General features: G+C 47.8%; 2 protein-coding genes across 6 annotated transcripts; one reads left to right on the top strand and one right to left on the bottom strand.

The window, feature by feature from the left end:
* Nucleotides 1–1,291: 1,291 nt before the first annotated feature.
* Nucleotides 1,292–101,964, bottom strand: obsl1a (obscurin like cytoskeletal adaptor 1a). 5 transcript variants are annotated; one of them, XM_069935993.1, is made up of 26 exons: nucleotides 101,815–101,964; nucleotides 93,513–94,552; nucleotides 88,667–88,936; nucleotides 87,231–87,491; nucleotides 82,164–82,469; nucleotides 79,940–80,206; nucleotides 74,242–74,517; nucleotides 65,717–65,989; nucleotides 63,340–63,612; nucleotides 61,917–62,186; nucleotides 58,966–59,235; nucleotides 57,563–57,832; nucleotides 53,415–53,690; nucleotides 47,191–47,466; nucleotides 42,583–42,858; nucleotides 36,833–37,099; nucleotides 34,624–34,896; nucleotides 33,265–33,531; nucleotides 32,135–32,401; nucleotides 29,222–29,334; nucleotides 27,276–27,429; nucleotides 18,612–18,773; nucleotides 17,341–17,445; nucleotides 14,596–14,862; nucleotides 13,905–14,174; nucleotides 1,292–3,361 (listed from the first exon to the last, which is right to left on the bottom strand). In XM_069935993.1, the coding sequence occupies exons 1-26, from the start codon at nucleotides 101,835–101,837 to the stop codon at nucleotides 3,354–3,356; spliced, it is 6,780 nt and encodes a 2,259-aa protein (XP_069792094.1). In that variant the 5' UTR covers nucleotides 101,838–101,964; the 3' UTR covers nucleotides 1,292–3,353. The 5 variants fall into 5 exon arrangements, with proteins under 5 accessions (XP_069792094.1, XP_069792095.1, XP_069792096.1 ...); XM_069935994.1 differs by lacking the exon at nucleotides 33,265–33,531; XM_069935995.1 differs by lacking the exon at nucleotides 58,966–59,235.
* A 7,357-nt stretch (nucleotides 101,965–109,321) lies between these two features.
* inha (inhibin subunit alpha) lies at nucleotides 109,322–116,614 on the top strand. Its single transcript, XM_069935992.1, has 2 exons — nucleotides 109,322–110,616; nucleotides 114,656–116,614. Exons 1-2 carry the CDS (start codon nucleotides 110,289–110,291, stop codon nucleotides 115,384–115,386), a joined length of 1,059 nt encoding a protein of 352 aa, XP_069792093.1. The 5' UTR covers nucleotides 109,322–110,288; the 3' UTR covers nucleotides 115,387–116,614.
* Nucleotides 116,615–121,896: the final 5,282 nt, after the last annotated feature.

The raw sequence follows: 121,896 nt of genomic DNA, 5'->3' as shown, positions 1-121,896 counted from the left end.
TTGTCTCCGCTCCATCCTCAACATCCATTGGAGCGCTCACACCCCTAACGTCGAAGTACTCGAGATGGCTAGGTCGACAGCATCGAGTCCACGCTGCTGAAGATCCAGCTGCGCTGGGTGGGTCACGTCTCCAGTATGGAGGACCATCGCCTTCCCAAGATCGTGTTATATGGCGAGCTCTCCACTGGCCACCGTGACAGAGGTGCACCAAAGAAAAGGTACAAGGACTGCCTAAAGAAATCTCTTGGTGCCTGCCATATTGACCACCGCCAGTGGGCTGATATCGCCTCAAACCGTACATCTTGGCGCCTCACAGTTCGGCGGGCAGCAACCTCCTTTGAAGAAGACCGCAGAGCCCACCTCACTGTCAAAAGACAAAGGAGGAAAAACCCAACACCCAACCCCAACCAACCAATTTTCCCTTGCAACCGCTGCAATCGTGTCTGCCTGTCCCGCATCGGACTTGTCAGCCACAAACGAGCCTGCAGCTGACGTGGACTTTTTACCCCCTCCATAAATCTTCGTCCGCGAAGCCAAGCCAAAGAAGAAAGATGAAGGATAAATGAAAGCAGGTTAGGAGAGAGAAAAAATAAAGAACATGTTAAGAGAGAAAGGTGAGATGTTTAAAGGGAACATTAAGGGGAACCTCTTCAAACTGAGGATGTGAGAGTGTGGAACGAGCTCCCAGCGGAGACCATTGATCCTGGTTCGTTACTGACATTCAAAAGAAGATTCAGTCGGTGCATGATGAGAGGGGTATAGTCCAGGGTTGAAGGCTCTGGGGCTGTACTCACTGGAGTTTAGAAGAATTGGGGAGGGGGTCTCGTCGAATGCTGAAAGGCCTGGATAGGTTGGATGTGGAGAGGATGTTTCCTGTGGTGGGGGAGTAAGGGACCTGAGGGCACAGCCTCAGAATATAGAAATGTCCCTTTAGAACAGAGATGAGGAAGGATTTCTGTACCCCGAGGGTGGGGTAGATTTCAGATGGAGGTAGATAGGTTCTTGATCAGGAAGGGGAACAAGGGCGACGCGGACCAGGGAGGAGAATGAGGTTGAAAGGGATTGTAAATCAGCCATGATGGAATGGTGGAACAAATTTGATGGGCTGAATGGCCAAATTCAACTCCTATGTCTTATGTCCTAGGCCAAGCAAATAGTTTGGCTGTTTCTCTGTTCTACGGCTCCCACACTCCGAAGATGTAGGTCTGCTGCTTTAACGTGTCCCCTGGTTGTAGATCAGTGATTGCGCCAGCGCAGAAGAAACAAAATCAGCTCATGGACCGCATCTGGTGACACATTTTATTGCTTGAAGTCATACCGTCCATAAAGAGATGGTCTCTGGTAACACAGGGGCAGAGCAAAGTTCTCAGGTCCCAGGTCAGCAGCCAAACAGGAGAGTTGTAACAGACACCATGAATTTACAGTGACCACAAATCAGTGTGTTACCAAAGTGCAGAGGTCTTCACTGAGGGGCCTGTATGGCTGCAAGGGGATCTTGGCTGGTCCGATGCCTGGAAGGACTCCCAACAGAAGTGGAACAAAGAGAAGAGGGGGAGTAATTGCAAGCTTGGTCAGTGAAGAGGGTGTCATGGAGTGAAAGGTCTAACAGAGCCAAGGTCCTGGCAAAGCCCCTATTTTGGATGGCAAAGGGAGGACAGGGGTTGAACTGGAGAGCCCAGGTCTGGAGCAAGACACTGACTCAGTGAGTTGCCCAGCATGGAAACAGGCCCTTCAGCCCATCATGCCCATGCTGACCCATCTGATGCTTGGTCTGTGGCATTCTATATCTTGCTGATTCTAGTACTCATCAGGACATGTAGCTGTTGTGAGCGTCTCTGCCTTGGCCACCCACTCAGACAGTGTGTCCCAGGTTAGGATCACACTCAGTGTTGCTGCACCTCCTGGGGAGTTAGCAGTGGAAACACATTGGTTTCAAAACCTGATGGGGATGAGTTTAGGGGAATCAATTCTAAACTGTGATGGATGAAGGCAGACATGAGTTGCAGCCCAGGCATTCGGCTCAGGTTGACATCAGACACAAGCCCTGGGCACCTCTGATACTAAACTGGCACGGGCATCAAAGGTGTGGAGGACAGGTCGTTGGGTGTATTTAAGGCAGAGATCGATAGGTATCTGATTAATCAGATTATCAAAGATTCCGGGGAGAAGGCCGGGTATCGAGGCTGAGTGATAGAATGGATCAGATGATGGAATGGCAGAGGACTCGATGGGCTGAATGGCCTATTCCTGCTCCCATGTCTTATGGGTTAAGGGTGAAAGGGGGAACCTCACTCAGAGACCGATGGGAGTGTGCAACGAGCTGCCAGCTGGAGTGGTGAATGGGGGCTCAATTTTAACATTTAAGAAGAATTTGGACAGGTACATGTCTGAGAGGGGTATGGAAGGTGCAGTTCAGTGGGACTAGGCAGAAAAATCATTTGATACAGACTAGAAGGGCTGAAGGGTCTGTTTCTGCGTTGTAATATTCTCTGGTTCTCTGGGTTGAAATGTCAAGGAAAAGATTCTTATAACGGGATTGGATGGATGGGATCCTCACTCTAAGGGGATGGGATAGGAGGTCTCGCTAGAGTAATGAAGCCTCTCATATCCTGGGCACTGCCACTGGGTGCAAACTAACTGGAGGAATGGGGAACTCGTCTGCCTTGCAGACACCAGCTCTGACGTGCAGCATTAGTACTGCCAATTCAGCTCTGTGTCAGGAGCCATCCATCCAATGCACCGCTGTCAGGAAAGGGACTGCTATGTCGGTGTCGGAGCAGCAGCCTGGATTGCTTCCATCCTGCCCCCACCCCCCAGAAAGGCTGCTGTCAGAGGTAACCTTTCGCCACCTGTGGGACTTCCTCGAGGTAAATCAGTCGGGAGCACAGGGTGCAAGGGAGAGGCAGGAGATTCCTTATGTGGCCAGCACAGTGTTATCAACTCAGGATGAACATTTTCATGGAAGTTCCATCGCCTGAGTGCTCTGACCTCCGACGCTCATGCCATTAGCCACTGGGTATGGTAATCCTCAACATTCCACGGCCAGACAAAGCAAACCAGTTCCTGCACAGGCAATGGAAGTTCCTTTACCTCCCCACCTTCGATATTTTTCAAACCAGGATGACCCCCCCCCCCCCCCCCACCAAGAGTCGCCAGTCTTGAACCATCCAACTGTGTGTATGTTCCAGCCCAGTGATTGAGACGGTGACCCGAAGCGTTGTCTGTAGGTTGGATCGACGGTGAGGCGAGGGGTGCCTGACTCGGCACGTCGAGGGGAGAAGGGATCGATCTGCTGACGAGTTGTGGGTGGTGTAGGGTCCCCAGAAGGCAAGCAATCCTCCTGCAAGCTGCTCCTAGTCAGCTGAAAGTAACAACAGAGAGAAGTTCAGCACCGAGACTGGTCCTTCATGGCATCCCATCCACGATGACCGAGCTCCTTATTGGAGCTGCTTCCACTTGTCTCCAACACACCAGAGACTACAGACACTGGAATCTGGAGTAAAACACTGCTGGAGGAATGGTCAATATTTTAAAAAATTTTCGTTATTTTAATAGCAACTCAATAGAAGCCACTTCCGGCCATTTAAACTCGTGTCACCCAATTACACCCAAGTTAATCTACAACCCTCATACATTTTCAAAAGCAGAACTTATTGTTATGAACAAGTCACAAAATTCGTTGTTTTGCAGCAGCGTCTCAGGGCAAATATTCATATAAACCACCTCACAACAATAATTTTAAAATATAGAGCATAAAAAGTGAGGCCGTGTCTTTGGTTCATTGATCATTCAGGAATCTGATGGCGGAGGGGAAGAAGCTGTCCCTGTGCCGCTGAGTGCTCGTCTTTAGATTCCTGTACCTTTTGCCTGATGGTAGCAGAGGACATGGCCTGGGTGGTGGGGTCTTTGAGGACAGAGGCTGCTTTTTTCAGACACCGCCTCATGTCGACGTCCTCGATGGAGTGAAGTCTGGTGCCCGTGATGTCACAGGTTGAATTAACAACCCTCTGGAGCTTATACTTTACCTGAGAGTTGGCATCTCCATACCAGCCAGAACGCTCTCCACGGTAGAAGTTTACGAGAGTCTTTGGTGATGTAACAAATATCCTCAGTCTCCTCACAAACTATAGCCACTGGCGGGCCTTCTTCACAATTCCATCGACATGGAGACTCCAGGACAGATCCTTGGAGATGTTAACACCCAGGGATTTGAAGTTCTACACTACTGAGCCCTTGATGAGGACTGGACCGTATTCCCCTGACTTCCACCTGAAGTCCACAATCAGCTCCTTGGTTTTGCTGATGTTGAGTTCAAGTTTGTTGGCGTGGCACCACTCAGCGAGTTGATCTATCTCCCTTGTTGCTGTCTGTAATTCTACCCACAACTGTGGTGTCATCTGTGAATTTGTAGATAGAATTGAAATTGTGCCTGGCCTCACAGTCATGGGTGTAGAATGAGTAGAGCAGTGGGCTAAGCCCGCGTCGTTGGGGTGCGCCTGTGTTGATGATCAGTGAGGAGGGACTTTGTTTCCAATTCGTTCTGACTGTGGTCGTCCGATGAGAAAGTCAAGGATCCAGTTGCAGAGCCGGGGGTGGGGTCGGGGGGGTGGGTGCAGAGGCCTAGAGTTTGTAGCTTCTTGACCAGCACCGAGAGAAGGGTGAGGGTTGGAGGAAACCGGAGCACCTGGAGGAAACCCACGCAGGCACAGGGAGAAGGTACAAACTCCTTCCATACAGTGCTGGATTTGAACCTGGGTCGCTGGCGCTGTAACAGTGTTGCACTAATGACTATGCTAGCCGTGCTCTTTCTGGTCAGAATCTTTCATCGAGACAGTGTCTTGTCTGCATTGGCCTATACCCCTCAAACCTTTCCCATCCAAGCAAGAAACTCAGCACATCAAATAGTGTCCTTTACCGACAGAGCAATGATTGAGATGCATAACCAAGGTATCTTGATGAAGGACTCAAGCTCAAAATATTAGTGTTAATGTGAGTTTCAAGTTTATAGTCATCTGAATGTACAAGTACAACCCGACGAAACAGCGTTCTCCGGTCCTCGATGTAAAAACACACAGATACACACAACCAGATATAACCATATAAACGTTTATAGCACGGAAACAGGCCATGTCGGCCCTTCGAGTCCACGCAGGTACATTTGAACAATTCCACTAGCTTCCCTTCCCGCTCTCCCCCCATAACCCTCCAACCCCCTCACATCCATGTACACATCCAACCTTCTCTTAAATGCCAGAAGGGACCCTGCCGCAACTACCTCCTCTGGAAGTTCATTCCATTCTGCCATCACTCGCTGAGTGAAGAAGCATTCTCTAATCTTTCTCCTAAACTTTTGCCCCCTTACCCTTAATATTTGCCCCCTTGTTCCAACCTCCCCTGCCCTCAGGGAAAAGAGTCTATTTAGGTCTAGTCTATCCCCTTCATTATGTTAAATACCTCCTATCAAATCCCCTCTCAACCGTCTACATTCCAATGAATGAATGAAGTCCCAGTCTCCGTAATCTAGATGCTGTAAGCCAGGCAACATCCTTGTAAATCTGTATCCTTATAACTCCATGCAGACACACAATGCAAATGCAGTATACACTTGTACATATATAAAAATAAATAAATATTGTTCAATAAATTGTCGAGTCATAGAGGATTTGTATGAGCTGTTCAATCAGTCATTGAGCAGTGTCACTGCCTGTGGGAAAAAGCCTGGTGGCGCTAGCTCTGATCCTCCTGGATCTCTTCCCCGGACGAGAGCAGCTGGAAGGATGCCCTCGAGAGAGAGAGCTGTAGAAGGTTGATAGATTGGTGGCCGGAAGTTTTGCCTGCTTTAGTTTTCTCAGTGCAGTCGCTGTTGTGCCTTCCTGACAAGTGAGGCGATGTTTAATGTCCAGGGCAGAGTGAACTTGGTGCTCTCCACTCTCTCCACCACCAAGCTGTGAAGATGTATTGGCCATTCCTGGTCCTCCTGAAATCCACAATCATCATCTTTGCCTTGTCCACTTTGAGACTCAGGTTGTAGTAAAAGGAAATAAAATACAAAGGTCCGCAGACACCGTAGTTGAAGTACAAACACGATGCTGGAGAAACTCAGCAGGTCAAACAGAGACCTTTATACAACAAAGATGAAGATACAGAACCGATGTTTTGGGCTTGAGACCTTCATCAAGGGATGACAAATGTCAGCGGGCGTCTGAACAATAGGGTGGAGGGAGGTGTGGTCGCAAAGGTAGGAGGTGATAGGTGGAGAAGGGAGGGAGGGAACAGCAGCGATCGAGGGGAGGAGGGAGGTCTGGGTAAAGGGAGGGAGGGAGGGGAAACTGGAAAGGGAAGGGGGGAGTAGGATAGTGCCCCCCCCTCCGCAAGGGCTGCCAAGGGCCTATGCCCTAGCTGTCATACCCTAGATATGTCTGTGCACTGCGGCCACAGGGGAAGGTGCCAGGGTTAGGGGGGAGATTGGTGGGGAGGGATGAGTGCACGAGGGAGTCACAGAGGGGGTGTTTAATTATGTAGTACAGGAGGGGTCTGCTGCAGGCCATGGCCAGCTAGGTCTGAAGCTGTAGCAGTGCGAGGGCGAGCTGCCGTAAGTATCTCTGCCTCGAGGTGAGGGCCGCGTGTAGGAGCCATCAGGAGAAGCGGAGAGAGCACTTTGCATTTATACTTCCTGCTGTTTTAAAAGTATTTTTTATGGGGAATATGAAGGTGATGGTGATGCATTGATTTTTGCTAATTCCTTCCACGATCTTAAAAATGGTTGGTCTTCGTCCTCTCAAGGGAAAAAATCAAATGGAATGACTAAGAAGAATGGTAATGGTCTTCTTACTGGAGGAAGAAAAAGAAGAAAGTGCAAAAGGATTGATTGGAGGAGATGCAGAAGGAATCTAATAATTCTGAAGAGATCTTGTGAAAAAGTGAACAAGTGAAAAGAGACGTGGAAGAAGCTCATCATCCCTGAAGTTATTGTTTATATATTCTTGTTATTTCTGTTTGGGAGAGAATCTTTATGAAATTAAATGGCCAATTTAAAATTTGCTACATTTAATGTGAATGGGTTCAATAACCCAATTAAATGTAAGAGAGTGTTAAATTAAGAAATTAAATATTGCATTTTTGCAAGTAATTAATATAACTGAAATTGAGCATCAAAAGTTAAAAAGAGACATTTATTTTGGAGTCAATAGAGGGAGAGTTTCGTAAGTAAATGATAAAATTTATTCTGAATCTTGGACTTTCGCGAATATTTATGTACCGAATGTGGATGATGAGATTTTCTTTAGGAATTTTTATTTAATTTATCATATTCTCGTGATCAAATTATGTTAGAGAAGCGGAGAGACCTTCACAGTCGATGCTGTGTAGGTACCCGAGATCCTTGCGGGGGGCCAAACAGCGAGGCCTGGAATTGGAGCTGGAAGCTACAGGGCAGAAGATGGCAGCGGAAGCAAGTAACGAGGAAGGCAACGTGGCTGTGGAATCGAGTCTGGGTGAGTACATGGCCACAGAGCTTGAGAGCAGAGGGGAGTGCAGATGGGGAGCAGTGGGAGAGAATCCCACAGAACTCCTTTCGGTGGGTAAAGGAGAACTTCTTCAGTGCGTTCCAATACCGCATCATGAGATTTTTATTGTCATACACAAAAGTCCACCGTACAGATGGACTGAAATTCTTACTTTCCAAACAAATGTATTAGGAGTTACAAGTTAAATAACCGCGAATGCCAGACCAGAGAAACAGAGTATAAATATTCAAATCTTCAGTTAGTGCAAGAAACAAAGCGATGTTTCAGTCAGGCAGCCAGATCTTTTCGTGGCCCCGAGCATTTTAGGGTTCAGGGAGGTTCAAGAGCCTGTTGGATAAAAACTTGTTCTTGAGACTGGAGGTGGACCTCAGGTTGGTCAGGATTCCTCCCCCATTGTCTGAATTCTGAGAGTTCCTGCTTCTGGCTCATTCTGCTTACCCCTCGAAGAAGGGCTCAGGCCCAAAATGTCAGCAACGTATCTTTGTCTCCTGTGGATGCTGAAAGTACTGGCTGAGTTCCTCCGGCATTTCTGTGTGTGTGTTTTTTAAAACTTACTGAAGGAACCATTACACCCCAGACACACGCTCTTCTCCCTCCTTCCACCATCGGGAAGAAGGCTCAAGAGAGTGAATGCGGGCACCAACATATATTCCTTAAAAAAAGTACTAAACCCTTCCTACCCTGTAACCTTCTATTTTTCCTTCATCCATGTCTAAGGGTCGCTTAAATGCCTCTCATGTTTCTGCCTCCCCCACCATGAATGTTAGAGATAGCGTGGAAGTCTGCTCGCAGAAGAAGGGGTGGCACTGTTAGCGTAGGGGTCAGCGCCAAGCTATTCCAGCGCCAGTGTCTCGGGTTCGAATCCCGCGCTGTCTGTAAGGAGTGGGTACATTCTCCCCATGTCTGCGTAGGTTTTCCCCAGGGGCTCTGGTTTCCTCCCACCGTTTGAAACGTACGGGGGTTGTAGGTTAATTGGTCACATGGGGGTATTTGGGCGGCACGGGCTCATGAGCCGGAAGGGCCTGTATCTCTCAAATTTAAAACAAATGTAGACTTTAAGATATTGTTGAAGTTGTAGAGAAATAATCTTAGGAAAGGTTTGGCGGTGGAGGGGGGCTCACAGTCAGAGGAACGCTGTAACCTCACCCCTGAGCTGGGTGCAGTCTGCTGTAAACAGTCTAACATCAACAGGCGCAGCCTCGGGCTGGGCTCCTGGCACACCAAGTGGATGAAATGTTTGGCTGCACCCTGGAAGCTCACTGCTGACACCTGCTGGCATTGCTGGGAGATGTACCCCACTAAACTGATTTAATGTTGGGAACTGTTACAATTACAAGAGCAAAGTTTATCTTTGTGAGTTGATTCTTAATTATAAATCATGTCAACAAAACTGACCGGCATTTAACTCTCCTGCTGAGGTCATGCCTTCACTGCTGGCTGTCTCTGCCTCTATCTCTCTCTCCCCTTCTGTCCCACCCTCTCTCTTTCTCTCTCTCTCTCCCTCGCTTTCCTATCTATTCCTCTCTTTCTCCCTCCCCTTGCATCTCCCTCTCTCCCTTTCCCCCTCCATCCTAAACCATGAACTACCCTGGACCACCAAAACATCTGTCTGCATGACTTACTTGCACTGACTGCAGCTGTGAATATTTAGTTATTTGTCCTTCTCATGGCATATTGTGGTCATTAATTTCTCCCATTGACGTTGGGGTATGCTGCATTCGTGTTTGTTCACACCTTAATGTGTTCCATGCACGCCACCACTCTGAACTCTTCTTCTGTCCGCTCCATCTCCATGCCTACATCCACAATCACGATTCTCCACCATCAGAAATGTCCTTCCTTCTTCAAACAACGTGGCTTCCCCTCTACTACCATCAACTCAGGTTTCACCCGCTATCCTCCATTACCCGCACATGTTCCCTGGCCCCCTTCGCCCCCACACGTAACAAGGACAGGATTTCTCTTGTCCCCACCAACCTCTACATCCAACACACCCTCCTCTGCCATTTTCACCACCATCGCACCACTAGACACATATTCCCCTCTTCTCTCTTCTCCTTCTGCAGGGACTGCTCTCTCTGTGACTCCCTTGTTCACTCCTCCTTCCCTACCAGTCACCTCCCCCTGTGAGCACAGGAGATGCTCCACTTGCGCCCACACCTTCTCCCTCACCACCATTTGGGGCCCCAACAGTCCTTCCAAGTGAAACAACATTTCACTTGTGAATCTGCAGGGGTCGTCGACTGCATCTGGTGCTCTCGTTGGGGTCTCCTCTAAATCGGAGTGACTGGACGCAGGCTGGGAGATTGCTTTGTTGGGCACCTCGGTTTTGTCCATCACAATAGCGTGGATCTCCCAGTGGCCACCCATTTCAATTCTCCATCCCATTCCCTTGGAGACAAGTCTGTCCATGGTCTCAAGTACTGCCAAACTGAGACCACCTCTAAATTGGAGGAACAACACCTCATCATCCAACCAGACACTCTCCAAACTGACTTGTCTGGTTTTCATTAAATTCCATCCCCACATCTTTCTGCTTCCCCTGTCATCTCTCCATTCCCTGTCTCCTTTGGCATGATCAATTCTACCTCATCCCCTTATCACAATTAACCCCTTTTGTTGGTCTGGATTTCTCCCCCATTGTCTGAATTCAGAGATTTTCTGCTTCTGGCTTTATTCATTGAGGAAGGGCTCAGGCCCGAAATGTCGGTGATAGATCTTTGTCTCCTATGGACGCTGAAAAGACCGGCTGAGTTCCTCCAGCATTTCGATGGGTTTACTACCATCACGGTGTCTGCAGCCTCTTGTGTTTCACTCATCCTGCACTCCTGTGCAACTAGAGCAAGTAACACTTGCACATTGTACATGTACATGACAATAAAGTCTCCTGCTTCTACTAATGAAAGCCCATCACTCCTCTGTCCCTCTGTGAGATGTCTGCACCGTAACTGGTGCTGTAGAACAGTGGTTCTCAACCTTTTTTTCCTTCTTGCATACCACCTGAAGTAATCCCTTACTAACCACAGAGAACCCACACCATCCTGTGCCATAGGTGCTCTGTGGTTATATATTTTGGGCAGCTGGTCACAAGACTGCCTTAAAATGTTCCACCCTTTTAGATATAGCCTATTTTTGTGAATTCCTGTCATATTTTGAGTCGACTTCAAGTATACAAAGCTATGACCTGCAACATTTAATTGAAAATTCATTTTCTGCGTTCGCACTTGGATTTCGTCCCTGCTGATCCTGGTGCGGTCAGCGACGAACAGCTGGCCGGACTATTGTTGGACATTAACACAAGAGGTATCAGATGCTGAGTACAAACGAAAATCAGCGCCAAAACATTTTTAGATCAGTTGAACTAATGCAATGAGTCGGCATCATTATGCAGTTAAACATGTGAATCAGCAAATCGGAAATAATCTTTGTGTTCAAGTTGAAGTTGTCCATCACAATCCCCAATTTTTTTTCAGGAAGCAAACCTTTTGAAAAAAATTGTTGTCTAGTGTTATTATTCTGCCTTGTCCCACTGACCTGCACCCAGTCCATGTCCCTCCGTACCTGCTCTGTCCACGTACCTGTCCAAATTCTTCTCAAACATTAAAAATGAGCCCACATTCACCACTTCAGCTGGCACCTCGTCCACGCCCCACCACTCTCTGTGTGAAAAGGTTTCCTAATATTCCCCTTAAATTTTTTCCCCTTTCACCCTTAACCCATGGCCTCTGGTTTGTACCTCACCTCCCCTCAGTGGAAAAATCCTACCTACACTTACTCTGTCCCCCTCATAATATTAAATGCCTCGATCAAATCTCCCCTCATTCTTCTTCGCTCCAGGGAATAAATTCTGAACCTCTTTAACTTTCCCTGTAACTTAGTTCCTGAAGTCCGGGCAACATCCTATTAAATCTTCTCTGCCCTCTTTCTATCTTATTGTTATCTTTTCTGTAGTTAGGTGACCAAAACTTCACACAATCCTCCAAATCTGACTTCATCGATGTCTTATACAACTTAATATCCCAACTCCTGTACTCAATACTTTGATTTATGACGTCGAAGATGCCAAAAGCTCTCTTTACAACCCTATCTACCTGTGACACCGCTTTCAGGGAATTATGTACCTGTATTGCCAGATCCCTGTTCCACCGCACTCCTCAGTGCCCGACCATTTACCGTGTATACCCTTTCTTGGTTTGTCCTTCCAAACTGCAGCACCTCACACTTGTCTATATTAAACTCCATCTGCCATTTTGCAGTCCATTTTTTCCAGCTGGTCCAGATCCCTCTGCAAGCTTTGAAAACCTTCCTCGCTGCCCACAACTTCTCCAATCTTAGTATCGTCTGTCATGAGCTTCCTGACCTAACCCCAATCCTAATGCTATGGATGTCCTAACTCTTCGGTGCAAGACTCATACAGACAAATGATTACATCTGCACGGTACGTACATACAGTCATTCTTTAAACTATTTTTGAGCCTTTCTTAAACTCTCGTTATCCCATTCACCAAGCTTCTGAGGTAGTAACATGCTGAATATTGCTGATCATTGCTCAGTCATGGAGCCAAAAGTGAAACATGAAAGTCTGCAGACCCCATGGTTGAAGTGAAAACACAATGCTGGAGAAACTCAGCAGGTCAAGCAGGGGGAAGGGAAAATAACCGGTGCTCCCTTTATGGCCTTCTCTATGTTGGAGAGACTGGGCGCAGACTGGGAGATCATTTCACTGAGCTCCTTCACTCTGTCCGCATCGGTGACAGTGACCGACCACTTCAGTTCCTCGCCCCACTCCCGTACTCACATGTCTGTCCACGGCCTCATATACTGTCCCACCAAGACCGCCTGTAAATTGGAGGAACCACACCTGACTTTCCATCTGGGGGCTCTCTGCCGGTCGGCACTAACATCAATTTCTCCAGTTTCTGCTAAGTCACCCCCCCCTTCCCCTCTCTACTCACCCAGCCATCCCTCCTCCCCCTGCTCGCTGCTGTGTCCTCCCTCCCTTCTCCACCTATTATCTCCTGCCTTTGCATCCATGCTCCTCCTGCCCAAGCCTCTCCCTTACCCTTTTGCTTGGACACCTGTCAACTTTTTTCCATACCTCGATGAAGGGCTCAGGCCCGAAACCTCAGTTATGTATCTTTGCCCTGTTTGACCGGTTGAGTTTCTCCAACATCGTGCTGTTACCTCAGTCATCAGTCATAGAGCCATATATCATTGAAAAGGCTGTTCAGCCCAACTAGTCCATGTTAGCTCAGTTGACATTCTGGGCTAATCCCATTTGCCAGCATTTGGTCCTTCCAAATGTCTTTACTACTGCTACTTTTCCCGCTTCTAAAGTTTCCTCTGGCAACTCATTCCCGATGTGGACCACCCTCTGAGTGAAACAGTGGAAGTCTTGCTTCAATTGAAAGGACCGTTTGGGGGCCTCGGATGAGGTTCAGGGAGGAGGTACAGCCGCATTCAGCATTTCTTGTGACCACAGCGGTGGGGTGGGGGGGGGGGGTGGAGGGAATATTGAGGGGACGATGAATGAGAAGGGATGGGTGAAGGAGGGAGCGGTGGAAAGATCCATCCCTCCAGAGAAAGGAGGAGAGGGGAACGCGTGTGATCATGTTGTAGGTGGTGGAGCGAAGCAAGGTGACCGGCCACCATCCTGCCAACTTACAGCAGCTCTATCGAGAGCATCCTGGCCGGAGGCATCATGGTGCGGTTCGGGTGCAGTAGATCGGAAGTCAATCCACAGGACCATAAGAGTGGCGGGGGGGGGAGGGGTGAGTTAGCAGAAACCGGAGAAGTTGATGGGTGACTCCCTCCCCACCACGCCCGCCCCACTTCGGGATCATTGTCTGAAGAGGGCTTGCAAAATCAGTGAGGACCCCTTCCACCCCGCACACAGCATCTTTCAGCTGCTCCCATCGGGGAAGAGATCCAGGAGGATCAGAGCCAGCGCCACCAGGCTGAGGAACAGCTTCTTCCCATGGGCAGCGAGAATGCGGAACGACCAAAGGAACTGCTCGCACTGACCCTCCGAGACTCTACTATTTATTTAACAATCTTTATTTATTTTGAGATTTGTAAATACGGACCGAGCAGATGCAATCATTTGTCTGTATGTGTGTCTGTATGTGTTGCACCGAGGAGTGGAGAACGCAGTTTCGTCAGGTTGTAATTATACGATCGGATGACAATAAACTTGAACTTGGGTAATGAGGAGAATGATACATTGCATGCAGAGGCTGGTAGGGCCTGTTCCTGTGCTGTATTGATCTATAAATTATGATCTGACTGGTAAGGTTACTGCAGAGAAGGCAATACCTCTGAGGACTGGGCCATCATATTAAAGATTCGCTGTATATCCTGCATTCATTTAAAGTTTACCTTTGACAGTCAGGTGTGCGCTGGAGCGAGCCTTCCCCGCAGTGAACTTCACCAGCCCAGTCATCTTGGGGGACGTCTCGCTCAGGATGAGACGCTGGATGGTGCCGTTATTCTCCACACGCACCCCCTTCCCGTTCTGAAGGACCTGCCCATTGAGGCTCCATTGAGGGGCTCTGATCACCGGCACCGACACCTCACACTCCAGCAGCGCAGTTTCCGGAGCTGTCACCTCGACATCTTCCAGGCTCTTCACCATCAGGATGGCTTGTTCTGGAAGTGAAGTTGATCAGCAGAATGTCATTCCCGAGGGACTGATTAATTTAAGTGTAGACGTAAAGCACAGTAACAGGCCATTTCAACCCTCGAGTCTGTGCCACCCAATTACATCCAATTATCCTACAACCCCCGTTAGGTTTGGAACGATGGGAGGAAACCGGAGCCCCCGGGGAAAACCCCATGCAGACACAGGGAGAACGTACAAACAGACAGCACGGGATTTGAACCCTGGTCTCACTCGCTGGGCGAATGGAGATTTGATATCCATCATGCACATAATGAGTCGAATGGCCTGTCTCCATCCTTTATCTCCACCACGACTCCCCCCACTCAGCTGCCAATTCCCCAATTCCCCAATTCCCTTTGTTTCCATCGCCCTCATCGGCTTCCAGGTAGAGAGGCTGTTCTGACCCACCTTCCACCAGGACCTTGGCAGACGAGGTGTCGTCGAAAGCATCACAGGTGTAGGTGTCCTCGTCCTCGAAGCTGACATCGTGGATGACCAGCTTGCGGTAACAGTCCTCACTGCAGATCTCGTACTTGTCGGTGGGCCAGAGCTCCTCGCCGGCCCGGTACCACCGCACCCTGGCTCGAGGCTTGGAGACCTTGCATTCCAGGATGACCTTGTGCTTTTCCAGTGCTGTCTTGTCCCGCAGAGGCTTAATGATTTTGATCGGCAGCTCTGTGGGGGAAGAGTCACGGATGAGAAAAATTTAGACATAGAGCACGGTAACAGCCCATGCTGGCCCAAATACACCTAATTCACCTACAACCTCGTACCATAAGACATAGGAGCATAAATAGGCTATTCAGGCCGTCGAGTCTGTCCTGCCATTCAAGTCAAGTTTATTGACATCTGATTGTACAAGTCCAACCCGCGAAACAGCCCTCTCCAGCCCTCAGTGCAAAAACACGCAGACACACAACCAGTCATAACACATACAGACAAACAATACATACGCAGGACAAGTATTTTATCTCTACAAATAGATAAATAAATATTGTTTAATACATATGAGAGTCTCAGAGAGTTAGTGAGAGCAGATCCTTTGGTCATGGGAAGAAGCTGTTCCTCAGCCTGGCTCAGATCCTCCTGTATCTCTGCCCCGACGGGAACAGCTGAAAGATGCTGTGTGCAGGGTGAAAGGCCACCTCAATGATTTTTGCGGGCTCTCTTTGGACAACGATCCCAGTAGGTCACGCCAATGCAGGGGAGGGAGTCTCCATTGATTCTCTCTGCCATCTTATGGTCCTGTGGATTGACCTCCAATCCATTTCGCGGCAGGAACCATATCACTGGATCGTGAGCTGATCCACTTTCCCCACTCTGCCCCACTGCCCGGCCTTCCTACCATAATCTTTGATGCCCTGGCTAATGAAGAACCTGTCAATCTCTGTCTTAAATACACGCAGTGACCCGGCCCGTGGCAACAAATTTCACAGATTTGCCACCCACTGGCTGAAGAAATTCCACCCCATCTCTGCTCTAAAGGATGCCCTTCGATCGTAAAGTTGTGCTCTCTCATCCTAAGACTCTCCCGTTTAGAAGAGTGGGAGGAAACCGAAGTCTCCACAGGAAACCCACTCAGACATGGGGAGGATGTCTCTAGAATGTTTTTCCTAGAGGCAGCACCAGATTCGAGCCCGAGTAGCTGTTGTGCTAATTGCTACACTAACCGTGATCATGAGTTTATTCCCATATATTGTCACATGGGGCAATATGTCACAGAGCCAGCCACCTGGGTTTGATTCTGACGCCGTCCGCAAGGAATTTGTAGGTTTTCTCCATGACCTGAAAATTCAAGATTCCTTTATTGTCATGTAATAGTTCAGAACATGTAATATTACTTAAAATTGCCTCCTGCCTGCCGTAAGGCAGTCACAGAGTCGTCATTAGTGTCGCCCGGTGCCCCTTACAGTACGAGAGGAAGGGAAGCAAAAGAGAGCCCCTTCAGAGTCGCTGCCCAGTACAGGCACCACCATCTTGGGCACAGAATTGTACCTGCAGGATTTTAGTTTAAAAGTACTGTTGGCTCCTCTTAACGGGCCACTTAACGCTCGTACAGAGGTGTTGGCATCAGAGCCAGGTGGTAGGACCCTGCAGTGCAGTGCTGTGCCTCTGCTCCCCACTCTCCCCGGGTCCACACCAGTAGCAGCGGTGGCGTAACAGCAGCTCCGGCAGCGCTGCCATTTTCTGACCTGAGCGGGTTTCCTCCAGCGCTCCAAAGACGTAAGGGGGTTAGGAGGTTAATTGGTCACATGGGTGTATTTGGGCGGCACGGCCTCATGGGCCAGGAAGGGCCTGTTACCGTGTTTGAATATCTGAAAAAAAATATACAGTCCGCACCAAAATTCTTCCTTGCTGCAGTTGAACAGGTACATTGTAAAAATGAAACAATGTAGGTATCCTTCCCTCTTGCCGCACAACAGCTTGTGTTGTACCGAGATTTCCCACCTCCAACAGATTAAATGTAATGAAGAATTTAAGGAAGAGGGACACAGTTAAATGGAGGAGAAGATGGTTGGGACACTTGTCTTCATTGGTCAGGGGACTGAGTACAGGGGCAGGGATGTCACGTTACGGCTTGTGGGCTGGAGGGGCCTGATACTCTGCTGTGGTGTGGTTCTAAAATAAAATTTAAAAATTATAGAGGCTGATTGCCTTTTTTTCCCCCAGTGAAAGACGTGTTTGTACAGCACAACTCACCACTTGGGGGATATCTCGAATGACAATGAAATGCAGGCAAGAGGGGCTGGGACATTTTGGTTAACATGGGCAAGTTGGGCTGAATGGCCTGTTTCCATGGTCTATGGCAAGTCTATGAAAGACGTGTGTAAAATCTGCAGTAGAGCAGTTAAGAGTACGCTACAAAACTGGTGATCGGACAATTTGACCATCTCTGCTGTAAGTTGAGGAATAGGTTTCTCCTTGAGCTACTGGGGGGAGAAACCCCCCTCATCTCTTCTTTGCAAGGATCTTAGAACCATCTCTGAATGAATGAGATGATGGGAACGGCCAAGGGTGGGGTGAGATGGGGAAGCCTTGGATGAACACCTCATTCAAAATTGGCACAAGACCCTGGGTTCAAGTCTCTGAAGTGGGGCCTGAGCCCTCGAACTTGGGTTCCCGTCACTGAAAGCCAAGAAGCAGCAGGCTTACCATTGACATCCAGGTTAGCTACAGACTCAGCGGTCTTAGCCATGAATCGGATCTCCCCTGCATCCTCAGCTCTCACCTTGTAGATCAGCAGGAAGTGTTTGGTCCCTAGATATTTAGAAAGGGAAAGAAATTAGTTCTCCGCTCATCAAAGGAGAGCATGTCCTCAAAAAGTGCCAGAACAGCTGGACCCATAAGATATAGGGGCAGAAGTAGTCCATTCAGCCCATCAAGTCCACTCTGCCATTCCATCATGAGCTGATCCATTCTCCTACTCCCCATAACCTTTGATACCTTGACTGTTCAGATAGCTATCAATCTCTGTCTTCAATACACCCAGCGACCTGGCCTCCACAGCCGCCTGTAGTGGAAAATTCCAGAGGTTCATCACTGTCTGGCTAAAGAAATTTCTCCACATCTCTGTTTTAAACAGGTGCCCTTCAATCCTGAAGTTGTGCCCTCTTGTCCTTGACTCCCCCACCGTGGGAACAACTTTGCCAAATCTACTCTGTCCAGGCCTTTCAACATTCAAAATGCTTCCATAAGGTTCCCCTCATTCTTCTGAACTCCAAGGAGACCAGTCCAAGAGCCATCAAATGTTCCTCATATGCTAATCCCTTCGTTCTTGTGAATCTTCTCTGAACCCTCTCCAATGCCACCACATCCTTTCTTAAATAAGGAGCCCAAAACTGTATCCTGTACTCCAAGTGAGGTCTCGTCAGTGCCTTATAAAGCCTCAACATCACATCCCTACTCTTGTATTCTATCCCTCTGGATATGACGCCAACATTGCATTCGCCTTCTTCACCACCGACTCAACCTGGAGGTTCACCTTCAGGGGATCCTGCACGAGGGCTCGATTACCCAAGTAATTGCTTTACATACATAATTCCCTGAAAGTGGTGTCACATATGGATAGGGTTGTAAAGAGAGTTTTGGCACGTTGGCCTTCATAAATCAAAATATTGAGTACAGGAGTTGGGATGTTAAGATAAAGTTGTATAAGACATTGGTGAAGCCAAATTTGGAGGATTGTGTGCAGTTTTGGTTACCTAACTACAGGAAAGATATCAATAAGATAGAAAGAGTGCAGAGAAGATTTACTAGGATGTTGCCTGGACTTGAGGAACTGAGTTACAGGGGAAGGGTAAACAGGTTAGGACTTTATTCCCTGGAGTGTAGAAGAATGAGGGAGATTTGATTGAGGTATTTACAATTATGAGGGGGATAGACATGGTAAATTTAGATCGGCTTTGCTTGTAAACTCTCCTCACCCTCCTGTCTCATTTTGATGCTGTTGTTGGCCTTAATTTTTTCTCCGTTTTTCAACCATTCGCCCTTCACTCCCTCGTGGGAAACCTCGCAGGCAAAAATGGCGTTGTCATTCTCACAGATGTCCAGGTCTTCCAGTTCCTTCACAATTCGGATTTCCCGCTCTACAAGGCACACAAAAAGGATGGGTTAACGCAAGCAGAAAGAACCAAATCCTACCTGTCCATGGGACAATCAAAGCTGCAGATGAAGGAAGCCTGAGATAAAAACAGAAAGTGCTGGAAACACTCAGCAAGTCAGGCTGCATCCTTGGGAAGAGACGGAGGGTCAAGGTTTCAGGTGGAAGCTAAAGGGAGGGTGGGGGTAGGGGATAGCTGGACCACAGTGATCATGGAACCGTTCACAAAGTTATCTGGTCACTGAGTGAAAGGGAACAGGTGGAGTGAGAATGTGGGCAAAAGAATGAGAAAGTGTGGTAAGTTGGATCAGCAAGTTTGCAGACGACATTGGTTTGCAGGTGCAGCAGGACCTCAAGAAGGCAAATGGGACATTGGCCGTCGTTGCTGAAGGGATAGGATTTAGGAGCAGGGGGGTTCTGCTGTATCTGTACAAGGTCCTGGTGAGGCCGCATCTGGAGAACTGCATGCAGTTCTGGTCTTATTTGAGGAAGGACATACTGGGTTTGGAGGCAGTACAACGGAGGTTCACCAGGTTTTTTTTCTTTTTTTAAATTTTTTTATTTTTCACACTATGAACCATATCAATCAAAATACATACAAACATTTCCCTCTTAAATATACACAGTGGCATTTTCTCCCCTTTTTTACCCTCCTACCTTCCCTCCCCCCTTCCCACCCCCCTCCAAATCCATTAAACGTTCAACATATACAATATATTAAACCCATTAAACAATGTCATCACACAATGAAAATAAACCAGAAAAATGTGTCATCTACTTTTACCCACTGGGTCAGTTCATTTCGTCTTCTTCTCATTCTGTCATTTTAGGGGGTGGAGGTCCGTGTTAGGCCCTCTCTGTTGTGTTCCATGTACGGTTCCCAAATTTGTTCGAATACTGTGATGTTATTTTTTAAATTATATGTTATTTTTTTTCCAATGGAATACATTTATTCATTTCTATATACCATTGCTATATTCTCAGCCTATCTTCTGATTTCCAGGTTGACATAATACATTTTTTTGCTACAGCTAAGGCGATCATAATAAATCTTTTTTGTGCTCCATCCAAATCGAGGCCAAGTTCTTTACTTCTTATATTACTCAGAAGAAAGATCTCTGGATTTTTTGGGATGTTGCTTTTTGTGATTTTATTTAATACCTGATTTAGATCTTCCCAAAATTTTTCCACTTTCTCACATGCCCAAATTGCATGTCCTGTTGTCCCCGTTTCCTTCTTACAGCGAAAACATCTGTCTGATACTGTTGGGTCCCACTTATTTAACTTTTGGGGCGTGATATATATAGCCTGTGTAACCAATTATATTGTATCATGCGTAACCTCGTGTTTATTGTATTTCTCCTAGTTCCGGAGCATAGCTTTTCCCATATTTCATTTTTTATCTTTATGTTTAAATCTTGTTCCCATTTTTGTTTGGGTTTACAGCTTGTTTCTTCATTCTCTTTCTCTTGCAGTTTGATGTACATGTTCGTTATAAATCTTTTAATTATCACTGTGTCTGTAATCACATATTCAAAGCTGCTTCCTTCAGGTAATCTCAGTCTGCTTCCCAATTTGTCCTTTAAATAAGCTTTCAGTTGATGGTATACAAACATTGTACCATGAGTTATTCCATATTTGTACTTCATTTGTTCAAATGTCAATAAATTATTTCCCAAAAAACAATTTTCTATTCTTTTAATTTCTTTTCTCTCCCATTCTCTAAAGGAAAAGTTATCTATTGTAAAAGGGATTAGTTGATTTTGCATCAATAATAATTTCGATAGTTGGTAATTTGTTTTTTTCCTTTCTAAGTAGATCTTCCATATATTGAGTAAATGATCAGTACTAGTGAGCTTTTATATTGCACCAGTTTTTCATCCCACTTATAAAGTATATGTTCCGGTACCTTCTCCCTTATTTTATCTAGCTCTATCTTAGTCCAATCTGGTTTTTCCCTTGTCTGATAAAAATCTGATAAATACCTTAATTGTGCTGCTCTATAATAATTTTTAAAGTTTGGTAACTGCAAACCACCTTGGTTATACCTCTCTGTTAATTTATTTAATGCTATCCTCGGTTTCCCCCCTTTCCATAAAAATTTCCTCATTATTCTCTTTAGTTCATTGAAGAATTTCTCTGTTAAGGGAATTGGTAACGATTGGAATAATTATTGTATCCTTGGGAAGACGTTCATTTTAATGCAATTTACCCTCCCTATCAATGCTAGTGGTAATTCTTTCCAATGTTCTAAGTCTTCCTGTAATTTCTTTATTAAAGGCTGATAATTTAATTTGTATAGGTGGCCTAAACTATTATCTAATTCCTAGGTATCGGTTTGCTTGTGTTTGCCATTTAAATGGTGATTCTATTTTAAATTCTGTATAATCTGCGTTACTCATTGGCATCACTTCACTTTTATTTGCGTTGATCTTGTACCCCGATATTTCTCCAAACTCCTTCAATTTCTTATGTAGTTCTTTTATTGATATTTCTGGTTCTGTTAAATATACTATGATATCTTCTGCAAATAAACTGATTTTATACTCCTTCTTTATTTTTATCCCTTTTGTTTTATTTTCTGTTCTTATCAGTTCTGCCAGTGATTCTATAGCTAAAGCGAACAGTGAGGGAGATAGTGGACATCCCTGCCTAGTTGACCTACTTAATTTAAATTGGTTCGATACATATCCATTTACTGTCACCTTCGCCAATGGTCCATTATATAATACTTTAATCCAATTAATATATTTTTCTGGTAGCTTGAACCTCTGTGATACTTTGAATAAATAATTCCATTCTACCCTGTCAAAGGCTTTTTCTGCTTCTAAAGCAACAGCCACTGTTGGTATCTTATTTCCTTGAACTGCATGAATTAAATTAATAAATTTACAGACATTGTCCGCTGTTCGTCTTTTCTTAATAAATCCAATTTGATCTTGTTTTACTATTTTTGGTACACAGTCGGCCAATCTGTTTGCTAATAATTTTGCGATTAACTTATAATCTGAATTAAGTAGAGATATTGGTCTATACGATGCTGGTGTTAATGGATCCTTCTCCATCTTTGGTATTACTGTAATTATTGCTGTTTTACATGAATCTGGGAAGTTTTATGTTTCTTCTATCTGGTTCATTACTTCCAGGAGAGGAGGAATTAATAACTCTTTAAAATGTTTTATAGAGTTCTATTGGGAATCCATCCTCTCCAGGCGTTTTATTGTTTGGCAGCTTTTTTAATATATCCTGTACTTCCTCTATTTCAAATGGTTTTATCAGTTTGTTTTGTTCCTCTTGCAATTTCGGCAGTTCAATTTTAGCTAAAAACTCTTCTATTTTATTATCTTTCCCCTCGTTCTCAGTTTGGTGTAATTGTTCATAAAATCCCTTAAAGTTCTCATTAATCTCCATTGGATTATATGTAATTTGTTTGTCCTTTTTCCTTGATGCCAATACAATTCTTTTAGCTTGTTCTGTTTTAAGTTGTCAGGCTAATATTTTGTGTATTTTTTCTCCTAGGTCATAATACTTTTGTTTTATTTTCATCATGTTCTTCTCCACCTTATACGTTTGTAATGTTTCGTATTTTATTTTTTTGTCCGCCAATTCTCTCCTTTTTGTTATATCATCCCTTTTTACTAATTCCTTTTCTTGTGTGTACTTACTATCTTCCTTTCCAGCTGTTCTATTTCCCGATTGTAGTCCTTTTTCATCTTAGTTACTTAACTTATTATCTGCCCTCTGATGAACGCTTTCATTGCGTACCATAATATAAATTTGTTTTTCACTGATTCTGTATTTATTTCAAAGTACATTTTAATTTGGCGTTTAATAAATTCTCTAAATTCCTGCCTTTTAAGTAACATGGAGTTTAACCTCCATCTATATGTTCTTGGTGGGATATCCTCCAGTTCTATTGTTAATAACAGGGGTGAATGATCAGATAGTAATCTAGCTTTATATTCAGTTTTCCTAACTCTCCCTTGAATATGGGCTGACAACAAAACATTTCAATCCTTCAGTATGTTTTATGCCTACTCGAATAATATGAGTATTCCTTCTCTCTTGGGTGCTGCCTCCTCCATATATCCATAAGTTTCATTTCCTGCATTGTTTTAACCATAAATTTGGCCACTTTATTCTTTTTGCTAGTCTTTTGTCCAGTTTTATCCAATATTGGATCCAAATTAAGGTTAAAATCCCCTCCTATCAATATATTCCCCTGCGTATCTACAATCTTCAAAAAAATATCTTGCGTAAACTTTTGATCCTCTTCATTAGGTGGATATATATTGATCAAATTCCAGAATTCTGAATATATCTGACACTTTATCATTACATACCTCCCTGCTGGATCTATTATTTCCTCCTCTATTTTGACTGGTACATTTTTATTTATTAATGTAGCCTCACCTCTAGCTTTTGAATTATATGATGCTGCCGTTACGTGCCCTACCCAATCTCTCCTTCATTTATTATGTTCCACTTCAGTTAGATGCATTTCCTGCACAAATGCTGGATCTATTTTTTCTTTTTTCAGGAAATTTAATAACCTTTTTCATTTAATTTGGTTTTTTATTCCATTAATATTTATAGTCATATAGTTCAACATGGTCATCTCATATTCTGTTTACACCTCATTTCCGCTTCCTCACCACCACCTTCCCCCTTTTCCCCATTTTCATCTCTCAGTTTTCCCTTTTTGAACTCAATGTATGACAACACTTTTAAAACATAAAATACTTCAACAACTCCCACATCTAAAATTCCCTTAACCCCAAATGTTCCCCCCCCCCCACCCCACTCTGAGTTGCCTCTTGTCCCTTGCCGGGCAACCACAACTCCCCTCTCCATTTGGATTGCGAACCCGCTCGCAAGCGTCAACTGATTTCGTAGTGACTATTATTCTCTCCCACCCAACCCCCTCCAGAAAAGACTTTTATCTTCACATATAACAAATCTCACCCTCTTCCCCCCCCCCCCATATTTCCTTTCTTCTCTTTTCTTTTCCTTCTTTAGTTCTTACTTATTCATTATTTTTACATCTTTATATGTAGTTTGTCGTCATTCTTCATTCTTGTTACATCTCTTCATCTCTCCTTCTGTCCTACAGGCATTCTGCAAATTCTCGTGCTTCCTCCAGATCCAAGAACAGTCTGTTTATCTCCCCGGGGATAAATATTTTAAGCACAGCTGGATGTCTTAACATAAATTTATAACCTTTTTTCCATAGGATTGATTTTGCTGTATTAAACTCCTTCCTCTTCTTTAAAATTTCAAAACTTATGTCTGGGTAAAAAAATATTTTTTGACCCTTGTATTCCAATGGTTTTTTGTCTTCTCTAATTTTATTCCTTGCCCTCTCCAGTATATTTTCTCTTGTCGTGTATCTCAAGAATTTTACTAAAACGGATCTTGGTTTTTGTTGTGACTGTGGTTTCAGGACTAATGTTCTGTGTGCCATTTCTATTTCCATTCCTTCCTGCATTTCCGGCATTCCCAGGAGCTTTGGGATCCATTCTTTTATAAATTCCTTCATGTCTGTGCCTTCTTCATCTTCCTTTAGGCCCACGATCTTTATGTTGTTTCGCCTACTATAGTTTTCCATTCTATCCATCTTCTGAGCTAACAATTCCTATGTTTCTTTTTTTTTGTCACTTTCTTCCAATTTTCTTTTTAAGTCGTTCACTTCCATTTCTACGGCCGTTTCTCGTTCTTCCACCTTTTCTAATCTTTTCCCTATTTCTGTCATGATCAGCTCTATTCTATTCACTTTTTCTTCTGTACTTTTCATTTTTCTTTTCATTTCACTAAATTCTAATCTCAACCATTCTTTTAATGCTCTCATTTGTCCTTGAAAAAAAAACATTATCTATATTCTGTCCATCTATTTTACCTTCTATTTCTCTGTGCAGAGCTTGGTCTTCCTGTTCTTCTGTGTCTGCTCCTGTGTTTGTGTCTTCTTCTTCTCTTCCTTGTATCTGTGTCTCTTCTGACTTTCCTGTTGAGTTGCTTGTCTTACTTTGCTGGGCTTCTTCTTGCTTGGCTTCTTGCTGTTGGTCCTCTACTTCTGGGCTATTCATCTTTTGGGCCTCCTGCCGTTGCTCTTCTTTCCTTACACTCCCTTTCTTGTCGCTTTCCTCTTCTTCCAGCTGAGAGCCCTGGTGTCGGGCATCCCTCAGCTGGTTGCGCTGTGTTTGCTCGCTCCTCAGCTGATCCCTCCTCCCGTCGGTGTTCTCTTTTTCCTTAGTGTGCGCAGTTGCGCACTTTTGTTTGGCTTAGAGAGCCATTTTTGCAGTTCAGCGGTCGGGGGGGGGGGGTCAGGGCCTATCCTTGGGGAGCGGGCTCTTTTCTCCACGACGGCTCCCTGTAATGGAGGTAAGGCCTTCTCCTTTCTCTTCTGGCATCTTTTCTTCTTTTTTTCCCATTGTTTTTACTTTTTCCTTCTTGGGTGCCATTTTCTTTCTTTTCTCCACAGCTTTATCTTTTATTTGTTATGTTTTGTGTTTCTTGAACTTTGTATTTTCTTCACTTTATTTCTTCTTTTCTGGAGAGGGCTGGTATTCCCCTGCCAGCCACTACTCCATCACGTGACTCCTATCAAGGTTCACCAGGTTGAGTCCAAGAATGAAAAGGTTAGGCTATGAAGAGAGATTGAGTCATCTGGGGCTGTACTCACTGGAATTTAGAAGAATGAGAGGGAATCTTATAGAGACATATAAAATTGATAAAAGCATGGATAAGAGAGAGGTAGGTAAGTTGTTTCCATTAGTGGAAGAGACCAGAACTAGGGGACATAGCCTTGAGATTCAGAGTGGTAGATTTAAGATGGAGATGAGGAGGAACCAGAGGGTGGGGAATCTGTGGAATTCCCTGCCCATTGAAGCAGTGGAGGTGACCTCAGTAAATATATTTAAGACAAGGTTGGATAGATTTCTATAGAGTAGCAGGTCCACAGAGGATGCCATCTCACTGGCTCTACACAAAGCCCTGGAATAACTGGACAGTAAAGATGTATTCATCAGGATGCTTTTTATCGACTACAGTTCAATATTTAACCATCATCCCCTCAAAACTGATCAGAAAACTCCAAGACCTGGGACTCAACATCCCACTCTGTAATTGGATCATGGATTTCCTCACCTCCAGACCACAATCAGTGAAAATTGGTAAGAACTTCTTCTCCACAATCTCCATCAGTACCGGAACACCACAGACCAGCGTTCTTAGCCCCCTGCTCTACTCGTTTTACACCTACGACTGTGTGGGTCGGTATGACAGTAACATCTACAAATTTGCTGACGATACCATGGTAGTGGGCTGTATAAAGGAAGGGGATGAGTCAGCTTACAGGAGGGAGATTGAAAACATGGCTGAATGGTGCAACAACAACAACCTCGCACTCAATGTTAACAAAACTCAGGAGCTGAATGTTGACTTCAGGAAGGGAAAGCCAGAGGTTTACAATCCAGTGATCAGTGGGGGATCAGTGTCGGAGAAGGAAGTCACTATCTCAGAGGATCTTTCCTGAACCAAACACACCAATGGCATCATGAGGAAAGCCCGTCAGAGCCTCTACTTCCCCAGGAGTTTGCGGAGGTTTGGTATGGCACCAGAAACCCTGGCAAATTTCTCCAGATGTGTGGTGGAAAGTGTGCTGACCGGCTGCATCACCATCTGGTTTGGGGACACCAAAAGCCCTGAGCATAAAGCCCTACGAAAGGTAGTGGACACAGCCCTGGACATCACAGGCAAAACCCTCCCCACCATTGAGAACATCTACAGGGAACGCTGCCATCTGAGAGCAGCAGCGATCATCACCCAGCGCACGCTCTGTTCTCGCTGCTGCCATCAGGAAAGAGGCATCGGTGTCTCAAGACTCATACCCACCAGGTTCAGGAACAGCTACTCCCCCTCCACCATCAGACTCCTCAACCACAACCTCAATCAGGGACCCATTTAAGGACTCTGACTTGTCCACTTGATTGATTTTTAAAATTCTCTCTGTATTGCACATTGTTTACATTCATTATCTGTTTACAGTTCTTTATTTATTTACATGTGTACAGCTTTTTGCCCTACCAATTAGTGGTAATTCTGCCTCATCTGCAGGAGAAAGAATCTCAGGGTTGTATGTGATGTCACGCACGTAATCTGACAATCAATCTGAAATCACGATTAAGTAATTTGGGGAAAGGGCAAGTCAGTGGAGATGAGCCGATCATCTGATCAGCCATGATCTCATGGAATGGCGGAGAAGACTCGACGGGCCGAATGGCCAATACCTGCTCCTTTTTGACATACATGGAGGTCTTGATGCCCCATCCCCCTGACAGTAAGACCAACATGACATTGCTCTGTCTCTGCTCCAGCTACTGAAACCCCTTGAAATAAGGTTCAACTTTCAATTTATCCATTTAGTGCACTCTGTGGATTTCCCGTCAAGCATTAATATTTGACACAGCCAATGAAGCAAAACTCAACTCACCGTGAACCTCCAACTTGGCTGAGGTTTTGTCAGCGCCAGCGTCGCAGGTATAAATTCCGGAATCTTCCATTCCGCATCTGCCCAGCTGCGCAATCCGCTTCCTCCCCATGGAGTAAATCCGGATGCCGTTGTTGGGTTTCATCTCCAGGTTGTTCTGCCATAGGAACAATGGAGTGAAATTCTGATCGTCCTGGATCACTGACCGTCCACCGACTGGCTCACTCGACGGTCCAGAGCGTGAACCGGGAATCTGAGTGCAAGCCCGCAATGCCGCGAGCAGCTCTGGTTGCCCTGTTTCAGAACCAGGAAGGGTGCGGAGGCTTTGGAAAGGGGATTCACCAGGCCGCTGCCTGGATTAGGGGTGAGAGCTATGGGACAGAGGTTAGACAAATATGGGTTGTTCCCTCTGGAGTATTGGAGGCAGAGGGGAGAGCTGGAAAAAGCTTATAAGATGATGAGAGGCATTGACGAGGGCGACAGAATCTCTCTCGAACATAGAATATTACAGCACATTGCAGGCCAGTCAGCCCGATATTGTGCTGACCTACGTAAACCCACTCCACATCAATCTAAGTTAAACCAGAAGGTTTGCAGACACTGGCTTGGTAATGAAATACCACAATCTAACCTAGTGGTTCTCAACCTTCCCTTCCCACTCACATCCTCCTTTAAGTATTCCCTAGGCCATCAGTGCTCTGTGATTAGTAAGGGATTGCTTAAGGTGGGATGTGGGTGGGAAGGGAAGGTTGAGAATCACTGCTCCAGACCCAATTGTTACTGAAATCTTTTGCTTGAGAAAAATTGTCATTGGCCCATTTTCTTTGGAGCTCTGAAACCGTGCACATGACGAGTCAATGAGGGACGATTAAAACAGTGGTTCTCAAACTTTTTCTTTCCACCCACATCTCACCTTAAGCAATCCCTTACTAATCACAGAGCACTGATGGCCTAGGGATTGCTTAAGGTGGGATGTGAGTGCAAAGAAAAGGTTCAGAACCTATCCCTAATTTATATCCATAACCCTCTATTTTTCTTGCATCCATGTGTCTGTCTGAGAGTCTTTTAAATGCCCCAGTGTTTCAGCCTCCACCACCACCCCTGGAAAGGCATTCCAAGCACCTTCAACTCTCTGTGAAAAAAACTTATCCTTGACGTCTCCCTTAAAATTCCCTCCCTTCACTTTGTACAGATGTCCTCTGGTGTTAGCTATTCGTGCCCTGGGAAACAGGTTCTGGCTGTCCACCCTATCTATGCCTCTCTGAATCTTGTTGACCTCTATCAAGTCTCCTCTCATCCTTCTACGCTCCAAAGAGAAAAGTCCCAGCTCCGCTAATCTTGCCTCATGAAACTTGTTTCCCAATCCAGACAACATTCTGGTAAATCTCCTCTGCACCCTCTCCCCATGTTGTAGGGAAAAAATTAATTCCGTCCTGCAGAGCAGTGAATCTCTGGAATTGTCTGGTGCAGAGAGGACAGTGGGATTTTGAGCATTAAATGGATTTTAAGTTTTAAAAATTCTTTACATTTTTTAAAATTTTAGACGTACAGCACAGTAACAGGCCATTTCAGCTCTGGAGTCTGTGCCACCCAATTTACACCCAGTGTGTTTTGAATGGTGGGAGGAAACCGGAGCCCCTGTGGAAAACCCACACAGACACGGGGAGAAGATACAAACTCCTTAAAGACAATGTGGGATTCGAACCCTGGTGCCGAATGTTGGCGTTGTGAAGGCGTTGCACTAACTGCTATGCCAACTGGGCTGTATTTAACTGTGGAGTTTTTGAAAGGTAAGGGAATGGAGGGTTGCAGAGAGAAGATCAGTTGAGATCGTGTTGAATGGTGAGACAGGCTGGAAGGGCCAGGATCAGCTCCTGTTCCTATTTCCCGGTCTTGTCCGCCCAAAACCACAGGACAGTTGGTGAACCACTCACCGTGGCTTCACGTACCTTATACCATCTGACCTCCACGTTGGATCGAGACAGCTCGACCTCCAAGGAGACAAAGGTGGTTTCCGGAACCTGCAAGTCCTTCAGTTGCTTCAGAAAGGTCACGGGGGGCTCTGCAACAGATCAGCCAACAGGGCAGGATGAGCTGACATCTGAGAGGAACACAAGAACCGCAGGCGTTGGTACCTCCAAGCAAACAATGAGGAGCTGGAAGGATTCAACAGGTCAGGCAGCATCTGTGAGATCAGTCAACATTCTGGGTCTGAGACCGTTCTCAGACTCGATGAAGGGTCTGCCTGCCTAACACTGATGGAATTTCTACCCAAGGATTGTGTCTATAGTAAAAGAGTACAGTGTTCTTTCTCCTTCCAGTCACCTGACACATGCCCAAGCAAGAGTAAAACACCAAAGTCTGCAGACACCATGGTAGAAGTAAAGGAAAATGCTGGAGAATCTCACAGTTGGCATGGTGGTGAGCGCAACGCCGTTACAGCACCAGTGATGGGGACCTGGGTTTGTATCCTGTGCTGTCTGTAAGGAGTTTGCACATTCTCCCCGTGCCTGCGTGTGTTTTCCCCGTGTGCTGCAGTTTACTCCCACCCTACAAAATGAACCAGGGTTTGTAGGTCATTCGGGCGTAAATTAGGCAACATGGCTCGTGGGCCAAAAGGACTTGTTACCATGCTGTATGTTGAAATTTATAATGGAGACTGTGCTCCTCCACCTGCCCCCCCCCCCATCATTTTGTTCGGGCACCTGCCTACATTTTGCCCATACCTTGATGAAGGGTTCAAGCCCGAAATGTTGGTTATGTCTGGTATAAAAGTACATTTTTTGACCTGTGTATCTCCAGCATTGTGGTTTTATATGACCAAGGAAGCCCACTGCAATTCCTCAGGGATTCAGCAGATTTAAGGACAGTTTCTTTCCTGCTGTTATCAGACTCCTGAATGAATCCCATGCTGGTGAAATTATATTCCCTTTGGCTCTGTCCCAACTCTGTACCACTGCACTGTCTGAAATATCATTCCATGTAAGAGATGCATACGTGGTCTTCTCACAAAACAGCCTATTAGCCTGATGGCGGAGGTTTGGAAGTTGTTGGAGTCAATTATCAAAGATAAGGTTACAGAAAACTTGGAGGTGCATGAAAAGATAGGCTCAAGTCAGAATGGTTTCCTTAAAGGAAATTCGTGCCTGACAAACCTCCTGCAATTTTTTTTAAAGAAATCTCAAGTAGGATAGATTGGGGAGAAGCAGTGGATGTTGTGTATTTGGACTTTCAAAAGGCCTTTGACAAGGTGCCACACATGAGGCTGTTGAACAAGTGAGAGCTCATGGAATTACAGGAAGGGGAGAGCATTAGCTGGTCTGCAGGAGAGTAGGATGTAATGGACAAGCAGCATCCACCACCTGGTGGCGCTGCTGCGCTCCTGCTCGGAGGACACACTACCTGCCAGTCAAGGTCAAAGACTCACCCCAAACCATCAGGGTGACCCTTGCGATTGGCCCACCTAAATCACCAGTCCAGGCAGCCCGCCCAGACTCAGCCCTGACCTTCACCCAATTGGCCCAGGGACCTGTGGGACCCACACGAACCCGAACAACATGGGAATAAAGGGATCCTATTCTGGTTGGTTACCGGTGACCAGTGGTGTTCCACAGGGTCGATGTTGGGGGCGCTGCTTTTCACATTGTATATATATATATATATATAGATATATATATCTATATATATATATAGATATATATAGATGTATATATCTATATATATAGCCATTTATGGAGCGGTAACAGGCCATGTCGGCCTTTCGAGTCCGCACCGGTTCACTAGAACAACTCCACTAGCTCAAACCTCCTGCTCTCCACCAATAACCCTCCAACCCCCTCACCTCCATGTACACATCCAACCTTCTCTTAGATTTGCAGATGATACCAATTTAGACGACAGGGTGGGTGGTGCTGAGGATACGGAAAGGCTGCAGAGTGGCATATAGATTAGGAAAAGAGGCGGCAAATGAAATACAATCTCGGAAAGTACACGGTCATGCCCTTTGGTAGAATTAGTCAGACCGATGATTAGTTGGATGGGGAGGAAATTCAACATTCAGAGGTGCAAAGCGACTTGGGATCCTTGTGCACGATACCCTGAAGATGAACCTCCAGGTTGAGTCGGTGGTGAAGAAGGCGAATGCAGTGTCGGAATTCATTTTGAGCTCTATAGCAGTGGGTTCTCAACCTTTTTCTTTCCACTCACATCCCCCCTTAAGAAATCCCTTACTAATCCCAGAGCACTGATGGCAAAGGGATTACTTAATGAGGGATGTGAGTGGAAAAAAAAAGGTTCACTGCTATATAGGACATTGGAAAGACCTCACTTGGAGTATGGGGTACAGTTTTGGGGACCTTATTTGAGGAAGGACATGATGGTGTTGGAGAGGGTTCAGAAAAGATTTACTAGAATGAAACCAGGAATGAAAGGTTTAGCATATGTGGAATGATTGTCAGTTCTTGGACTGTACTCGTTGGAGTCCAGAAGGATGAGGGAGGAAACTCATAGAGACATTTCGAATGCTGAAAAGCCTGGACAGAGTAGATGTGGCAAAGTGATTACCCATGGTAGAGGAGTCTAGGGCAAGAGGGCACAACTTAAGGATAAAAAGGCTTCAATTTAAAATGCGGGCGAGTTGAGGGGGAAGGGGTTCTGTACTTGCCGGGAATGGGTTCAGTCTCTGAGGATGGGATGTGAGGGGGGAAGGGTTCAGCCCTGGTAGGTGTGAGGGTTTGGGGTTCAGACCCGGTGCGGAGAACGAGGGGGTTCAGACCCAAGGGTTTGGGGTTCCGTCCCCTGACAGTGTGAGGGGTTCGGCATTTGGTCCCTGGGGCAGTGCGGGGACAATAATGGGAGCTCACCTCGAACAGTGAGCCGAGCTGAGCATCGTATGCTGTCACTCTGGAACGTGATTGTCCCTGTATCCTCGAGCGTGAGTGCAGACAGCGTGAGGCTGTGGAAACTCCCACCAACACTGATCCGTTTGCTGGGGCCCGGCTTGATCCGGATTCCGTCTTTGATCCACACTCCTTCCACATCCGGGTGGGATAGCTCCACTTGGAATGTGGCAGCCTCCCCTTCGACGGTTTCCATATCGACCAGGGACTTCCTCAGTCTAATTCTCCGAGCTGGGTCCAAGAAAGGGGAGAGAGTGTTAATTCCATCAGTGAATCACTCCAACAGGCAAGTCTGCATCTCTCCCTGGTTCTATTGCCCACACATCAGATCTATCCTCATCTCCTCTCTCAGTCAACCTCTGCTCTTCTGCAAGGCCAATCCTGCCCTCAGCCCACCCACGTCCTTCTTCAGGTTCAGCCTTGTGTTTACGATGAGTAAACTGCACTCCCCAATTACACACTCCCAGGGTCAGACCCAAAGTGAAGTTCCCTCCACGCCATTCCATCACACACTCCTGGGGTGAGACACAGATGAAGCTCACTCCACACCGTCCCATCACACACTCACAGGTTCAGACACAAGAGTGAAGCTCCCTCCACACTGTCCCATCACACACTTCTGGGGTCAGACCCAAAATGAAGCTCCCTCTACACTGTCCCATCACCCACTCCTGGGGTCAGACACAGAGTGAAGCTCCCTCCTCACCGCCCCATCACACACTCCTGGGGTCAGACTCAGAGTGAAGATCCCTCCACACCATCCCTTCACACTCTCCCAGGGTCAGTCATAGAGTGAAGCTCCCTCCACACTGTACCATCATACACTTCTGGAGTCAGGCCCAGAATGAAGCTCCCTCCACACCGTCCCATCATTCACTCCCAGTGTCGGACACAGAGTGAAACTCCCTCCACACCATCCCATCACACACTCCTGGGGTCAGACACAGAATGAAGCTTCCTCCACACTGTCCCATCACTCAGGGTCCCCCAGGGTCGGGCACAGAGTGAAGCTCCCTTTGCACCATCCCATCACACACTCCTAGGGCTAGGGTTAGGCCCCTCTTTCCTCTCCTTGCTATGATGGCAGCCCTTACCCTCCACGCTGAGCTTGGCCTGTGTCCTGTCATGCAACGTCTCACAGCGGTAGTTTCCCTGGTTGGCGAATGTAGCTCCCAGCACTGTCAACCTCCTGAGCCTGCCTTCCTGCTGGACCAGGTACCTGCTCCCGGCCTGGATGACCACTCCCTGTTTCATCCACTGGACTTCGGCCCCCTCACTGCTCACCTCCACCTCGAAGGTGGCATCCTGCAGCTCCTCCACTACCACGCTCGCCATCCTCTTGGTGAACAGGACCTGGGACTCTGCGGAGGGGATGGCACAGATGTTCTCACTCTCGACCCCTATTATTGGTGCCTCACTGCAGTCCCCACGCCCCCAGCCTGCTCCCTCTTGCCCTCATTCTCCACACCCTGGAAGAACATGGCCTCATCCAGTGACCCCACACAGTTGATGGACCAATGGGTTATCCAATCTGCTGATTAGGAGATGTCAATGAGGCATCAGATCCTGCCTCATCACCCCACCAATGCAATGGTTAGCATAGACATGGGGGCTGAAGGGCCTCAATCTGTGCCATTTGCCACAGTTTGTCAGACACCTGGACCCTGGAGAATTATATGCTCCCGTGGTGGCCTCTACATTGGAGAGACTGGACGCAGACTAGGAGATCGCTTCACTAAGCATCTTTGCACTGTCTGCGTCGGTAACAGGGACCTCCCAGTGGTCAACTTCTTCAATTCCTTGCCCCACTTCATTTGTGTCCATGGCCTCATGAACTGTTAAACCAAGGCCATGGAGGAACAACTCCTGATATTCCATCCAGGCCCTCTTCAACCGGATGGCATTAATATCGACTTCTCTGGTTTCTGCTAGGATCACTCCCCTTTCTCCCTCTCTTCCCCATCCCTCTTTTTCCAGAGCCCCCAGGGAAACCCATGCAGGTCATGGGGAGAACGTACAAACTCCTTACAGAGAGCACTGGATTTGAACCCAGGTCACTGGCGGTGTAACAGCTACTATTAACTAGGCCTGCGACATCACGGGCATCAGACTCCACTCTAATGAGGATATCTACAAGAGGCGGTGTCTTAAGGTAGCAGCCTCTGTCCTCAAAGAACCCCCACCATCCAGGTCATGCCCTCTTCTGCTACCATCGGGGAGAAAGGTACAGGAGCCTGAAGACTAGCATTCAGCGGCACAAGGACGGCTTCTTCCCACTGCCATCAGATTCCTGAATAATCAGTCGCTTTTTGTGCACTATTTTTATTTATTTTTTATAAGGTGGATTTACAAATGTCTGCATTTTGACGCTGCTGCAAAACAATGAATTTTGTGACTTGTTCATGACAATAAATTCTGATTCATTAACCGTCCCCTCTGCCAGTGCAGCCTACCTTGCACTTGTAGGTTGGCATTGGACATGATGCCCTCCGCCTCAGCTGTGACTCTGGTCAATTCCCCTGCTTGACAGCCACGTATCAGCAGCGTGTGGCACAGACCGTTCTGTGAGGCCACATACTGGCCACTGCCCGGTGGGACCTCGGAGTCATTCACCTTCCACACCACTCGCGCGTCTTCCGGTGACACCATGCACTTGAACGTGGCCTCGTCCCCCTCCAGCACCGTCATGTTGTGGAGGTCGGAGATGAACTCCACCACCCGTGGAGCTGAAATCAGTGGAAAACCCACGGGATCAGGGAGCCGCGGTCACCACATCGGCCTACGCCGACCAGAAGGGAGCTCAACAAAACCTGATCACCTGCCGGGGAATGGGCAAAACTTGGCCAATCAACAGGTTAGGGGGTGGAGCAATGTGGCAGGTTTGAGAGGGGATTCATGAAGTGAAGGCACGAGCAAAGGTTTTTTTAAAATTTAATTTAGTCGTACAGCACAGTGACAGGCCATTCGGCCCACGAGCCCAAACCGCCCAATTACACCCAATTAACCTACAACTCCCTGTACGGTTTGAACGGTGGGAGGAAACTGAACCCCGTGGGGAAAACCCACGAAGACACAGGGAGAACACAAAAACTCCTTTTAGACAGTGTTGGATTAGAACCACTACTCTAACCGTGCCACCTGACTTGTGTTTACTCTATCTGGGGTGGAGTACCGGTCATCGGTTACGTGGCCTGGAGGGGGTTCCTGTCAGGACGAGGTGAGAAGATGCCTGGTGGTCAGGAGTGGTTCTGAAAATACCATGTGGAATCACATAAAAGTTAGATATCAGAAGTGGAGCCCAGAAGTGCTTGGGATGCTGTATTGGTGGGATCTGGTCAGACTTGGGAGTTTTCTCAATGGGACTTGGTGGGAACTGGCAGTTGGGTCAATGGGACCTGGGTATTGGGTCAGTGAAACCTGGGTTTTAGGTCAATGAAAACTGGATGTTGGATCAATGGGACCTGGTAGGGTCTGGGTGTTGGGTCAATGAGACCTGGGTGTTAGGTCAATAGGACCTGAATGTTTGGTCAATGAGACCTGGGTGTTAGGTCAATAGGACCTGAATGTTTGATCAATGAGACCTGGGTGTTAGGTCAATAGGCCCTGAATGTTAGGTCAATGGGACCTAGCTGGACCTTGGAGATGGTCAATAGGACCTGGTGGGGCCTGGGTGTTTGGTCAATAAAACCTGGGTGTTGGGTTAATGGGACCTAGCTGGAGCTTGGAGTTGGGTTAATGGGACCTGGTGGGAACTGGGAGATGGTCAATTGAACCTGGTGGGGCCTGGGTGTTTGGTCAATGAGGCCTGGTGGAACCTGGTCAATGGGACCTAGTGGGGCCTGGGTGTTGGGTCAATGAGACATGTGTGTTGGGTCAATGGGACCAGGTGGGACCTGAGAGTTGGGTCAATGGGATATGGTGGATCCTGGGGGTTGGGTCAATGGGACCTAGTGGAACATGGTCAATGGGACCTAGTTGGACCTTGGTGTTGGGTTAATGGGATCTGGTTGGATCTGAAAGATGGTTAATTGGACCTGGTTGGATCTGGGAGATGGTCAATGAGACCTGGTTGGACCTGAGTGTTGAGTCAATGAGACCTGCATGTTCAGTCAGTGGGACCTGGGCGGAGTTAGGTCAATGGGATCTAGCTGTTTGGTTAATTGGACTGGTGAGTCCTGGGGGATGGGTCAATGGGACCTGGTTGGACCTGGGAGTTGTGTCAATAGGTTCTGGTGGATCCTGGTAGTTGGGTCAATGGAACCTGGTGGAACCTGGGTGTTGGGTCAATGGGACCTGGAAGTTTTATCATTGGGATCTGGTGGGAGATGGGAGTTGGGACAATGGGACCTGGGAGTTGCATCAACAGGACCTTGTGGATGCTGGGAGATGGGTCAATGGGATCTTTGTGGGAGATGGGAGTTGGGTCAATGAGACAGGCATATTTGGGTGGGTGGGGGAAAGGGGTTAAGGGGGGTGTGTGATATTAGGGGGAAGGTTGAGGGTCCTGTGATGCATGGGGATGGAAAGCAGAGAGTGAGTAGGTTCTGAGTGAAGGTAATGGAGCCACAAGGTAGGGTCTTCAGGGAGGGAGGGAGGGTGTGAGTTGCGGAGCTGGGGGTTAGGCCCACATCATGGAGATGAGACAAGGCAGCATCCACTCACCGACTACAGACACCCATGCTGCTGTTCTGTCATCCTTGGACTCACAGGCATATTCCCCCTGGTCCTTAAGGGTCACCTTGGTCAACGTCAAGGAGCGCAGGCGACCCTCGGCCCGGATGGCCTGCCTGCTGCTAGGTTCCACCTCCCTGCCGTCCTTCAGCCACACCACGTCACCCTTGACCTTATTCAGCTCACACCACAGGGTGACTGTGCCATCTCGCTGCACACACAGGTCCTCCAGCCTCAGCACGAACAGCAGTGGGAGATCTAGGGCAAGCAGTGAAGAGATAAGCACCATGGGTTCACCACAGAGGGTTCCAACCTAAAACACTAGTGCCATGGACACTGCGTAACCCGTTGAGACCCTCTGCAACCTCTCGCTCAACATCAATAAAACAAAGGAGTTAGAAGGTAGACAAATTACAACATAAACAGGCCCTTCAGCCCATCTAGTCTGTGCTGAGCTATCATTTTGCCCAGTCTATTGACATGCACCCAGTCTATATCTCTCCATATCTTGGTGTATCCATGTACCTGTCCAAACTCTTCTTAAATATAAATTGAGCCCGCATTCATCACTTCGGCTGGCAGCTCGTTCCACTCTCCCACCACTCTCTGTGTGAAGAAGATCCCCCAATATTCCCTTTAAGCATTGTTCCTTTTACCCTTAACCCATGTCCTCTTGTTCTTGTCTTAATCTAACCTCAGTTTAAAAAGCCGACTTGCATTTACTCTATCTATACCCCTCATAATTGTGTATACCACCATCAAATCTCCCTTCATTCTCTGACGCTTCAGGGAATAAAATCCTAACCTGTTTAACCCTTCCTTCTCCATTCACAGTGCCATTCCCCCCCCCCCACCCCGTTTCCTGGTTATGTCCTCCCTCCCTTATTCACCTGCCTGTGTGGACCATGCTCCTTCCCCTGCCCCTCTCCACCCACCCACCCCCCCACCATTTTGTTCAGGCACTTTGAAGGGCTCATGCCCAAAACGTTGGTTCCGCATCTTTACCTTTGCTACATAAAATCCACTCTTTGACCTGCTGAATTTCTCCAGCATCATGCTTTTATTAATAGACCCATCCATCCCTTTCACCTTGGATACAATGACATTTTCCAAAGTGAGAAGAGATCTTAAATGTGTAAAATTATGAAAGGCATGGATAAATAGAGGTAGGTAAGTTGTTCCCGTTGATGGGGGAGACCAGAACTAGGGGACAAAGCCTCAAGATTCAGGGCAGTAGATTTAGGACGTAGATGAGGAGGAACTGCTTTTCCCAGAGGGTGGGGAATCTGTGGAATTCGCTGCCCGTTGAAGCAGTGGATGTGACATCAGTAAATATATTTAAGGCAAGGCTGGATAGATTTCTACGTAGTCGGGGAATTATGGGATATGGGGAACAGGTAGGTAGGGGGAGATGAGCCGATCATCAGATCAGCCATGATCTCATTGAATGGCGGAGCAGGCTCGATGGGCCGAATGGCCAACTCCTGCTCCTGTTTCTCATGTTCACCCCCCTTCTATCACGAAGAGAATTCACGCACCTACAGAATGAATCCTCCAGAGAAGCTGGTGGGTGTGATGGGAGATGATCAAAGGGAGGAGTTGGACGACCAAAGCCTTGGACAAAGATGTACATTTCAGGGAGTGTCTTGCAGGTGGAAGAGGAGAGGACGGGTTACACTTAAATCCCAGGGGGACCAGAATCCTGGCAGAGGTATTTGCTAGGGCTACTCAGGATCCTTTAAACTAGAATGGTTGGGGGGAGGGAACAAAATAGTACAGAGCAGTAAGGAGAAGGTTAGAATGCAAACAAAGAAAGTTTGTAGTAAATATTTGAATATGGATGGGCAGGTGATAGAGAAGGGAAATGCTCTGGAAGAAGATGAAGGACAATTGGCAGGAAAAGTAAATAATGTTGTTATTAAAGATGAGGGAAAACAGGGATTAAAAATTGGGAAATCTCTGAAATTCATATATTTTAATGCCAGGAGTATTGTAAAAAAGGTGGATGAGCTGAAGGTGTGGATTGATACTTGGAAGTATGATGTGGTAGCGATTAGTGAGACATGGTTGCAGGAGGGATGTGATTGGCAACTGAATATCCCTGGGTTTCGTTGTTTTAGGTGTGATAGAGTCAGAGGGGCAAGAGGAGTGGGGTTGCATTGCTTGTCAGGGAAAATATTACAGCGGTGCCTAGGAAGGATAGATTAGAGGGCACATCCACGGAGGCTATTTGGGTGGAACTGAGGAGTAGGAAAGGAGAGGTTACACTTGTAGGGGTGTATTATAGACCACCCGGAGAGGACCGAGACCTAGAGGAGCAAATCTGTAGGGAGATAGTAGATATTTGTGATAAGCACAGGGTTGTAATTATGGGAGATTTTAATTTTCCACATATAGATTGGGAAACACAATCTGTGAAAGGACTGGATGGGTTAGAGTTTGTGAAATGTGTGCAAGATAGTTTTTTACAACAATATGTAGAGGTGCCGACCAGAGAAGGAGCAGTGTTAGATCTACTGTTGGCAAATGGGATGGGTCAAGTGACGGAGGTTAGTGTTGGCGAGCACTTCGGGTCCAGTGATCATAATGCCATCAGCTTCAATGTCATTATGGAAAGAGAGAAATCAGGGCCAAGGATTGAGGTTTTTGATTGGGGAAAAGCTAGATTTGAGGAGATGTGAAAGGACTTGCAGGGTGTGCATTGGGACAATTTGTTTTATGGGCAGGATGTAGTAGAGAGATGGAAGTCTTTTAAAGGTCAGATTTTGAGAGTGCAAAAGCTTTATGTTCCTGTTAGGTTAAAAGGAGGGGCAAAAGGTTTGAGAGAGCCGTGGTTTTCAAGGAATAGTGGAAACTTGGTTCGAAGAAAAAGAGAGGCGTACATTAGATATAAGAAGCATGGAGTTAAGGAGATGTTTGAAAGATACATTGAATGTAAGAGGAATCTTAAGAGAGGAATTAGGAAAGCTAAAAGAAGGTACGAGAAAACTATGCCAAGCAGGGTGAAAACTAATCCAAAAGAGTTCTACAAATATGTTAATGGTAAGAGGAAAGCTAGAGACAAAATTGGTCCCTTAGAAAATCAGAGCGGAAAACTGTGTGTGGAGCCTAGAGAAATGGGGGAGATATTGAACAGTTTCTTTTCTTCGGTATTCACTAAGGAGAAGGATATTGGGAGATGTGAGATAAAAAAAGCAAATTGGGTAAATATGGGGAATATAGAGATTACAAAAGGTGTAGTTTTAAGGCTTTTGAAGAATATAAAGGTGGATAAGTCTCCGGGACCAGACGGGATCTTCCCCAGGACATTGAGAGAAGTGAAGGAGGAAATAGCAGAGGCTCTGGCGGTAATTTTCCAAATGTCATTAGATATGGGGATAGTGCCGGAGGATTGGCGCATTGCGCATGTGGTTCCGTTATTTAAAAAGGGTTCAAGGAGGAAGCCTGGCAACTATCGGCCTGTAAGTTTGACGTCTGTGGTAGGTAAATTAATGGAGAAAATTCTTAGAGATAGTACTTATAAACATCTGGATAGACAGGGTCTGATCAGGAGCACTCAACATGGATTTGTGGGAGGAAGGTCATGTTTGACCAATCTGATTGAATTTTTTGAAGAGGTGACTAGGAATGTGGATGAGGGTAGCACAGTGGATGTTGTCTATATGGACTTCAGTAAGGCCTTCGATAAGGTACCACATGGAAGGTTAGTTAGGAAGGTGCAGTCTTTAGGTATAAATTTTAAGATAGTCAAATGGATTGAACATTGGCTGAAAGGGAGAGGCCAGAGAGTGGTAGTGGATAATTGTCTGTCAGGTTGGAGGCCGGTGACCAGTGGTGTGCCTCAAGGATCTGTATTGGGCCCATTGTTGTTCGTTATATACATTAATAATCTAGATGATGGGGTGGTGAATTGGATTAGTAAATATGCAGACGATACTAAGATAGGTGGAATAGTGGATAATGAAGAAGGTTTTCAAGGATTGCAGAGGGATTTGGGCTGCTTAGAAAAGTGAGCTGAAAAATGGCAGATGGAATTTAATGCTGATAAGTGTGAGGTGCTTCATTTTGGTAGAAGAATCAGAATAGGACATACGTGGTAAATGGGAGAGCATTGAGGAATACAGAAGACCAGAAAGATTTAGGAGTGACGGTACATCGTTCCCTGAAGGTAGAAACTCACGTGAATAGGGTGGTGAAGAAGGCTTTTAGTATGCTGGCCTTTATCAATCATTGCATGGAATATAGGAGTTGGGAGGTGATGTTGAGATTGTATAAGACGTTGGTGCGGCCTAATTTGGAGTTCTGTGTGCAGTTCTGGTCGCCTAATTATAGGAAGGATATAAACAGAGTGGAGAGAGTGCAGAGAAGGTTTACCAGAATGTTACCTGGGTTTAAGCATCTAGAGTATAGGGAGAGATTGGACAGATTAGGTCTTTATTCTTTGGAGCGTAGAAGGTTGAGAGGGGATTTGATAGAAGTATTTAAGATTATGAAAGGGATAGACAGAGTGGATGTGGATAGACTATTTCTGTTAAGAGGAGGAAAGTTTAAAACAAGAGGACATGAGTTAAGAATTAAGGGGCAGAGGTTTAGAGGTAACATGAGGGGGAACTTCTTTACTCAGAGAGTGGTAGCCGTGTGGAATGATCTTCCGGGAGAAATAGTGGCGGCGGAGTCAATTGTATTATTTAAGAAAAGGTTGGACAGGTATATGGATGAGAAGAAGATGGAGGGTTATGGGCATTGTGCAGGGAGGTGGGACTAGAAAGGGCTGTTTGGTTCGGAGCGGACTAGAAGGGCCTAATGGCCTGTTTCCGTGCTGTAATTGTTATGTTATGTTATGTTATGAGAGAGGTTGGGGAAGAACCGCCAGCGTTTGGGTGCAGGTAGCTAGAGGGTCATCTCCTGGTGGTGGGGAGGAGAAGGCAGGGGTGGCCAAGAGTGAGAATTGGAGGAGAGGTTCTGGAGGGTTGTTGGGCTGGAAGATGTTCCAGGAAATGCGGAGCAGGCGAGAACCATGGAGAGATGAGGTCCCTAAGGCTGATACAAACATTGAGAAGCTGGAGAGGCTCAATAATTCAGGTGGCATCCATGGAGAAATAAGGGAGAGTCAACATTTAAGCAGCAAGGTTCGTGTAGTAATTAGCGCAATGTTATTACAGCACCTGTGATCCTGGTTCAAATCCGACGCTGGAAGGAGTTTGTACATTCTCCCTGTGAAGTGCATGGGTTTTCCCCAGGCACTCCGGTTTCCTCCCACTCTTCAAAATGTACAGTGCTTAAGTAAATTGGGTAGCACGGGCTGGAAGGGCCTGTTACTGTGCTGTATATTTAAATTTAAATTTATGCGTATTACTACACCAGCAATCCAGGTTCAATCCACCACTGTCTGTCTGTACGTTCTCTCTGTAACCTGCGTGAGTTTTCCTTGGGTGATCCGATTTCTTCCCACTCTCCAGAAAAGGCGATGGCAGGTTAATCGGGTGTAACTGGGCGGCACAGGTTTCATGGGCTGGAAGGGCCTTCTATTCTCCACGGATGCAGCCTGACCAGATTCTCATTGCGACGGCAGTTCCTATGTCTCTCTCAGACCAGCGCTGATGGAATTGAGCTTGGACTCGCCGTCATTGCGTCAGGGGGCGCTGAGGTTGTCTCCTTGCTCATCAGCTGTAGCCGCCTACCCCAGCACCTCCTCCCCCCGCACCCCTCTCCCCGGTCTGCCGCCTCTCGCCTGCTCTCACCCGCCACGTTAACGTTGAAAATCATCTCGTCGTCTGCGGAACGGCAGGTGTAGAACCCGGAATCTTCTTTCTGCACGTTCTTGACGATCAAGCTGTGCACCCGAGATTCATGCCTCGCCTCGTACTTCTCCCCTTCACACACGGGCTCCCTGTGCCTGAGCCAGGTCACGCAGGCCTTCTCCTTGGAGACGATGGCGGAAAGCACTGCCTTCCCATTCTCGTTGACTGTGACGTCTTCCAGAAGCTTCCCTTTGTTCTTGAAGAGCACTGGAGCCTCTGGGGGAGAAGGCACAGAACGAGGATTATGGTCATGTTAACATGTTTATTTGTCACACTCAGTGCTAAACGTACTTATGCACCAAGATTCTTATGGGCTGCAGCCAAACAGGTACTGGACGTTGTAAAAATAATCAAAAATTTAATTAAATTGAAAAAGACAATAAGGGCATTAGACAGAGGGATAATAAATATGTAATTTTTACATTTTAATTTAATTATATGGTACAGTAGAAGACCCTTCTAGGCCAATCAACACAGGAGCACCTCAAGGATGTGGGCTTAGCCCACTGCTCTCCTCACTCTACCTCCATGACTGTGTGACCAATCACAATTCCAATGTCATCTGCAAATCTGCCGACGTCACCAGGGTTGTCGGCAGAATCACAAATGGCAACGAGGAAACGTGCAGGAGGGAGATAGATCGGCTGGTTGAGTGGTGCCACGCCCACAAACCTAACATTAGCAAAGCTAAGGAGCTGATGGTGGACTTCAGGAGGGGGAAATCAGGAGAACCCGACCCAGTCCTCATCCAGGGGTCAGCAGTGGAGAGGGTTAAGAACTTCAAATTCCTGGGTGTCAACATCTCTGGTGTCCCGAAGCCTCCATGTCGAAGGCTCGCCAGTGGCTAGACTTGGTGAGGAGTTTGATTTGGTATGTCGCCAAAGACTTGCAGATTTATACATCACAGTATTGCATCACTGTCTGGTACGGAGGTGTTAATGGACTGGACAGGTGAAGGCTACGAGTGTAGGAAACTCGGCCAACACCATCACGGGCATTATTGCCATCACTCAGGGCCGCGTTAAGAGGCAGTACCTCAAGAAAGCAACCTCTATCCTCAAGGACCCCCCCCCCCCCATACCACCCAGGCCATGCCCACTTCTCACTGCTACCATCAGGAAGGAGGGTCAGGAGCCTGAAGATGAGCACCCAGTGCCACAAAGACAGCTTTGTCACCAGATTTCTGAATGGACAATGGATTGATGGACGCCTCCTCACTTTTTCTCATTTTTTGCACATTATTTTTTTAAATCTTGTATTGACAGAATTGTAATTTATAGTAATTTTCCACCTGTAATACCCAACATCGCTGCCACAAAACAAATTTCATGGCACAGGTTCATGACAATAAATCTGATTCAGCTTCTGAAATCCATGCCATCCAATTACACCCAATGAACCTACAATCCCTGTACATTTTGAATGACGGGAGGAAACCAGGGCCCCCGCAGGAAACCCACGCTGACACGGGGAAAATGTACAAACTCCTTGCAGACAGCGCCAGATTCGAACCAAGTCCCCTTGGTGGGAGAAGGTGATCGGCATGGACTAGAAGGGCCGATCTGGCCTGTTACTAGGCTGTAATTGTGATATGGTTACCTGCACTGTAATGCCGTTGCGGCGGCCTCGGCCCCGGTCCGGGCAGTATGGACCGACCTAGGAGGGGAGGCAGGCCCCTCCAGCCCGGGTAAGAAACCTGCATAGGAGAAGGCCACTCCGATATAAAACCTACGACCCAAGGACCTCGCTGCCACGTCCCAGCTTGCTTGGCCACGGCACACGAACCATGGGTGTAAAGGGTGGGGCCAGTACTGCGCGCACTGCACTCCACCTAAAAGCTCCTTTGCGCAGGCCCGAGGACAGGTCCACGTCCTCCCCCTCCACGTCCTCCCCCTCCACGTCCTCCCCCTCAAAAGATGCTCACAAACTCAAGCTAGCATGCTGGAACATCAGAACCATGCTAGACAAGGCTGACAGCCACCGACCTGAACGTCGGTCTGCCCTCATTGCACATGAACTCCTCAGACTTGACATCGACATAGCCGCTCTCAGTGAAGTCCGCCTGGCAGATGTAGGCAGCCTCCAAGAACGCGGCGCGGGCTACACACTCTACTGGTCTGGCAAGCCTTCGGATGAACGACGCCTATCTGGTGTAGGCTTCGTGGTCAAGAACTTCATTGCCTCCAAACTCGAAAACCTTCCGACAGGCCACTCGGACCGAATCATGTCCATGCGACTCCCCCTTCAAAACAAGCGTTGCATCACCCTCATCAGTGTCTATGCTCCAACCCTCCAGGCGGAACCAGCAGAAAAGGACAAGTTCTACACCGACCTGCGCAACCTCATCCAACGTACCCCTACAGCCGACAAGGTTGCCATCCTTGGCGACTTCAACGCTCGTGTCGGCAAAGACTCAGAAACCTGGCCAGGAATCCTGGGCAAGCATGGCGTCGGCAAGTGCAACGACAATGGGCGCCTCCTGTTGGAGCTCTGCGCAGAACAGCGGCTCGTCATTACAAACACCCTTTTTCAGCAGAGGGACAGCCTTAAGACCACCTGGATGCATCCCCGATCCAAATACTGGCACCTCCTGGACTACATCCTGGTGCGAGAAAGTGACAAACGAGATGTGCTCCACACCAGGGTCATGCCTAGCGCGGAATGCCACACTGACCACCGGCTGGTTCGCTGCAAGCTCAACCTTCACTTCAAGCCAAAGCCCAGGAACAGTAAAGCCCCCAGAAAGAGGTTCAATGTTGGAAACCTGCAGTCAGACGAAGCGAGAGGAAACTTCCAGGCAAACCTCAAAGCAAAGCTCGACGATGCAATCCGCCTCACGGACCCGTCCCCTGAAACCCTCTGGGATCAGTTGAAGACTACCATACTGCAATCCACTGAAGAGGTACTGGGCTTCTCCTCCAGGAAAAACAAGGACTGGTTTGACGAAAACAGCCAGGAAATCCAGGAGCTGCTGGCAAAGAAGCGAGCTGCCCACCAGGCTCACCTTACAAAGCCGTCCTGTCCAGAGAAGGTGGGAGAGGAGTCCAGACCAGCAGATAAAAGGTGTTAATTGGATATGATAAATGAAAAGGTGAGAATCAATTTTGATTCTGTGAAAGGAGACAGAGGGGAAAGATTGGAGGGGGAAGGGGGGTTTCTGACCGAAGTAGGAGTCGATGTTCATGCCGTTTGGTTGGTTGGAGGTGCACAGACAGAATATGAGGTGTTGTTCCTCCAATTTGAGGGTGGTCTGATGGAAAGAAAGTCATTTTGAATTGAGAGGTGCTGGTATTCAGGCTTCTGAACCTTCTGCCCCTTTGTGTGAAGGAGACGCCCCAAAGATCTCGCTCACCTTAAACCTATGCCCTCTAGTTTTAAACTCCCCAATCCTGTGTCTATGCCCCTTGGATTAGGAACTTTTTTTTCTCTCCTTGCCACACAGCTTCATTTTTGGTAGTAGGTTTAGATCTTTTTCTTATAAAATAATAAAATATTCCTGTAATATAATTTGTTTGATTGAGAATGCAGGGTACCGTGGAAGAACTGGTATGATCTAGGTGTATTGCAGTATTTTGGACTTTTAATATATTTTTCATGTAATTGGTATTTTTAAATGTGGAACTTCAATTTCAACAAAAATATTGAAAAAGAATTGACGTTTGGACAGGTTTATGCAGTAAGTGTGAGGTGTTATATTTTGGGAGGACTGACCGAGGTAGGATGTACACTGTGAATGGTCGGGCCCTGAGGGATGTGGTAGAACAGAGGGTTCTGGGAATACAGGTACATAATCCCCTGAAAGTGGCATCACACACAGAGAGAGCTTTCGGCATCTTGGCCTTCATAAATCAAAGTATTGAGTACAGGATGTTATGATAAAGTTGAACAAGACATTGTTGAGGTCAAATTGTGTGCAGTTTTGGTCACCTAACGACGGGAAAGTTATCAAAGAGTGCAGAGTAGATTTACTAGGATGTTGCCGGGACTTTTGAAATTTTAAAATTTAAATTTAAATATATTTACAGCATTGCAGAAGTGATTCCGTCCAAGTAAACTCATACCACACAATCTCACTTCAATTAACCTGCAACTCTGGTATGTTTTGAAACACACAGACACAGGGAGAATGTACAAACTCCTCACAGACAGAACTGGATTGGAATCCGGGTGACTGGTGTTGCAATAGCGTCATGCTAACCGTTGCACTAACCGCGTCGCCTTGAGGAACTGAGTTACAGGGAAAGGTTAAACCAATTAGGACTTTATTCCTTTGACTGTCGGAGAATGAGGGGAGATTTGCTCGAGGTCTAGGTGCACATCAATGGCATTCAGTAGAATAATAATTCAGCATGGACTATATGGGCCGAAGGGCCAATTTCTATGCTGTAGAGCTCTGTTCTATAGATAGGTAGGACTTAGAAGGGATATGAGCCAATTCCCAGCAAATGAACGAAAGGAGTGGGCATGGGTGACTTGGGCTGAAGGGCCTGTTCCATGCTATCTGACTTGGCTGCAGCTTGTTACCGGCAGTTGGTTTAAACAGGTTACCTGCAACGGTCACGTTAAAGGTCAGCCTGTCAGTGCCTGCGTCGCACACATATTGCCCGGAGTCTTGGGGCTCTGAGTCGAAGATCATCAGCTCCCGGGTCAGACCCCGTGCATCGATCCTGATCCTGCCACTGTCCCGCAGCTCGGTACCATCCCTGTACCAGCGGACCGCGACGTCTGGCCGCGACAGCTCACACGTCATGGCGATGGCCTCCGACTCTGTGAAACACCGCTCCTCAGACACCTTGTCGCTCCCGACGATCCTCACTGCAGGCTCTGCAAGGAAACACAGAACAGTGGCACTCAGGATTCCTGGGATCGTGTCATGCTTGTAAAGCCCAGAATGTTAGTTACACAGGGTGCTGGGACCCTATTATATCGGAAATGTCTTGCTTTATATGCCCACAGTATTAAAAAACATGGCAACGCTACTGGAGTTTGAGTTGCTAAGGTTCCCGTATATACAGGATATGAATTTGTCCTGTGTCCTGACTTTATCAGGACACCTTAAATGTCCTGTATTAAGATTTTTTCTAAATAAATTCAGTAATTTAGAGCTGTATGATTTGAAATTTTCAGTAAACTTTATTTGTACTAATTGAGTTTTACTTCATTTTAAAACTAAAACTTTAAATAACTCCACTATTACGATGAAGGAAGTCATCGAAGACAGCAAGTATTTGCGGCAATTAACAAACTTGTTTGAATGCGCAGCCAATGAATGGACATATGATGCGTTTCATTGAAACGTTGGCTGTAGCCACTGGCCGCCAGCCAACCCACCCATTAGTTATGCGTTGGCAATTGTTAGGGGGACAGATCAGTGAAATAACCATGTGGGGCAAAGTATTCTATACTGAGCGAGAATAGACATTGGTGTACACGTTGTGGAATCGCTGAACATGTTGTCCAGTAGATGTATATGCGGGGAAGTCAATGTACACACCGTGGAGCCTAGTGCAGGCCTGACACCTTCAGGCTTGCCTGCTAGGCTTATATACATCGCTGCTTCCGTCACGTGGACAGGAAGTGATGTCATCAGCCCAGATTAAAAACCTCTGTTGGATGCAGGTCAATTTTCTGAGTTTATCACAGCACGTCCGCCATTTTGGGAGTGGGTTCACTTGCTGGTCAGTGGGTCGCTGCACGATCCCCCCCCCCACCCCCACCCCCAGAACCGGCAATCCCACTGCGGATCCCCAAAGTCTGTATATGTTTTTGTTTGGGCGGCCTTCCTCTCTGCTGAGGTGCCTGAACCACGACTGGTTTTCCACAGCACATCTGCCATTTTGGGATCTGGTTCGCTTGCTGCTATAAAGCAGCACGAGAGATGAAAGCTTCCCTCGACTACAAAAGAAACGGATGAAATAACAAATTCTTGATTAAGAGAAACACAGAAGATAAAATAATAACTGGAAAAGTTGTAATGGCCTTCCACACTATTCATCCTCATCAGTCGTTCAGCTCAAATGACTGTGTGAACATACTTCTACCGGAAGTATTTTCTGATTAATAATATTATTTTATCTCAATGTATATATGTATATGCAAATTAGAAATCATTTGAATTTAAATTTGATCAGGGTCTTCTGTGTTTCTATTTGGCAAATCTGGTAACCCTAACTGGAGCTGCTGGTGTGGATGCCGGGAGAGCGGGAAGGGGAAACACAGCCCTGGTCCGAGAGGTCCCACCGCCAGTCCTGCTGCCAACGGCTCTGTACAGCCTTTAAATGGCTCGTTGAAGGAACGGACGGTGTTTGATTTAAAGTCTAGGCCCAAGATGACTGCAGCTGGGTTTAGCAGCACCCTCAAGGGGTGCCGACTCCGGGGGAGCAGCGAGCAGCACAGGCCACCAAAAATGGGGAGGCCACCCTTCAGGTGAGAAGGAGAAGCAGAGGAGATGGCCCTAAGGACAGCAGCGGACCAGCGAGGGGCTCTGCGGCTGAAGGACGCACACACACGCACGCACGCACGCACGCACGCACGCACGCACGCACGCACGCACGCACGCACGCACGCACGCACGCACGCACGCACGCACAGGCTGCTGGAGACTGGCTCGTGGGAACCAGGTATCGGAACTGGGACTCGAGAGGGGGCTGAGGGCAAGAAGGGTTCCCGAAGGGGCCTTGGGCGCTGAAGGCCTCCTCATCCAGTCGGAGGTTAGGATCTGGAGGTTAGGAACTGGAGCTTGGGTTGGCCAATGGATCGAACTGGAGTCTGTGCGGCTGCAGAGGCTGCTGGGAGTGGATGGCGGCGAATCCACAAACACTCAGTATCTCTGGGGGGGGTGGAGGAGCTCTCTTTTGCTTCTCTTTCTCTGACTGCAAGCGACCCCAGGCAATGCTCATGGTGAATCTTATCTGCCTCATGGCAGATTAAGGGCAATTCTGTATAATATTTCATCGGTTTCATTACACGGCAACAAATAGAAGTAAATCTCCAGCATTTTTACTTCAACCGCAGTGCTACAGAATTTTGTGATTTGCTTCTGACGACTGTAACAACTCTATGAAAGCTCTTTGAGGGATGCCTACCCCGAAGAAGTTTGCCTTTGCTCTCTGAAGGGAGTTCTGTCGGATTCTCCCTCACGGCTCCCATCTGTAATCCCCCTACTGCTTTCAAGTCCTCTTGGCTTTGCTACCCCCAAACCCCAACCCCTTTTGATCGGATGCCTGCCAGCAATCTCTCACACCTTGGTGAAGGGCTCAAGCCCGAAATGTCTGTTCTGTATCTTTACCATTGCTACATAAAGGATACTGTTTGACCTGCTGAGTTTCTCCAGCATTTGGTGTGTTTACTTCAACCGCAGTGTCTACAGATTTTCCTCTTACAGTAGTATCAGGGAGTCCCCTGAAAGTGGTTGAGCTCATTGGCTGGCCCACAGCAAGCGATGGTGGCAGGGTTACTCTGTCTGGAAGCCCATGAACCGTGCTGTTGCGCAGGGAATCAGTTTTGGGACACCTGATGATTGTGATAGCTGTAACTTGGCTGCAGTCTCTGGGGTCGAGTACGAAACACAAAGTGTTGGAGAAACTAAGCGGCATCCAGAGGAAGTAAAGGATGGCCAACATTTCAGGCCTGGGCCTTTTGTCAAATCAAGCATGTGCCTGGATAAAAGGTCGGGGATGGCGGAGGTGGGGGGAGAGGAGAGGAGGGAGAAAGGGGCAGAGGAAGGAGAACACTAACAGGTGAGAGGGTAGAAGAGATAGAAGCTAGAAGTGATAAGGAGGGGGTCGCTCTGTGAATGGAGAGGGAGGGTGTGGGGAGGTGGAGGAAAGAGAGAGACTCGGGGAGAGTCTGGAGGTCAATGCTGATAATGTCCAGTTGGAGAGGGCCCAGATGGAATATTGTTCCTCCAATTTGAGGGTGTGACAGTGCATGAGGCCATGGATGAACATGTTGGTGGAGCAATGATGCATGGAATTAGAATGGGGGACCACTGGGAGGTCCCTGCAATTGCAGCGGACAGAGCCGAGGTGTTCAACAAAGAGATCTCCCAATCTGCGTCCAGCCTTTCTGACGTAGAGGAAACCACAGTGGGAGCCCCGAGTGCAGTAGACAAGTGAAGTGTTGTTTCCCTTGGAAGGACTGTATGGGGCCCCGAACTGTGGGGAGGGAGGAGGTGTGGGAGCAAGTGTATAAATTCTTGCAGTCACAGGGTTAGGTACCGAGGGAGCAATTCATGTGAGTGGACGAGAGAGAGTTAGTAAATTTGTAGATAATGCAAAGATTGTCAGACGGTCTAGAGCAGTCATTCTCAACATGGGCCATACACTCCACCCCCCCCCCCCCCACCCCACTCCCCTTGGGGCCACAGCACATTTAAGTTAAAGGAATCATTCTCAACTGTTTATTTTGGTTGTAGCCCCCTCAGGGCTCTGCTCGAAGTTTCTGGGCCCCCCTTCCCTGTGAAGCGGATAAGTTTTGGCTTCTTCTGTACTCCTCTCCTACCGACCTCATTAAAAAACACAACAAATATTTTATGATTTCAGTCCATTGCTCCCCCTCAAGTGTGCTCTGCCCCATTCCCCCCCCCCCAGGTGGGGCAGTATGGCACCCGTTGAGAATGGCTGGTAAATAGATACCTGAACATTCAAGGGATGGAGGAACATGCACAGATTGGTGGAGAGGGTCGAGGGCCACCAAAAAAATACAACAGTATGTACTATAGATCAGTTACTGATATGGGCAGAGAAGTGGCAGATGGAGTTTAATCTGGACAAGCATGCGGTGTTGCACTTTGGAATATCAAATACAAGGGGGCTGTATACAGTTAGTGGCAGGACTCTTACAAACTCTTAAAGGGATTGGCACAGTGGTTTAGTGCAACATTGTTACAGCGCCATGGATGGAAGAAAAATAGAGGGTTATGAGGTAGGGAGGGTTTCGTACTTTTTTAAAAGGAATATATGAGTTGGAACAACATTGAGAGCCTGTACTGTGCTCTAGTGTTCTAAGTACTGGGGGTTGTAGATCAATTGGTGTAATTGGTCAGCATGGGATCACGGGCTGAAGGGCCTGCTACCGTGCTGTATATCTAAATACTTTTTAAAAGTTGATGTACTGAGGCCTCAGGGGCCCCAGGTCTGTACATCTTTGAAAATAGATAGGGTATAAAGGAGGCGCTGTATTCTTGACTTCATTGGGAGGGGAATTGAGTACAAAACTAAAGAAATCATGGCAGCAATGTAAACCGTTGGTTCGGCTACACTTTACTGTGTGCAGTTCTGGTCTCCCCATTTCAGGAAGGATGTGGAGGCTTTGGAAAGGGGGTGGAAGAGGTTTACCAGGATGTTGCCTGGATAACAGGGAATGAGTTTTGGGGAGAGGTCGGACAAACCTGAGTTGTTTTCTCTGGGGCGTCGGAAGCTGAGGAGAGTCAATAGACTTTTATAAAATTATGAGAAGCAATGATGGGGTGGGCAGTCAGAATCTTTTCCTGAGGGCAAAATCTTTTCTTGTCCGCCTGCGTCACGGTGTGGTACGGTTGCTGAAGAGAAATGGAGTGCAGGTCAATCCATAGAAGTGGCAGAGAGGATCCCCAGGGTCTCCCCCCCCATCAATCCGGATCGTTGCCTGAAGAGGGCGCGCAAAATCCTTGAGGACCCTTTCCACCCCGCATGCAGCATCTTCCAGCTGCTCCCGTCCGGGGAGGAGATCCAGGAGGATCAGAGCCAGCCCCACCAGGCTGAGGAACAGCTTCTTCCCCACGGGCAGCGAGAATGGTGAACGACCAAAGGAACTGCTCACACTGACCCTCCGAAACTCTCATACTCACGAAAGAACATTTATTTATTTGTATAGATTAAATACTTGTCCTGCATGTGCATTGTGTGTCTCTATGTGTGTTATGTCTGCTTGTGTGTCTGCGTGTTTTGCGCTGAGGACCAGAGAATGCTGTACAATCAGATGACAATAAACTTGATTGATAAGTGACACACTCTAGAGGTCATGCATTTAAGGTGAAGGGGAGGAAGTTTATGGGATAAATATTTAACACAGCCTGGAACAGGATGCCAGTGGAAGCAGATACAATAATGGTGTTCAAGACATTTCTGGACAGACACATGTACAGTACGTATATATGGGGGATGGAGGGATAGGGAGCAGAGGTTTGCCTTAATATTTGTGTGTTGGTCTGGTCAGCACTGACACGGTTGGCTAAAGGACCAGTTCCTCTGCTGTGGTCACAGACCTGGCTGTCAGATTCAAGTCAAGTTGATTGTCATCTGATTGTACAAGTACAACCCGATGAAACAGTGTTCTCCGGTTCTCGGTGTAGAACGTGCAGACACACAACCAGACATAACACGTACAGACAAACAACACATATTTTAATTTTAATTTTCAATTTAAACATACAGCACGGTAACAGGCCAGTTTGGCCCTCGAGCCCGTACTGCCCAATGAAACCCAATTAACCTACAACCCCGTTACATTTTGAAGGGTGAACGTACAAACTCCTTACAGACAGTGCAGGATTTAAACCACTATTGCGCTGTAACAGTGTCGTGCTAACCTCACTGCTGCAAGACAAGTATTTCATCCATACAAATAAATATTGTTTTGTGAATATGAGGGTCTCGGTTCGTTAGTACGAGCAGTTCCTTTGTTCGTTCAGCGTTCTCACGGCCCGTGGGAAGAAGCTGTTCCTCAGCCTGATGGGGCTAGCTCTGATCCTCCAGCATCTCTTCCTCGATGGGTAGCCGGCTGTGCCTTACCTTCCACCGTGACTCGGAACACGATGCTGTCGCTCTGAATGTCACACAGGTACTCTCCTGCATCCTCCGCCTGTGCGCCCAGGATCCGCAGGGAACGGACCACCCCCTCACTCCCGGTGCTGACTCGGGCGCCCTCAGCCATCCTCTCTCCGTCCTTGTACCACTTGGCCTGTCCGTCCACTCTGGATACCTCACACTCTAGCAGGATGTCCTCGGCTGCCCAGCACTTGTGGTCCAAAAGCTTGTGCTTAGGCCAGGTTATACGAACTGGTGGTTCTGTGGATGGCAAGCAAAGAGTGTGAATCCCACCCGCGAGCCCACACTGCCGTGCTATCCTGTGTGCATTTCCCACCACCCAGCTACAGCCAGGACATCAGTACGTTGGGAGGGGTGCAGAGGAAATTCCAGCACTGGAAGGCTTGAGTTATAGGCAGAGGGTGCATTGGCTGGGTTCAAACAAATCTGCAGATGCTGGGGCCAAATGCAACACACAGACTTGCTGGAGAAACTCCGCAGGACCTGCAGCGTCCATAGGAAGGGAAGGGTAACCAACGTTTCTGGTCCGGGCATATCATCAGGTATAAACAGAAACAGGCAGGTGCCTGGAGAAAAAGGTGGTGGGAGGAGAGGGGTGAGGAAGGGGCAGAGGTAGGAGAAGAGGGTCATACAGACAGGGTGATCATCTTGGAGAGCACCTCAGCTCTGTCTGCTGAAATAGTGTGAAACTCCCATTTCAATTCTCCATCCCATTCCCTTGCTGACATGTTTGTCCATGGTCTCATGCACTGCCAGACTGAGACCACCTGCAAATTGGAGGAACAACACCCCATTTTCCATTTGGGCACCTCTCCAACTAGATGAAATTAATAACGATTTCTCCGGTTTCCATTAACCCCCCCCCCATAGAACCATAGAAATCTACACCACAGAAACAGGACCCTTTCGCCCTTCTAGTCTGTGCCAAACCATTTTTTTTTGCCTCGCCCCACTGACCATATCCCACCATAATCCTCCCATCCATGTACCTGTCCAAATTCTTCCTAAATGTTAAAAATGAGCCCACATGAGTCCACATCCATCACTTCAGCTGGCAGCTCGTTCCACAATCCCACCACTCTCTGTGTGAAGAAGTTCCCCCTCATGTTCTCCCTAAACTTTTCTCCTTTCACCCTTAATCCATGTCTTCTAGTTTGTATCTCACCCACCCTCAGTGGAAAAGTCAACCTACATTTACTGTCTATACCCCTCATAATTTTAAATACCTCAATCAAATCTTCCCTCATTCTTCTCCACTCCAGGGAATAAAGTCCTAACCTGTTTAACCTTTCCCTGTAACTCAGTTCCTGAAGTCCGGGCAACATCCTAGTAAATCTTCTCTGCCCTCTTTCTATCTTATTGATATCTTGGCTTGTCAGGAGCTGTAGCTGGATGCTCTTCTCACAGATCTAGTCGCCAGGGATACTGACGTCCCACATACTGCAAGAGGAGCATTCCCCTGCCTTGGCTGCCATTCCCACCGTTTATGACTAGAGGAACAAAATACATGATATCCAAAGTCTGCCCTTACCTGTGCCTACCTGCTGAATCCTTTCTGTTCCCTTTCTCACTTCAGCTCACCTCGTACCTGATCTCACCGAAACTTATTGAGCCAAAGCCTCACCACACCGACACAGCCCACCCCAACGACGACCGTTCCTTCCACTACACAGCCCCTCACTTCTATAGCGAGGCTCAGCTTCTTCCTCCAATCAGCTTCCAGCTTCTGCCTCGCCCCCTTTTAAGTCCTAACTGCTTCTGCTTCTCAGGTCACCTGACCTCGCTTCCTCTAATCAGCTTCTACCTGATAAATTCTCACTTTCCCCCTTATCACATCGAATGAACGCCTTTTGTTGGTCTGGAATCCTCCCCCTTTGTCTGAATTCAGAGATTTTCTGCTTCTGGATTATTCCTTGAGGAAGGGCTCAGGCCCGAAACATCAGCAATGTATCTTTGTCTCCTATGGATGCTGAAAATAACGGCTGGGTTCCTCCAGCATTTCGGTGTGTTTTTACTACCATCACAGCATCTGCAGACTTTCGTGTTTCATTTAGGTCATAGATGGATAGAGGTGGGAAGGTAGAAGAGAAGAAAGCTGAGAAGATATGGTATCGACGGAGATAATTATGTTTTGTAACGTATGTGAATAGCTTTTTTTTAATTTTTTTTTCACACCATCATTTTCTCCCCCCCCTCCCTCCTCCCAACCCACCCCCCCCAACCCCCCCCCCCCCGGTCCCATCCATTTAAGGTATACAATCTAGGATACATTAAACCAGTCAGACAATGTTGTCACTCAACAAAAATACACCAGAAATTCTACTGAGTCCATTCTTTTCTTTCCTTCTCCTTCCATCAACTTAGGTAATGATTGTCCCCGGTAGGTTTTCGCTATTGTATTTAATGTAAGGCTCCCATATTTGTTCGAATATTTCAATATTATTTCTTAAACTATATGTTATTTTTTCTAATGGAATACATTTATTCATTTCTATATACCATTGTTGCATTTTCAAATTATCTTCCAATTTCCAGGTTGACATAATACATTTTTTTGCTACAGCTAGAGCTATCTTAACAAGTCTTTTTTGTGCATCCTCCAAATCAATTCCAAATTCTTTGTTTTTTATGTTACTTAGGAGAAAGATCTCTGGATTCTTTGGTATATTGTTTTCTGTTATTTTATTTAATATCTGATTGAGATCTTCCCAAAATTTTTCTACTTTCTCACATGTCCAGATTGCATGAATTGTTGTTCCCATTTCTTTTTTACATCGAAAACATCTGTCAGATACTGTTGGGTCCCATTTATTTAACTTTTGAGGTGTAATGTATAGCCTGTGTATCCAGTTATATTGTATCATACGTAGCCTCGTATTTATTGTATTTCTCATCGTTCCAGAACATAATTTCTCCCATGTTTCCTTTTTTATCTTTATATTTAAATCTTGTTCCCATTTTTGTTTAGTTTTACCATTTGTTTCCTTATTCTCCTTTTCTTGCAGTTTAATATACATATTTGTTATAAATCTTTTGATTATCATTGTATCTGTAATCACATATTCAAGGTTACATGCCTCTGGCAAACTCAAACTGCTTCCTAATTTATCCTTCAAGTAGGATCTCAATTGGTAATATGCCAGCGCTGTATCTTGAGTTATATTGTACTTATCTTTCATTTGTTCAAAGGATAAGAATCTATTTCCTGAAAAACAATTTTCTATTCTTTTAATCCCTTTTTTTTCCTATTCTCTAAAGGAAAGGTTATCTATTGTAAAGGGGAGTAACTTGTTTTGCATCAATATTAGTTTTGGCAATTGATAATTTGTTTTATTTCTTTCTACCTGAATCTTCTTCCAAATATTGAGGAGATGATGTAATACTGGAGAACTTCTATGTTGTACCAATTTTTCATCCCATTCATATAATATGTGTTCAGGTATCTTTTCCCCTATTTTATCTAATTCTAATCTCGTCCAGTCTGGTTTTTCCCTTGTTTGATAAAAATCTGATAGGTATCTTAATTGTGCGGCTCTATAATAATTTTTAAAGTTTGGCAGTTGTAAGCCTCCTTGTTTATACCATTCTGTTAATTTATCTAGTGCTATCCTCGGTTTCCCCCCTCTCCATAAAAATTTCATTATTATTTTCTTCAACTCCTTGAAGAATTTTTCTGTCAGTTGTATTGGCAATGCCTGAAATAAGTATAATATCCTTGGAAAAATGTTCATTTTAATACAGTTTATCCTTCCTATTAGTGTTAGTGGTAAATCTTTCCAATGCTCTAAATCGTCCTGTAATTTTTTCATTAGTGGATAATAATTGAGTTTAAATAGTTGGCCGAGATTTTTGTTTATTTGTACACCTAGGTATCTTATTGCCTGCATTTGCCATCTAAATGGAGATTCCTTCTTAAATTTTGAGAAATCCGCATTATTCATAGGCATTGCTTCACTTTTATTTACGTTTATCTTATGTGAATAGCTTTAAATGTAGACTGATGTAGCCCTTGTAATTTTTGTATAATAAATAATGAAGGTGTGATATTAATTTACGAGGGACATTGCCGGCCAAGGGGATAAGCAGTGGAGCACTGCTTGTTCCACACTCACCAGAGACGGTGACCTTGAAGTCAGCTGCGTCGTCAGCTGCGTCGCACACGTACATCCCTCCGTCTTCCACCGTGGCCGAGTGGACTCTCAGGCTCCTGCGCTTCCCCTCCACCTCCATCCTGCACCTGTCGCTTGGCTCCAGCCCCACTCCATCCCGCCGCCATCTCACCTCCGCCCCGGGCCGCAACACCTCACACCACAGGACAAATTCGGCACCCGTCACCGCCGTCAGCTCCGAGGGAGAGCAGCTCACGATGCTCACCGGAGGCTCTGAGATCCCCGAGGTGGGGGGAGGGAGAAGGGATGGGGAAGGGGGGAGGGAGGAAGGGAAGAAGCCCCAGGGAGGGAGGGAGAAGGGGAGAAAGGGAGGGAGAGAGATAAAAAGAGAGGGAGAGAGTGGGGAGAGAGGGAGGAAGAGGGAAGGGAAGAAAAGGGGGAGTGAAGGAGGCAAGGGGAGGAAGATGGAATAAGAGGAAGAAGAAGGGGCAGAGAGAGAGAGAGGGGTAGAGGATGGGAGGGAATGAGAGGGAGGAAGATAAAGAGAATGGGATGAAGGAGAGAGAGGGGAGGGAGGGAGAGAGGGATGGGGAGAGGGAGAGAGAGTGGAAAGACAACAAGAGGGGAGGGAGAGGAAGGGAAGGAGGGAGGTAGTGAGAGTGGAAGAAACCAGGGGTGGGAGGAAGGCAGGGAGAGAAGGAGAGGGAAGGGAAACAAAGGGTGAGGGAGGAAGCGAGAGACAGGAGGAAGTTAGCAACACACATACGTGATTTGGGGGATGGGACCGTGTTTACTGCTGACACTAAATTGAACAGGGGATATGGAGAGGCTGCAGAATGATATAGATAGGATAAGTGAGTGGGCAAGGGACTGGCAGACGAAGCACAATGTTGGTAAATTTGAGATCATATTCTTTGGAAGAAAAGATATAAATCAGACTATTATTATAATGGTAAACAATTGCAGCACTCTGCTATGCAGACAGACCTGGGAGGGCTGGTGCAGGAATCACACAAGGTTGGTTTGCGGGTGTAACAGATGATTGAGAAGGCAAGTGGGTCGTTGGCCTTTATTGTGAGAGGGATAGAATTTCGGAGCAGGGTGATTCTGCTGCAACTGTACAAGGTCCAGGTGAGGCTGCATCTGGAGAACTGCATGCGGTTCTGGTCTCCCTACTGAGGAAAGGCTAGGCTGGCTTTGGAGGTGGTGAACGGCTGACTCCTGCTCCTGTTTCTGATTTTCTCCTCTTCAATGTGACGGTGGGGACATGGTCTACGTTCAGCATTGACCAATGGGTTCACCAATCTCATCCAGCGGGTGGGTATGATCTCCACATTCTGGAGGACGAGGGGATATCAGATTCTCAGGGGGACCAGCAGCAAATGGCTGCATGGGATTGAGCTCACCGGAGACAGTGACCTTGAACTCGGCTGCGTCATCGGCTGCGTCACACACGTATGTCCCTCCGTCCTCCACCATGGCCGAGTGGACTCTCAACCTCCTGCGATCCCCCTCTATCTCCATCCTGCACCTGTCGCTCGGCTCCAGCCCCACTTCGTCACGTCGCCATCTCACCTCCGCCCCAGGCCATGACACCTCACACCACAGGACAAACTCAGCGCCCGTCACCACCGTCAGCTCCGAGGGAGAGCAGTTCACAATGCTCACCGGAGGCTCTGCAACCCCGAGTCGGAGGGAGGGGGAAAGGATGGAGGAAGCCAGGGAGGGAGAGAGAAAAAAGGGGAGGAAGGGAGGGGAGAAGGGAGAGAAAAGGATAAACAGAGAGGGAGATGAGAAAGAGTGGAGAGAGGGAGGAAGAGAGAGGAAAGGAGAGAGAGGGATGGAAGGGAAGGAGAGGGAGGGTGGGAGAGGGAGGGTGGGGAGGGAACAAGAGGGAGGGAGGGATAGGGGAGTGAGAGAGGGAGAGGGGAAAGCAGATGAGAAGGGAGGGTGAGAGGTAGTGAGGGAGGGAGACCAGGAGAGGGAGGAAGGTAGGGAGAGAAGGAGAGAGAAGAGAAACAAGGGGTGAGGAGGAAGCAAGAGACAGGAGGAAGTTAGCAGCGCACATACGTGATTTGGAGGATGGAACCTCAGTGGTTCTCAACCTTTTTCTTTTGACTCACATTCCACCTTAAGTAATCCCTATGCCATTGGTGCTCTGTGATTAATAAGAGATCGTTTAAGGTAGGATGTGGGTGGGAAGGGAAGGTTGAGAATCACTGCTCTAGACCCAATTGTTACTGAAATCTTTTGCTTGAGAAAAATTGTCATTGGCCCATTTCCTTTGGAGCTCTGAAACCCTGCACATAACGAGTCAATGAGGGACGATTAAAACAGTGGTTTTCAAATTTTTCTTCCCACTCACATAATGTTGGTAAATGTGAGGTTATCCAGTTTGGAATCAAAATAGTAAAGTGGACTATTATTATAATGGTGGAAGATAGCAGCACATTGCTGTGCAGACAGACCTCGGAGGGCTAGTGAATGAATCACAAAAGGTGGGTTTGCGGGTGCTGCAGGGCATCAAGAAGGCAAATGGGACATTGGCCTTCGTTGCTGGAGGGGTCGAATTTAGGACCAGGGAGGTTATGCTGCAACTGTTCAGGGTACTGGTGAGGCCACATCTGGTGAACTGCGTGCAGTTCTGGTCTCCTGACTTAACAAAGGCTTTGGAGGCAGAGCAGAGGGGGTTCACTAGGTTGATTTTGGAAATGAGGGAGATTGGCCTATGAGGAGAATTGAATTACTTCAAACAATACCTGATCTAGTTTAGGAGAGGGGATCCAATAGAAATGAACAAAATTATGAAGGGGCTGGATGGGATGGAATCAGGGAGTTTGTTTCCCTGGGCAAGTAAACAAGAATGAGGGGACACAGCCTGAGGATTCGAGGAGGAGGATTTAGGATGATGATATATCGCTGGCTCTCCACTCAGCTCTGAATCACCTTGAATACAGCAACCCAGACATACGACTGCTCTTCATCGACTACAGCTTGGCCTTCAACACCATGACTCCCTCCGTGCTGGTCAAGAAGCTACAAACTCCAGGCCTCTGTACCCACCTCTGTAACTGGATCCTTGACTTTCTCATTGGACGACCACAGTCAGTACGAATTGGAAACAATGTCTTCTCCTCACTGATGATCAATACAGGTGCACCCCAAGGATGTGGGCATAGCCCACTGCTGTACTCATTATACACCCATGACTGTGTGACCAGGCTCAATTCCGATCCCTCTACAAGTTTTCTAATGATACCACATTTTTCAGTAGAATCGCAAACGGCAATGAGGAAGTGTACAGGAGGGAGGTAGATCAGCTTGTTGAATGGTGTAATGACCACAACTTTGGGCTCAATGTCAGCAAAACCAAGGAGATGATTGTGAACTTCAGGAGGAAGGCAGGGGAACACGGCCCAGTCCTCGTCAAGGGCTCAGTAGTGGAGAGAGACAAGAACTTCAAATTCATGGGTGTCAACATCTCCATGTCGATGCAATCATGAAGAAGGCTCGCCAGTGGCTACACTTTATGAGGTGTTTGGGGAGATTCGGTAGGTCACTGAAAACTCTCGTAAACTTCTACAGGTATTAGAGGCGCCAACTCTCAGGACAAGAATAAACTCTAGAGGGTTTTTAACTCGGCCTGCGACATCACAGCCACCAGACTCCACTCCATCGAGGACATCTACAAGAGGTGGTGTCTTAAGAAAGCAGCCTCTATCCTCAGGGACCCCCACCACCCAGGCCATCATTCTGCTACCATTGGGGGAAAAGGTACAGGAGCTTGAAGACGAGCACTCAGCGGCACAAGGACAGATTCCTGAATGGACGATGAACTACAGACACTGCCTCACTTTGACTTTTCCTGCACTATTTTTATTTATCGTTATAAGGTGCTTTATATCAATGTTTACACCTGTGATGCTGTCCCAAAACAACAGATTTTGTGGCTTCTTTATACCAATAAATTCTGATTCTAAAATGCTTCTCCCATGACGAGTGAATCTTTGGAAGTTTTTGCCCAAGGAAGCAGTAAAAGCTGCTTCGTTAAATGTATTTAAGATGCAGATGGAGAGATTTGTGTAGAATGGTGGAATGAAGGGTTATAGGCAGTAGGTGGGTAGGTTGAGCTGAGTCCACCTTATCGAACAGCGGAGCAGGCTCGATGGGACGGACGGCCGACTCCTGCTTCTGATGTTCTCGTGTTCAATGTGACGGTGGGGACATGGTCCACATTTAGTGTTGACCAATGGATTCACCAATCTCATCCAGGTGTAATCTCCACATTCTGAAGGACGAGGGGATATCAGATTCTCAGGGGGACCAGCAGCAAATGGCCGCATGAGATTGAGCTCACCGGAGACGGTGACCTTGAATTCGGCCGCGTCGTCAGCTGTGTCGCACACATACGTCCCTCTGTCCTCCACCGTGGCCGAGCAGACTCTCAGTCTCCTGCGCTCCCCCTCCACCTCCATCCTGCACCTGTCGTTTGGCTCCAGCCCCACTCCGTCCCGCCGCCATTTCACCTCCGTCCCGGGCCGCGATACTTCGCACCATAGGACAAACTCGGCACCCGTCATCACCGTCAGCTCCGAGGGAGAGTGGCTCACGATGCTCACTGGAGGCTCTGGGACCCCGAGGTGGAGGGAGGGAGGAAGGGGAGAGGAAAGAGGAGATGGGAAGTAAATTTGGGGTGGAGAAGGTGGTTGAAGGGGAGAATGAAAAAGATGGAAGACAAATATTTTATATCCAATTATTGGGAACATCAAGATCAAATAAAAAATTCTTAATTCCCACCCCTACTGGATTAACTTGTTTCTTTCTTCACCTTTCTGTCTTCTCATATTGTGGAATCCACGAGTGAAGCGCTCTCCACACCGTCCCATCGCACACTGCCAGGGTCAGACACAGAGCGAAGCTCCCTCCTCACCGACCCATCACACACTCCCAGGGCCAGACACAGAGTGAAACTCCCTCCACACCGTCCCATCACACACTCCCGGGGTCAGACCCAGAGTGAAGCTCCCTCCTCACCGACCCATCACACACTCCCAGGGCCAGACACAGAGTGAAACTCCCTCCACACCGTCCCATCACACACTCCCGGGGTCAGACCCAGAGTGAAGCTCCCTCCACACCGTCCCATCACACACTCCCGGGGTCAGACCGAGAGTGAAACTCCCTCCACACCGTCCCATCACACACTCCCGGGGTCAGACCCAGAGTGAAGCTCCCTCCACACCATCCCATCACACATTCCTGGGGTCAGACCCAGAGTGAAGCTCCCTCCACACCGTCCCATCACACACTCCCAGGGCCAGACACAGAGTGAAACTCCCTCCACACCATCCCATCACACACTCCCGGGGTCAGACCCAGAGTGAAGCTCCCTCCACACCATCCCATCACACATTCCCGGGGTCAGACCCAGAGTGAAGCTCCCTCCACACCGTCCCATCACACACTCCCAGGGCCAGACACAGAGTGAAACTCCCTCCACACCGTCCCATCACACACTCCCGGGGTCAGACCCAGAGTGAAGCTCCCTCCACACCGTCCCATCACACACTCCCAGGGTCAGACACAGAGTGAAGCTCCCTCCACACCATCCCATCACACATTCCCGGGGTCAGACCCAGAGTGATGCTCCCTCCACACCGTCCCATCACACACTCCCGGGGTCAGACCGAGAGTGAAACTCCCTCCACACCGTCCCATCACATGCTCCCAGGGTCAGTCACAGAGTGAAGTGGAACTCTGTACCTCTGCAGCCCTCTTACCTGTCACAGTGATCGTGAAGGTGAGTGAGTCACCTGTGGTCTCACAGACGTACACCCCACTGTCGCTCTTGGAGCAGTGGGGAATGACCAGCCGTCTGTGAACTCCCTCAGCCTCCATCTTCATGCCTGGCATCTCCTGCAGTTCCCCTCCATCCTTGTACCATGTCACCTCTGCATCAGACAGGGACACCTCACAGCTGAGCACAACAGTCTCAGCACACAGGTACTTCGTCCGAACCCCACCCTCTGTGGGTTCCAGAGTTGCTTGGGGTTCTGGAATGAAAGGGTCAGAAACTCTTTAGTCCCTCGAACCTGCTATCCAGTCATGAAGCCATTCAGCCCATCGAACCTTACACAACAGGATTTGTCCCCGAAATATTCAACTGGGCAAATTAACCATTGCAGTTCCATCATTTGTTTTCTTGAGACTTGTTCATTTTAATCGTACAAGCATTTACAGCTGGCAATGGAAAGGTGTTGTTGGCCACGCCTTTACAGAGCCAACGATCAGGACCGGGGTTCGAATCCCTCGCTGTCTGTGAGGAGTTTGTATGTTCTCCCTGTGTCTGCGTGGGTTTTCTCTGGGGGCTCTGGTTTCCTCCCACCCTTAAAAATGTACCGGGGTGGGGTTGTACGTTCATTGGGTGTGCGATCCACTGCAGTGCGGACAAACAATCATTAACAATGAGAGGCTGTACTACGGCCTTAATTAGATTAAAACCTACACACCAGGTTCTGTATTCTTCCTGACTCCATGTGCTCTACTCCTGCCCAAGGAGGCCGGTGATTGACAGGGAGTAGGTGGAGCCAGCCTCCAAGTTTACCACCCTGCAGGTACAGTGGGTCTTCCCCTGCAGTCGGCAGATAGAAATGCAGACAGGAGCAGGCAATCGCAGACAATCCGGTGGTTGTATCATCACAGGGTGTAATTGGGCAGCATGGGGCTTGTGGGCTGAAGTCGCCCTGTTACCGTGCTGTACGTCTAAATCTAACACTGACAAATCTAACATCTTCCATTGGCGTTGCTCGCTCCCCTTTGTCCCCTCAGTCTGTTCCAGGGAAGTTGACAGCAATTCAGCCCTGTTTTGAAGCAGGATAATGGTGGGCGGGGGCTAAAATGTCTGCACAGCACGATCACACAAAACAGCAAATAGATCACGAGAACGTACAGCACAGGAACAGGGTCTCCTGGCCCACATGCCCATGGTGCAAAATTGACCTCCAACCCTGTACATTTTGAAGGGGGGGGGGAAGAAAACTGGCGCACCCAGAGAAAACCTAGGCAGGCATGGGGAGGACGCGCAAACTCCTTACAGACATCGTAAGATTCGAATCAGGTTCGCTTGCGCCGTAACAGCATTACCCTGAGCGTGCTAGCCAAAGCAGAGATTGGCAGGTTCTTGATTAGCCAGGGTATCAAAGGTTATGGGGAGAAGGCCGGGCAGTGGGGCTAAGTGGGGAAATGGATCATGTCATGATGGAATGGCGGGGCAGACTCGATGGGCTGAATGGCCTGTTTCTGTTCCTATGTCTTATGGTCTTATTTCTCCACCTTGCCTGTCACTGTGGATGCAGTTGCCAGTTCTTTAGGATCTTCTAGCAGATAATGAGCGTTCAGGCCATTTCGGCGCACGGGCCCGTGCTGCCCAATTTACACACAATTAACCTATTTATTGAAGAAAGTTTTGAGAAGACTGGCACACCCGGGGAAAACCCATGCAGACATGGGGAGAACGTGCAAACTCTTCGCTGACAGCATGGGATTCAAATCCCGGTCCTGATGGCTGGCGCTGGAAAGGTGTTGTGCTAACCGCTATACCAACCGTGCTGCCCACCTGCATGAGGTGAAAAGAAAACCAGACTTTACTTAAATGTGCTGTAGGGTCCCCGTTGAGAAAGGCTTGTCTGCAGCATGGAGAGAGACCATTCAGCCCATCGATTCCATGCTGCCCATCGCCACCTATTTGCATTAATCCAATTATATTCTACCCATATTCTCATCAGTTTCCCCCAGTGTGTAGGGCACCTATCGAGTGCATATTTTAGTTTGGTTTGACTATCGTGTATAGCACAGACAGGTGGGCCAAAGGGCCTGTTCTTGTGCTTTTCTATGTTCTATTCCACACCCTCATCCCCACACTAGGGGGTGCAATTTACAGCAGACAACTGACCCACCGACCTGCACATTAAGGGAAACTCCCCACGGTCCATGGGGAAAACATGCAAACTCCACCCAGAAAGCACCGAGGTCGGTATTGAACTCAGTCTTTGGAGCTGTGAGACAGCATTACCCACTGCGCTACCGCGTCACCTCTCCATTCCAAGAGATTCCATGGGTTTCAGGAGAGCGGTAACCAATCTTAAGTTGGCCGCTAACCTCTCACAGAGATGTCGTAGAAGATGGAGTCATCTCCAGCGTCACACACATACTCTCCGGAATCTTCCGTCCCAGCGCTCTGCACAATCAGGCTCCTGTGGACTCCATGTGAAACCATCGCGATGTTGGCGCTCCCCTCCACCTCCAGCCCATCTTTGTACCACTTCACCTCTGCGTTGGGGCGGGACAACTCGCAGGAGAGGACGATTCGGTCGGACTTCAGGTAAGCCGCCTTGCTGTCGTCAGCCGTGTTCACGATTCTCACCGGCGGGTCTGATGAGGAGGAGACAGATTCAGTCTGAGAACTGCACAAACCAGGCCCTTCAGCCCAATGCATCCGTGCTGACTATGTTGTCTCCAAGTTAATCCTTTTTGCCTTTGTTTACCCCAAATGTCTTATAGAACAATGAACATTCTAGGTCCTTCAGCCCACAATATTGTAAACCTACTCCACAACAATCTAACCCTTCCCTTCCTCTCACACCCGTAACTCTATTTTTCTTACATCCATGTGTCTAAGAGTCTTTTAAATGTCCCTACTGTACCAGCCTCCACCACCACCCGTGGCAACGCTGTCTATACATTCTCCCTGTGACCTGCGTGGACATCTCCAGGTGCTCTGGCACCCCGACACATTCCAAATTCGGATGGGGTTGGTAGTTTAATTGGGTGGCATGGGTTTCTCAATTTATAAATTTAAATTTAGACATACACTGGCCTTTTTGGTCTACGAGCCCATCCTGCCCAATTACACCCAATTGACCTGCACCCCCAGTATGTTTGGAATGGTGGGAGGAAACCGGAGCCCCCGGGGAAAACCCATGCAGTCACGGGGAGAACGTACAAATTCCTTACAGTCAGCGTGGGATTCAAGCCCCTGACCCGGTCGCTGGCGCTGTAAAAGTGTTGAGCTAACCACTATCCCAACCATGCTACCGTTTCGTGGGCCGGAAGCGCCTTCTGCCATGCTGTATTACATTTTAAGAAATCACGGTTTAATGGGAGAGCAGGTTTGATTCCTGCCTCCTGCTGCCATAAAGGGCCCCCGTCACCTTAGTCATAACCATAGAAGAAGCATCTCAGAAATTAGTCATGGACAATATTGGTGAGGTGAGCTTTTTTTTCACCGTTCCTCTGGAGGCCACACAAATGTATATCATGGTGAGCATGTCTCCAGAAACTCGGAGAACATCAAACATATAGAACATCGAGCACTCCTGCAAAGTACAGGCCCTTCAGCCCACAATGTTGTGCCAACCCATATAAACCGACCCCATCACAATCTGACCCTCCCTCCCTCACACCCATAACCCACTATTTTTCTTACATTCATGTGGCTGTCCAAGGGCCTTTTAAATTTCCCTATTGCACCGGCCTCCACCACCATGCATTCCTGGCGCCCGCCAGTCTCTACATCAAAAACGTAGCCCTAAACTTTCCTCCCTTCACTTTGTACAGATGTCATAGAACCTCTTCTCACTGCTCCCTTCAGGCAGAAGGTGCAGAATCCTCAGGACCAGCACCTCTCAGTTCAAGAACGGTTTCTTTCCAACAGCCATCAGGCTCTTGAACCTTCCCTTTGTTACCCTAAGTGGGGACCGTTCCAGCACCACAAAAGGACTGTCTGCACTAATGCAAGTCACTTTTTTTGCTCTAGGATAACTGTGAATATTTCTTAATGATCTTATGTATTTATTTATTTTTTATTTTAATTCAAGGGAACCATAGAACACTGTAGCACAGATGCAGGCCCCTTCGGCCCTTCTAGTCTGTGCTGAACCATTTTTCTTGCCTAGTCCCACTGATTTGCACCCAGACCACACCCCTCCCATCCATGTATCTGCCCAAATTCCTCTTAAATGTTAAAATTGACCCACATTCACCATTTCAGTTTGCAGCTCGTTCCACACCCCCACCACTCTGTGTGAAGAAGTTCCCCCACATGTTTCCCCTAAACTTTTCCCCTTAACCCATGTCCTCTGGTTTGCCTCAGTGGAAAAAGCCAACCTACATTTACACTGTCCTTCCCCCTCATCATTTTAAATACCTCGATCAAATCTCCCCTCATTCTTCTACGCTCCAGGGAATAAAGTCCTAACCTGTTTAATCTTTCCCTGTAACTCAGTTCCTGAAGTTGGGCCACATCCTAGTAAATCTTCTCTGACCTCTTTCAATCTTGCTGATATCCTTCCTGTAGTTCGGTGATCAAAACTGGACACAATCCTACAACTTTGGCCTCACCAATGTCTGATACAACTTTACCATAACATCCTAACTCCTGAACTCAATACTTTGATTTATGAAGGCCAAGATGCCAAAAGCTCTCCTTACAACCCTGTCCACCTGTGACACCACTTTCAGGGAATTAAGTATCTGTATTCCCAGATTCCTCTGTTCTACTGCACTCCTCAGGGCCCAACCATTTACCATGTATGTTCTATCTTGGTTTGTCCTTCCAAAATGCAGCACCTCACACTTGTCTGCCTTTATCAATTCACTCAGCCTGTCCACTTACTTCCTCTCAGACTTTAGCACCTGCAGGGTGTTTACATTTTAAATTTAGACATACAGCAGGGTAACAGGCCATTTCGGCCCATGAATCATTGCTTCCCAATTAACACCCAATTGGCCTACAATCCCCATTACATTTCAGGGGAAAACCCACGCGGACACAGATTACTGGTGTTATGAAGGCATTGCACTAACTGCTACCGTGCTGAGCATATCAGTTCCCTGTGGGATGCTCCCATTGAACCTGCTCTGACTGCCCTATCAGGCAGCACAACTGTGTGTTAGAGAAGCTCTAAAGTTCTTTCCCCTTCTGGATCTTCACTCGGACTGGAAGGCTTGAGTTATAGGGAGAGATTGTTCAAGTTTGAGTTTATTTGTCATCGTTTGCACAAGTACTACCTGACAAAAATGCATTCTCCAGTCCTCGGTCCAAAACACATATGGACATAACACATATACAGACGAACAATACATATCTATAAAAAATATACATCTATAAAATATTGTTAAATAAATAGTAGAGTCTCAGAGGGTTAATTGTGAGCAGTTCATCAGTCGTTCAGCGTTCTCGCTGCCCGTGGGAACAGGCCATTTCTCTGGCTCTAATCTCTTCCTCGATGGGAGTATCTGTAGGCTGAGGACTGATCTTACAGAGGTTTATAAAGGGTAGTCAAACTAATAGGCAGAGGTGAGAGAGGAGAGATTTAAGAGGGTCCTGAGAGGGCAACTTTCCCACGCAGAGGGTGGAACAAAGGACTTTAGGAGTCATGGTACATAAATTCCCTGAAAGTTGAATCACGTGGATAGGGAGGTGAAGAAGGTATATAGTATGTTGGCTTCATAAATCAGCGAATTGAATACAGGAGTCGGGATGTTATGTTGAAATTGTATAAGGCATTGGTGAGGCCAAATTTGGAATATTGTGGGCAGTTTCTGTCGCCAAATTACAGGAAGGATATAAACTGTATAAAGAGAGAGGGCAGAGGAGGTTTACGAGAATGTTACTAGGGTTTGAGTTACAGGGAATGGTTGAGCAGGCTGGGACTTTATTCCCTGGAGCATAGAAGATTGAAGGATGATTTGATAGAGGTATTTAAAATTAGAAGGGGGACGGATAGAGTCAATATGGACAGCCTTTTTTCCACTGAGAGTGGGGGAGATTCAAACAGAAGGGCATGGATTGAGAATAAAAGGGGAAACATGAGGGGGTATGGAATGAACTTCCGGCAGCAGTGGTAGAAGTGAGATCGATGTTCAAAGAAAGGTTGGATAGGTATATGGATGGGAGAGGTGTGGAGGGTTATGGGTCAAATGCGGGTCAGTGAGACAAGGTGGGAGAAGATGGCTGTAAATGGTTATATGGGTGTGAATAAAGGGTAGTCAAACTAATAGGCAGAGGTGAGAGGGGAGAGATTTAAGAGGGTTCTGAGGGGGCAATTTTCCCACGCAGAGGGTGGTCCGCATATGGAACGTGCTGCCAGAGGGAACTGTGGAAGATGGTAAATTCCAACGTTCCAACATTTAAATAGATTAATGGATAAGAAGGGTTTGGAAGGTTATGGATGAAATGCAGGCAAATAGGACCAGTGCAGAATACCAAAGTGGCCAGCACAGATGAGTTGGGCCGAAGGGCCTGTTCTGTGCTGTGTGACTTTATCACTGGTTCATTTGACGATCATGTTCATTAAGAGGGAAAATGCAATAAATGCTGGTGGAACTCAGCCAATCTCACAGTGTCCACATTAGGGTTAGGTTAAGGTATATTCCCGACGTCTCAGGTCTGAGCCCTTCCTCAAGATGTGAATAAATAGCAGGCAGGTGCCTGAATTAAACGGCTGGGGGAGGAGGGAAGAACTGGCCGGGGAGGGGCGCAGACCCACAGACAAAAGGTGATCTTTGGACATGGAGAGGAGGACGGGAGGTGAGAAGTGATCAGGGAGGGGGTGGCCCTGTGAATGCAGAGCTGGGGGAGAGGAGACAGACAGAAAAGGGAAGTCAGTGAGAGAGAGAGAGAGAGAGAGAGAGAGAGAGAGAGAGCTAAAGGAAACATCAGAATAGAAGGGCTGATGGAAACTGAAGGAAGTCAATGTCATTTCCTTCCTGTTGGAGGATGTCCAGACGCAGCATGAGCCAACTGAGTCGGCCCACAGAAACGGCCCTGCCCACACCATTAGGGTGGTCACCTATTTCAATTCCCTGCTGCATTCCCTTGCCTGCGTGGTCTGTCTGTGGTCCGTCTGTGGTCCGTCTGTGGTTCGTCTGTGGTCCGTACCTGGTCTCATGCACTGCGCGTCTTCTCAACTCTCTGGCAACTCGACTCTCCTCTTCCAAGTGGGAGGCACAGCTGGCATGGCGGTTAGCTCATCATCTCTACAGCACCAGTGATCAGGAATGGGGGCTCGAATCCTGCGCTGTCTGATAGTACATTCTCCCCGTGTCTGCGTGGCTTTCCCCTGGGGTGGGGGAGCTCTGGGATTCCTCCCACCATTCAAAATGTACCGGAGTTTGTAGGTTAATTGGGTGGAAATTGGGCCACACGGGTTCGTGGACCAAAATGACCTGTTACCAGGTCATTTAAAAATTCCTAACCTTGGACAGCACAATAAACCTCGACAGTCTCTTCACGCCAAGGTTCCTCCCTCCTTCTGGGTGTTGATTGTACCTCTCATCGCTCACTATCCTTGTCCCATTGAAAGAGATTAAATCCAGGGCTAAATTCCTCCAAGCACGTGATTCACTTGCAAGGAAGGGTATGCATGGAATGTAAATGTAAATGGTAAGTGTCTGATGTAACATTACAAGAGCAGACACAACTGAGATAGACATTATGCGCTTTCGAGCTACTGCACGAGAGGGGCACTAACCGGGCAATTTCCCCCATTAACCCCATTTTACACGGCAGCTATGGACCAGATCCAACTGGGTCCCTGCCCTACCTCAGAGGTAGTCAGGGAACCCAGTTAAATTTAACCAGGTCGTGTCCACCAGCGGCCTGAACATGAAAATGGCTGACCTGATTGTTCCAGTGACGTCGGCGCATGCGTGCGTGCATCACCGGGCCTCAACTACTGAAGCGCGCGGTGCTTACACCCTTCAGCATTTGCCTGATTGCCACAGTTGCCTGCTGTACTGTTGGATAGACAAGGCTTGTGTTCTCTGAAATTTAGAAGAATGAGGGGGGATCTTATAGAAACATATAACATTCTTAAGGGTTTAAACAAACTAGAAGCAGGAAGGTGGTTTCCAAGGCTGGGAAAAACAAGAACCAGGGGTCACAGTTTAAGGATAAGGGGGAAGTTTTTTAGGACTAAGATGAGGAAAAATTTCTTCTCTCAGAGAGTGGTGGATCTGTGGAATTCTTTGCCACAGGAAGTAGTTGAGGCCAGTTCCTTGTCAATATTTAAGAGTAGGTTAGATTTGGCCTTGTGGCTAAGGGGGTGTAGAGCGCGTCACAAGAATCAAAGGCTCGTTGATCCAAACCAAGGTTTTTATTAACTAGGTTGACCAGTCCAGAATGACCTGGTCTGGCTAGGAGCAATCCTTTAAGACCTGCCAGTAGGTGGCGCTACACTCTCAGCCAATCACAGTCATCCTACACGACCATCTGTACATATGTACATATCACGTTGGTGATAGAATCTGTAGTATCACAAGGGGTCAAGGGGTAATTAGCCCACACTTAGAGTATTGTCACGGCACTGCAAGAAGGATGACAGAATCCATAAGATGTAGCAACAGAAGTAGGCCATTCGGCCTATCGTGCCCACTCTGCCTTTCCATCATGAGCTGATCCATTCTCCCACTCAGCCCCACTCCCCTGCCTTCACCCCATAACCTTTGATACCCTGACTATTCAGATATCTATCAATCTCTGCCTTAATACACCCAATGGCCTGGCCTCCACAGCTGCCCGTGGCAGCAAATTCCAGAGGTTCACTGCTCTCTGGCTGAAGAAATTCCTCTTCATCTCTGTTTTAAATGGCGCCCTTCAGTCCTGAAGTTGTGGCCTCTTGTCTTTGACTCCCCTACCATGGGGAACAGCTTTGCTGCATCTACTTTGACCAGTCTTTCAACATTCAAAATGCTTCTGTGAGGGCCCCCCTCATTCTTCTGAACTCCAAGGAGTCCAGTCCAAGAGCCGTCAAACGTTCCTCATGTGCTAATCCCTTCATTCCAGGAATCATTCTTATGAATCTTCTCTAAACCCTCTCCAATGCCACCACATTCTTTCTTAAATAAGGAGCCAAAAACTGTACCCTGTACTCCAAGTAAGGCCCCATTAGTGCCTTTAAAGCCTCAACATCCCATCCCTGCTCTTTTATGCTATCCCTCTAGATATGAACGCCAACATCGCATTCGCCTTCTTCACCACCGACTCAACCTGGAGGTTCACCTTTAGGATATCCTACATGAGGGCTCCCAAGTCACTTGGCACCTCCAGATTTTTAATTTTTATAAAAAAATAATTTGGACATACAGCATGGTAACGAGCCATTTCGGCCCACAAGTTCGTGACGCCACTTTCAGGGAATTATGTATCTGTATTCCCAGATCCCACTATTCTATTGCACTCCTCAGTGCCCGACCATTTACCGTGTACATCCTTTCTTGGTTTGTCCTTCCAAAATGCAACACTTCACACTTGTCTGCATTAAACTCCATCGGCCATTTTTCAGCCTATTTTTCCAGCTGGTCCAGATCCCTCTGCAAGCTTTGAAAACCTTCCTCATTATCCACAGCGTCTCCAATCTTAGTGTCATCTGCAAACTTGCTGATCCCATTTACCACATTATCATCCAGATCATTGATAGAGACAACAAACAACAATGAGGGAACATGATGGGATGCAGATGCTGTGACCGAAATGCTGGAGGAACTCAGCCGGTCTTTTCAGCGTCCATAGGAAACAATGATACGTTGCCGATGTTTCGGGCCTGACCACCTTCTTCAAGGGAAAATCAGGAAAGGCAGAAGCAGGAAATCTCAGAAAGTCTCGTAATTCAAACAAGGGGGAAGAATCCAGACCAATAATGAGTGTTAATTGTGATAAGCGACGAGGTAGAATATATCATGTCTGTGCAAAACGAGACAGGGAACGGAGAGACTATGGGGGAAGAAAGTGGTGGGAAGTGGGGGAGAGGGTTTAACAAAACCCAGAGAAGTCATTATTAATCCCATCCGGTTGGAGGGTGCCCAGTCAGAAGATGAGATGGTCTGGTCTCAGTCTGGCAGTACATGAGACCATGGACAGGTATGTTGGCAAGGGAATGAGATGGAGGATTGAAATGGGTGGCCAGTGGGAGATCCACGCTATTGCGGCGGACAGAGCTGAAGCGTTCAACAAAGTGATCTCCCAGTCTGTGTCCAGTCTCTCCAATGTAGAGCGGGAGCACAGGAAGCAGTAGATGACTCCTGCAGGTTCACAAGTGAAATGTTGCTTCAGTTACACAACAATGGTCCCAGCAGTGATCCCTGAAGCACACCATGAGTCACAGGCCTCCAATAGATGCTGTGGGGACCTGCTGAGTTTGTTCATTGAAAGCCGATCCCTGACTGGAGCAATGACCACTTAACCATCACACCCAGCCCACGTGATCTGTTACGTTCACAACCCAAGCCTATTCTTTTCATTTTATTGCGGACGTTGAGCTCAGATCCCATTCTCCCTGGATCCCCAAGGTTCTACCACCACTCACCCACACACTCAGGGAAATATGCAGTAGGCCAATTAACCCACTGACCCGCATGTCTTTGGGATATGGGAGAAAACCGGAGCATCCGGGGAAAACCTATGAAGCCACTGGGAGTCAATTCCACGTAGGCAGCGGCGGAGGTCAAGGCCGAACCAGGTCTCCGATGCCACTGACTCAACTGACTCACTGTGGTTCCCCAGTTATTGACCCTCCTGCCTCAACCAGAGGCCATGATTGCCTCTGAGCACAATATCCCTGCTCTGGTGGGGAAGGGGGTGGGGGATGTAACCCCGCTTGATCTCAGACGGAAGGAAGTCATACCCGTTACAGTGACGCAGAATGTCATGGCATCATCGATGGCATCGCAGGTGTACTGTCCGGAATCCGAGGGCAGGCTGGAGTGGATGACGAGCTGCCGGAGCTGGCCGCAGGACTGGAGAGTCATCCGGTCACTTGATTCGATCTCTTGGCCGTCCTTGCACCAGGAGATGGGGGCATCGGCGCTGGACACCTCACAGCTCAGCACGATCGACTCCGATGCTGCGACGCACAGCTCCCTCTCGGTTCCTGGGCTCAGTGAGATCCTCAACGGAGCAGCTGAAACACAAAGACACAAGATAACAGCGGATGTTCCTAGTTGAATAAGATGGCTCTTCTAGCCAACAATGTAGAGAGGGCCACAACCCGTTGCACAGGTTCAGAAAAACTCCCTATGTCTGAGTCGATAACCCTAAAAAGAGCAGTTATTGGATTGGGTCGTGGTTCCACCTGACAAACAGTTGGAAAAAGTTCAGAAAAAAAACACGATATCATGTATTTGATTCATCGGAGAAATTTGAGGATACACAGCGACCTTTTATGTCTTATTTTCATTCGATGTCAGTGTTTTTGATGCGATGAGATGTTCTCATCTTCCAGATGAGAGATAGACTTACCTTTGTTTCCTGATTCACGGCATGAATCAAAAGCTACAAAATACATGTAGCCCTCAGGATAAGAAAGCTCAGACATTTTTTTTGGTTAGATTTCTTTAATATAGTAGGTTCGATGGAGTTTCTTTAATATATATGTTTATTTTTCTGATGCCTTTTCTGTCTTCACCCCCAGTGCAGTGGAGGGGGGACAAGCTTATACTGTTTGAAGTTTTATCTTGGCATAGATACATGTGCGATATTGTATTTTCAGTTTTGTTCCCTTTTCTTCATTTACTGTATTACTGGAAAAAAGATAATTAGCTGGTGAATAACATCCCTCCACACCGTCTCATCACACACTCCCAGGGGCAGACACAGAAGGATGCTCCATCTACATTGGTCCAGAGTAATATCAGCCAAGAGAGGCAGTTTCTTGGTCCTTGGGAGGGGATGGTCAAGGTCTATGGGAACAGGTAGGAGAGTGAAGCTGAGTTTAAAGTAAGTCCAGCAACAATGATACTCAGTGAGCAGCACCTCAGTGGGCTGAGTGGCCTTCCCCTGCTCCCACTTCTCACAGTTTCCACATTGGGTCTCAGGGAGAGCTGGAGCCTTGGTTGAAACAATTTAAGTTGTTGGAGATCAGAAGCAAACAAATACAGTTTCCTTGTGAAAGAGAGCGCAGAGTGGCTGGAACCTATCAAAGTGACCTTGGAGTTCTCTCACCATCGGCGACTTATCTGTCAGCGTTTTGCTGGGAATAGTATCAGTGTGCGTTCTGCGAATACTATCAGTGTTTGCTAAATATACTAGTAAAATAGAAAGAGTGCAAAGAAGATTTACTGGGATGTTGCCCTGAACTTGAGGAACTGAGTTACAGGGAAAGATTAAACAGGTTAGGACTTTATTCCTTGGAGCGTAGAAGAATGAGGGGAGATATGATGTTTAAAATTATGAGGGGGACAGACAGAGTGCGTGCAGGTAGACTTATTCCACTGAGGTTAGGTGAGATAAGAGCCAGACAGGGGTTGAGGGTCAAAGGTGAGATGTTTAGGGGAACATGAGGGGGAAAATCATCCCAAATATGTAGATACAGTCATGCGCAGTTTAACGTCCATGGTACGTTCTGTGAAATTGGGCGTTATGCGATGTGGACGTGGTGCGAACACCATGTTATATACAGTAAAGCTATATTGGATACTGCCGTGCACCTATATTGACTAAATAGCCAAGATACTGTTCACAGACAGTACTGTATTCCAAGGGACATGGAATACACGTGTTGAGTGCGGGAAGCTGTTCCATTTGTTACGTCCAGTTACGCCTGCTACATCCCATTCTCCAATCGGGATTTCTGAACTCTCTTATAACCTTATGGGACCACGGATGTGATGCGGCTCATGACCATAGAGTTATTTTGATTATTGATGTGAGCATTATTTCCTGTGTTTTGTTCATGTACTAAGGTCGGTTTTGACAGGTTTTATATATACGTACACAGTCAGACGATAATAAATTTGAACTTGAACTTCTTCACACAGAGTCGGCTGGTTAACATAGCGGTCAGCGCAACGCCGTTACAGTGCCAGTGATTGGGACCGGGGTTCGAATCCCGCGTTGTCTGTAAGGAGTTTGTACATTGTCTGGATGGGTTTTCCCTGGGGGCTCCACCGTTCAAAACGTACCGGGGGTTGTAAATCAATTGGGTGGCACGGGCTCATGCGCCAGAAGGGCCTGTCACCGTGCTGGATGTGTACACTTTTTTTAAATTTAAAGAGTTGCTGGAATGTGGAACGAGCTACCAGCTGAAGTGGTGAATGCGGGCTCAATTTTAGCATTAAAGAAAAATTTGGAGAGGTACATGAATGGGAGGGGTATGGACTAGGTCAGTGGGACCAATTGAAACCTCCTTCTTCTTCCCCTGTCTCCTTTCATCTCTCTCTTTCTCCCCCCCTTCTCCCTCCGTCTCCTTTCTCAGGGGTCAAAATCAATTCTCACCTTTCCTCTCATCATATCTAACACCTTTCCTCTGTTGGTCTGGACCCCTCCCCCTCTCATTCTTCTCCCTTTCTCTCCCCGGCCTTTCATTCAGACACCTGACTTTTTTCATTGATTCTCTGAAGAAGAGCTCAGGCCTGAAATGTCGGTAATATATCTTTACCTCTTATGGATGCTGCAAGACCTGCTGAGTTTCTCTTTACTGTGTGTTTATTAGAATGATAGTTCAGCATCGTTTTGAGTTTTGTGTGCCCGATGGAGATGTGGGGGGGCTGGTAGTCATGGTGGGGAGCTGGCTGATGGAGGACCTCAGTTTTCTTCAGGCTGACTTCCAGGCCAAACATTTTGGCAGTTTCCGCAAAGCAGGACGTCAAGCGCTGAAGAGCTGGCTCTGAATGGGCAACTAAAGCGGCATCGTCTGCAAAGAGTAGTTCACGGACAAGTTTCTCTTGTGTCTTGGTGTGAGCTTGCAGGCGCCTCAGATTGAAGAGACTGCCATCCGTGCAGTACCGGATGTAAACAGCGTCTTCATTGTTGAGGTCTTTCATGGCCATCGGGCACACAAAACTCAAAACGGTCAACCAGTTTACCTATCTCGGCTGCACCATTTTATCAGATGCAAGGATCGACAACGAGATAGACAACAGACTCGCCAAGGCAAATAGCGCCTTTGGAAGACTACACAAAAGAGTCTGGAAAAACAACCAACTGAAAAACCCCACAAAGATAAGCGTATACAGAGCCGCTGTCATACCCACACTCCTGTTCGGCTCCGAATCATGGGTCCTCTACCGGCATCACCTACGGCTCCTAGAACGCTTCCACCAGCGTTGTCTCCGCTCCATCCTCAACATTCATTGGTGCGCTTTCATCCCTAACGTCGAAGTACTCGAGATGGCAGAGGTTGACAGCATCGAGTCCACGCTGCTGAAGGTCCAGCTGCGCTGGGTGGGTCACGTCTCCAGAATGGAGGACCATCGCCTTCCCAAGATCGTGTTATATGGCGAGCTCTCCACTGGCCACTGTGACAGAGGTGCACCAAAGAAAAGGTACAAGGACTGCCTAAAGAAATCTCTTGGTGCCTGCCACATTGACCACCGCCAGTGGGCTGATCTCGCCTCCAACCGTGCATCTTGGCGCCTCACAGTTTGGCGGGCAGCAACCTCCTTTGAAGAAGACCGCAGAGCCCACCTCACTGACAAAAGACAAAGGAGGAAAAGCCCAACACCCAACCCCAACCAACAAATTTTCCCTTGCAACCGCTGCAACCGTGTCTGCCTGTCCTGCATCGGACTTGTCAGCCACAAACGAGCCTGCAGCTGACGTGGACATTTACCCCTCCATAAATCTTCATCCGTGAAGCCAAGCCAAAGAAAAGAAAAGAAAGAGTTCAGCATAGATTAGATGGGTCAAATTCCTGTTTGAGTACTGTGGAGTTCTCTGGCTCTACCGGGATCGTTGTCTGAACAGGGTGCTCAAAATCACTGAGGACTCCTTCCACCCCGCACACAGCATCTTCCAGCTGCTCCCGTCGGGGAAGAGATCCAGGAGGATCAGAGCCGGCGCCACCAGGCTGAGGAACAGCTTCTTCCCACAGGCAGTGAGAACTGTGAATGACTAAAGGAACAGCTCACACTCACCCTCCGAGACTCTCATTCTCACGACACAATATTCATTTTTTTGTTTTTATAGATCAATGGTTTTTAAATTTTTTCCTCTCACATCCCACTTTAAGTAATCCCTATGCCATCGGTGCTCTGGGATTAATAAGGGGTTGCTTAAGGTGAAAAGAAAAAGGTTTTAAAACCACTGTTTTAATCGTCCCTCATTGACTCGCTATGTGCAGGGCCTCACAACTCCAAAGGAAATGGGCCAATGTTCCCTTCCCACTCACATCCCACCTTAAGCAATCCCTTACTAATCACAGAGCACTGATGACATAGGGATTACTTAAAGTGGGATGTGAGTGAGAAGAAAAAGGTTGAGAACCACTGCTCTAGATGAATACTTGTCCTGCGTATGTGATGTATGTCTGTATGTGTTATGTCTGGTTGTGTGTCTGTGTGTTTTGAACAGAGGACCGGAGAACGCTGTTTCATCGGGTTGGACTTGTGCAATCAGATGACAATAAACTAGACTTCTCTGCTTGCTGAGGGTATGAGATGAGGCAGGTCATGGTTCCGGCTGCACGTTGTGCTTTGGTTAGTTCCCAATCAGCCTCAGTGACACGATGGCAAGGTGGTAGTGCGGATGGAGCTAAAGATACAGGATCCATCCTCACCTTCAGTTCTGTCTGCATTGGATAGAGAATGGACAGCACAGGAACAGGCCCTTCCGCTTGCGATATGGGCTTCCTTATCAAAGGAAGGATGTGTTGGCATTGGAGAGGGTCCAGAGGAGCTTCCTAAGAATGATCCTCAGAACGAATGGTTATCATGTGAGGAGTGTTTGATGACTCAAGGATTGTTCTCGTGGGGTTTAGAAGAATGAGGGTGGGATCTCATTGAAACCTATCGAATGCCGAATGGCCTGGATAGAGTGGACGTGGAGAGGATGTTTTCTGTGGTGGGGGGAGTCGGGACCAGAGAGCACAGCCTCAGAATACAAAAACATCCCTTTAGAACAGAGATGGAGTGAGGAGGTGAATCTGTGGAATTCATTGCTGTGGATGGCTGTGGGGTAAATTTAAGATGGAGGTAGATATGTTCTTGATCAGGAAGAGAATTAAGGGTTACGCAGAGAATGGAGGAGAATGAGGTTGAAAAGGATAGTAAATCATCCATGATGGAGGGTCAAGGCTGACTTGATGGGCCAAATGGCCTAATTCCACTCCTATGTCTTGTGGGCTGAACAGCCTCTTCATTTCTGTAAAAGGGATAAGAGGGGCTGAATGGCCTCATTTTGTAGCATTGACTAGCGGGGTTGAACATCATCTTGCTACCCCTGTAGAATTGACTAGATAGGCTGAATGGCCTCATGGTTACTGTTGAATCTGCTAGATGGGCTGAACAGCCTCTTGCTGCATCTGTTGAGTAGACTGGAGGGGCTGAATGGCCTTTTCTCACGACTGTGTGGGAGAGACGATGCAGAGGCTTGACCTCTGGCCTTACCTTTCACAAACAGAATGGCGGAATCCCTCACGCCGTGGGCCACAAAAGTTATCTCCGCCTCATTCTCCTGCAGTCGAACCTGTCGGATGCGAAGGAAATGCTGGGTCCTCGACTGCTGGACCCGGAACCGCTCGTCTTCCTGGATCTGCTTTCCCATCATGTGCCAGGTCCCGATGACCACGGCAGACAGCTCGATGGTGAACTCCGCATCCCCGTCCTGACAAACTGTGGCATCATTCAGGTGAGTGAGTATCTTTGCCGCTGGCACTGGAAGGAGAGTGGGAGGGAGTGTTACAGTTAACCAAGAAGGTCCACAGGCACTGGGGCATAAATGTGATGGAGAAACTCAACAGGTCACGTGGCGTCCGCGGGAAGTAAAGGGTGACCATCGTGACGGGCCTGGGCCCTTTGTCAGGTATAACCGGAAATAGGCAGATGCCAGAGTAAAAAGGTGGGAGAAAAAAGAAGGGGGGGAGGGGGCAGGGGGAGGAGTACAGGCCATTCAGCAAGAGATCATAGATGGGTATGGGTGGGAGGGCAAGGAGAAATGATCAGGGGAGGGAATAATTCTGTGAATGAAGTAGGACGGGGGCAGAGAGCTGGAGGAAAGGAGACGGAGAAATAGGGAAGAGAGGGAGAACGGGGAATGGGCTAGCAGAACCCAGAAAGGGCCACCCTATTCGAGGAACTAAAAGGATTCTGCAGGTAGGTACAGGTAAGGGTAGGTTTTTTTAGATATTATATATTTTGTTCATCTACTCATAGACAGTGGGAATGGCAGCCAAGGCAGGGGAACGCTCCTCTTGCAAGAAGTGAATCCAGCTGTATACAGTATCGCTTTCAATCTATTCCTTATAAAGTTTCCAAAGGACTTTTTAATGAAATGAATAAATCAATACGCTTATTTTTTATGGAATGGTAAATTATCCAGAGTATCGTTGCAAAAATTAACATGGAAATATGCTTTAGGGGGGCTTCAATTGCCACATTTTCAGAATTATTATGAGGCGTCCCAGTTGAAATTTATTGATAAGATGTTTGATATGGCTTCCTCTCCCATTTGGGCTAAGATTGAATTGGCCCAGATTCATGAACAAAATATAGATGAGCACCAAGTTGATGGTGGTAGAGGGGAAGCCACGTTGTTTGAAGAAGAAGGACATCTCTGATGATCTGTCATGGACGTCCTCATCGTGGGCGCAGATGCGACAGAGACAGAGGAATGGAGAGAATGGAACGGATGGTGGGAAGAAGTGTAGTTGAGATAGTTGGTAGCTTTATATAAGATGTCTATGGAGAGGTGGTCTCCCGAGATGGAGAAAGAGAGATTAAGGAAAGGGAGAGTTGCTGGAGATGGTTCAGTGAGTTTAGGTCAGGGTGGAAGGTGGCAGCAAAATGGATGAAGTCATGGTCCATGAGGCAGCATCAAAATAAGGATGTAGCAAAGGAAGAGTTGAGGGGCCTTGGCCTGTGTCGGTTTGGAGCATGGATTGTTCCACATTGCCAACTTAAAGGCAGGCATACCTGGGGCCCATGTGGGAACCCAGGGCTACCCCTTTTACCTGGAGAAAGTGCGATGAGTCCACGGAGAAGTTATTGTGGGTGAGGACAGGTTCTGCAAGCCCAAGGGAGGTGAGAAAGAGGACCTGTTATAGCCCTCTGTTTCTTCCTCAAATACATCTCCCAAATTATGCCCACCCCTGGGATTGAGCTGTGTCCCCTCCCTGAGCCAACCCAATTTCCCCAATCCTCACTCACACCCCCATCCCCACACCATTCCCTTCACCCACCTCTCACCCTCACCCAATACACCCCACCTCCCACCCCTCCCCTTCACCACTACACCCCACTTGCAACCCCTCCCCCACATCCCATACATCCCACCTCCAACCCCTCACCCTCACCCCTTACTCCCCACCCACCCTTCCCATCCACCACCCCACCTCCAACCCCTCCCACTCACTCCTACATCCCAACCCCTCACTCCACCTCCCATCACTCCCCCTCACCCCCTACACCCCATCTCCCATCTCTCCCCATCCCATCACCCTCCCTACACCCCACCTCCCACTCCTCCCTTCACCCCACTATCCACCCCTCCCCATCCCCTCACCCCTCCCTACATGCCACCTCCCACCCCTCCCTACATGCCACCTCCCACCTCTCCCCATCCCCTCACTCCTACCTACACACCTCCTCCCACCCCTCCCCACACCTCACTCACCGAGATGCACAGCCCCGGGAAACTCGGCCTGCCCACCCCTGCCGTACTCGTTGATAGAACAGATGCGGAACCGGTAACGTCCCTCAGCAGGGACACTGTCCCCCAGGATCTCCACTGCCGAGCCGGTGCGGGTGGTCAGGCACTGGACCCATTCCTCGGCGCCTACCTCCTGCCGCTCCACCACGTAACCGGCGGCCCCAGTGCTGCCGCAGTCTGGAGGAGGATCCCACGCCAGGGAGGCGGCGTTGGGTCTCTCGCAGCTCATCCGTGCATTCTCCGGGGCACCGGGAGCTGCCCGTCTCCTGGCTACAAGTCACAGGAAACAATGTCAGGTCAGGGGGAACCATTCAGCCCATCGAACCTGCTCCATCATTCAGTACCACCAGGAATTGGCCTCAGTACCATTTCCTGACCCCCATTGATCACAGTGAGGATGGTTCTTCAGCGCACAGTCTACCAAGTTATTTCTAATACTCTTACAGCCATGATAACCATCGGCCTAGAAAACACTACAACACAGAAACAGGCTCTTTGGCCCATCTATTTTCCCCATTGATCTGCACCCAGTCCATAGGCCTCCATACCCCTCCCATCCATGTACCAGTCCAAATGTTTCTAAAATCTTAAAATTGAGCCCACGTTCACCACCTCAGCTGGCAGCTCGTTACACACCCCCACCCATCACTCTCTGTGTGAAGAAGTTCCCCTTGGTGTTCTCTTAAACATCTCACTTTTCCTCCTCAATCCATAAGACCATAAGACATAGGAGCAGAAATAGGCCATTCAGCCCATCAAGTCTGCACCACCATGACCAGATCCATTTCCCCACTCAGCCCCACTGCCCGTCCTTCTCCCCATAACTGGCTAATCCTGGCTAATCAAGAACCTATCAATCTCTCCCCTACTGACACTGGAGAAGGTTCAGAGGAGGTTCACATATGATTTTTTTTGTTCTGAAGTGTCTCCCTACCTTCTGGGAGAGGCTTTCACACAGGGACAACCAAAACTCCAAATATCCGTATCACACTGCGAATTTAGACAGAGTACCTGAAGTGCAGTATTTACATCCTATTCAGTTTCGATTGCAGGCAATCCATGAAAATATCCTTGAGTCATGCAGGTAAAATTTCGGAATGGGAGTTCCCATTATGATCTTTTTACAAAGAAAATTGGATATAATTTCCCGGAACCCAGTGGCTGCGTAAAAAACATAAAAGATCATTCCGGAAATGAAAGGGTTATCATATGAGGAGTGTTTGACAGCTCTTGGCCTGGACTCATTGGGATTTAGAAGAATGAGTGGGGGGGGGGGGGGGGGGGATCTCACTGAAATATTTTGAATATTGAAAGACGTGGACAGAGTAGATGTAGAAAGGTTGTTGCTCACGGTGGGAGAGTCCGGGACAAGAGGGCATAACTTCAGGATTGAAGGGCATCCACTTAGAACAGAGATGCGGAGGAATTTCTTCAGCCAGAGGGAGGAGAATCTGTGGAATTTGTTGCCACGGGTGGTTGTGGAGGCCGGTCATTGGGTGTGTTTAAGGCACAGATTGACAGGTTCTTGATTAACCAGGGCATCAAAGGTTATGAGGAGAAGGCTGGGTGGTGGGGCTGAGTGGGGAAATGGGTCAGCTCATGATTAAATGGTGGAATAGACTCAATGGGCTGAATGACCTATTTCTGCTCCTATGTCTTATGGTTTTAAATGCATCCACGTCCTCTAGTTCCAGTCTCACCCGACCTCAGTGGGAAAAGCCTGCTCTATCTATACCCCTCATTACTTTGTAAAGTCTACAAATTATAAAGTATTGGGTTACAAAAAATTTAAAGATTAGCAACATAGCAAGGGCAACATGAGAGCACTGGTGTGGGGTTCATTCAGGAGCCCGATAGCTGCCTTTAAGTATGAATTTATAATCACCAGACTTAACATATACCAGACAAAACAGCATTTCCCCAGACCACGATGCATGCGCGAAGCACACACACACACACACACACACACATACACACACGCACACACACACACACACACATATACACACACATACATACACACACACACACACATATTGCACATTGCATTCATATGTAAAAATTTAAACAAAATAAATATGTTGGTTTTCTGGTACGCACTTTCACACACTTGAGCCTTCTCCCTGGTGGGAGGAGGGAGAAGAGAGTGTGTCCAGGGTGTGATGGGACCCACATTAGGTCAGCTGCCTTTCCCAGGCTCTGGGAGGTGTAGGTGGAGTCCGTGGAAGGGGAGGGGAGTTTGCGCCCACCACCTTCTGCAGCCTCTCCTGACCTCGAGTAGATGAGTTCCTGTCCCATGTCGTGGTGCCCCCAGCAAGTATGCTCTCGATGGCCCCCCCTCCCCCATAGGAGCTGTTGAGGGACGGAGCGGGCATGCCGAACTTCCTGAGTCTTCTGTGAAAGTCAAGGTGCTGGTGTTTTCCTGGCCACAGCATCAACCTGGTTGTCCCAGATCAGGAAACTGGAGATATTTATTCCTAAGAACTTGAACCTATCCATTCTCTCCACTTCAGAATATAGACAGAGGTATGGACTCTTCCCCCTGTCCTGGCGAATGGTCATCCCTCACCCATTATGCTGGTACCACTGCCTCACAGTTCCAGAGACCCAATTTCAAACCTGAACTGTAGCGCTGATTGTGTGGAGTTTGCATGCTCGGCTTGGGAACATGTGGGCTCTAGATTCCTCCCTTATGTCATAAGGGATTCCTCCCTTATGTCAAACCCATTCTGGAAGGTTTGTTAACTGTAGGAAATTAGCTTTTATCCCCAACAATGCGTCCTGGTCACCACATCAAGGTTTTGGCCAGGAAAGTGCACCAGAGTCTTTATTTCTTAAATAAATTCAGCATGGCCCAGATGTGTCGCTGCGTGGGACGAGAACTTCCTCGCAAGAAACCACAGAAGCTTATGAATTTGGCTCAGAAGATTACACTCCTCCCCTCCAAGTCTTCCCCCGCCTCAGGAATGTTGGCTATATAATTTTTTGCATCAGTTGTATTTAATGCCAGAAAAGTTAAAAGATATGGATTTAGTCATTCGTCGGATTTATGTTTTCGTTGTGGGACTCAAACTGGTACTTTTTTTCACTCTGCCTGGTTATGTGATAAAGTCAAGTCTTTTTGGATAAGAATTAAAGAGTTTTGGAGGATTTATTTGAGGCTACTTTAATGTTAGATCCACTGATTTTTTTTTAATCGGTTATACTACAACTTTTAACAGTGGGTTTTTAAGAATGGATAAATCTCAAATTGAGTTTATTCGGTTAGCATTACCAGTGGCCAAGAAGAGTATTGCGATGACGTGGAAAATTATGTGGATTTAAATATGAATCGTTGGCAAAATGTATTGAAATCTTGCATTGGTTTGGAAAAGATAACATAATTTACAAAATAATTACCCCTTTTATGTGAAGATGTGGTCTCCCTATCTGAAATATATGGGTTTGGAAGTATTATAATATTTATAACCTTTTGTGTTTCTTTTTAAAATGTAAAGGTTTGGCACATTCCACGGCAACGAATAAATAATTGATAAATGTTTTTATTTCTCTCCTTCAGTAGAGGGAGTTTTTTGGGGGGAGGGGACTTAGAAGTGAGGTGGGGAGGGGGGGTGGGGATATGTAGTTTTGCTTTTATTTTTGCAGGGGGGATTGTTTGTTTTGTTCGTTATGTATCTTATATATATATTCATTAATAAAGTTTTTTAAAAAAAGGAATGTTGGCTATACGTTAAAAGACCCATCCAGTCTCACTCCCTTCTCCCCTCTTCCATGAAGCAGAAGATAAATTGAGTTTGTCAACCCCGACTTCCAGGTTCTTGCCCGCTGTTACCAAACTCTCGCTTGGTAAAATTCTGTCCTTGCGCTATTTTAACTGAACATTTTCCTCTTTCACACTTTACCCTGCACTTGCTTGTGTATAAGAATGGGTTGATTTAACTGGATAGCACACACTGCTGTATCTTAGCATACCCCTCAATTCAGTTCAACGCCCCTTTGTTGAGTGAACGACAAAGGAAAATTCATGGGCACGTGAGCAAGAACTACCCAGTGGAAGGGAGGAGGGACTGGTGAGGTAGTTCACCCTGAGCCAGCATGGATTCCATGGCTGAATGCCCTCCTTCCACGAGGTAATAAGTGTGACATGTCCCGTTGAGCGGCGCAGTTAGTGTAGCGGCCAGTGCGATGCTGTAACAGAGCCAGTGACCTGAGCTCAAATCCCCCGCTCTCTGTTAAAGGGCTTATATGTTCTCCCCGTGACCTGTGTGGGTTTCCTCCGGGCCTTCTGGTTTACGACCCACCCTCCAAAACGTGCGGGTCGGAGGGAACAGGGGAGAAGGGAGTGCGACTGGAGTGGGATGGCTCTTTTCATGCAGAGCCAACACTCCTGAGGCAGGGGGAAGGGATGGAGTAGAGGGGTGTCTGAGCCACAGCCCAGTAGATTAATTGTTACTGGGCTGACTCCCTAAATTAAAATGTGATTTAAGTAAATTATTTCAAAATATTTAAGTACATTTATTTTACATTAGATATTTATGTTGATATGTGATTAATATGTGCTATGTATGACATAGGTGTACCTTGGTCTGGAGAAAAGTTTCATGTGGTTGCATGTGTTCAGTCAGAAGATTATAACATTCCAGAACAGTACAGGCCCTTCAGTCCATGATGTTGTGCCGACCGATATAAGCCTAGTCAACAATCTAACCCCTCCCTCCCTCACACCCGTAACCCTCTCCACGTGCCTGTCTAAGAGATTTTAAATACTCCTATGTACCAGCCTCCACCACTATCCCTGGCAAGGCATTCCAATTTGAAAAGCCAGGAAGGACCAGATGGGCCAAATGGCCTCTTGTCTGTGACGGTCACTGGGGCTGCAGGGGTGGAAGGGTGCAACAGTCTGTTGCATTGGGTGCTGACAGCTGAGCCCATGCAGAGACGTCAGGCCCTGGGGAACAGCGGGCCGGTTGGGGGGGAGGGGAACCCCTCCCCTTTCCCAGCGAGCGCAGGTCAAGCTTGTGGGCGACTCACGTTTCACTCGGAGCTGGGAGGACGACTTGGAGTCGCTGATTGCAAAGGTGATGACACCCGCGTCCTCCGCACTGACGTTGACGAAGACCAGGATGTGAGTCTTCCCGAAGGACTTGATGATGGTCTTGTGGGACTCGCTCAGCGGCTCCCCGTCCTTGTACCAGCGGACCTCCACATTGTCCTCATCCAGATCCACGCAGAAGGCCGTGTTCTCCCCCTCCAACACATCCAGTTTCCGTGGCAACCGCTTCACAATCTTACCTTGGGGAACAAAATGGGAAGTGTCAGCAAGAGGCTATTTCAACACCATGAGGTATTAATTCCCCCAGCACGGTAACAGGCCCCTTCGGCCCATGAATCCGTGTTGCCCAATTACACCCAATTGACCTACAACCCCTGGTACAATTCAAATGGTGGGAGGAAAATTGAGCCACTGGAGTCCCACCCAGATACAGGTAGAACATACAAACACTCCTTACGGACAGCATGGGATTCGAACCCCAATCGCTGGTGCTGCAACAGCGTTGCACTCACCGCTACGTCAACCGTGCTGCCCCTTTGGAGACACATCTACCCCTTTCCATTCTTTTTGGGACTTCCTCACAGGGACTGCTTCCTCTGTGATTCCCTCGACCACTCCTCCCTCCCCACCAATCGCACCCCCCTCCCCCTCCCGGCACATACCCCTGCGACCGCAGGAGATGCTCCACTTGCACCCATACCTCCTCCCTCACCACCGTTTGGGGCCCCAAACAGTCCTTCCAAGTGAAGCGACATTTCACTTGTGAATCTGCAGGGGGTCACCTACCGCTTCCGGGATTCCTTTACATCAGAGAGACTGGGCGCAGACGGGAAGATCGCTTCGTTGAGCACCTCGGCTCTGTCCGCCGCGACAGTGTGGATCTCCCAGCGGCCACCATTTTCAATTCTCCGCCCCTTTCCCTTGCTAACGCATCCGTCACAGTCTCGTGCATGGCCGGACTGAGACCACCCTCAGATTGGAGGGTGGAATTAACATCAACTTTTCCGGTTTCTGTTAGCCCATCCCGCCCACCGCTTCCCCTATTTCTCCTTTCCCTCTGTCTCCTTTCCTCCAGGTCTACATTCACAGAGCCACCCCCTCTCTCGACCAATTCTCACCTTCCTTCTCCTGTTCTCCTCGCCATGTCCAATTAACACCTTTTGTCTGTCAGTCTGTTCTCCTCCCCGTCCTTTCTTCCCTTCCCCCCCCAAGCCTGCCTTTTATTCACACCTTGAAGAAGACCTCAGGCCCGAAACTTCAGTTCGATATCGTTCCCTCCTGTGGACGCTGTGAGACCTGTTGAGTTCTTCCAGCCATTTCCATGTTTTTACCTGAGACTAAGGTTGGTCTCCATGAACGTTGGGCCGAAGGGCCTATTTCCGTGCTGTAAAACTTTCTGACCATGACCTCTCACCTTTCACTGCCACCTCAGCGATGCTCCTTCCACCATCCTTCATCTGGCAGAGGTAGACGCCGTCGTCGTCCATGGTGATGTCCTTGATGGTGAGGCGCCGCAGGCTCCCTTGCTGCTCAATGACGTACTTGGCACTGGGCTGTAGCCTCCGGTCTTCGAGGTACCAGGCCGCAGGCATGGACTCGGCTGGGACCTCGCACTCCAGGATGGCCTGCTCGCGCTCCCTCACTTCAATATCTTGCAGCTGGCTCCGGAACTTGGTTGGGGGTTCTAGACGGGGTGCAGAGAGCAACTTCCATTGAGGACACTTCAAAGGTTGATGTCTATGGAAAGAAATTATCTGACCTTCCCCAGACTCTGCTCGAAGAGAAAGTACTTGAATCTTGGGAATCATGTTAGATAAATTAACAGAATGGTATAAACAAGGAGGCTTACAACTGCCAAACTTCAAAAATTATTATAGAGCCGCACAATTAAGATACCTATCAGATTTGTATCAAACAAGGGAAAAACCAGACTGGACGAGATTAGAATTAGATAAAATAGGGGAAAAGATACCTGAACACATATTATATAAATGGGACGAAAAATTGGTACAACATAGAACTTCTCCAGTATTACATCATCTCCTCAATATTTGGAAGAAGATTCATGTAGAAAGAAATAAAACAAATTATCAATTGCCAAAACTAATATTGACGCAAAATAAGCTACTCCCTTTTACAATAGACAACCTTTCCTTTAGAAAATGGGAAAAAAAAGGGATTAAAAGAATAGAAAATTGTTTTTCAGGAAGTAGATTCTTATCCTTTGAACAAATGAAAGATAAGTACAATATAACTGGAGATACAGCGCTGGCATATTACCAACTGAGATCCTACTTGAAAGATAAATTAGGAAGCAATTTGAGTTTACCAGAGGGAAGTAACCTTGAATATGTGATTACAGATACAATGTTAATCAAAAGATTTATAACAAATATGTATATTAAACTGCAAGAAAAGGAGAATGAGGAAACAAATGGTAAAACTAAACAAAAATGGGAACAAGATTTAAATATAAAGATAAAAAAGGAAACATGGGAGAAATTATGTTCTGGAACGATGAGAAATACAATAAATACGAGGCTGCGTATGATACAATATAATTGGTTACACAGACTATACATTACACCACAAAAGTTAAATAAATGGGACCCAACAGTATCTGATAGATGTTTTCGATGTAAAAAAGAAATGGGAACAACAATTCATGCAATCTGGACATGTGAGAGAGTAGAAAAATTTTGGGATGATCTCAATCAGATATTAAATAAAATAACAGAAAACAATATACCAAAGAATCCAGAGATCTTTCTCCTAAGTAACATAAAAAATAAAGAATTTGGAATTGACTTGGAGGATGCACAAAAAAGATTTGTTAAGATAGCCCTAGCCGTAGCAAAAAAATGTATTATGTCAACCTGGAAATTGGAAGATAATTTGAAAATACAACAATGGTATATAGAAATGAATAAATGTATTCCATTAGAAAAAATAACATATAGTTTAAGAAATAATATTGAAATATTCGAACAAGTATGGGAGCCTTACATTAAATACAATAGCGAAAACCTACCGGGAACAAACATTACCTAAGTTGATGGAAGGAGAAGAGAAGAAAAGAATGGACTCAGTAGAATTTCTGGTGTATTTTTGTTGAATGACAACATTGTCTGACTGGCTTAATGCAACCTAGATTGTATACCTAAAATGGATGAGAGGGGGGGGTGGGGGGGTGGCTTGGGAGGAGGGAGGGGGGGGGAGAAAAAGTCACTGTATATGTGTGAAAAAGAAAAAGTGTATATCATGGCTAACGTGATTTATGGTGTGAAAAATAAAAAATTTAAAAAATAAAAAAAAAAATCTTGGGAATCATGTTCAGGGCCTTTTAAATTTAGAAATACTGCATGGTAATGGGCCATTTCAGCCCACGGGCCCGGGCGTCCTGTTACATTCAATTAGCCCTCAAACCCCCCCTCACCCCCACCACCCTGATATGTTTTGTATGGTGAAAGGTAACCAGAGTCCCCAGGGAAAACCCAAGCAGGCACGGGGAGAATGTACAAACTCCTTGCAGCCAGCACTGTATTCAAACCCAAGACACTGGTGCAGTAATAGCGTTGAACTAACTGCTACCAGCCTCCATTCACATACCACCTTAAGTAATCCTGATGCCATCAATGCTCTGTGATTAGTAAGGGATTGTTTAAGGGGGGGATGTGGGTGGAAAGAAAAAGTTTGAAAACCACTGTTTTAATCGTCCCTCATTGACTCGTTATGTGGACGGTTTCAGAACTCCAAAGGAACTGGGCCAATAACAATTTTTCTCAAGCAAAAGATTTCAGTAATGATTGGGTCTAGAGCAGTGATCCTCAACTTTCCCTTCCCACCCACATCCCACCTTAAGTATTCCCTTAATAGAGCACAATTGGCCTAGGGATTACTTAAAGTGGGATGTGAATGGAAAGGAACAAGGGTGAGAACCACTGCTCTACACTAACTGTGGCTGACCTATTCATGTGCAGTGTGTTCTATGCTGAGATGGCAACAATGGAGGTCAGGATTGAATTCAGCTCCCTAAAGAAATAGGAGCAGAAGTAGGCCAATCGGCCCATCGAGTCTGCTCCACCATTCTAATCTTGAACTGATCCATCCACCAGCAGCCCCAGTCCCCAGCCTTCTCCCCGTAACCCTTGATGCCCTGACTAATCAAACACCTGTTGATCTCTGCCTTAAATACACCCAATGACCTCGCTTCCAAGGCTGTCAGTGGCAACAGGTTCCCCAGGCTCATGACTCTCTGACTAAAGAAATCTCTGCTTTAAATCGACCCCCTTTTATCCTGAAGTTGTGCCCTCTTGTCCTGGACTCCCCTACCACAGGGAACATCTTTGCCGCATCTACTCTGACAAGGCCTTTCAGCACTCAGAATGCCTCTATGAGGTCCCCCCTCCCCATCCTTCTGCACTCCCACAAGTCCAGTCCTGGAGCCGACAATTGTCCCTCATATGCTAACCCTTTCATTCCTGGTTTCATTCTAGTGAATCTCCTCTGAACCCTCTCCAACACCATCATGTCCTTCCTCAAATAAGGCCCCCAAAAATGTACCCCAGACTCCAAGTGAGGCCTCACCAGTGCCTTATAGAGTCTGAACATCACATCCCTGCTCTTGTCTGCTATCCCTCCAGATGTGAATACCAACACTGCGTTCGCATTCTTCACCACCAACTCCATCTGGAGGTCAACGGCGCTAAATCTCGTAGAAGTCCCTAAGAAACAGGAGCAGGTGTCGGCCATCTGTCCCTTTGAGCCTGATGTGGCTCCACCGAACCTGCGTTTTCCTTAGATGCACCTGGGATCGTGGTTGAGAGGGAAAGAAAAAAGCAAGTACTGGAGTGAGCTAGTAAATTGGAAACGGGTGAAGGAGAGAAGGAAACAGTGGAGCCGGATCGGGAGACAAAGCAGACATAGAAAAGTTGCTCCCCCTGATGGGAAAGTCTAGGATGGTGTTTTCTCTCCACTCACATCCCACTTCAAGTAATCCCAATGCCACAGATGCTCTGTGATTAGTAAGGGATTGATAAGGTGGAAAGAAAAGGTTTGAAAACTACTGTTGTAACTCTATAAAATTCTGGTTAGACCTCGCAACGGCACTGATTTACCACAGCTTACAAACATATGAAGAATACTCTCGGTCGTTCCTTCCAGCCACCGTGAGGTCGACTTTCCTTAATTATTCACTAGACACAGCATTGCATTCTTCATCTCCCCAAACACCACCCCACCAAACCCCACTGATCCAAACGCTCTCACCCTCCTCCTGACGAAGGTAAGTTTGCGACTCTGGGTGGACAGCCAACATCTTTTTTCCGAGAGCAACAGTGGCCAATACCAGAGGGCATCGGTTTAAGGTTGGGGGGGTAGTTTTGGGATACGTTTCTTATCACAGAGAGGGTGGGTGCCTGGAATGCGTGACCAGGGCTGGTGGTGGAGGCTGGTACTCTTAGACAGGCACATGGATGGAATTAAAATAGAGGGTTAGAACATAGAACACTACAGCACAGAACAGGCCCTTTGGCCTTCAATGTTGTGCCAACCTATGTAACGCTAACCGCAACAATCCCCTGCGTCACACCCAGGTGCCCCTATTTTTCTTCATATTCCATCTATACCTTGGGAAAAAGACTGAGCATTCACTTTATCCACACCACTCATCATCTTATAACCCTCTACAAGGTCACCCCTCTGCCTGCTTCGCTCCAGGGAATAAAGACCCAGCCTCTTAACCCTCTCCCCATAACTCGAGCCTGCAGCACCCTGTCCTGTGACTGGGTGAACAGATCTGGACACAATGCTCCACGTGGCCGATGCAGAGTTTTACAGAGGTGCAATGTTACCTCGTATTGCCAGGCATTCTCCCTGTGGTGGATGGTTTCCCCACCCCTCCTGCAGCCCATGACCACATGGTTTCCTGACCCTCTCCCCTCTCTCCATAATCACATGGTTTTCCCTACCCCCCCCATGACCACCTGGTTTCCCCACCCCCCTGTAACCACATGGTTTCACCACCCCCCATGACCACATGGTTTCCCCACCCCTCCTGTGAACATGTTTCCCCACACCTTCGGTGACCTCATGGTTTCCCCACCCCCCCCCCACCGTAACAACATGTCATCCCTGCCTTCTCACACACCCCTTCCCTGCCCAGGGGTAATGGAGGGTCCTCCCACTTCCAGGCCGACAGCACCTGTGGCCAGGATCGAACCATGGTCCCTGGGCTGTGCCTGGTAGAAGGGAGATGATACCTTTGATGTGCAGCAGGACGGAGCTAAGAGTATGGCCAGCGGTGTTGGAGGCAGCGCAGGTGTAGAGACCACCATCCCCTTGTTTGCAGTAGAGCAGCTTGAGGTTGAAGTATCCCTCCCGGTCCTGGTAGAGAAGGTGGCGCCTGTCGGGGACCACCACACACCCCCCCTTCTGCCACACAATCTCAGGCGTCGGCTTGCCCGTCACCAGGCAGCGGAACTTGGCATGCTTGCCCTGCCACACCGAGAAGACTTTGACCTTGGCGAGTCCTGGCAGTCCCCCCTTGCCACCAGAGACTGGCTCCTGCGGGCCACGGCGACATTTCTGGCGCCTCCTTTCACCATGTTGCCACTCCGGCCCGGGTTCACCGTTCTCCTGGGTGGCTGGGCCGGGCTCCACCAGGAGCATGGCGGCCGCCGTGGCTTCCCCGAGGGCACTCCGAGCCCTGCAGATGTAGACACCCCCATCGGGCGGCCGGGCACCGAAGATCTTCAGGTGGTGCCATCCTTCACCCTCGGTGCCCGCACTAAAATGAGTGCTCTCGAAGATCTCGCCCAGGTTCTTGCCATCCTTCTCCCACGTGACCAGGGGCTGTGGGCATCCACTCAACCTCCCCGTGAAGACCACATCATCACCCCGGGACACCCTGGCCGAGCTGGGCCTGACCAGGAAGGCCGGCTGGTCACCCGGCCCGCCGTCCGCCACCGTGAGGGTCGCAGCAGCGTAGGTCTCTCCCACCCTGTTCTTGGCCTTGCAGATGTATTGGCCGCTGTCCTCCGCCCCGGCCTTCATCACCACCAGCCTGTATGCGACACCTTCCTCCAGGAAGCGGTGGTGGGCGGAGGGCAAGATGGGTGTTGCATCCCGCTCCCACACCACCGCAGGCCGGGGGTCTCCAGCAATCCGGCACTCGAGGATGGCGTTGGCCCCACAGGCCACCGTCAAGGCCCTGGGGTAGGCCAGGAACCTGGGCGCTCCACCGAACACGTCCATCGGACCAAGCCCCCTCCGGGAATGAGGGCACTCTCCTGGGTTCTGCCTGCAAGCAAAGGACATTGTGGAGTCAGACAGGGTCATGGAGGATGGGAAACAGGCCCTTTGGCCCAATGAGTCCTGCTTACCTTCAAACACCTGTATTCATGGACTTGAGGAGAGGAGTTACAAACCAGGCCCCTGTCCACAGCCATCGTGGGGCAGTGGAGAGAGGAGATGCCTTCAAGTTCTTTGGAGTAAACATCTCCAGTGACCTGACCTGGGTCAAGCACTTTGACACAAGAAAAGCACACCAACAGCCTTGACTTCTTCAGAAGGATGAAGAAGTTCTGCATGTTCCCCCTTCCCTTCCCCCACCCACCAGCTCTCCACCCCCTTTCCTTCCCTTCCCCCCCACCAGCTCTCCACCCCCTCTATTTCACCTCACCATCCCTCCTTCCCCTGCTCGCTGTTGAGCTCTCCCTCCATTCTCCACCTATTACCTCCTGCCTTTGCGATCATGCTCCTCCCCCACCCCAACACTTCCTGCCTTTCCCCTTTTGTTCAGACACCTGCTGACATTTTTCCATGCCTAGATGATGTCAGTTCTATATCTTTACCTTCACTACATAAAGAACACAGTTTGACCTGCTTTGTGTTTTCACCAGTTCACCTCTTCCCCATGTCTACGTGGGTTTCCTTCGGGTGCTCCAGTTTCCTCCCATGTTTCAAATGCATACAAAAGGTGTAGGTGAATTTGGGTGTAGTTGGATGGCACTGGTTTAAATGGCCGGAATCAGCTTCTAGCATGGCTGTAAACAAAATTAAATTAACTTCTTCAGGAGCCCCATCGAGAGCAGACCTGCTGGGGCATCACAGTGGGGGACGGGAGCTGCTCTCCTCAAGGTCGGAAGGAGCTGCAGAAGATGGTGGACGCAGCTCAGAACATCATGCCAGTGGTGGTGTATATTGGCCAGGGGCAGGACATATCTCATGAATACCCCAAGTCATCTGTACGAGTTAAGGGGAGGAAAGTTTTGTGAAAACGCCAGGGGTAAGTTTTTTACACAGAGAGCAGCGGGTGCCTGGATTGCATCGCCAGGGGTGGTGGTAGAGGCTGGAACAATAGGGGCATTTAAAAGACTCTTAGACAGGCACATGGATGAAAAAAAGTAGAGGGTTACGGTTATGAGGGAGGGAAGGGTTAAATCAGTGGTTCTCAACCTTCCCTTCCCACTCACAACCCACTTTAAGCATTCCCTATGCTCTGTGATGAGTAAGGGATTGTTTAAGGTGGGATGTGGGTGGGAAGAAAAAGTTTTAATCGTCCCTCATTGACTCGTCATGTGCAGGTCTTCACAACTCCAAAGGAAATGGACCAATGACAATTTTTCTCAAGCAAAAGATTTCAGTAACAATTGGGTCTAGAGCAGTGATTCTCAACCTTCCCTTCCCACCCACATCCCACCTTAAGCAATCCCTTACTAATCACAGAGTATCGATGGCCTAGGGATTACTTAAAATGGGATGTGAGTGGGAAGGGAAGGTTGAGAATCACTGGGTTCAATTGTGGTATTTCATTACCAAGCCAGTGTCTACAGACTTTCCTAGCTTAACTTAGATCAATGTGGTGTGGGTTTACATAGGTTGCCACAACACCAGGATTTGACCAGATGTGATGCCAAGGACAATCTCAGCTTTGTCTAATGGCAGCCTTGGGAAGGCTCAAGATACCCATGTGGTGACTTCACTCAGCCTGGTACCCCCCCCCCACCCCAATACTCACCAATATACATTTCCTGCTACTACCCCTCATCACCCACTAATACATCTGTACTCATCAATAACCAATAATCCCTCCTCACTCACTAACAGTCCGCATTACTCACTGATAGCTCCATTACACTGAATCTTTGTCCGCCCTATGACAGACTAAAGGCAACTTTGTGTAATATTACATACAAACCAGAAGGCTGAGTAGTGTTAATGGTCGGTTAATTAAGAGTGTGGATGAACAGAGGGACCTTGGGGTCCAAATCCATACATCCCTCAAGGACATCGCACAGGTTGATAGGATAGTTAAGAAGGTCTATGGGCTGCTGGGCTTCATTAATAGGGGGATTGAGTTCAGGAGTTGAAGGGCCATGTTGCAGCTCTACAAATCTCTGGTGAGACCACCCTTGAAGTATTGTGTTCAGTTCTAGTCACCTCATTACAGGAAGGATGTGGAAGCTCTGGCGAGGGTACAGAGGAGATTCACCAGGATGTTGCCTGGATTGGAAAATAAGTCTTATGAGGCAAGGTTATTAGAGCTGGGACTTTTCTCTTTGAAGCGTAGAAGGATGAGAGGAGACTTAATAGAGGCCCAGAAGATTCTGAGAGGCATAGATAGGGTGGACAGCCAGCATCTGTTTCCCAGGGCAGGATCAGCAAATACTAGAGGACGTGTATACAAAGTGAAGGGAGAGATGTTTAGGGGAGTCGTCAGGGGTAAAAAAAATTTTTACACAGAGAGTTGTGGGGGCCTGGAATGCCTTTCTGAGGATGGTGGTGGAGGCTGGAATATTAGGGGTATTTAAGAATCTCCAAGACAGGGACATGGATAGAAGAAAAATAGAGGGTTACAGGGTAGGGAGGGTTTAGTACTTTTTAGGAAGGGATATATGGGTCAGCACAAGATCGAGGACTGAAGAGCCTGTACTGTGCTGTAGTGTTCTGTGTTTTATCAGATGACAATAAATAGTATCTGATCACAAATACGCCTCATTAAGACCATGAGACATTCCTTTCATTCCTGGAATCATCCTTGTGAATCTTCTCTGAACCCTCTCCAATGCCACCACATCCTTTCTTAAAAAAGGAGCCCAAAACTGTACCCCGTACCCAAAGTGAGGCCTCACCAGTGCCTTATAAAGCCTCAACACCACATCGCTGCTCTTCTATCCTATCCCTCTACATATGACCCTTCGCCTTCTTCACTACCGACTCACTTACATTTAGACATAGAGCATGGTAACAGGCCTTTCTAGCCCATGAGCCCGGACTGCCCAATTACACCCCATTAACTTACACCCTGTATGTTTTGAAGGGTGGGATGAAACCAGAGCCTCTATTGGAAACCCACGCAGACACGGGGAGGACATACAAACTCCTTAGTGAGGGCACGGGATTCGAACCCGGGTCACTGGCGCTGTAACAGCTTTGCACTAACTGCTAGACCCACTGTGCCACCCCACCCTGGAAGTTAACCTTTAGGGTGTCCTGCATGAGGTCGCCCAAGTCTCTTTGTACCATTGAATTTCTGAGGTTTCTCCCCAACCAAATAATAGTTGGCCCTTTTATTCCTTCGACCAAAAAGCACGACCGGACACTTTCCAACATTGTTTCATTTGCCCCTTCTTTACCCGTCCTCCTAATCAAAGTCTCTCTGCAGCCTCTTCACTTCCTCCTCACTACCTGTGTATATTTGTATGATAAGACATAGAAGCATAAATAGGCCATTCAGCCCATCGAGTTTGCCCCACCATTCAATCATGAGCTGATCCATTTTACCCCTCAGCTCCACTGCCTGGCCTTCTCCCCATATCCTTTGATGCCCTAGTTAATCAAGAACCCTATCAATCTCTGCCTTAAATACACCCAATGACCCGGCCTCCACAACCACCCATGGCAACAAATTCACTACCCTCTGAAAAAATTCCCTCACATCTCGGTTCCAAGTGGACGCCCTTCAATCCAGAAGTTGTGCCCTCTTGTCCTGGGCTCTCCCACCAAGGGAAACAACCTTTCTACATCTACTCTGTCCTGTCAACATTCGAAATGTTTCAATAAGATCCCATCATTCTCCTACATTCCAGTGAGAACACGCTCTTCATATGGCGACCCTTTCATCTGGAAGGGGCCTGAAGACGAGCACCCAGCGGCCCAAGGACAGCTTCGTCCCCTCCGCCACCAGATTTCTGAACGACATGAGCCCAGACACGACCTCGCTTTCTCTCATTTTTAAAAATGTAACTCATAGGATTATTTGTCCCCAGAATGGTGCTTTAAAACTGAGAATTTATGACAATAAATTCTGATTTTGATATCCCCTCAATATTTACCAACTTGGACACTGATTGACCCACTTTTTTTTAAACACACCCGTTAGATCTGACACCCACGTCGGATGCCAAAGCTCATCCCCTCTCTCTACCCCTCTCAACCACACATTCTGATATCTACAATTCCCCTATCGCGGGCCGATGCTACACTCTCCGATGGCCCTTCAATCACTCCCCAGGGCTCATTCGATCAGCAATAAGGCCTCATATCTGGATCATCTTACTCACCGGCTAATTAGCTGAGCAATCAGTGATAACTGGTGGTGGAGGGGGGGGTGGGGGGGGGAATTGGTGATCCTGGGTGGAAATCTCCCTCAGCGTTCCCAACTGTTCCCTGTGGAAGTTATTCGACACGCTCCGCTCTCCATGAATAAGGGTGGGCTCGAGCTTGTGGTGCTCCCAGCGCCTCCTTCTGATGCGGTGCCCTCCGATCTCCCTCTGACCCTCCAAGGAGCTGTCCGTGATCCCGGCTAGCTCCTCAGCTCATTGTTTGTGGAGGCTGGGGTTTCTACAGTTGCTTGTCAGGCCAAAAATACCCCCGACCATCGTGATGCGACACCAGCGAAGAGCAGGAGCTGGGCGTGGGGGTGGGGGTGGAGGTGCAGGAGGGAGGGCCTGTGTTCATTGACTGCTCAGGACAAAAATAGAATGAGCTTGGGTAGCAGCCTACAGGAATCCATAAACTTATCTATGCAGTCCCAGAGAATCTGTGTAGGCCACTAACCCCCACCCGAGGACAGGGGAATGTTATGTGTCTGTGTCTGAATGCCTTTAACAGAAGATCCTACACTAACTCAACCCCCCCCCTCCCCCCTACAGTCTGACCAAGACACCAGTGGAACGAGGCAGATGGGATTGAAACTTCAGTGGGCTTGTCATCTGATACAAAACAGCTGAAGGCTAGTGATTGTATAGAACCATAGAATATTACAGCTCGGAAACAGGCCCCTTCCGCCCTTCTAGACTGTGCTGAACCATTTCTCTGCCTAGTCTCATTAACCTTTACCCGGTCCGTAGCCCACCGTACCCCTCCCGTCCACGTACCTGTCCAAATTCTCCTTTAATGTTAACATTGAGCTCACATTCACCACTTCAGCTCGTTCCACACTCCCACCGCTTGCTGAGTGAAGCGGTTCCCCCTAACCCTTTCCCCTTTCATTCTTAACCCGTGTCCTCTGGTTTATATCTCACCCACCCTCCGCGGAAAAAAACAACCTACATTTACCCAGAGCCTTTGCAGAAGCTTTGGAGAGTGCCCAAGAGACTTCACTAATGGATTGTTGTTTACAAAAAGGCAACAGATGAAAGAGCTTGTCGGAGCCACAGACTGTCTGGAGGGGAACTTGCTGTTCTAGGAGAGTCATGTGGTTTTGCAAGCAGAGAGAGTCAAACAGGCTTTTCTCTCACAGAGAGAGAGTGAGAGAGAGACAGAGAGAGAGAGAGAGAGAGAGAGAGAGAGAGAGACAGAGAGAGAGACAGAGAGAGACAGAGAGAGACAGAGAGAGAGAGACAGAGAGAGACAGAGAGACAGAGAGACAGAGACAGAGAGAGAGACAGAGAGAGAGACAGAGAGAGAGACAGAGAGAGAGAGACAGAGAGAGAGAGAGACACAGAGAGAGAGAGACAGAGAGAGAGACAGAGAGAGAGAGAGAGACAGAGAGAGAGAGAGACAGAGAGAGAGAGAGAGAGAGAGAGAGAGAGAGAGAGAGAGAGAGAGACACACACACAGATCAGTTCTACTGTGATACAGTCAGCAGCAGCAACTGGGACTGGAACAGGACAAGCTGGCAAGCTTGTGGAAAAACCCATATGGAAGACGGGTTGTGAGTGCTTAGCCTAGCCTGGTCAAAGCCCTTGTGGTTCATGCAAAAGTAGAGGACTGGCTATCTAATGTTTCACTTGGAATAAGAGAAACAAAAAGGAACTCTGTGGTGACCTGAAAGAAAGAGATTATCATCTGGAGAACCCTGAAGGGGCAAGTTTTGTCAGCAAGACACTGAAGTGGCTGATTAAAAAGGAATCAATTGTGGATGTCCTGAAACAACAAATCTCTCTCTGAAAACTGACAAGAACCTTCCTAAGCGGTAACCATTTACCTTTCAAGCGGCAAAGCCTGGTGAACTTTATAATTGTTAAATTCTGTGCACAGTATAAGAATTGCCTGCAACCAGTGAACTTGGAGGAATGAGAAGTGAGGTTGGATTGTGAAGCAAAGAACTTTTCTGAACTTACACACATTACATACGCGTGCGCTTAGAAATAGAAGGGGGTTAAGTTAGGTTAGTTAAGTTAATAGAGATAAGTTAAAGTTTGATTCTGTTTTCATCTTTAAAGATAATTAAAAGCAACTTTTGTTTAAGTAACCATTTGTCGGTGAATATCTATTGCTGCTGGGTTTTGGGGTCCTCTGGGCCCGTAACAAAAGTGCGGGGTCAGACTCTCCCAGAGACACTGGGAGAGAACAGTGGTGCTATATCTACTGCTGCTGGGTTTTGGGGTCCTCTGGGCCCGTAACAGTAGAAAGAATTAAAGTAAATACACAATGCTGGAGAAACTCAACAGTTCGCACAGCGAATGATAAAGATACATAACCAACGTTTCAGAACTGAGCCCTTCATCAGGGTATAAACAAAATGTAGACAGGCACCTGAAAAAAATGGTGAGGAGGAGGGGGTGGGGAGGTGGAGGGGCAGTGGGAAGGGCTGAAGGGGCAGGGGAGAAGTACAGGCCCACAGGCAAGAGGCCATGGTTGGAGAAGGGAGAGTGTGCACAAGAGAAAACAGGGGGGAGCAGGGTATAGAAAGAATGGTGGGAGAGCAAAAAAAGAAGGGGGATGGGGAGGGAAAGGAAGGATGTGAATGTTGAAGATGGAGAGAGGGGAAAGAAGGAGCGATCCGGCAATGAAGTGGGAGGGGACGGAAAAGAGAAAAGACAAAGTGAGGGAGAGAAAGAAATGGGCGGGAGAGAACGTGTGAGAGAGGTAACAGAAATGCTCCAAAATTCTTATCTGCTGCAGCCGAACAGGTACCTTGTGACAAAAAGCTACATGAGGTAAATAAGAAACGAGCGGAAGATGGAAAACGAGCAACACACATAGTACGGGAGAAACTCAGCTGGTCAGGCAGCATCTGTGGAAGGCAACTGACAGTCAAAAACACCCTACACAAAATTTGAATTAAAATGAGACAAAATAAAAAGAAAAGATGGATAGATAATAAATATTCACATTATTCCAGTAAAAAGTGGCATAATCGTGCAGACAGCCCTTCTGTGGCCTTGGACCAGTCCCTGATCAGGGTAACAAAGGGAGGTTCAGGACCCTGATGGCTGTTGGATTCAAAACTGCCCTTGAACCGAGAGGTGCCAGTCTTCAGGCTTCTGTACCTTCTGCCTGAAGGGAGCAGTGAGAACAGCTTGTGACCAGGGTGATGGGGACCCTTTATGACATCGGCTGCCTTCTTGAGACAGCGCCTCACATAGACGTCTGCAGTGGATGGGAGGTCAGAGCCTGTGATGGACCTGACTGCGTGTTATACCTCCTGTGGCCTTCTGCATTCCCGCACAGTCTAATTCTCAAACTAGGATGTGATGCAGCCAGTCAGTGTATTTTCCACAGTGCACCTGTAGAAATTTGCTAGCATATTCTTCAACAAGAAAGAGAGAGGCAGAGGGGAGGAAAGGGAAAGGATGAGGGAGAGGGAGAGAGAGGCAGAGGGGAGCAGAGGGAAAGGGAGAGGGAGGGGGAGAGAGAGAGAGAGAGAAGGGAGGGGGTGAATGTGGTGGATCACTGTATTGTAGGCATTGTACTGGTTGGGCCACCCTCCAAATTCTATGACTCCTCCCCCTCCAGGATCCCTAATAAAGGTGGTACCGCCCAATCCCCTCCCTCAGTCCTGTTTTGGAATCAGGCTAATGGCATTTAAGAGATGCCTGTAAGTTTATAGTGACTAAAGCCTATTAATCTCAACTTCTGGTCAGTCAAGTCTAATTGATAGAACTGCAGAGAGAGAGAAAGAGGGAGAGGGGAGAGAGAAGAGAGAGAGAGAGAGAGAGAGAGAGAGAGAGAGAGAGAGAGAGAGAGAGAGAGTGATCAGACACATTTCTGTCTTTTTAAGCTCCTTCCATCCAATGAGGTATTTGGATGATCCAGTCACAGAATGAATGAGGCCAAGTATATATGAAGAGCAAGATCCCATGAGCAGCAATTCGGGAATGACTGGGTCATCTGATGTTTCTTGACCAGACCTTCCCTCTGTCCATCAAAGTGACAGACCACGGGATCTTCCAAACCATTCAAAGGGTGAGGTAGCTCTTCCTCACCCACTGAATGGGTTGGGGGGGTGGAATAGGCTTGGATTACCACGGTGATGCTCCTGGGATCTTGCTGTGCCCTTTCAACTCCACTTTTCGTTGCCAGGAGTAGCTGCGTCGGCATTGGCCATGGTCCAGGCTGTTGCTGAGGTGGAAAAGGGTGCTATCGAAATGCAAGCTCTTTTATGTTTTGAATTGTTGGTGCCCTCTGTCACACCTCAATCTCCCTGTGTCTTGAATGTGATGGAAAGGGTTTATATTTTGGGAAGTTCACCAAGGGCAGGACTTGCTCAGTGAATGATAGGGTCCTGGAGAGAGTGGTAGAGCAGAGGGATCTCAGTGTACAGGGTAAACTACATAAGTGGCGTCACATGTAGATAAGGTGGTCAAAAAGGCTTTCAGCACATTGGGCTTCATCAGACAGAGTACTGAATGTTGTGGGGGGGGGGGGGGGTCATGTTGCAGTTCTATAAGACATTAGTGAGGCCCCATTTGGAGCATTGCATTCAGTGTTGGTCGCCGAGCTGCAGGGAAGATGTCGTCGAGGAGCTGGAGAGGGTGCAGTGAAGATTGACGAGGATGTTGCCAGGACTCAGGGGGGCCTGAGCTACAGGGAGAGGTTGACCAGGATGGGCCTTTATTGCTTGGAGCGCAGGAGGATGAGGGGAGATCTCACAGAGGGGTCAAGATCACGAGAGAATTAGATCGGATGAATGTAGACAGTCTTTTGCCCAGAGTAGGAGAATAAGTAACCAGAGGGTAGAGGTTTAAGGTGGGGGGGAGGAGGGAGAGATTTAACAGGAACCTGAGGGGTAACGTTTTTGGAACGGGCAGCCGGAGGAGGAGATGGAGGAAGGGACTATTGCAATATTGAAGGTGTAGTGGGTTGAGCAGCCACGGGCCTGGTCACCTCTCACTCAGCTGGCCGGGGGGGTGGGGCCACGTGACGCTGCAGACTGGGTCGCGGCACACAAGATGACATGAGGCTCCCGTCGTCTTTAAGACGCGCGCTCTTCAGGTGAGTTGCAGGCACAGGGTGATGTCACGTCCGGTCCCTGGGAGTCCGGGCCAGAAGGGATTTAAAAGAGGAGGGAAATTTGAATGAAGAGTCTTTGTTGACTAACACTAGGTCTGGCGCATTCACTTAGTAGCTGTACTGGAGTAGTCACTACAAAGGACCATTTGGACAGATTCAGTCATAGGATGGGTTTGGAGGGATATGGCCCAACACAGGCAGGTGGGACGAGTGTGGGTGGGATAAGTTGGTCAGCATTGGCCAGTTGGGCTGAAGGGCCTGTTTTTGCACTGTGTAACTCTGTGACACTATTAAGTGGTATGGCCTTGGCAAGTTTTGGGGAATAGAGAGAGACCTTGAAGGGGAAACAGTTATCAGAGCCAGAATGCAAGATGGTGCCGAGGGCAGGAGGGGCTCCTTCAGGTCCTCAGGTGCTGAAGGGCTCCTGATCGAGCCAGAGGTTCAGATCTGGACCTTGAGTGGCCGATGGATCGAACAGGAGTCTGTGCAGCTGCGGGAGAGGCTGGAGGCGAATCCACAGACTCTCAATGACTCTGAGGGACTCTCTTTTGCTTCTCTTGCTCTAACTATAATGGGCGCCAGGCAATTTCTGCTGATGGCGAATATTTATCTAAATGCATTTGATTTGTGAGATGAGAATAAAAGAATCTTGAATCTTGTGGTCCAGCTGCATAGTTCCCAGAAAGTGTTGACATGGATGGGCAACGTGGTGAAGAACATGCTTGTCTTCATTGGTTGGGGCACTGAGTACAGGAGCAGGGACATCAAGCTACAACTGTGCAGGGTGTCCAGAGACTGCTCTGGGAGTGAGTATACAAAGTTCTGGACATCCAGCTATAAAAAGGACATCCTTAAACCGGAGAGGGTGCAGAAAGAAGCCTCGCAGGGGCCTGAAGATAAACGCTTAGCAGGTCGGGCTACATCATTGGGAGCAAAAGAACAGTTGAAGCTTTAAACCCAAACTCTTCCTGAGCACTGTAGAAAATGTTACTGAAACTGGAAGGGTTAAGTTACAAGGAGAGACTGGGACTTCTCTCAGGAGGAGGCTGGGCACTAACCTTCTACACAAGACCATGAGAGACACAGATAAGATGGATGGACACATTTTTTTCCCCAGGGTAGGAGAGTCAGTGGTTTAAAGCGTGAGGGGAAAGATTTGAAAGGGACCTGAGAGGCACCATTTTCACATAGAGAGGGATGGGTATTTAGACTGGTACAGGTCAAGTATCCCTTATCCGAAATTTGAAATCCTCCAAGAAATAAGCGAAAAGGATTGGATGGATTTGTGTAAATAATATTTCTAAGATATAGGTTGGTTCAATGTAATTTTTTATATCAGTTCTATTTGACTCCACAAAAATCAAATAGATTAAATCCTGCCGTATCGGATTAATGTTTTTGATCTACCGGGACCATTGCCTGAAGAGGGCGCACAAAATCAGTGAACCGGTGCGGACTCGAAAGGCCAACATGGCCTGTTTCCGTTCCGTAAATGGTTATATGGTTATATGGTTAATTGTCCGTGGTCCCATTTGGTTCAGAAATCCTGATCAGAAACGGGACATTGCGGATGTAAGTCTCTTCTTCTGGCCATCCATCCTGCAGGAAGATGACAGTTCATTTCTGTCCATTTGTGGGGTTTGATATGTGCGTCCTGGAGTGGGTGTGCAGGCCGATCCTTGACTGGCTCTGCTTGCTACATACTTGGCAGGTGCCCCTTTGAGCTTTTTCTTAGCAGCGTCCACACCTTTTCTGCTGGCGTCCCTCCACTGCAAGCGATCTTGAGCCAGATCCTCCCGTGTTGATGGGGCAATGTTAGCTTTCTTGAGGTTCCTGGGAAGAACATCCATAGTCGCTGGCCTCCTTGTTTTCAGGTACCACTAGTCATTTGGCCAAACAAAATGTCCTTGGGCAGTCTTCATCAGGCATTCAGACAACATGTCCTGCCCAGTGCGGTTGGGCTGACATTACCAAGGTTAAAACTGCTGGTATTCCAGCTCGAGAAAGGACCTCAGTATTGGAGGCCTTGTCTCACCAGGTGATCTGCAGTTGGTCAAGCTAAAGTAAGTGACTTTGATATGGGCACCACAACTCACACCCATATAGCAAAGCTAAAATGACGACGGCCATGTACACCTTGTACTTGGTGGCCAACCTGATATTTGCGACCAATCCCGATCTTTCAGCTGACCAAAGGCAAAGCAAGTCTTTCTGGTTCTTGACTCAATCTCTACATCTAGAGAACCTGAGGAGGTTATTGCGCTGTCCAGGTAGCAAAGCTTGTTGGCAGCATTGAGACAAGTGTCATCAATGAGGACAGTTGGTCTTTCGTAACTTGACCCAGGGGCCGGTGGGTACAAAACTTCCATCTTTTTCAGGCTGATTGTCAATCTGTAGCCCTTGGCAGCACTGGCAAAATGACTGGTGACCTCTTGTAAGAGTGGGAAACCATGAGAGACCCCATGGGGCACTGAGTACAGGAGCAGGAACATTACGTTACAACTGTAGAGGATGTTGGGGAGACCACAGGTAGTGTATTATTGATGTAGATGTCTATTTCAGATCATCGTGAATGAGTGCATTTTTTTAAATGGTGTTCCAAAAACCAAAAAAAATCACAAATCCGAAAAACTTCTGGTCCCATGCATTTCGGATACGGGTACTCGACCTGTACGTGGATAGGAGAGCTTTAGAAGGGATTTGGGCCAAACGCAGTCATACGGGATTGGCTCTAGAATACAGGTGCGGGACTAACAAGCAGATGGGTGTTGGAAGGTCGAACTTGAAGATTAATGACAGGAACGGAGAGGCCTTGGGCTCCTGGTCTGTAGATCCCTTGAGGTTGCCGCGCACGTTGATCGGGTGGTTAAGAAGGCGCATGTTATGCTGGTCTTCATTAGTCAGGCCACTGAGTTCAGGAACCATGAGGTAGTCAGTAAGTACTTTTATTGTCGTTGCAAAAGAAAACTCAGCAAAATTTTAAAAACCTAACCCGCAGTTCTCACAAATACCAACATACAAGAGCATATAAAAACACAAAAAAATTGTAGCATGAAAACTATACAAAATACACTCACCTAGCGGTTTAATTCTCGGAGATAGAAACTGCTCTTGAGTCTGTTTGTCCGTGATTTAATGGATCTGCATTGTCTACCTGAGGGTAATAGGTTAAAGCAGTGGTCCTTGACCTTTTATCTTTCCACTCACTTGCCACTTTAAGTAATCCTTTACTCACCACAGAGCACCTACACCATCCTCTGGGGTTGTGCAAAAGGCCATGGACAGACATGTGAGCTTGAGAGCCTGACTCAGAATTGAAATGGTTGGCTATGGGGAGGTTGCCTTTGTTGTGGGCGGAGAGGAGGAGCTGGGCGAAGCGATCTCCTCATCTGCGACCAGTCTCTCTGATGTAGAGAAGACCACAGAGGGTGCACCGGGTGCAGAAAATGAGCTCTCTGGAGGTACAGGTGAAGTGTTGCTTCATTTGAAAAGTCTGTCCGGGACCTTGGACCGTAGTGAGGGAGGAGGTGTGGGTGCAGATTTAGGTGATTTCTTTCTTTCTTTTTTTTTAAACTTTTCTTTCTTTTTTGGGGGGTAGGAGGGAGGGAGATGGGGGAGAAAATATAAAAAAAACTTTGTGTCATTTTATATTATGTTGTATTAATGTACAACATTGAGTTCATGTCTGTATTGATGCAAATAATGAATAAAATTCTCAAAATAAAAGGATATTGGCTGCCTTCCTGATACAGCGAGGACAAGAAGCCCCCAGTGATCTTCTGGGCCAATGGTCTCTTGAGTCCCTTGAAAAAGGGCTCAGGCCCGAAAAGTCAGGACGTTCTCCTGTGGACGCTGAACAGACCGGCTGAGCTCTTCCAGCATTTTGGTATGTTTTTACTACAATCACAGCATCTGCAGGCTTTAGTGTTTCATTTGAGGTGATGTTGTAGTATAGACAAATTAGGCAGGAGGGGCTGTTTCCAAGGGGCCATGACCAATGCCCACCCCCCCCTACCCAATGCACAATCTTGCTTCCTCTCCCCTTGTCCAGGGTAGGCCGCACATTCCCGCAGAGACCTTTATCCTCTATTAATAAAGACCTTTATCTTTACCAGGTCCTGATGTCACTGCATTGGAATTATCACTAGGAATCCCACGAGGCTTTTCGCCTGCTCAGAGCTTCCTTGAAAGGTTTCGTCTTAACGGATCACTAGCGAGGTCGCTAAGGTGCCACAGCTTGCAGAGTCAGGGCCAGACAGCCCCACTGACCCGGGTCGATCCTGAGCACCCCGGCTGCCTGCATGGAGTTTTCCTGCTCTCCCCCCTCCCCGACTGTTCAAGTCTTCCCCCCACATCGCCAAAGATGTGTTGGTGGGTGAGTTAATAGTTCACTGTGAGTAGCGCAAAGGGGAGAGGTAGAAACTGGGGAAGGGGGTTTAATGGGGATTTGAGAAGGATAAAATGTAATGTTTAAATTACAAGGGGGGGATAGACAGAGTGAAAACAGATAGGTTCTTTTCCCACTGAGGGTGGGCGAGAGGACATAGGTTAAGGGTGAAAGGGGAAAAGTTTAGGAGGAATTTCTTCACACAGAGAGTGGAGGAGGCTGCCAGCTGATGTGGTGAATGCAGGCTCAATTTTAACATCTAAAAAAAATTTTGGACGGGTATATGGATGGGAGGGCTATGGACCAGGTAGAATAATAGTACGACACAGACTCGAAGGGCCAAAGGAGCCTACTTCTGTGCTGTAGGGTGCTCTGGATGCATACTGGTCAGCCCAGACTCAATAGGCCAAAGGGCCTGCTGGCTGAATGACTGTGACCCTGTGGCCATTTGCTGCCATTGTGGTTCCAGAGGTAACCACAGTCAGATGAAGATGAGAGGAGCCCACCTTCACTGGAGGAGCTGACCGGGAAACCAGACGGTCAGTCATATTCAGAGTTCCTTCTCCCTGTTATTGTCACGTCAGATAAATTAAAAATGTAACGTACATAATATACCGTAGACTAGAACCAGAGACCATTACCACACAGAAAAAGGCCCTTGTAGTCTGTGCCAAACCATTTCTCTGCCCAGTCCCACTGACTTGCACCGAGCCCATAACCCTCCTTACCCCTCCCATCCACGGACCTGTCCAAACTCTTCTTAAGTCCCAGTGGGGCCTCTCCTTGGCCCAATCATCTGAGAAATGGGGGAGGCTAGAGGTGGCTGGAGGAGGTGGGATTGCTGACTCCCTCCCTCCAGTAGCCACAATAAGACATTCCAGACAGAGTTCTTTGACTTCTCGGTCAAGACAAGGTTAACATGGAGAGACAACAGCGTCACTCCCACAGGAACAGCCTTGAAGAATGTGCCCAATGTCACCAGTGTGTCAAATGGCTGATAGGAGCCTGCTCTTGGCACTGGGAGCGGGGACGGGAGGGGGAGAGTGAAGGAGAGAAAAAGAGAGAGAGAGAGAGAGAGAGAGAGAGAGAGAGAGAGAGATGGGACGAGCAAGGTGAAAGTCCAGCCATTCAGCTCCGTCGTGGCCACAGTGAGGAGGCTCCGTGCCTGCTGGAATCAAGGAATCCTGAGGTCAAAGTAAAGAGGACATTTCTGCTTCTTCCGTCGTGCTCTGCATGTGTCCGTGCCATAGTGTGTGTCTTCTATCGCAAGTTTGCAAGTTCCATCCTGGACCATTGTGTCCACTCTTTCTGATTTCCTCCACCTCTCTCTGACGTTCCCACCTCTCTGCCTCTCCCTCACTGCGGAAATTCACCATTTCCCACTCTCCCCAGTCTCACCCCTTCTGATTTCCACTCTATCTTGTCTCACTCCCGTTCCCCACTCACTCCGTTTCTCACTCACTCTGATCCCCATTTTCACTCTTCCCCATTTTCACTCCCTGTTCCCCACTCTCTCTCTCTCAATTTCTCAATCTCTCTCCAGCTTAACTCCTTATTTCTTCCTTTCTCTCCACTTTTATTCCCACTTCATCCCACTCACTCCCCAGTCTTTTTCCCATTGCCTTTTCCTCTAGATCTCTGGCTCCGTTTCAGTCCTGCTCCACATTTTTGTCCCTCCCTTGTTTCTCTGCGCCTTCTCTCTTTCTGTCCGGCCCCGACATTGGACTAGTCCATGATCCAACACTGACACCCTCTTGCTCTCATTCTGTTCACTATTTCTTTAGCTTCTCATCTTGCTGACTTCTTTTCTCTATTCCCCTCTCCCTTTCTCCCACCCTCTCCTTCCCTCTCTCCCTCATTCTCCCTCTCTCTCTTCCTCTCTCTCTCTCTCTCTCTCTCTCTCTCCCCTCTCCTAACTCCTTCATTCTCTCTCCCTCCCCCTTTCTCCCCCCACATCCTCTTCCCGATGTCTCTGACACTCCTTGCTTCGATGCGTCCCATTATCCCATTGCACCCCCTGCTCTTGCTGTTCCTTGTGCCCTGGCATCCAGGGCTGGGTGCCAGCTGTCCCATGCACAGCTTCAGTGAAGACGCAATTCTTGCCAAGGTGCAGGAGAAGATTCTTCAGAGCCTGGGTCTGGCTGAAACCCCACAAACCTGCAATCAATCCCTCCAGGAGACAAGAAACCCCTTCAGGAACCCTAGGCTAGAACAACACCTCACGCAGTGGATGAGCCGTCGACCCCAGGACAAGGACGACGATAAATCGGAGGTCATTTCCTTCCCCGTTACCAGTAAGCTTTACTTGTTTATAAACTGATCAATTACAAAACCTTCATTCCTTTACTGCCTTCGGCAGCCAGAGGCTGCAATGTAAGTAAAGTTGAGCACAGCAAGATCCCATCAAGAGCATTGTGTTATTGTCCATCATCCATTATTAGAGATGGGATTTTGACACTGAACATTGGGTGCATAGTCAACGTAGCGGTCAACGCAATGCCGTTACAGCGCTAGTGACCTGGATTCAAATCCTGTGCTGTCTGCAAGGAGTTTGGACATTCTCCCCGTGTCTGCATGGGTTTTCCCCGGAGGCTCCGGTTTCCTCCCACCGTTCAAAATGTATCGGGAGTGCAGGTTAATGGGGTGTAAATTGGGCGGAACAAACTCGTGGGCCAAAATGGCCTGTTGCAGTGTTGTATGTCTACATTTAAACAGGGGTGGCACGGTTAGCATAGCAGTGAGCGCAGCGCCTTTACAGTGCCAGTGATCGGGACCGGGGATCCAATCTCGCCCTGTCTGTAAGGAGCTTGTAGATTTTCCCTGGGGTCTCCGGTTTCCTCCCATCGTTCGAAACGTACCAGGGGTGTAGGTTAATGGGGTGTAATTGAGCGGCATGGGCTCGTAGGCTGAAATGGCCCGTTAACGTGCTGTATGTCTAAATATACATTTTAAAACATGGTTGGATAGATTGCTACATAGTAGGGGAATTAAGGGGCATGAGGAGAAGGCAGGTGGGTGGAGATGAGCCCATCATCAGATCAGCCGTGATTTCATTTACTGGCGGAGCAGGCTCGACGGGCCGGATGGCCGACTCCTGCTCCTGTTTCCAATGTTCTTATGAGGGACTCAGGCCTGAAAACATCGATTACCCTTCTCTTCCCGTGGATGCTGCGTGACCTGCTGGGTTTATTGCCCACAAAGATGACTCACCATTTCTCCCCACGGATGCTGCCTGTCCTGCGGAGACCCCCTCCCTCAATCAGCTTGAGGACCCCATCCCTACTGGGTGCCGGTCCTTCCGAGATCTCACTCAACTGAGTACCCCAGGAATCTCCATGGAAATCACAATCATCCTATATCCAACATCCAAAGGGGGGGGGGCAATAATAGATTTCACAATGATGGATGGCATAGACGAGAAGGGGTGAATGGCCTCTTTTCTCTGCTGTAGCATTCTATGGTTCTATGGTTAATTCCAGCATCTGCAGCTTTTGTGCATCCCAAGGATGGCAGAGGATGTTAAAAACATCCTCTTTATGGAGCTTCCTCAGTATTCCACCGGGTGTCAGGCATGGTCCAGCGCTGAATCCCATCAGGTTCTGATCTCTGCACTTTGGAAGGATGTGGAGAGACGATGCGAGGCGTTTCCTGCAGAGTCAGACTGGAGACTGGACCAGGGGTGGCTCTCCCTGGAACAGAGAAGATGGGATTGCAGGGAGGTGGGCAATGACCTCCTTCCTGTAACTGGAAAGCGAATCCAATTAATTTCTCTTCCTTTGCTCTCCCCAGATCCCTAAAAATTCTCTTCCAGTTTTGTTTGCATTTTATCTACCTGAATAATAAATTCCTGACCATAATGTATGTTCACCGTTACACTCAGATCCACGAAACGCTCTGTGAAATAGGACGTTACACGATTTGGACGACTTAAACAGTGGTTTTCAAACTTTTTCTTTCCACTCGCACCCCACCTTAAGCAATCCCTTCCTAATCCCGGAGCATCAGGGTCGGCAGCAAGGGGGTCATCCTTGGGCATAGCCCCCCCCCCCCAAGTGATGTGCTGGGAGTGCAGGTTAATGGGGTGTAAATTGGGTGGAACAAACTCGTGCAAGCACCATAATTATTTGGTGACGTCCGTTGTGTCCCGTGCTCCAATCGGAGAATGGGGCACAGCGGACGTTACCAAATAAATTGCTCAACTTCGATTAAGTCATTAACTCATACTGGTTCAATTTGCAATGTGAAAATAGACAGCCCATCAATACAGAAATAGGTGAGGGATAATCTATTCTAACCTTATGAGGCCACGGACGTATATGCAGTCGTATATGACTATAATTAATTTTAAACTAATGATTATATTTTATCAGAACATCATAATTTTAAAATGATTTATTGTTATAAATATTTTTACAATTTCTCCTGAAGTCACAATTCCTATCTGTACCAGTGGATGTCGGTAAAAGGTGAGGAGAGAAAGGTTTAGGGGAGACGTCACAGGTAACTTATTTTACTCAGAGGGTAGCAGGTGCCTGGACCGTATGACCGAGGGTGGTGGTGGAGGCTGAAACAACAGGAACAGTCAGAGGACTCCAAAACAGGCACGTGGATCCAAGAAAATAGAGTCTTATGGGTGTGAGATGGGGAAGGCTTTTCAGTGGGTTTCTTTCCATTCACAACGCCCTTAAGTAATCTCTGTGCCATTGGTGCTCTGGAGGGTCGGCGCCAGGACAAATGGTCGAGGGGGGCATTAGCGTATTGGGAGGGCACAGTGGAACACTCATAAACTTGCTTAGCTGGGGGGAGTACTGTTGGATGCAGAGACCTACCTGCCGACGGGCATTAACACCATCCTCCCCTCTGCTGCATTTATTGCGTCAAGCTTGACGTCTGCTAGGGACACGCCTGGTAGGCGGGCGGAGAGTCGCTAGCGTGCGTCCATCTAGAAGCTAGTGATGATTGACGCACGCTAGTGATGCAGGAGGGGGTGGGGGCGGGTCTGACAGTGAGCAATGGCCACGACTGTATGAAGGGCCACAGCACATCACTTGGGGGAACTATGCCCAAGGATGACCCCCTTGCCGCCGACCCTGATGCTCTGTGATTAGGAAGGGATTGCTTAAGGTGGGAAGAAAAAGTTTGAAAACCACTGTTTAAATCGTCCCTCATTGACTCGTTATGTGCACGGTTTCACAACTCCAAAGGAAATGGACCAATGACAATTTTTCTCAAGCAAAATATTTCAGTCACTATTGGGTCTAGAGCAGTGATTCTCAACCTTCCCTTCCCACTCACATCCCACCTTAACCAATCCCTTACTCATCACAGAGCACCAATGGCAAAGGGATTACTTAACAGGGTATGTGAGTGAAAAAAAAAGTTGAGACCCACTGGTTTAGATTGTTGAGTATGTTTACATAGGTCAGCGGATCATGGTGGGCCGAAGGGCCAGTATTGTGCTGTAATTTTCTAGGTTCTATCCTTCCTGAACCTTTTACAATTTCATTACCTGATGACTCCATTGACCAAAACTGCACACAATCCTCCAACTTTGGCTTCACCAATGTCTTATACAACTTCACCATAACATCCCAACTCTTGTACTCAGTACTTTGATTCATGATGGCCAAAAAGCTCTCTTTACATCCATAGAACCATAAAACATTACAACACATAAAAGCAGACCCTTCAGTCCTTTAAGTCTGTGCCAAACTATTATTATACCCAGTCCCACTGACCTGCACCCAGTCCATATCCCTCCCATCCATGTGCCTGTCCAAATTCTTCTTAAGTGTTAAAATTGATCCCGCATTCACCACCTCAGCTGGCAGCTCGTTCCATACCCCCACCACTCTCTGTGTGAAGAAGTTCCCCCTAAACTTTCCCCTTTCACCCTTAACCCATGTCCTCTGGTTTATATCTCACCTCCCCTCAGTGGAAAAAGCTGACCTACATTTACTCTGTCTGTCCCCCTCATAATTTTAAATACCTCAATCAAATCTCCCCTCATTCTTCTACGCTCCAGGGAATAAAGTCCTAACCTGTTTAACCTTTCCCTGTAACTCAGTCCCTGAAGTCCGGGCAACATCCTAGTCAATTTTCTCTGCCCTCTTTCTATCTTATTGATACCTTTCCTGTAGTTCGGTGACAAAAACTGAACACAATTCTCCAAATTTGGCCTCACCAATGTCTTACCCAACTTTACCATAACATCCGAACTCCTCTACTCAATACTTTGATTTATGACGGCCAAGATGCCAAAAGCTCTTTTCCCAGATTCCTCTGTTCTACCGCACTAAGCAGCAACCTACTTTTTCCCCTTTCCCTTTCCAGGTGTCTCTTGTGACGTGGAGCATCAGGAGCTTGTGGGTGATCACAGCTACGTCTTCCAGCCTTCCCTACATTCTCGAGGGCGCTTGGTTACCTCTGCTGAGTTCTGGTTTCACACTGGGCTCTCTGTGTCCTCACTGGTGGCCAGCACCAAGCCTCTGGCCCAACTCCACCTCCTGGTGGAAGACACCTTCGTCAGAGCAGCGAAGAGCGTGGTGGTCGACCGGCAGTGGGCTGTCTTTCACGTCTTCGAGTCCTTCCTCCCCCACATCGTGGGTAAGGTGGTCTTCCTGCGGGTTAAGTGCCCAGGCTGCAGATGCGTGTCGGATCCAGCCAACATGCCTTTCCTCCTGTCTGCCACGAAGGCATCAAGGCCCGCTCGCTCTAGACGATCGACCGTGCCCTGGTCCCCAGCCTACGTCGACCTCCTCCAGAGATCTCCGAGTTCGGAGCTGATCCACGACGGTTGCCAGCGCTCTGCCGTCAATATCTCCTTCGAGGATCTGGGATGGGGAAACTGGATTGTCCAACCCAGGTCCTTCACTTTCTACTACTGCAATGGCACCTGCTCCGATTCCAACAGGCTGACCTCCAACCTTGGCGTCAGGATGTGCTGCGCCTCCATTCCCGACACCATGAAGCCCCTCAGAGTGAGGACGACGTCCGACGGCGGCCTCACTTTCAAGTATGAGGCCATCGCCAGCATCATCACCGGAGAGTGCGCCTGTTTCTGAAGCGGGTTCGACCTGTCCAGCACCACAGTGGAGAACAATCTTGCAGACACCACAAGAGGCGTCCACAGGATTCAAAATCCTTCGGTCAACTTGTCATTCCAATGTGGACACTGGAAGTTGTTTGACTAGATATTTAAAAATGGTTCAATCAGATAACAAAGATTCTGTACCGTTTCCAACAGGAGGTTGAGATTAGAACATGGATTCGAGATTCAATTTATTATCATTATATTACCAGAGTCATATCACACAAAATTCCTTTTGCCTGCTGTAAGGCAGACAGATTCTCCATCGGCAGAAATTGCCTAAAGAGTCTCTTCCAGTGAGGGAGAGAGAAGCAAAAAAGAGGTCCCCCCCCCACCCCCCACCAAGTCACCGAGTGTCCGTAGATTCGCCTCAAGCGCTCCCGCACCCCCCACAGCCACATAGAGTCCAGTCCAAACCATCGGCAACTCAAACTCCAGATCCAAATCTCTGGCATAGCACTTAGTGCAACGCCTTTACAGCGCCAGCGACCAGGGTTTGGATCCCTTGGTGTATGTAAGGAGTGTGTACGTTCTCCCCGGGGGGCTCCGGTTTCCTCCCACCATTTGAAACATATGGGGGGGAGGTTCTAGGTTAACGGGCGGCACGGGCTCGTGGACTGAAAGGGCCTGTTACCGTGCTGGATGTCTGAATTTTTTAAAAGTGTAATACGATTACAAAACTTTCAGAGCCCTCGGCACTCTCTCACATCCCAATTGGGGGGTGGGAATGAGAATGGGGAGGGTAATTGGAGGGAGGAGATCATGTGAGCAAATCTCCAGCCAGTGTGTTGGCAGTCTAGAATTATGCAGAAGGCAAAAGATTATATTGTTCCAAAAATGAGCTTGGTTTCATCATTTGGAAGTTCCAAACAATTGAACATGGAACATTCCAGCACAGTAGAGGCCCTTCAGCCCACAATGTTGTGCTGACCCATATCCGCAACAATCTAATCCTTCCCTACCTCGTGCCCATAATCCAACCTTTTTTCCATCCAGCTGCCAATTGTGATGGAACTGTTTGTGCTGTCTAATACGAATGTACGGTATGGGCTTGCCCACCCCTGAACCTGTGACCCCTCCGCTCAGAATTCCCATAAAGGCAGTTACGCCCAAACCCCTCCCTTAGCACCTGCCTTGGAACTGGGCCGGCAACATTTGAAACATGATTGCCATTTACGGTGATTAAAGCCTATTAATCATGACTTCTAGTCTGACATGAGTTATTGATAGCGTATCAACTGTCTAAGAATGTTTTAAATGTCCCTATTGCATCAGCCTCCACCACCACCTCTGGCCATGCTCTCCAGGCACCTGCCACTCTCGGTGTAAAAATGCATAGCCCTGACGTCTCCCCTACACTTTCCTTCTCTCACCTTAATTCGTATTTGCTATTGTCAAGGTTTTGGCTGTCCATCCTGTCTAAGCCCCTTATATATGAAGTCACCTCTCATCCTCCGTCCCTCCAAAGAGAAGAGCCGCAGCTCTGTCAACCTTGCCTCAGCAGATGCGTTCTCCAATCCAGGCACCATCCTGGTAAATGTCCTCTGCCAAGCTTCCACGTCCTTCTTGCAATTAGACAGCCAGAACTGAATATGGTACCGAACCTGTTGGCCAGATTGACAACGTAGATGGTGATGAACTGAAGGGGATGCCTACATCTACAAGTTGCGATCCCATCGCATTCGAGCTTCAGTTCGAGCTGCCCCTGCCTTTGCAACATTTTCCATTCTTCTCTCTTAATTATCTCCATTCTGGCCTGGTAAAATCTTTGCTTCCCCTGCTCGCGAGCATCCCAGAATCATAGGGAACCAAGCTAAAAGAAACACAGGAAACACTGGAAATTCTCGGCAGGTCGGGCTGCACCTGTGGGAAAACAGGTACAGCGGCACGGTTCACGCAACGCTGTCACAGCACCGATACCCAGGTTCGAATCTGGCACTGTAAGGGGTTTGTACGTTCTCCCCGTGACCTGACTGGGTTCCTCCCTCTGAAGATGTATGAGGTTAGTGGGTTAATTGGATGTAAATGGATGGCATGGGCTCGAGGCCCAGAAGGGCTCTATCTCTGAATGAAAAATGTTTAAAACACTTTAAAGGGAATGCGGGGAGGGTGGAGGAGGGGGATGTCTGCGATGGGGTGAAACTGGGGTGACCATGGGGATAAAGTGTAAACCAGGTCAATGAGTGAATGAGGGCAGCTCGAGAGTGAGGACACCGACAAAGCGATGGCAGGAGGTGCAAAATGCTGAGTGGGAGTGCATGCCCGGCAGGTCAGGATGGGCAGCTCTAACCCCAGAGAAACAAAAAAAGCAAATAAGGGTGGTTAAATCCCCAGGGGCTGACAAGATATTCCCTTGAGCCTCGAGGGAGGCGAGTGTAGAAATTTCGGGGGCTCTGGAAGAAATATTTAGCTACGGATGTGGTGCCGGAGGATTGAAGGGTCATTCATGTTGTTCCTTTGTTTAAAAACTGTTCCTGTAGTGGGCTGAGCAGCGCAGTGGGGTGAACCGTCACTCGCCGGGCGGCCGCGCAGCACCTTGGGCCTGCTCGCTGCTCACTCACCTGTCCAGGAGGGGGCCGTGCACGGCGCTGCGGGCTGGGTCACGGCACACTAGAGACTGAGGCGCCCACCTTCAAGAAGACGCAGGGTTCCTGTGTCTTTATTTAAAGACACAAGCCCCTGCAGTTGAGTGGCAGGCACAGGGTGTTGTCACATCCAGTTCTGAGCTGGGAGAGGTTTAAAAGTGGAGGCAAATTCAAATAGTCTTTGCTAACAAGCACTGTGTCTGGTGTATTCATTTAGTAGCTACTGGAGTTGCTACACTCCAAAAGTAACCCTGGAAATTATAAGGCGATGAGCCTGATGTCAGTAGTAGGTAAATTATTGGAAGGTGTTCTAAGAGATCAGATATAGTTATCTGGAAAGCCAGAAACTGATTAGGGATAATCAACGTGCTTTGTGCAAGGTAGGTCATGATTAACCAATCTTATAGAAGTTTTCGAGGAGGTTACCATGAAAGTTGATGAAGGCTGTGGATGTTGTCTCCATGGATTTTAGAAAGGCCTTTGACAAGGTCCCGCATGGGAGGTTAGTCAGAAAAGTTCAGATGCTGGATAATCATGATGAAGAAGTGAACTGGATTCAACAATGTCTGGATGGGAGAATCCAGAGTAGTGGTGGATGATGCTTCTCAGACGAGGCCGGTGACTAGTGGTGCCTCAGGGATCGGTGCTGGGACCATTGTTGTTTGTCGTCTATATCAATGATCTGGATGATAATGTGGAAAATTGGATCAGCAAGTTTGCAGATGACTCTAAGATTGGAGACGCCGTGAAGAAGGTTTGCAAAGCTTGCAGAGGGATCAGGACCAGCTGGAAAAATGGCAGATGAAATTTAATGCAGACAAGTGTGAGGTGTTGCTTTTTGAAAGGACAAACCAAGAAAGGAATGGTAGAGCATTGAGGAGTGGGGTAGAACAGAGGGATCTGGGAATACAGATACATAATTTCCTGAAAGGGGCGTCACAGGTGGATAGGGTTGTAGAAAACTTTTGGCCTTCATAAATCAAAGTATTGAATACAGGAGTTGGGATGTTATGGTAAAGTTGTATAAGAAATTGATGAAGCCAAATTTGGAAGATTGTGTACAGTTTTGGTCATCGAACTACAGGAAAGATATCAATACGATAGAAAGAGGGCAGAGAAGATTTACTAGGATGTTGCCCGGACTTCAGGAACTGAGTTACAGGGAAAGGTTAAACAGGTTAGGACTTTATTCCCTGGAGCGTAGAGAATGAGGGGAGATTTGATCGAGGTATTTAAAATTATGAAGGGGACAGAGTAGACTTTTTTCATTAAGGGTAGGTAAGATAAAAACTAGAGGACATGGTTTAAGGGTGAAAGGGGAAAAGTTTAGGGGAAATTTCTTCACACAAGAGCGGTGGGAGTGTGGAAAGAGCTGCCCCGAGTTATGGAGGGCTATGGACTGGGTGCAGGTCAGAAAAATGAAGGCCAAAGTGCCAAAAGCTCTCTGTATCTATCTGCACATTTCTCGGTCCCACCTTCCTGATGGTAGCGGTAACCAAAGGGCATGGCCGGCATGGAGAGTGTCCTTAAAGATAGAGGCTGCTTTCTTGAGGCAGCGCCTCTTAAAGATGTCCTTCATGGAGTGAAGACTGATGCCGATGATGGTGCTGGCTGGGTTGCTTTTTCCTGTCCCGTACGTTGATGCCTCCGTATCAGTGAGGCAGCCAGAATTCTCTCCACGGTACACCTGTAGAAATTTGCTACTGGGTACAGCTATGATGGTCCCTGTTTTGCTCATACCTTGATGAAGGGCTCAGGCCTGAAACGCTGAGTTCTCCAGCATTACTCTTACCACAGCTATGGTTCCACCCTTGGCCAACCCAGATGTGATGTTCCTGGTGTTTCTCTTCACCCATCGCAGTCCTCTCCAGTGTAAACATTGGCAAAAATTGAGAACATCAGCATCATTTATGTATTCCCTCTTGGGGAGTTCCAACTCATGCTTATCTGTAGATTTCAACTCCAGCCAGAAAAGTTTCACCAATCATTGGTTTATCAAGGTCCAGAAGAGGGTCATCAGAATGACCATTTATTGCCTTCAGGACAAGGATTTATCATGAGTATTGCCTGGCAACCCTAACAGTCAGAGAAAGGGAAGCAAAAGAGAATCTTCACAGAGTCGCTGAGTGTTCATGGATTCGCCTCCAACCACTCCCGCAGTCTCTTCGGCCGCACGGACTCCTGTTTGATCCGTCGGCCACCCGAGTTTCAAGATCCAAACCCCTGACACGACCCTAGAAGTGGAACTGGGCACCTGTAGTTGGAATCATCGGGTTGTCCAATGGGGAGAAAAATTCCTTTGCCCACAACATCCAAGCCACATGATGCTTCTCGACGCTAATCTGCGTAAGGCCAGAGTCCCACCCGTCCTTCCTTTCCACCATGTCACTTCTGGGGCTCAACTGGGGTTGTTTTCGATGGATGAAAGTGGGAGGATATTGAATGGAGGGAGTCGAGACCATGAGATGAGTTGTGTGGGAGGGGGGAGGGGGAATAGAGTAAAGCTGTTTGTGGAATCAGACCTGGGCCCTGTTCAAAGTGATGAGTAGATATTCAGGGAGATGAGGGGTTACACTAATGGTGAACCTTTGTCTGCATTTCAGTGAGCAGAGGGCAATTTCATCTCATATTATGTTCTGTACTATCGCATGACAATAAAGGAATCTTGAATGAATTGTTCCATAGAATCGTAAGGACATGGAATCACTGTCAGTGGGATTGGGCTCGTTGAATTAACACATACAACCAGTTCATATCCCTCCATACCTCTCCCATCCACGTGCCTGTCCAAATTCTTCTTAAATTTTAAAATCGGGCACGCATTCACCACTCGTTCCACACCCCCACCAATGTGTGTGACGAAGTTCCCTCAATGTTCTTTTTAAACATCTCACCTTTCTCCCTTAACGCGTGTGCTCTAGTTTTTATCTAACCTCTAACATCAGTGTGTAAAAAGCCGACTTGCATTTACTCCATATGTTCACATTATACTTTTCTCTGCCTCTATCAAATCTCCCCTCCCCACCATTCTCTGATGCTACAGGGAATAAAGTCCTAATCTGTTTACACTTTCTCTGTACCTCAGTTCTGGCAACATCCCAGTAAATCTTCTCTGTTCTTTCAATCTACCTTCCTTTCTTCAGTTTGATAAGATAGTTAATTAAGAAGGTCTATGGGATGCTGGGCTTCATTAATAGGGGGATTGAGTTCAGGAGTCGAGAGGTGATGTGGCAGCTCTACAAATCCCTGGTGAGACCACACTTGGACCATTGTGTTCATTTCTGGTCACCTCCTTATAGGAAGGATGTGGAGAGGGTGCAGAGATTTACCAGGATGTTGCCTGGATTGGGAAACGAGGCTTATGAGGCCAGGTTAGCAGAACTGGGGCTTTAGTATAGAAGGATGAGAGGAGACTTGATAGAGGTCGACAGATTCTGAGAGACCTAGATAGGGTGGACAGCCAGCCCCTGTTTCCAGGGCAGGGTCAGCAAACACCAGAGGACATGAGTACAAAGTGAAGTTTAGGTGAAACATTTAGGGGTGCCTGAAATGCCTGGCCAGGATAGTGGTGGAAGCTGACATATTAGGGGAGCATTTAAGAGACACATGGATGAGGGTTTAAGGAATATATGGGTCGGCACAACATCGAGGGCCAAAGGGCCTGTACTGTTCTATGTTGATATCCTTCCTATAGTTGGGCGACCAAATCTGCGCACGACTATCCAAATTTGGAGTAACCAACGTCTTATAAAATTCAACATAACATCCCAACTCCTATACTCGATGCTTTGCTTTATGAAGGCCAAGGTGCCAAAAGCTCTCTTTATAACCGTATCTACCTGCAATGCTACACGTGCACCTGCAGATCTCACCATTCTACCACTCCCCTCCATATCCTG

The sequence above is a fragment of the Narcine bancroftii genome, chromosome 4 (assembly GCF_036971445.1).
Source record: "Narcine bancroftii isolate sNarBan1 chromosome 4, sNarBan1.hap1, whole genome shotgun sequence".
NCBI classification, from domain to species: Eukaryota; Metazoa; Chordata; class Chondrichthyes; order Torpediniformes; family Narcinidae; genus Narcine; species Narcine bancroftii.
Note: the sequence above shows the minus strand (reverse complement) of the source record. Positions and strands in the feature narration are given on the sequence as shown.

What these genes read in the sequence shown, in the direction of transcription:
- obsl1a (XM_069935993.1), bottom strand. Translation starts at nt 101,837, where the DNA reads ATGCCACTTTTTACTGGAATAAT. An exon ending in CGTCCTGCTGCACATCAAAG is followed by an intron (nt 88,937 to 93,512) that starts GTATCATCTCCC and finishes CACCCCGTCTAG; the next exon opens with AACCCCCAACCAAGTTCCGG. An exon ending in GTTCCGAGTCACGGTGGAAG is followed by an intron (nt 47,467 to 53,414) that starts GTAAGGCACAGC and finishes GTTTCCTTGCAG; the next exon opens with AGCCTGCAGTGAGGATCGTC.
- inha (XM_069935992.1), top strand. Translation starts at nt 110,289, where the DNA reads ATGTCTCTGACACTCCTTGCTTCGATGCGTCCCATTATCCCATTGCAC. An exon ending in CATTTCCTTCCCCGTTACCA is followed by an intron (nt 110,617 to 114,655) that starts GTAAGCTTTACT and finishes TTCCCTTTCCAG; the next exon opens with GTGTCTCTTGTGACGTGGAG.